The sequence below is a fragment of the Spea bombifrons genome, chromosome 13 (assembly GCF_027358695.1).
Source record: "Spea bombifrons isolate aSpeBom1 chromosome 13, aSpeBom1.2.pri, whole genome shotgun sequence".
NCBI lineage: Eukaryota > Metazoa > Chordata > Amphibia > Anura > Pelobatidae > Spea > Spea bombifrons.
In genome coordinates, this window is record NC_071099.1 from 22,636,615 (window position 1) to 22,753,260 (window position 116,646).

Sequence of the window (116,646 nt, forward strand, 5' to 3'; positions counted from 1 at the left end):
TTAAAAAAAAAATAAATAAAAAAGTAAATTTCTTTACTATAAAATCTAGACAAATGACACAAAACTAACTTTAAAAAAATAATAATTTTTTTAGGGGGGCTGGAAAAAATCCCATAATTTAACTAAAAAAAAAAATCTGCTTTTAAAGTTTAAGGCAAAAAAAAAAAAAAAATACGTTTTTGAGTCGCACTTTTCTGCTGGATGGGAAATTCTCACCTAGAGCAATCAATTGGCAATTAAAAGTAATTATAGAAAAAAAATAAAAGCACTACCTTTAGATTAAAAACGCAACAATTAACAAAAAAAAAAAAAGAAGAAATGTGAAAAAAAAAAAAGGAAAAAAAAGGAATAAGAAATATAAGTTTCTTATAAGTGGGTGAATTGGGTCGTCGGCGCAGATAGAAGCAGGAGGCTGGAGGTCTTAAAGCGGAAAAGCAATCTCCGGGAGATGTCTTAACATCCTTCTCTTTGGAGGAGTAGCTGCTATCTGCCTTTACTGCGCTGCTTATTGAAAGTGAACAACTCTTTCAGACTCGGCTTGGCTTGAGGTCATTTAAAGGAGTGACACCGTATTAGGGGGGATTGCAACGACACCCACTGGTAGGAGATCAGTGGCCAGGGGAGGCTGCCGGCAGCTGATTCACATGCAGAAGAGGAGAGGAGGAGAGGTAGAAAGGGAGAGGCAAGGAGGGAGTAGTAGAGAGGCAGGGAGTGGTTGCGGGTCTGGGATCTTCACACTGCATAAGGCAGGGAAAGTGTGCGAGAGAAGAAAAGGGAAGGGGAGGGAGGGCGCAGCAAATAGAGGCAGCGGAGGGTGCAAACTGATGAGCGAGAGCGTCCGAGATAACACAAGGTGGTTAAAGGGAGAGTGATGGGGATGTGCGGCAGAGGTGTACCACGGAGCGGAGAAGAGGGATATCTTTTTATGAATAGTAGACACAATGTCAGTGCGTAGGATCTTAAGGGTTAAAAGGCAAGCAAGTTTCCAAAGAGGGGTGCAGCGCTGGTTCCAAAGACAGGAACGGTACGCAGAGCGAGGCTGGAGGGACAGGCGGCAGTGTCGGACCCCCTTTAGAGGCTGCGTCACACCTGAAACTCTGCCCTGCGCTGGGGGGGTCTGGGTAAATTAACGCCACTTGTGGACCCCCTCATCCAGAGAGACATCTCCCATGAGAGGAATGAATCCAGGCTGGTTCCGCTGCAGCCGGTCGGAGGGTCAGAGCGGAGAGGCAGGAGAGCCTCGCTGCAAGCAGATGCAGGGCAGTCATGCAGAAAGCCGCATCCCGTGCGCTGCAGTTATTCTCGCTGCAGGGTTGTAGTGCGGGCCGACCCGATTTGCAGCTCTCCAATGCAGTCTAGCCCCAAGGCTGCAGATTATTTCTCTTGCAGGTGGTTGCAGGACTGCAGCGTTAGGTGGTCCGTTTGGGTGCATTTGGGCTCTTGACGAATGCTAGCTCCACAGTCCCAAACTGCAAGCGCCTCTTGATGCGGGGTTGCGATAGTCCCATTTCTGCGAGCAGCGGTTCTGCGATGCAGCAATCACAAGCAGTCGCTGGAGTCCAAGGTTATGCCTGTCCTGTTAGGAGCAGATCCCAGGCTATGGGGTAACCCGGGCCGGGCGCTCACAGGACTGCCTGCCTGTTTGCTTGCTGTATATCAGCGCATTGCCTGTCTGGTCTGGAGAGCGAGGTTCTGCCTCTCCTATCTGAAGAGTGACTGCAAAAATGTAAGGCATTTGTCTAAAAGAGACTACAGGGCTCCGGGGCAATGCGGTGTCTTAAGACGGACTCAATGGTGTGTAAAGCTGCCGGCCCTGCGATCAGAAAATGCTGTCCTGGGAGAGCATGAAATAAAATGGCTGCGCTTTACGGCGGTGCTGGTACTAATGGGGGGGGGCAGAAATCAGAGGCTTGGCCTGACCTCTCGTGCTAGAGGCTGCGATGACACTAGGCAATGCGTGCCCCATGTTTTGTGGAGGCTAAAGATTAGGGGAGAATATTCGGTTTTGGAGGATTCTGGAAGAACGCTATATCTTGAGACGGCACAGGATGCATGGGGGGCTTCATCATATAAGAAAGCACGCATGGAACAAGCTGCACGGATTGCCGCACGGATTGCCGCACGGGGAGGTCGCCCACAGAGATGCCGTCAGATGCGAGGCTGCCCAAGGAGAAGCCGCCGGGGGTCACAACGGAAAAGATGGAAAGCAAGAAGGCAGCCAAGAACATCACGGAGGATGAGGTCGGGAGGGCTGGAGGTCGGGAGGGCTGCCTGCAAATGGGGCAGGATTGTATTTTGCCCTGATACACTCTGGGGATTTCCCCCTAAGAGGGGCAATAGGGAGTGAATGCGCCCCGGTTACAGCAGCAGACGGATTCTCCCTACCCCACTGCTCACAGATATTTATTCGCAAGCAAGTTCTCTACCTGGGGAAAAAACAGAGAGAGAGCGAGAGTGCGAGAGAGCGCGAGCGATAAATTCCTGACATAATTCTGACCGCCGCTGACATGTCTCCAGCTCTCACAGCCCCGATCCGTGCAGGTGTTATTCGGGACAGGCCCGGCTCACCATACTCACAGAGTTACTCCGCTTAAAACCGACCCCCAAAAAGCTTTCCAACAACCTAAAAGTCCTGCGCAGGAATCATTTGTTATCATTTCATTTATTTGTAGAGCCTCAGACACCGCATGTATCCGATCAGGGAAAATATTTACTCTTTTTGGTAACATTTCTAAACTTCTTTACGTTTATTGGAAAAAAAAGATTTTTAGCCGCACATCTATCCGGTTTAACGCGGTTTACATGGTTAGCTCTGTGTCTCATAACACGCGTGTCTATCTGCGCCTTTTCATTTGTAACTATTTTCCACTATCTGTGTTTGTCGGTTATCTCCCTTCACTTCCACATATCCAACTATTTTTAACCCATGGATCCCTTTAGGGTTTTGTGTCTGGTATAATTAACTAGCAACTCATTTTTATTTATTTTTTTAGTAATAAAGGTCATTCGCCTATTTTAATAAACATTTTAATTATTATTTTTTAGTATTATTCTAAATAATATCAATGACAGATATCGCAGGAATATTTATGTTTTTAGTTTTAGATTCTGGACTAAAAAGAGTTTTTGCTAATTAATATATATATATTTATTTTTTAAGTGGAAAAAAAAGTTTTCATTGACAATGTTACAAAAAGTATACAAAACATACATAAGTACTATATTTGTTTTATAAATTTGAGACATAAAATTCGTAATAATTTGAATTTCAAAATTAGTTTTAGGAAATTGAGTTTTCCTTTGTATTATAAATTCTTTTCGGTCATTAATTATTAATATTTATTGATTTAATGTTATATTTAATTAATTATATTTGCAAAATTACTATAATTTCTATACATTTGACGTCAACTATAATTAAAATATATATATTTATTTTCCCCATACTAAAAAGCTACTTAATTCCTTAAAATGTTAAGTAAATTGGATTTAGCTTCTAGCAATTACAAAACAAGAGACATTAATTGAAACATCAGAACAGAACAATTAAACTTCCTACTTTATCATCCACAAATATATTTAACTAGTTTTTTTTATAGGATTTATATATTTTATATATTTTATATATTTTTTAAAATCTAAAATTTCCTTTAAGAAAAAAAGCCACTATTGGATTTGGAATTTTAGCTCCAGTTTTTATATGAATATCAGTAAAAAATAATTAAAAAAAATAAATAAAAAAATCACAAGAATATTTAAGCGAAACACTTAACATTTTTACAAATTTAGCCTTTAAAAGTTTTTTTCCACTTCCTCGCTCCAATTTGTTTCAATCGCTTCAAAGCTTATTATTCCACCCAAGCACTTCATCTCCCAAATAAAAAATTCTTAAGCCTTAATCTGTTTCTCAAACACTCCCCCATTCCCTCTGATTTCTATCCCGTATCTGTTCGCAAGGATCGCATAAACAGATAAGAGCCAAGTCATTCCCAAGTTTAAGACATCTGTATTACTTCTGACACTTGAGGAACAGTTAGGAAAATTTCCAAGTGTTTATTTCCTTCAGGAATAAATTAACCCAGAAAAAAAAGAGAAAAAAAAAACCAAAAAACTTTCCTTTCATGGTGCAGAAACCCCTTTTGGGGAAATAAGGGTTAAACAAATAACAGAGGAAATCCAAGCACAATATATCAGTGCTAATTAATGCCGATCCTTTTGTGGGGGCCGATTATGCTAATGCCGTATTGATAACCCGGTGTCTGAATGTAGATGAATGTAAGACGCGGCGCTGGAGAAGGAAGGAGATCACCTTGAGGTCCCATTCACTGCCGCCGACTAATGGGATAATGAGATTCCGAGACTCAATGAAACGACATGTCATAGATACATAATAACCCCGGTGTGAAAACTCTAGGGTTCTTTAAGAGGTGATGTCATCTTGGGGGGGGGGTGATGATGATAAACTGCTCTAATGCAATGATCGCAACGTTGGGAAGTCAGATGTTTCTTCTTTAAAAGAAATATATATTTTTTTTTTAGGGAAATTCAATTTGGAAAAAAAAATCCAAATATCAGAATAATAAAAAAAAAATAGCAAAATGATATTTTTATAATAAATTTTTTTAGTAAACTTCTGAGTTTTGAACTTGAAATACTGAAAATAATATTAAAATAGTGCACATCTCCTTGGGTAATTGATAAATATATTTTTTTTTATTTTTTTACCTTAAAAAACATTATATTTTTTGTAGAAAAATGTTCTTAAGAGAAGTTTTTCGATGCACTTGTAGATTTTAGCAGGGATATAAAATAAAAGGGTACAGTGGCTGTTTAGGGATATTTATTATACAGTCTAATATTCATACGGGAATTGGCGTTCTCAACATTATCTGAAAATACTTCTGACCTCATTTAAAAAAAGGAGGGTCTCAGAAAAACAAAAAAACCTTGTTTTATTTTAAAAAAATCTAGGTATATCAGGCAAACGGAGAACATTTCTAGTTTAGAGCACCAATAAAAGTAAACTTCGTGTTAATAAAACAGGTAGCCTCGTGGTGGTCCCCTGACCCGGAGCCGACGGATTTATTACACGATGCGGTTCTTGTGCATTATTCTTCCTCTCATGCATCACTCAATTCAGAGATAAAGCAGCAGGAGGAAGCCTCGTTAGGTCGATTTATACGATCCGAATGAGAAGAGTTTATATTTAAGGACAAAAAGTTGGAAGTTTATATTGGCCAACAGAGACCAAATCAAAGTTATTCTACAGAGGAACGGGGGACGTTTCTACTTCACCAAATCCTAGGTATGTTGGGTGGAAAAATCCTAAATATATATATTTTCCTTCAAAACACTATTGCCCCCCCCACCGTTTGCATTACTGCCCATATCTGCCATCAAGAACATGAAGCATTACATACCTCCCACATCCTCTAATCCAGATATATCACCCATATCTGTCTCACGCCGCTTCTCCAATTACAACGACGACTCGAACGTTCCACTACCGCGCGATAATGAATGGGTATCTCCCTTCCTCGCACCCCTATGCCATCCGACTACCCCTCTCCGCGAAGAATTTCCTGAATACGCTTTCCATTCTATGTACGGCAAATTCCAAAAATACAAACAAGGGATTGTAGAAGTTCAGAGGTTTGTCACGCTGGAGAGATTAGAACGTGTATCCTGTTTTAGGATACAATCTATGCGTCTTTATCTTTTACGCATAATGATATCTGTATTTAAAGATTTAAAAGATAATAATATATAAAATCATTTGTAGAAACTCTGGATTTAAATCTTATAAAAGCTGGATAGAAATCATAACTTTGTAAAACAAACATGGTTTAACATGGACAAATGTAAGGCTACGCATTTGGCGAATGGGAGATTTTCATTTGAATGAAAAGTTTTCCGATTTTAGATTTGCTTACGCTCACGCATTATTAAATATATTAAATATAAATGTATTCAAGGCCACCCTCTGGTGACCCCGTATATCCACAGCACTGCTCCAAGGACCCGACGTTACCACCAGAGACTGGAAGGAAAGAAACTTCTATCCCCTACCGCGGAAACTTTATAAGAACGTGAGATTTATTAACAAGCGACGGAAGATCCCAAGCGAAGGATACATTTCTGGAAGCAAAAGTAGGACATACAATAGAATTCAGACAAAAAGGGAGAGGAATAACATTGTTACTTTGTAATCAAGAAGGAATGTTTTCCTGTAAAACCAGTAATTATTTCAATGCTGTCTTTTGTTTGTTTTTCAATCTGAATCATGAAAAGAGATCTAAAAAAAAGAGAAAAATTGGCAATTTCTCCATAATATTATAATTAGCTCTACCATGACCTCGCTAGAATTCTGTCAATTGGCGAGATCGCAGACGCGTGCCTTAAGAAATCTCTCGAGCGAAGGATGCAGTCTCTTTGGTGAAGATGCTACCTTTATTGGGCAACTGATGTTTAACGGATTGCAAGCTCTTGGGACTATCTAGGTCTCTTCTCTACACCTTCTTAAAGGACACGCGTTGATGATCTCTCCCCGTTGGAGACAGGGAGTAAGTATCTGTGAGACTGCATCATAATTCACGACCCCCCCCCGCTGTATTTTTTCCCTTTTTTTCGCCTTTGGTCCTTTGTACACTCGAAGAGTTAATACAGATTAACTCACCCATAGTCAGAAAGTGTTGCAGGATTAAAGGAGGGTTTTTTTCTGCCTTGTTACACGGACAATTTCTTTGTACCCCCCCTTCCCCTTCGCCCCCCCCGACCCGGGAAGATTGATTTGAAACCTTTCAAAACACCTTTACAAATCCCCGTCTTATCAGCCGATCTGGGAAGACTTTGAAATTGTTCTGGACACATGCAGGCAGAGCAAACAGCTCCCGGGGCGAGAAGAAAAGAAAAGATACGGGGCAGTCACCAACCCAAACAACGAGAGCAATTCATTTTCTCAGCCCCCCCTGCCTCGCCGAGCCGATAGCCCCTCATTAATAGAGGGGGGACGTATTTAAAGGGGACGGAGGTCCGATTTTGTTTAAACAGTTCCATAGATTTGTCATTCATCCGGAGCGCTCTGTGTCCAGCACTTTTATTCCCGGGAAGGGGGTTAGAAAACAGGGACAGGATCTGGCAGAATGGCTTGGAAATTGGGGTCTATGCTAATTTGCCCCCACTCTTTTCTGTGCCTCGGCCCCCCATTGAATTCCTAAACACTGGCTGTTGCAAATCGAATTAGTGTCTGAGTAATCTTCTTCTCCCAGCTTTGGTAAAACAGTAGGGAGCCTCTGGCAACCGCAGCCTCGCTCCGCAAGACAGCCCTGATCCCTCCATTCTGCCCTCCTCAACACCAAATCCCCCCCTCTCGCCTAGCAGGGCGCTCCATTCAGCGAGACAGTCACTGCTGGATGAATTTGTTAAATAAGGGCCTGTAAAAGTCTTTAATGAGTTGGAAGCCCACTGGGGGGAGACGTGTCAAATAATTATGTATCCAAATGAGGGCCCCCCCCTCCCCCAATTCCACCGCCCAAAATTCTGGAACGCAGGAAGGGGCATCACTCGGTTGCTGGGAATCAGACAGCACCCACTCCAAGGGCTCTGGGTGGATGATGGGGATTTTAGTCCAAATTAAATAATGCCGACAGGTGAAAAAGCCAGGTCGAGAAGAGTCAGCGTTCCTTCAGTAGGAAGACCTGGAATCAGTGATGGTAAAGTTGGAACCAACGACCTCCTCGCTTCCATATAACGATCGTTTTACCCCCAAAAAAGTCTCCAACTGGTTCTGCGCCAACGTTTTTCGAACCTTGACTCATTCATGGCTTGTCCATAAAGCCTCGCTTAACCGTAATTCATCCGGAAGACGCGATCAACGTAACAAGATGCGTCTGTCTTCGCTTATAATATCACGCCGCTTGGCGAGCGAAGACCCCGGCCGCTAAAAAAGAAAACCCCAAATCCGGTTTACTTGGAGTTTATCGGAATCCGTTGTACGGACCGGTTCTGAACGATGTAATGTAATGTTTTAAGTTACTGAAAGGGTGGTAGATAAGTGGAACAGCCTCCCAGCAGATGCCGTAGAGGGTAATACAGTGAGGGGATTAAACATGCGTGGGACAGGCATCCGGCTCTTGGATCTAAGACGAGGCCAACGACTGATTAAGGTCTGAGGACGGGAAAGGGTTACCCCGCATGGGTCCGTTTTCACAGTTTTCCCCTTTGTGTCCGCAGACATCACACGGCTGTACAATTTTAATTAATTGCTTTTTCCCCTGAATCGGCAACAAGCAGAGGGGGCAGGCAACAGTTCTGCCTATTACCCGACGGTGGCATTATACATAGGGGCCGGCAGCGAGGGGCCACCCCCCCCCCATTATACCAGGGCCTGTTACTGAAACAAATGCCTCATTAGGGGGGAGGTTATAATCTGGATTTTTCACTTTCTTTCCCTAATTAGCACGTCTTGTAATAAATTTTTAGACAAAGGAATTGGCTGCTGCTCTGCGGCTCCGACCGGCAAAAAACCTTTTTCTTTTTAAATTGTTTTTTTTTTTTATCTGTTCCTCGCGGATTTACTCCGAGCGATCCGCGGCGGAATCTGCGACCCTCCTTGTTTCAGTTGGGAAATTCAGACACCCAAAAACTGGGAAAATAAATTGTTTTACCTGCAAATTTTTTACATTCAATGCGAGAGAGAGAGAAAAAAAACATTTAGATTGTAAGCCTGCGCGCCGAGGCCTTCTTTACCCAACGCATCGGGTTCTTAGTCAGTTTTCGATACGGTGAGCCCATCACTCAAAGCCGACGCGGTTCTTTTAAACGAAGTTTTGCCGCGACCTATACATCGTGCTAGACCAATTATTAGCAAATGCGAAGATCAAAACGCACCCGGGCCGAAGATTTTTTTGGATAGAAAACGACGCTTTGCTTTTGAAAATGGGAGAATATCCTGAAAACGGTAATCTATACAGAAATAATCACTCCGGCATGCCTGGTGCTCGTGAAACATGTATGTGAATTACATGCATGGAGCTAAAACATGTAACAAATGCGCGAAGAAAATAAATTGGCTCTGGCGCCCTCTTCTGGCCACCGGTGGAAAGGACTTTTTCTGGCTAGAATTTCTCCGCCGGGATGCATTGTGCAAAGTTTCGCGCACAAGAGCTTACGCTTTATGCATCGTTTAGCAGGCCACACATGCGTTTACAGAGCTATACGTTATGTATAAAAAGTGATTCCGGTTTGAAAGGTGGTCTTTTCCCCCCACATGGGTTGCTATGGCGATAAGAGCACTTTTCTAACTCCCGGAAGCTCTTTATTCCCCGTAAACATACACGATGGGAAGCAGGACGCGTATAACGCCAAAGGGGCGATGGCGGGAATTAAAGTCACTCGCAAAGACCTCGTTATTTTTAGGACACAAAACTACAAATCGCTCAACGCAAGATCCGAAGGAGCCGACACGCAACGCCAGCCGAATGTCGGAACGCGGTCCCCAGCTTCAGGGCACTAGAGAGAGGACAACACTTTCCGGCAATTTGTAAAAAAAAGAAAAAAAAAAAACATTGCCTGATATTTTCAACTTTTTAACTATTATTTAAAAATTTTCCCCATTAAAAAAAAAAAAAAAATGCAATAAAATAAAAAAAACGATTTCTGATTCAAAGCCCCGCCAGAGGCCGCATCCGATTCCCCCAAACACAGGAAAACGCTCCCCAAATACCATGTTCTTGGAGTATTTTTTTTTTCTTCGTTTTCCTTTTTATTTGGAGACATTCTTTTGATTTAAATCTGATTTAGGGATTTAGGGATAATCTGCAGGCAAATATCAAAAAGGACATTTTTATTTCCGAAACTTTTATTGCGTGTAAAAATAATTTCCCTTTATTTTATTATTATAATTATTATGTTTTTGACTTTTGAAGATTTTACTTTGACGCGGTTAGAAGCGTCGCTCGGAAAATGACAAAGAAAATATCATTTAGTTTTTTTTAATAAAAAAATTAGCGATTTGTCAAAAAATAAGCGGTTTCCGCCAAAAACCTTGCGCGCTGTTTAGTAAATAAAGGTGGCGCCGGCGGCGGCGGCATTCTATAGCCCGTATTACCATGATACTAGCCCTCGGTTTGAACAGTGTCCCGGTGTTTACGGCTCGGCGTCGAGGCAGCCATTCCTCCGCCCGGTCCGTTAATCCATTTCTGGCCATTGTGAGCGGATGCCGGGAGATCTCCCTCTGCAGCCATTTGATATTCCGCCCGAATAAGATGGGAAACCAAGTGATTTGACCTTTGTGCCGCGCTTATTTCAGCACTGAAAGGGCCTTTAATGATTTTAATATCGATCTGACAAAGGGAACCAGACAACTTTGTCTTGGGGAGACAATGGCGGATGAATGGCCCAGCGCGGAATGGATGAATGTCAGGTTCTGTTGATACGGGGACTGTATGGTGGCTTTTTCTTCGTCGCGCTGCGGACAAGGGGTGTAGAATTCACATCATGCGGACGCGCCAAGCTCCGCGCAGCCCCGGGGTGAACCGGGGTGACCCCTCTTGGAGACGGGTAAATGGGGGGGGTTGGGAGGATTTGTTTAGCGATAAAAAAAACAAAAAAAAAACAACCCGTCTTTCACAAAACACTCTAAAAACGTCTCTTTCTAGTTACTTCCAATTAATTGATCATTTCCACAAGTGGTGTATTCACTAAGATGCGGGAGGGAGCCACGGGTTCGACGAAGATATGAAATGCAGGTCGGTGGTCCCACAAGAGCTCTCCCCCCACCCAAAAAGCGGCATTAGAGGTATTAGGGGGGAATCTACATTGTGTATTGGAATGTTTGGGGTCAGAACAGAGTGACCTGAACGGGGAGAGGGAAATATAAAAAGCTAAAATAAAATAAAAAATGCAGTAATGATGAAAGTTGCATTTAACCCTTCAGCCCCTTCCTGTAAATCTATAATAATATACAGAAAAACCGCTTAAAAAGGTTGGACATTTTTTAGATACTTCAGAATTTAAGATATTTTTCTTTGTCTCATGACTTTAGAAAATCACCGGGAACATTTAATATCTAGGGAAACATTTAAAAAAAATTAGAAAAATTCGAATTCAAAATTCCAAAAATTCTAAATTAGAAAATTTAGAAAAATTCTAAAAAAAAAACAAAAAAAAACCTAAAACCTGGTGGCAGATTTTAACATATCCGCTAACAATGATGTCACGCTACCCATTGTAAAAAGAGAAAACCAAACAAAAACACATATTTAGGAAAGGAATAAAGAAGTTATAAAACACAATTAAAAAAAGATAAAAGGAATGAGAGAAAGATAAAAAAAAGTGAATGAATGGGCTTCTTTAGACAATCCGTCCAATTATTATTAAGCAAATAAATTACAGAGAGCGCCGGGGTTAGGTGGGTGCTTTTATAGAACACCCTACACGTTAAATAACGCCATTAAGTGCATTATTGGGGATAATTACGTTTCTCTGTAATTTGGTCATTGGAACAGTGAAGATTTGCTCTCGCTATTATTAATTATTAATAATAAATGTTTTCTTACAGAGAGATCCCTGCACTCTGATCGCGGTTAAAGATAAGGCACATTCATCAATTTTCCATAATGGTTAATGAGAGCAGGCGTGTAAGAGGTTAATTAGTCCTCCCCGCTGGAAGCAGATATGCGGCCGACTCTTTATCACGGCATTAAATATTGTAACAGCGACAGCCTTTTATCCCCGGCGGCATCAGCCGTATACTTGGACGGTACATGCGTGTAAATATGCATCGCGCACGGTTCTGATCCGGTTATCGGTTAATTTAAATAAAAAGGACTCAACAGTCTTTCACACGGATATTACATTTACTTAAATCTTTTTTTTGTCCTGGTTACTGGTAAAATAGAACCAAGTTTAATTAGCGGCCTCGGAAGGACGAATCCCCCGGATCCTTAGATTTCAGATCAAATTTGCATTAAAAAAAAAGACTTGCATTGCATAAAGTATGATTTTTTTTCTTCCTATAATTAACAAAAATACACAAGTAAAAAACAACAAAAAAAACAAACAAACAGACAACAGAAGAATTTTCCAGTATTTAACCCTTGGTTACAGCTGGGGTGGTCTACAGACGCCGTAACACTTCAAAAAGTTGGGTTTCATAATAAGTTACTTCTTTGGGTTGTGGATATATGTATATGTATGTATGTATGTATGTATGTATATGTATGTATGTATGTATGTATGTATGTATGTATATGTATGTATGTATATATATGTATGTATGTATGTATGTATGTATATGTATGTATGTATGTATATATATGTATGTATGTATGTATGTATGTATATATATGTATGTATGTATGTATGTATATGTATGTATGTATGTATATATATGTATGTATGTATTTATATATATGTATGTATGTATTTATATATATGTATGTATGTATGTATGTATATATATATGTATGTATATATGTATGTATGTATATATGTATGTATTTATGTATATTGAATTTCCCCTTTATTATTCTTCCTATTACTCTATAGGACACCTCCCTGCAACCCCTATAATGCAATACAGTCCCTCCATATAATTCCTATTACTCCATATAACCCCTTTCCATTACTCTATATAGCCCTCCATATGACCCCAACTATTACGTCATATAACCCTCCCTATAACCCCTCCTATTACTCCATATAACCCCACCTATAACCCCTATTACTCCATATAACCCCACCTATTACTCCATATTATCCTTCCTACAACCCCACCTATTACTCCATATCACCCTCCCTATTACCCCACCTATTACTCCATATAACCCTCCCATTACTCCATATAACTCTCTCTCTAATACTTTCAGTGACCGCTCCCCATCACTCCATATAACACCTCTCTGTAATGCCCGTTACTCTGTATAATCCCTTCCCTATAACGCACTCTTTTACCCCTCCAGTTGCCCCGTATCATCCATTTTCTCGTTCTAGTTCCAAACGGAAATTTTCTTTGTTTTATTCGAGACATAACTGGCTATTTTTGACGAAGAACGAACAGCTGGACCCTACCGGCTCCCAACGATACCTAAACGGGCCGATACCGATCACACAGGGCAGCGGTTTCATGAAAGACGCTCGTTTCTCGCCTTTTCTAGAGGTGATCTTACCGAGCCTGAAACTTCATTCTAAACTTTCTATTTTTAGACAAAAAAACTAAAAAATACAGATCATAGAAAAAGGAGAATGAAAAAAAAAATTGTCGGCCCCTCGCCGAGTAAAATGTAGGTTTTTTGTTTTGTTTTTTTTTAAAGAAAATCCCAGCACAAGCCCGGTTTGGGGCGATCGGGGCCGTTTCATTTCCAGAGTGACAGTTCTATTGAATTGTCAGCAAATAGCATTTTGTATCCCTCTGTGGCTTTTTTCTTGCAGATTAGGCTGCGGAGGATGAATGAAACGCATTATCCCGAGCACTTGGTATTCTGAAATGCCAAAATAATTACCAAGGACTAATTCAATGCATTTAGTGCTCGGAGCGAGATTTCAAAAAAAAAAGAATAAAAAATCCTGAATTTGGAAAAAAAAATTGTTACATTTATTTTCATACAATACGTATCAACGCGCACAAAGCCCATAGGAAAAAGCGGATTCAATCGGTTATTTTTCTACCCTAAAAGAAGGTAGAAATAATAATAAAATTAAAAAACAAAATGGGGGAAAAAAACCTGTTTTAATCTGTTTGTAGTTTGACGGATAAAATTTGAAAAATGTTGGATAGAAATTTAAATTAAATTCCGATAAGAAACGGCAAACAGGATTTATCAGAGAAGATTAAGATTATCAGAGAAGATTAAGAGACGGTCAACTTCTTACCTTGTGAAGGTCCAGAATTTTGGGGGAAAAGTCACGTTTTTTTTAACCGAGTAAGGATGAGGTTCCTGCGGGATGTTCTGCCCACGTGCGGTGCGAAGAGGGGTCCTCTGTCGTCTGCACCTGCTGCGGGGCTGGGTGGGATATTCCTGAGCGTGCGTGAGAGGTATCCAAGCTGTGGAGGGGGGAGTCCGCCAGGGGGCTTTGCCTGGAATGGATCTCCGCCTCGGATGGAGAGAGACACTTGGAGGAGAATTTCATGGTGCTTTGCTTCCCAAAGAGAATGAAGCGAGGACAAATTCATCATCTAGAGATGGGTCAGCTGCCCCTGCATGCGAGAAAAGGGGGGACGTAAACCGAAGCGCTCCCAGATGTACCAAAAATACACACACAACGTACTTTAAAGGTGCTGTTCCACTTACACTGCTCCGGCAACCCGAAACCCCTCAAAGAAATATTTCTTTGATCAAGTGGAACTTATTCTCATTCAGCATTTTAGCCAGGGAGCACTTAATTGTCATGTGACACAAACAATGGCACTCCCAGGTTGTTGCCATAGAAACGGGAAAAGCATCTTTTGTTTCTGTGTTGTATTTATGCGATTAAACCTTCAGAGGGAAGATGAAAATGACAGATCCGCTATGGGTTTTTAAGGTTAATGTTCTAGAAGGGGCATTTTTGTGGAACAGCCCCTTTAAAGTCTGTAGCGCTGTCCATCCATAAATACATAAAACAATATTTAATGTCAAGGGTAGAAAAGTTACTAGCTGCCGGGGAGATAAATAATCACTGTTTCATTTATATTTACTAGAAACAAATCCAGATTAATAATAATAATAATAATTAATAATAATAAATATAATATGCGGAAATGGTGCGGAATCGGATGGGAAACGGAGGCTGCAGATATCGGACCTTCTTATTTTTCATGTCCAGAGACCAAGCCTGTCAGCTCCTGTATAAATACGTGCTTAGATCTTAACCTTCGCTTTTTAGCCTTGATTGTTCTGCCATCTAGTGGGGCATTTGCTGAAGTTGAGACCTTTTATTGGGCCAAAAGTTGTAAAAGTTAACCTGGGCTTTTGGGACCTCAGAGGTCTCTTCTTCAGACGGAATGCCATCTAGAAGGATGTGGTGTGTATTAAAACATAATGGTCAGGCTTGGGGTGAGTGCTCTGCTAGTTAGAAAAATTCTCAGCAGTATTTTGCCTAAATTCATAACCAAGCCCTCCATGGATCAAGAAGAAGAATCATCAACCAGCACCAACATGAGGTGACTCCATGAGGACTATTTAGTGGGCGTGTCCCAGCAGAAGAAACATGGCTGCCTACAGGGAAATATCTTAAAATGATTAAACCTTTAGAACTTGCCTTAATTAATACACCATTGTTAGAGATTTAATTAATGGAGACATTTCAGCTCTCCGGGATATATTTAAAACCCAGAAAATAAATCTTTCCCACATCTATCGTTTCTCAGCTTCTGAGGTTTTTTGGGTCACGGAGGTAATTCTGTCTTTTAAACGATTCTTATAGGCAGGAATTCATGGGTCTTCCTGATCTATTTCCAAATTGTTACCGCTGGTTTTATGTACATCATTTGGGAAAAGTTACCAAACACCGACTGTAACGAGAATTTTTTGTTCTTAAATATCTGCAGTACATAAAACTGTCCACAAGAGGTCCCCCTCCCCCCATCAGTTATTTAGGGCCAAGAGGACAGAAGCCGGTAAAGATACAGAATGTAAAAACCGATAAACATGAAATCTTCGTCTCATGAGAGGGTAACCGACCTCCTGTGCTGCTCTGACAAGCGATTTCTATGTCCACGGCAGCCTTAGAACGACAGCATACGGTCTAAGCGGGGGAGTCACCCATTAAGTGTTGCTCTATTAGCTTCTACCACTTCTGCTGGGAGGCTGTTCCACTTATCTACCAATCAATGTAAGGAAGTAAAACATCCATCTGTAGGAGGTGCTGGCCAATCCATGGTAATAAATAAAGAGTATCAGAGGCTGACACATTAACCACAATACACGAACACGCCGCGCGCTGTTACATTATGGACACTCGCACTAGAACGTGTTACTTTGTCTTGGATGTTGAGTCATCGCCTCGTGCCGGCAAGCGGAGGGGCTGCCGGTAAACGCCACGGAGGGGCTGCCAGTAAACGCCGCGGCGGGCTTATGGAACGCGGAGGACTTCCGCTTTATCTTTGGGAAACCTGGAGACTGAGGGGCAGGTTCTGTGTAATCCCGACACGCTGGAGGGGTCCCCCAAACCCCTCTAATGGGTCCCAATAACGTAACCGACAAATCACTTGCCGCTCCGGTTAGTAACCAAAAGGGGGGGGGTCACCTTTTCTAAAGATCACAAAAAACTTATAAAAAGAAAACATGAATCTGAGCTTTAGGTTATTTAAGACACTCGAGTTTTCCGATCCTTTCCCATTTTTTGTATCACCGTCTTTCCAGAAGTGCGATGGGATAGGCACACGGCTCATAAAATAAGTGGAACAGCCTCCCAGCAGAGGTGGTAGAGGGTAATACAGCGAGGGGATTAAACATGCATGGGATAGACATACGGCTCCTGAATCTAAGACGAGACCAACGACTGATTAAGGTTTGAGTCGTTACAGCAGGAGTAACGGGGGCCGAATGGGGCCGACCTGCCTGCGAGTTCTGTGTATCGATGCGGTGAGAGGACAGGTGGAGCCGGGCTCTCTGCTCTGATATGTTTTTAGAATGACTCACTCCCTCCTTCCCCCCGGGGAGGGTCTGCGGCGTGCGGTCCGTGGCTCTCCCCTCCCTCTATGTCCGCAGCAAGTCACCGAGCGTCACACAAACACTCCGAGCGACACGGATTATACCAGCAGCCACGATCCTCCGGGCGGCGAGGAGCGGGCGACAAAAGGTAAGCGGATTCCTGCGTATCGGGGAGGCCGGAGACCCAAATATATTATTATTTAGATTTATTTATTTGTAAACAATTTATTATAAACCAGAAAAAAATGCATCCTATTATTTTTTTGGGGGGGTCTTTTACCCGACAGGTCACATCGATCCCCTGATCGCCCGATTTACATTGATTGTATGAACGCGCTACATATTGCACAGGAAGACAGCTTAATGTGGGGACGGAAGGGGGGTTTTTGGTGACTGAAAACGGTCACAGTCAACATATTTGTTCGTTAAAATAGTCAAAATAAGTCTCAGTATATTGTAACACCCCCTTCTATCAACATCCCCTAATCAAATCCAAAGCAGCAGAGTTGTAGCTACAAGGTAACGCCTCCCAGCAGAGGTGGTAGCAGTAAACATAGCATCTTTGTTTTGAGTGACATCTCCCCGTCTCGGTGTTTGTGGTCTATCCTAACAGATAAAGGGCAGAAGGGGTCACTGAGCTGCACAACCGCCACTCAGGGGGGTAAGTATCCATTATACTGTAATAATGTCGATTGTCTGAGTGCAGGGATATATTTAGCAGAGCGGACCCGGCGTACAGCGCTGTGGAATATGATGGCGCTACATATTATTATTATTATTATTATTAATAATGATTTGGGACACATTGTATCTCTAGGACGAGTCGTTATATTCCGGCCACGCCGTCATTTTAATCGTATTTTGGTATTTGAAGCACAACCAGATCACCAAAAATCAACATTAAACACAAAAAAACAAATCATACATGAGACGGAGAACGTCAGTGCAGAGAAGGAAGCCGTTTAAATGCATTCTGTCCCTTTAATTACAACACTACATAAGATGCATTCATCAGAAGAAGCCAAAGGGGAGAGGGTGGTGGATAAGTGGAAGAGCCTCCCAGCAGAAGTGGTAGAGGGTAATACAGTGAGGGGATTAAACATGCATGGGATAGGCATACGGCTCCTGAATCTAAGACGAGACCAACGACTGATTAAGGTTTGAGTCTTTACAGCAGGAGAAACGGGCGACTAGACGGGGGGCCGGATGGGGCCGATCTGCCGGCAGGTTCTATGTTACCAATTTAATAATAATTTCCTTAAATCTGGCCGGCGTTCCCCCCTCCACGATTCGGGGGGGGGGCGTTGTAGAGAACAAAAAACGGACTGGAAACAAGGAATGGTGAAAGTGGCCGAGAGGGCCGTGGGGGCCGCGTGTGGAGAGTCTCCGAGCCGGCCTGTGGTGGCTCATTCAGCGAGGACATTCGGTGAAATGACTCATAAACAGCGTCCTGTTGAGGTTTGCATGTAACGGTCATTAGATTTACCACCTCTTCTGTTATGTGGATAGAGGAGGCTTCCTCCTCCAAAGATAAGCCGGGGCTTTCCTGGGGGAAATCTTTGCCTATGAGCTCATTCTGCCCCCCCCTCTATCTGCCCCCCTGCCCCGTGTCTATCTGCCCCGCAGGGTGCAATAAGCCTCTCATTAGGAGATAACACCCCTGTAATCTTCCACCTGTCCAGCTCTTATCTCAACCAAACGATCACAGCTTTTTGTCTTCAGTTCTTTTGCATTAACCATGTCTGCAGATCTCTATCTGTGACAAGTGTCCCTGTTTAGGTGAGACAGTCCCTCACTGAGCCCCAAATCCCTGTACCCCTCCCCCCGTCCCTGGAAGCTGCATGTCGGATACTTGTATCAATACAAAGAATGTTTATTGGCGTTTAAACCGCATCGATTTCTGTTTAACGATAAAGAAGCACCATTTTACCCCAGAAGGGTTGTCTGTGCAGGCCATGGAGACCCAGCCGCAGGGATCCTATTTCCGTATCTGCGCGGGGCGCGTGCCAAGGCTTGTGGTTGATGGCGGCAACAGAATATAAACAAGAGGAAGTCACGGTTTTGCGAAAGTGGCGTCGGTGAAGTTTCTCTTGCAATCCGTTGCCCCCTGCCGGCGATTTTACTGTCATGGGGCAGATCAGAAAGTCACAAGGGCTGCGGTTGGCCCCTGGATTCTGCCGCTCCATTGGGGTGGTCGTATTATACTTGCCCTGGGCATCACCTTGGATTTGCCCTTTGGGGTAACTGATAAGGGTCCCTGGCCTGCAAGACGGCAGCGTCTGGGACCTACAGGTAAAGGGACCTTAATGCCGCCATCTTGTAATTCGAAAAGGACGTATTATTGTTTCTATGGGGTTCTTCTCACCCTATATGTGATTAACGTTGACGTGTATTCTCTTAATGTGTGCAAAAAGATTTTAGGGTTCTAGGCGTGGAGCGGTCACCATGGGAACCGTCAGAATGTTCCTGTGGCGCATTGGAATTAAGGATTCCGTCTGTATTTCTGACATGGCTTCCAAGCCCCCCCCCCGGCTTCGCGTGTCATGCCGAGGCTTCCCGTGTATCGTAGACGTGACAAGTTTATTGTGGAAAAAGCAGAAGTTGCCGACCAGTAAAGCCATCATACAAAAAAGCTATTTGCATGCCGGGTACCGGAGAAAAACATGACGGAGATATTCAAATACCTGGAGCGTGACCATCGACACTGGGATCCAATTCCCGACCAGATCGCACCTGCTGCGGTGGCCCCCGTCCTGGGAAATAGGTGGAAACTAGGACCATTAATGGGTCCAGGGCAGAATTTACCCTAGAACCCTTCCCCATACTGCCCCTGCAACCGCTGCCTATAACTCCTGCCCTTACTGCCCCTAAATAAAAGGTTACAAGGTCATAAGATGTTCTGGTAATTCCCTTGCTTCTTATAATCAGCGGCATCGCCTGATGATCGCTATTTCTTCGCTCTCTTTGCTGGGCTTCACCATGTCTCAAACGTAGAATGTGGACATTTCGGGGGACCTCCTCTAATTCCGACCTCCTCTCAAATCACATTTTATCTAGTTGATGGGGTCATCCAGGTGGTCAAAGGACAAAGGAGCGCTAATACCTACCAAAATGCGGTGACTTTCATGCTGGAATACGGCTCCTCACATGGAGTCCTCACTCGGTGGGATTGATGGCCTGCATAAGACCTCCCAACCCAACAACGCAGTAAAGAAGCTGCGCCTGCTTCCTTCCATGATCTCCATGCGATGAACGCTCAGTGCCCCAGCCCAAACAGTGTCCTCCAACCCAACTCCACCACCTGCAACTCCTTCGTTCTACCATTAAGACTAAAAATGAACTTGCAAACTCAGCTGGATGATGTTACTCTGACCCAGTCACAAGCATGTGAGTCAGGATTGCAACATATAAATATATATATATAAAAAGATAGACGGATATATCATTTAATGCCACAACATCTGCTTTCCTGCTGTCAGACCGTGACCCTAACATGGGCAAAGTGGGCTTTTCCACAAGCTTTACCAGATCCCATGATGAAAGCTTCAACCCCATCATTTGGCCCACCTGAAGCCTAGACAGAATGCTCAGAGAGAAACGATATTGTTAGTTTTAAGTAAGTCTACCTTTCCTGGAATGTTGGAGAATCTCGCTCTAGAAAAAGTAGCTGGACGGAAAATCTTTTGAAATAAGAGAGCGTGTCCTAAGAGCAGTTGACCATCTTGGAATATAAGTGTGGATCCTTTGTTCAGCCATTTTTCTTGGTCCACTGATAAATGTAAAGTTCCTTTCAGGTGTCAGGCTGGGTTTTTTCATTCAATGGATATTTCCTGTGTTCTTCGGCCAGATCTCGAGATCAGGTTTCAACTGAAAAGCAACATCATCAACTAGAGCCCTCCACAGACGCAAATCACGGGAAAGTCTGTAATTAATAATGGAAACAAAATAGAATCTAGCGAGCGTTCAATTCTAACAAGACATCTTCCAGGGTGACAGCCTCCCTGTACTTCACATATAACAGGCGAGGGCATGCAAGGAAGTGGTTGTCCTCATGGGCATTTGGGTTTTTTGTTTGTTTGTCGTTCCTCTTGTGATATATTTATAATTGTTTATCATAAAAGCAGATTTGTAATTTCCTGAAACGGACTATTCTTTGGTCTTTAGGAAGGACCCTCCAACTTCACCAATCCATCTTAACCAAATACGGCACTTAGTAGCTTAGTCCACCTGTTTGCTAGCATCTCGTCTGTTCTGGCAGCTCTCTTAACACTTTACAGAATGTCAAATAAACCGGACAACAATTTTAATGGTGTGAGAATTTATCAAAATATCCCCCCCCCCACAAGAAAAAAAAAGAAACATAAAAATAAATAGTCTTCTGGCCTCAATTTAACTCATCTTCACCAAACTCCACAATCGGATGTTTTCTTCGAACTGGAGTGTGATTTACACAGAACAGGAAACCTCAGTTCTTGAAAGTATGTGTGATAGCAAATACTGGGGTGGGGAGAGGATGTCGTTGAAGGTAGGGGGTTGAAAGGGAGAGGGCCAATCGGTGGAGGAGTGAGGAGAGAAATTAGAAGCAAGGAGATATATTCTGGAGAACTCTTGGGTTGGGTTGGAAGAAAATGGAAACATCGAGCATTTTATTAAGCTCCCGCCATGGGAGAAGAACTTTTATGGCCATAATGCAACTTTTTGTTTTTGGGAGTAGCGCCAATAGAGGGTTCCTTTGTCTGGCGTCACATTTGTAAAATCAAGAAGGGATAGAAAGATGTTCTCATATGACGTTCTCCCGCACTACAGTACAGCGAGCTCAAAGTTTGCCTTCGTAAATTGAAAATAAGTGATATATATCTGAAAGGTGGTCTTTACATTAAGAGCAGTAAAGATGTGGAATCCACCACCCCACAGAGGTTGTACTATCTAGTGAAGGATGAAGAATCAAATGTTCTCGCCTTTACATTTACAAATATCTTGCTACTTTTCCTCTCCACCGGAACGTTGATTCCTGGAGAACATTTGTACCCGTCTCCCGTGTTTTCGCGTATATTAGGTTCTAGTATGGTTGTATTGGGCTCTCTTTTTCAGAAGATAACTCACAGCAACCTCACTGCACAGCCAAAAAAAGACGCATGCAAACGGGTAAGATCTTCAGATCGTATTTTTGAGGTTAAACCATGAATACCTAGGCGGTGTTATTTCCTGGCTTCATACCTTTGATCTTCTGTGCAAATATTTATTGTTGCACAGATAGAAAACGCCGTATCTCTGAGCCTCAAGCACCCCTCCCCAAGTAAACCTGAGCCACAAAGCCAAACAGGATGAGTGAAGCTTCAACGTGGTTTTAAGCCTGAAACTCAGCTTCGACAGGCTGGCGGATATCTCCTTGGTCTAACTCCTGGGTCCACGCAGCAGACGCCGTGACATTCAGATCATTGTAGGTTTGACGCTTTTGGTCTGGGCAGATCTTGGCTTCTTTACATATTAGTCACATTTTGGAGAACTCGATGTAGAATCCTCTGGATGTTCCCTCTTACCTCCTCTTTTGGATCAATCACGCATGGTCCTAAATATCACGACCAACTATGTTCAAGTGGAAACCATTTTAGGAGCCAAGGTATAAAAGCATTTTTTCGAATGACTGAAATGCTCATCATCCTCTGAAACCAGCAGTGTCTCTGGGGCTCAGAAAGATGGATACACACCCGCCGAAACATTTCTCCTCGTGGAGCCAAGGTTCTACGGACTCCACAAGATGGCACGTTTTTGAACTTCTTTATTGCCGTTGGTTTGTATGCTTGTAGACAAGGTTACAGGTCCTTGATTCATACACATGGGGTGCAGTCCCTTATTACATCATCACCGGTATTTCAACATCACCTTCCTCTTGTGGTAACACGATGTCTTTAGGCTGTGCTCATGTTTTTTGTATCCCACATAAACCTCACTTAACCCAACTCAAAGAGGACTTACTCATGTTCTCCACCGACCATGTGCACTTGATGGCACATGTCCATCTTGGAGAGATTCCGCTCCTGTTCCTGTGGAGCACTGCACATGCACTTTAAAATTAACCCTCTGTGGCACTGTTACTTTAGGGGCTTTACCGATGATGCAAGTATGATGAGATGTGATGTCATTGTGCAGGCAGGATATCGATGTAAGTAACTCTCGGCCGTGTGTCTCACTCGAGGTCCCTGTTCTGCAGGTCATGCCTTAAAATGCAGAATACTACGTGCACAGAGGACAGAATCCAGCACGCTTTGGAGAGGTGTCTGCACGGACTCAGCCGGGCGGATGGCTCCACACCTACCTGGACAGGTAAGGATACGCGCCCGTGAAACCGGCAAATCTATGTTTTTTCCCCTAACCTTGAGTTTGTATGTAGATCTGCCATTACACTTCCTCTTTTAAGTACAAGAAAGCTAAACTTCCTACGTGGTGTCTTTTGGTTTCTGATAGTTTAATATGGGTGTTCACGGAATAAAAAATAACCATGTGAAGAATATCGCGTGTTAAGGTGTCTGCCGCGCTCCGAGCCCCAGCTGCCGGACAGTGAAGCCAGTGCTCGTTGAGTGCGAGGTCACTCGCCTGCTGCGGTGCCGTAGAACTCATATTGGTGAATGGAGGGGGAAACGCACGGCTTTATGCAAACGCATTCTCTGCATCTGTAATTCGGTTTGCAGGAAGGAAGTGAAATTAAGGTTGTGTTTGTTTGGCTATTTCAGTCTGGATAAGGAAGTATTTAATTCGGCCAAAAGCATAAGCAAAAAGCTTCATTAACTCTGTACTTGCCCAGGCTATCGTGCTGCATAACAGAAAACAGTAGTGCTTTCATGGAACTGCCTCTCTGAAGAGAGTACATATTAGGTTTATCTTACCACCTGTGCTGCAAGGCTCAACCGTGTACCTTTCCTCCATGCTGCACGTTGTTCAACCACGTAAAAAAGATTAATTGTACGGTCTGGCCTATTAAGTAATGAATATATACATATGGCAGGAAGATATTATACATGCAAAGTAATCCTGGCTGTTTCGAGCAAGCGGCAACGTGTAAATATTATTTCACGCTTTGTACAGAATTTCGCGGCAATATTTAGACAAAGCATAAATAAAATGTTAAATAATCACAAAAATTAAAAACCCAATGATACATTTTACTGTTTTATTATATGTATTATTATACACATTACATATGTTTGTACACATTACAATATGTATTACATGTATACTATTATATTTATTTTATATATTATATTTATATTACAATATGTATTTTATTATATGTATACTATTATATTTATATATTACAATATGTATTTTATTATATGTATACTATCTATTATATTTATTTTATATATTATTATATTTATATATTACAATATCTATTATATTTATTTTATATATTATATTTATATAATACAATACAATATGTATTTTATTATATGTATACTATTATATTTTATATATTATATTTATATATTACAATATGTATTTTATTATATGTATAATATATATTATATTTATTTTATATATTACAATTATTATTTATATTTCAATATGTTTATCATATGTATAATATCTTTTATTTTTATGTATAATAGGATTGGTTCCCTTTACCAACTATTGGTGATTTTTTATGTATTTGGTAATAACCCTGAATGAAACACTGGTTCCTTTTGGAAAGTGAAATAAGATATCCGTTATATTACTTTATAGAACAGCAGCAGATCCCACGGCTCTATTACAGTAAGATTAACATACATTAAGACAGAAGGTGAAAAGGACACTTGTCTTGGGAGCTTACAATCTCCTCCTTATGCCTTACAGCCGGGCTGTGCCTGAACTACTGGAGCCTGGAGGAGCTTGTGAGCCGGGACGCCGTCAATTATATTTTTCTGGCAGAGAAAATCCTTGAAAAGACCAGAGAAGTAAGTGGGGGGAAAAGACACCATTCAACGTATTGTTGATCCAATTCAACGTATTGTTTAGTTTTCCTTCTAGGAATTCCCACGTTGAGCTCTTTGCTTATCCCCAAAAAAAGTGGGTTCCCCACAAGGTTTCTTCCATAGACATTGTCAGGAAAGCTATTCGGCGCGTCTTAGAATGTTTAGAGCAAGATACTGCAGACGGTATAGGTCAAACGTCCATGCTACATCGTAACACTGAACAACAGAAACTATTCATTCTCATTTCCAGAAAACCTTAGACGACCATCCATTTTCTCTTCTCTAAACTCACGGGTTTCGGTTTTGTTTGGAGATCCAAAGCAGAACAAAACCCCCATCTTGCAGTTACAGCCGAGAAATCCAGACCAAACGTAGTCAACGTTTCACCCTCCGCCGAAAACCATCAACCGGCCGTAGACTCGATTCTACTTTTAAGCCTAAAAAACTATTACGGGGACCTCCTAAAAGATAATTCCATGCAGAGTTTTATTAATTCCCGGTAGACGTAACGCTTCCATTCGAGAAGACATGTTTATTTTTTTCTCTATTAGTTTTGACGCGTCGTTTAGGGTCTCCTCTCCCAATTATATCCGTTATACTGCCGTAACGTGGCTACCGAGTGTTTATGGTCACACAGCTGTTGGCGTGTCAGGTGCTGGACATCCCTTGAGTTTGGTGGGAACCAGTATGGGACGGGAAAGGACGTCCCGGTGACATCTGCGGCCTGAATAGAAGCTGAAGACGGCGTAAAGTGTCCCGCTTCCTCAGTTTATACTTTTTAGCAGGTCTGGGCCACCAAACAATAGCACAGAAAGGGCTACGGCAGGAAGGAGACTTTTGTTCCCAAACTCACACTTCATGAACATAATTTATCAACGGCACTTGACCTGAACGGACCTTCGAAGGTCCGCAGGCTGAGTATACCCACGGGATCCTGGCTGATTACCGCCTCGGCCCGTGCGCTGGTCAACAGCTCAAAATATCGCGCTTCGAAACCTCAATTCATTTGATGAGGAACAATGGAAGAGAGGAAGAGGATGCAATTAGAACGTGGAGATATTGTAGGAACCGGGCTAAAAATTACATCTCGGTAGAAGAGTTAAGAGCAGTTGATAGTCCTTTTAAGATAAGATAAGACTCTTCACAAACAATAAAACCTTCCAGGTTCTGCAGATGATCAATAGAACCCTCAACCATTCATCGCTAATTAATAGGTAGGCAACAGGTCAACAGATGCACCGCGGGGTCAATACGTTTTCTCTTTGGCAAGCAATTTACGCAAAATACCCCTAAATGGTGCAAAACGATTATATGTGGTTTGGATTCTACTCCAACACGTACCCCTAGACCGGGCGCACCTAACCAGCGTTCTCATAACTGACGTTTATATGTGTAAGAAATCCTGGAATTGGTACATATTTCTCTGTTTATTTACCCAGGTTCAAGAGAATTGCGACTATGACCTTCTTACCCCGCTGGCCGTGATATTTTACTTTGCGGTCCTTCGCGTAAGTAAAGAAAATTGGACTCTTCCGTATTGCTCTGTTACCTAGAAAGAAGCCTTTGTTCTTTATTGATTGTTATAGCGCCATCATAGTCTGTAGAGCTGTACAATGGGCTAATACGACTTATGAATCCCACCATCCCAGGTTTTCTTCCTAGGGATGTACGAAGGGATAACCGCCTTGGTTTAAATCCCTTTGTGCGGGGCAAATATCTAATACCGGCCCAGCGCATCCGCACTACAAAGAAGATATTCAGCTTATTTTGTTGTTTTTTGTAGCGTGCAACGTTAAGGTTAGACTGAAAAAGCTTTAATTCGGGAACTTCTCCGACAATGGACGTGTGTTTCAGTAATGGAGAAGTGAAAGCGGCCAAATGTTAATCCACAAAATTAAATAAGAGCCTAGGTTCCTCTACTGAAATTAACTTGAAAATTAAAAAAAAATGCCATGTCAAAAAAGGCAGCGTGACAATAAAAATGCTAAAAAGGCCAAGAATGTCAAAATGTAGAGGCAGGGTTCCGTATTCCGACCGGTCATCGGTATTTTAATTGCCAGGGACCGTCCAAGTAACCATTTCACCCCCTTTGTAGGCTCCGTATATCCCGCCAGAATGCGACCTTCTCGGCAAAGCCTTCGAGACGTTCCACGTTTTTCTCACCTGGCCCACCCCGTATTGCGACGTCTACCAGGAGATGCTCAGCTTTATTGCCGAGGAACAAAAAGCTCCAGGTACCCCAAGGGCCCTCCCTGTGCATTTCACTTCGTCGAGCGCGGAGGTCGCGTCTCGTAAAGAATAATATGATGCAGTCTCTGCCGGGGCCATTGTTCTCGCTGTTGCACGTGGTATAGCGAAACTCAAGATGTCTCAAGGAGGGTCGAGGAGATTATGAATCGAAACCCAACCAGATGGAGAAATCCATTCCGGGAATAAAAATGACAAAAATTTAGGTTTTTATGCAAATCGTCAGAAATATGAAACTGAAAACTATGTTACTCCACACTCAGCAGAAATACAATGTGACATCTGTGATTGGGTTTCTGCTTCATTAATTGGTTTAATGGGGGGGGGTGTAAAGGAGTCCAGGGAGCCCGAATGTATAAAAGTAAAATGATAATGGCATAAAAGCGAGGAAAAAGTAACACTAGATGAGTCCCATTCATTGGCAAACATCTGTGGGTGCCCATAAGCATCACAATGTCCCGTTATTCCAAAAAAAACTATTTTTTGAGATAAATCCTGTGATCACACAACAGTAGAAAGCGGTGCTCAAACTTCCATTGGTCGGCGACCGATCCTAACACGCACAACTGTTTAGAAACCTGGAGTCGATGAATCCACGAATCGAAGCTCAGAATTTCCAGCTCTGATTTCAATATTTTGTGTTTCTAGGAATCTCCTTCCAGCGTTTGGTGAGAGCTGAGCAGGGTCTTCTGACCAGTCCAAGCAGCTCCAGCACCATGTGAGTATAAACACACGAGGAACAATGAGATGAAGCTCCATATCCAGCTAAAGCCGTTCCTTTTAAACGTAATAAATAGAACTTAAATATGTAGAATCTGACGGGAGAGGAGAACCAATCGGCCCACCTAGTATTTTTATTATAGACCACCATGCTTTTCTCCGCAATATTTGGAGCAAATTTGTTTTGATGACAAATGCTCCTGGGGCAATTCTGTTCCTTATCGGGGGAATTTTCCACTCAGGTATTATCAGTGATAGCGTGTTAGTCGGATACAAGCATTCTAATAATATTTTTTATAGAATTCTAGGTGATCGAGAGGAAGAGCGGATAACATGATAAAATTGTAGGTGTGGTATTTGGTGGTTCATAGCTGAACGCCGCCATCTACTGGAGTTAAGATGAACTACAGGCTTCAATGATCCTTAGAGATATCTCACTGTTGCCTTTCCGCGTGTATATGTATCTATATCGTAAAAAAATAAAGTCTAGAATTTAGAACATTCATTTCTGGAGGAAGAATGAAGTTTCCGCCACAGTGAGAGTTTTCTTAATGTTTTATCTTCTTGCTTCTTTTAGCACGGTGCTGTTGGTGAACCCTGCAGAGCTTCCCAAAGACTTCCTTTCGGTTACAGAGCATCTGAGCAGAGCAGAGCAATCCCCGTCCGAGCTTTACATCTCCCTGATCCAGCACATGTACCAAGCCAACCTGGGACTGGCCTGTGACATCGAGAAACTGGGAAATGCTCTCAAAGTGAGTATCACCACTGCTCTTCAAAGATCAGTGCTGGTAAAAATATATATATATATATAACCATAATTGGTTGGAGTGGAACAAGGCAAGGATGCCCCTTATCTCACATTAGCATGGAATGGAAGAAAAATAAACCTCTACTCTTACAGCCTTCTGTTTGTGGTTTCTGTACTTTCACATTGTATTGACTTCAATGCCCAAGAAATTACGAACTCATAGACTCTTACATTGTAAAAAAACAAAGGGTTATAAAATTAATTAAATAATTAAAACACATTAAAAGTTATTGGTTCAATAATTGAGCTGATTAGACCAACAAACCATTTCATCAGATATTTTGTCCTACTATTCGCTTGCAGTCAAAAAAATTAGAGGAGTTACAAACTCTCTATTCCGATTTGACGGAAGTGTTGGAGTCCGCGGCAGAGACCGCCGAAAACTGGACAGAGAGAGATGGGCTTCAAGGCAAGCTGATAGCTATCGGAGAACAGGCCAAAATTCTGGAAGGCAATACAGGTATTTATAAAGAAAACAGAATCCGTTAAACTTTTTTTCTGCTCCATTTTGTTTTCATACAGAAGCTAAATGCTTGGGTGGAGGATACAGTAAATCTATCCGGTGTCCACTTATGCAATAAATACTTTATTATGTAACCAGCTCTGTCGCTACTTAGTATTCTCAATGGTCTTTTGCGTTTACTGCGTGGAAATTGAATGCAGCAGAGAATGGGGGGGGGGTGAGAAAATGGTCACATTGTAACTCCTTAGAATCTTTGGCCAAAAAATGGAACACCCATTTTAGACATGAGATGGGCCATTTTAAAGCCCCTGCTAAATCCAGTGCTCCCAGTTGCATAAAAGCTAAATACCCTGATATCACTGCAGAACATTTACTATTGGTTCAGTAATATTACACTTACGGCCACCAGGGGGCGCTATTGTCCATAGAAGATTTTGGTGCTTCTATTGGGGTTATTATACTCTCTATTTTTATTGGATTTATACTTTGTTTTCTGACCAGGGACCAGCTCTGAAGCCAAATTCCAAACCATCCCATTGCCGGTCGCTAAATGCTACACATACACATGGGATCAGGACAACTTTGGTAAGAAACCTACAGTGGATAGATTGTAAGGTGACTGAATTGGCATTACTTGGTTGCAGCAAAATGTCCCAGAAGGACTCACTAAAAAGTAGGTAGACTAATGTTTTTATTTCTGTTTGGCCAGATGTACTTAATAAGATCCTGCATAACGAGGAGGCTCTTAAACCGATGGTGGTGTCTCCGAGGAGCAACGTCAACGAGGAAGAGGAGGAAGAAGATGATGATGGTAATGTTGATGAAGAAGAGGAAATCGATGATAGCGGCTCTCATCGGGATTCTGTGTTCTCGAACATTTATAGACGTTATGTCTACTGGGACATGCCTAACGACTTGAAGGAGGATGACCCCATGTCCTCCATAAGCCATCATTCCGTCTCCTTTGTTTCAAGCCTTTCCAGCTGCGTGGACAGCGGATACGTGGAAGACAGCGACGAGAGCTCCCAGGAATATCCAGAAAAGACAGAATACCGCGAGGAGAGACTCAACCACAAGTTTAAAAAGAAACTGTACCAGTTCTTTAAATCAAAAAACCACCAAACCAAGAGCAAATTCAAGTCGGACCTCCCTCCCTGCTCCTCGCACGCTCTGTTTAGCCCCTTTCCCTCCTTGCAGCAGACTTTACCATTGCGTCGGGCTGGCAGCTTGTACACCCCTCAAGTGAGAAGAGTCCCCGCTCGGTCAAAGAGGTCTCAGTCCCTCCCTCAGCATGCCCTCAGTGCCCAGTTCTTCGATGCTTTGCAGAACCAAAATGTGTCTTTGAAGAAGAGGCCATTTTTGAGTTGTGACGAAGACATCAAAACGTCGACTCTGAGGGTTGTCGTATTTGGGTCAGACAGGATCTCTGGAAAACTCGCTAGAGCATACAGCAACCTCAGGTGATGCAATATAATGTATACAGTATCCATATCACAAGATAGGACTAAGGAAGATGGAGTTGCCATTGGCTGATGAGTCTTCTAATGTAGAACCCTGACGTGTATATACACAGTATTTGTATCTGACACAGAGCTTTCTATCGTTTTCTCTTTTCCCAGGATGAAAGAAAGTAATTGCCCTTTCTTAACGAGGTTTTTCAAGCTTCAGTTATACTACATCCCTGTGAAGAGGAGCCGTTCCTCTCCATCTACACCGCTGACCTGCCCCGAATCGCCCCTAAAGTCTCCCATTCAGACGAGACTGTCCTCTATAGAGGTGACACTATTAAAATAATCCACAATCCACTTTTTTTCACCGACATTCCATGAATACTTGCGATACGATGTAATGCGATACAGAATGGTAGGCTTTGTAACAAAACGCCATGTATCTGTTTTAGGATGTCATTGGAAACGAAGAAAGCACTAACGATATCTCTCACTACATCAGCATGATGGATCCCTGGTACCAGCGCAACATCCAAGGTCTGATGGACCTTTCAAGCCCCGTCCTCTGCCAGGTATGCAAAGGGAATACGGCCCAGTGTCAGTTGGCAAAGCCTGATTTTCCTAAGTGGGGTCAAGGCTCGAAATCCCAAATGTTTCTTTGTGTTCTAAATATATTATAAACAACCCGTAACTTGGTGCTGGAACCTCTTTTCGCGTTCTGACGGTTATCCTGCTTCAATGACTCTTCCCCAGCAGTCATCCAAACATGAAAACAATCGTGAAGAATGCAAATCGCCTATCCTGGCCGACATGTTACTGTACTACTGTCGCTTCGCTACCCGCTCCATGCTTTTGCAGCTATACCAGGCTGAGGTAAGGGTGAATTATATCCAGCAGCATCTAATACCCCAAGGGGACAAAATAATACTGGAATTAATTAACCTGTGTGCTGTGTCTTCTATGAGAAAAAGAGACCACATGTTCGGAAGGTCTATGTGGCCAGACTTTGCTGAATATCTCTGCTTTCTAGATCACGTTCCATGGAGGCATGAAACAGACAGAAGTCTTTATCCAGTCTCTGGAGCTGGGGCATTCAGCAGCCCTGAGGGCAATTAGAGCATCAGGTATGAGGAGCAGAGGTGCACTTTATTCTATCGCACTATTCTATCACACACAGAGCAGCTGCTATACGGAAGAGCTTACGAACATATTCATTTAGAGGTTTCCATCCTGGTGATGAAATTAGATGTACAAATTCTACATCAATCATTCAAATGACCGAAAGGGAACATCTCGGCAAAACAAGGGCCCAAGTGAACAAGCTTACAGCCAGTAAAGAATTGTAACCCACGGCATAGTCTCACGAGATCCAGCTTGTTTTCACTCCATGAATGCAGCAAGTTTAGTCTCCATTTGAGACTCTCTTGAGCAAAATGAAAGGTATGAAGCATTTATACAAAGCAGAGGCGTCGAGTGCTAAAATGAGCTTTCTCCTTATAGGTCCCGGCTGCAAGAGGTTTGGGATTGATGGAGACCGTGAAGTCATCCCATTTACACTACAAATTGTATATAGCAAGGTGAGGATCTGAGGGGTTCAAAGGGTAAGACTTTGAGTATGACAGCTAATGCTAGGTTCCTCTGTAATTCATTATAAAATTAAAGAATGCTTGTATCTATTAAGAATATAATAGTATTATAGCATAACACAGACTGGCACATAGTCCAAATTAGCCTAATTAGCCATTAGAATTTTTCTGGAACAGTGGCCATGTTAACAGACGTTTGACCGCTGATTCTTAGGAATTCTTCTGGGAATTTACATAGCAATCATTTTCTCTATGATGTTTCCAGTCAGCAGTCAGCGGTCGAAGCCGGTGGAATAACGGGGAGAAGGTTTGTACGTCCATCAGCTTCAGAAAAGCCTGCAAGACCTACGAAGAGCTGGGTATGTAGCCAAACTCATGATTATATTCATTCATTCGCTTTTTTTTTTTTATGCTGTATAGTATACACAAAGCATATACATACGTTCTAAAAAAAAAATTGTATTGTGTTGTATTTTTTAATAATGTGCTTCTGTTTAGATACCAAAATGGAGTGCTTGGATCTAACCGTGAGGGAAGTTGTTAAAAGGCAGAACTCAAAGACCAAGCAAAGCTTTAACCAGGTAAGAAGCTCACTAGCAAATAAGTCGGGTATCATGGACAGCTGGTCCAGTTGGTGGCATCTTCTAAAATTCAGAGCAAATCAGACTCTTTGACATTCAATAAATGGATCAAGAAAATGTGTTTTTTCTCTTCATTCTCCTCCCCATTAGATAAGCATTTCTCAAATCAAAGTGGACAAAGCTCAGATAATCGCCCAAAACGGTGGAACCTTCCCCTTATGCTTGGACCAAGATGAGCGCAAAATCCTCCAACGAGTCATAAAGTAAGAAAGATGTCTTCTTCCTACGTTTTGGTAGAGAGTATTGTTGGGTGGTAGAGTTGTTTCAGGATCGTTTAAAAGGTTGGCCCTAAAAAATTGTCATCTTTTTCCAACCAGGTGTGAAGTTTCACCGTGCTACAAACCAGGAAGCAGGGACGTCAGCAGAACCAAGAAGCTGCCGTGGTCTCCAGCGTCCCATGATCAGTTCTGCTCCCTGCTCTGTCTGCCGATTGCTTCATTCAGTGGGACTCAGATCTAGAAGAACCAAGGCCATGATGCACCACGGTCTCTTTTATGTTCCAACACATCTTTTGGTTTCCAAGCCACAAACTAGGCTTCCGGCGCCACGGTACGACCTTCGCACTCTGAAGGCATGATAATTAAAGACACTGGGTGGAGAGCGAGCAGAAGACAACAATCCATGGTGATCACCTATATGCAATCTCCAGGTGTCTTGGATAAAATGTATGCCATGGATAATTTGCATTGTAGTCTTTTAAAGGATTCTGTACTCCGTTCCATTGGCCAAGTGGTCATTTCCAACCCTGGTATCATTGTGTCATCGCTGAAAGAAGAATGCACTTCTAACGATGTCTTGTTTTGTGATTGGCTACATTACAGCACTGATAAAATTGTTGTAAGCGTGTTGAAAATCTATGTATTTATATTTTTTTTGTACAGCGTTTTTGGCCGTTGTCACAATGTTGCACTATGTCGTCAAACTTCTAAAACGTCCTGCTTTCGATAAAGAGGTGAAAGCGCTATTTATTTTTATCCAAGGTGTTCATCAGCCTGCGACCATTTATGTGAATATTGAAGTCTTTCAACAGGCGCAGAGTTCTTAAGCCATCAAGGTCCAGCAAGTTGACCTGGATTCTGGTACCAAATGGGTGACGGCGCATGGTGATGAGAAACATTAGGTGATACTTTCGTGCCTTTCTTTACCAGACTTTTTTCCATATCAACGTCTTTTTAAGACGGGATTCTTAACACCAAAGAAAAAAACAAATTACCATCAGTTTAGTTGGAGTTTGGTTGGTTTATTGGCTAAACCATGAGTTTGAAGGAGAGTTTTGTTGAGATGAAACATCTGACCTCACCCCCGTTAACACCGCATCGCATGATTATTATTATTATTATAGCCTAAGGGGGAAGCTGAGATGTTCTAAAGAACCTACGAGATGGTCTTAGCCGGCCATGTAGAACTCACGGTTAAATTGTGGACTTCATAGAAGGTTAAATGTTTGCAGGACCAACAATGGTCCTTCTTGCCGGTCAAAGTCTCCAGGGTTGTCCTTCATAATCCATAATGTATGTGGTTAGGTTTAATATCTCGATTTACCTAAAGCTTGATGCATAAACCCTCTTTACCCCACCTCTCTTTATTTTGCCCTCCCTCTGGTATCTCCAGCTCCCCCCCCATTCCAGGTCATTCCAGGAAAGGCTTAATCCCCGACCTTACATATTTTAAGTGGATAAAATATTTAGAATTCCATTGTACAGATGTTTTATGGAGAAATAAAGGACTCCTTGAATTTGACGTTCGTGTATTTTTATAGCTTTAAATGTAAATGATTTTCTCTCCTGAGTTTGTAAATGTTGCGCTAATTTAATGAATGAACGGAAATTATTTCAGTAAATTGGAATTGTAAATAATAATTTGCAAATCTGTTGGTTTAAATAAACTATATTTGAGATTATATGAGGTCTGCACGTGTTAATCGTTTCTTACGTCATCGCCCCCGTTTTGTGAAAGCTGTCCTATTAGAGGACCCGGTTTCTATGATATTGTGTTTTCCAGTAGAGTAACCATTTTTACTGTATTTTACTGGGCGGCTGGTGAAAATATTAAACTTAGATGGCAGGATTCTGAATCAAGATATGAAGATGGATTTTTACATCGACACCTGCCTCTGCCAGCTGAAATTTCATTGGGTTTGCATTCCTGCTGGGCGGCTAATCCATGTATCTACTTCCCATTTCCGACTTTGACGTTTTCCTTAGATGGCTGGAATGAAAGGTTCCAAGGCCGCATAAAATTGACTAACGGGGATATTTGGTTTTACGCCTTTACTACTCGGACATTGAACATACGCTGCTTAGTAATTTGGCGAGTTCCGTCAGGAATGGAGAAATGCCTTGTTACATTGTTGCATTCCGGAGGTAGTTGGCTCTGAGCCCGTGTACACAGACTGCACCGGTCACCACCCTCCCCGGCTCCTGATCAACCCTACCGAGTGTGCTGGTTTAGCTTACGCAGGGAGGGACTGAATCATACACACCGGGTGTGCGGAGAGCTCCACGGACACAACGCACAGGTTAGTGCCGGACAGACCCTACAGCGACAGGGGAAGCGACAACAGAGCCCGCTTACAGGTGTGGAGAACGTGGGGGCTGGCAGGAAACCAACAAACTGCAAGTAAACCGCAGGCGATGGTAACAAACAATACACAGGGGTTTATGAGGTTACGAGGCTTCTAGAGTTCTATAAGTAGAGTTCAATAAGTAATCGAAAAGCAGACCGGAGGGAGAATGGATGTGATGGGAGATGGAGAGAAGAGAAGGGAAAGAAGAGAAGGCAAAACAAGCAACAGGGACTAAAAGGAGAATGATAAAGAGATGATGGGGAGAAAGAATGAATTGTGATAATAAAAGGGAGAAAGGGTGAGTGGCAGCGAGCTTTGTTAGAGAGGGGCGTAAAGTGGATGACAGATGAGAAAGGAAGAGGTTTAGGTATAGAGGGGCATAGAGAGAATTATGGAGGAGAGGCAGACAGAAGCAGATGGTGGAGGGGCAAGAGAGGGAGTTATATAGAAGAATATAGTGAGGCTTGAGGGAGAAATGCACATGACAGAGAGGTGGGGGGCGTCATCGCAAGGGGTAGTAAGAGAAATGCAGAGAGAAGGTGATGGGGAGACCAAGGAGTACGAGAGGGAGACAAATAGGGAGACAAAAAGGAAAAGGTTAACGGGAAGAAATCAAGGGCTCTGGGAAGATCGTTATTCCAGGGCATTGACATCAAAAGCGCAGACAGTTTTTGTTTTTTTGTATACATTGTGCAGCCAATACACTGTATTTGCAGCATGCTTACACCTGTTTGGTAGGCCTCGTATTACACATTTGTATTATTTGAGCCTGTGACTAGCTTAGCGCACCGACACTTTTTCTTTTCCCTGTTTGCACATATTTGAGGTTGTTGGCTCCTCATCAGTCTGGTTGCAGCTGGCTGTCCAGGGGTTAATAGGGAGGAGGTTTAATTGCACCTCCCCCAACACATTAATAAGGTTTTGGTAGCCGTATAAACTGCTTTGTGTGCCCACTATGTAGGAGGTGAGAGTCGGTTCTCACCCTATTGAGACTGTGCCTTGACGTGGCGGGTGAGCTTAATTATGCTTTGGCCAATTCATATAACCAAAACCTCTCATTTATATTATGTTTATATATATTTGTTGCCAACTTTATTAGGGTAAGAAGCGCAGACAGTTTTTGTTTTTTGTATACATTGACATCAAATGTCAGTTCTGAGCAAAGCATCGCGTCATTTCTAAATGCGGGGACGAGAGGTTATATATTTGGCTGGTAAAGTGAGCTGGCTTTTGGCGAGGATCTTTAATCTGTGTCCCTGCGATGGCATTTATAATATGATCTACCGCCACGCGGATTCATACACTACTTGCTCTGCTGGAAGGCTAACCTCCCAAGCCACAACCTCTGCTTGGTTTTCCTAGGACCATGTAAACGATCTTCCTACATGCTCCGTTTACATGTAACAGATCCTTCCGAGTTTCATGTAAGAATTCTCTCTTCTCCGAGTCTATTCTTCCATCCACTTGAATGCATCTTTCCTTTTCTCTTTTTTTTTCTTCTATTTCCATGGTTTTGCTGGGCAAAAGGAGACACCCAAGAGCCCTGCGCATTTCCATAACGACCAATAACAATTCTACAGAACGTTGGGAATTTATTAATTTGGCCTTATTTAAAGGTCTAGATTGGCAGGTGGTTGGTTAGTGAGGGCAGACATAAAAAACATTCTTTATCTTTTTGTCTTTATAAGCATACCTGGGAACATCCAGGCTCCGGCTACCCGAAGCCCTCTCTTTTTTGGGATGCGGGTAGACGGCCCCAGTCTTGCCCCGTTATGTTGGGTGCAGGGCTAGCTCCACACGCAGGAAAAGCCCACCACTGGAGTCCCCAGGTATGTTCACCTTTTTGCTGCGACACCAGATTCTTAATCGCATGTCAAGGGTTAAAAGGACTATTATGACATGAAACGACTTGGTCATTGAGTGTTATAGGGAGATTCCTACAGCTCTGCTTGAGTGTTTGATTAAGAACATTTTTAGCTTAAAGGCTTCTTGTTGTCTCCTGTATGTCGGTCCTGTGCCGAGCTCTTATGGTATTTACTCCCCAAGCTGGCCCGGCACCCAGTCAACTGAACCACAAACTGGCAAACATGGACTTACCGTATACCAAAAGCCAGCTCAAACCAGCTGCTTACATATTTTATCATTCATTCATTCATTTCCACATAAAAACCTAGAATCAGGACCGGACTGAGAATAAAAAAAAACAGCCCTGGAAATAACCGAATACCAGCCCCGTTTTCCAGGGTGCCGATATTGTGCAGATTAACAGAAATGCATAAAACATTTTTTACAATAAATATCACAAAAAGATCTACAATTTAATTAAAAAAAAAATGTATAGCGCTTAGAGAGGGTTTGTATGTGTGCATATATGTTTATGTGTATGTGCAGGTGCATAGTGCTGCGGTGGCTGTGTGTGTGTATGTACGTATGTAAGTGTAAGCTGTTAGACTGTGTGTGTATGAGGGAGTGTGTGTGTATGTGCGTATGTAAGTGTAAGCTGTTAGACTGTGTGTGAATGAGGGAGTGTGTGTGTATGCATTATTGTATTGTGTTGGAGTGGCTGTGTGTGTATTTACGTAAGATTTTGTGTGTGTGTGTGTATGTGTAAGTGAATAGTGTTGGAGTGGCTGTGTGTATGTATGTATGTAAGCTGTTAGTGTGTGTGTGCGGTGTTAGGGTGTGTGTGTGTGCGCGTGTGTGGTGTTAGGGTGTGTGTGTGTGTGTGTGTGGTGTTAGGGTGTGTGTGTGTGCGTGTGTGTGGTGTTAGGGTGTGTGTGTGTGTGTGTGTGTGTGTGTAAGTGTAGAGCTGCCCCTGACCATCATCACCCCCCCCACATCATAAGTCATGTCCTCCAACCACCATATTCTTACCTCCCATCGTCATCATGATATTCCTCCCCATCATTATTTCCATTGCCCTCCATCTCTACACCCAGGATTATTTCCCCTTCATTCCCCAATTCATATTTTTGGTGTGTGTGTGAATCACGTTACCCCTCTGTTCGCGGGCGTCTGCCCGTCAGCATCTCGCGGGATACGCTGCCAGATTAAGGGTTTCGGGGCCCCTTGAAGCACTTATACAAAAATGGCCCCTCTATTATTAGGCCCAACTATTTTCCCACATCATCACAGATGAAGAGCTGCGTGGTTTTGTGGGGTAGTAACCCAATCCCCTAGATCCGACACCCAGTACCAGAAGTTCCATCCGGGGGGTGCCAGAGGGGCATTCATTACAAGAGTTTCTTGCCCCTCTTTACATTCCTGACAATACCGATCAGAACCCCCCTCGTTGCCTACTTGCCCAGGGAGGCCACTCGACCGCCGGGACAATAAGCGACGGTTTGTCGTTAAGGAATAAGCTCTTTATTTTTATTTTAAAATATAAACAAAGAAACATTGACTTCCTTTTCAATAAGTGACATCGGTTACGGGAACTTGAACATAAACCACATGGAGATTATACCGATGAGAAAAGGGACTTTTCTTTCGCTGGAGCTACTTCCTTATTAATGACCATAGATAAGTTACCATGGATACATGGCGTGGTTCCCCAGTAGAGGTGGCAGAGGTAACAATACCGGAGGAGCCACAATTATTATTATTGCCAAAAATGACCTGGAACAAAACGCAGGTAAGTTGGAATGGAAGGCAGGGGTTGGCGGACATGTCTGCCCATGTTCTAAAAACGGGGAAAGGAGGAAAGAACCGGCTCCAGAGTTTCAGTGGACAGTTGTGATGTCACGTTTGAGAAAGTAGAGTCATCGGGTGCTTCGTGATGTCATGAGCAGGAGATTTGACGCTTTCTTGCGCATAACACGAAAATTTAGGTGAAATCTCTCGTTTTTTCTAATTGATTTTGTTCATGAAAAAATTATTTTGTAATAAAAAAAAAAATTTGAACAGAGGTTTTTTTGCCGTCCTGGGAGCCACGTGGTTAAAAGTCACATTTTTTGTGCTCGTGGACTAAAAAAGCGGCATTTCTGGGTAGATAGAGGAGGCTTTCTTCTGGCTCTCCTCGCCCGACAATGTTCTTATTTTTATGAATTGGCGTTGAGATATTTTTAATTTTTTTCATGTGATTTCCTGCCCCCCCCGCACTCTTTCCTTCCTGGCCCCCGTTGTGCACACGTTGTGTTGTGAGATGTTTTTCCCACAGTGGGTGCGCACTCTTGTTGGCGTGTGCCTGTGTGTGTGTGCCTCACGCCGCCCGTGTTAGCGTGTTGGCTCCCGCGGGGAGGGTGGAAGACACAGAACATGGGATAACGGATCCGGCGTGGAACAGGTAAGTCCTAGGATGAATCTCCCGAAAGATCAGCCCCTAATGCCTCACTGTATGAGCCTCTACCGCTTCTGCTGGGAGGCTGTTCCACTTACCTACTCCATTTGAGATGTAGCCAGATTCTCACTTAAAAGCCTTTCTATTTTGTTACAAAGATCCAACAAAATCCGATTAGAATCGCAGATTTTCCATGAAGTAAAAGAGAGGCAGAACTCGTGGGAAATTTGGGTTGCTGCTTTACGGACACCTGTCAATCAAGGGGGGTCTGTGCTAACAGCCACACCCTGCTTTTGTGTCACATGACAAATAGGTGTTCCCGGCAAAAATGATGACTGAAATAAAACGTTTGCACGATTAAAGAGTTATTTTGGGGAAGGATTTCAGCGTTTAGGAGCATGGGGAGTAACGATAAACGGGTAATAATGATATACTTTCTAGAATGTTTTACTGTATTTATCATGAACACCTGAATCCCGAAATTCTGGGGTGAAAAAACAAAGTATGGCTGAAATATACCGACCAGTTGAAACGATGTGGATATTTGTGCCTGCAAGAGCTTGCAATCTAAAAACCGGACTGGATTATTGGAAGCAAAAGGGTTAATAGATCGGAGCGATGCATCTGGATATGTATTGGTATATGGAGAATGATTTTGTGCGCGACAGATTCTCCGGGAACAATGCGAGGCGGTCCATAGTTAGCGCTTTACTAAAATTAGCAGCTCTGGTGTCTAATTAACTCATCAGCCGCGGGGTCTCCAGTAGAAACGCATTTTTAGCAGCTGTACCCCGCTGTTTTGGGGGGGAATGTGATGTTTTGTTAGAGGTTCTAACAAGTTTACTGTTATCTTTACCTTACCAGGCTTCATAAATGAATCAGCTGCAATAAACATTACCGTTACTGCATCTGCTGGGAGTACTTTCAATGCACCCACTACTGAGGCTCTGCATGATGGGTCCCAGTTCACTCCCCAATGAGCCTTTTTTATTTATTTTTTTAGTTCTGTAAGTCTGAATTGGTATGCGGTGTACCACTTGCTTTGTCCATTTTTTACCTGTTGTACAACGCTGCGGAATATGATGGCGCTATATAAATTAAGCAATGATAATAATTGCCTTTCATGGCGAAAATCTGACATTCTGCACCCAGAACAGCTTGATTTTACCTTAATACAGATGTCTCTTATGTCTCAGAATTGTAGAAGCTGACTTTCCGTGTGAAATTTACTTCCCCATTTCGAGGCCAGAAAGGCAAAATGAGTAACTTTTGCAACGTATGAGTGTGAAAACGGTGTAAACGTCTTTTTTTTCCTCACTTTTTAAAAAATTTAAATACTATAAATCCAAGGTTACGCATTTTGTAAACCTATCTTAAATCTCGTTTGCCCGTAAAGTCATTAATAATAATGCATTTTTTTTTTAAATTCTTAAAAATTGCCATTTTTTTTTTACAGCCTAAAGGGGATGAAAATTCTGTTTTTTGGGAGATCAGCAAAATCAAGCACGGGGGGGGGGCACGTGTTTATGGGGAGTAGACTGTTTTATTAGAATATCATAAAAATAAGTGAAATTAAACAAAAAAAGGAAAAGTTAGTAATTGGTTAATTGTTTCACAATGGGGGAAAAGAAGTTGTTTAGCACTCATTTTTTTTATAACTTCCCCAAAATTTACCCTTTCTGTGCATTTTTAGCTCATCTTATGATTAGGTCCTCCAGGACTCCAACTCCCATTTTCCGTAGCTGTAAGTCTTCCGGTTTCCGTTATTCCGCCGTAGCTGCCCCCCTCTTTGCTTTGTTTAATAATCTCGTCAATAAACGGCGACGACGAATACTTTCACTTTTCGGAAATCAAATCAGCTCTCTGTTAGATTAAAGGAGGTTATTCACTAAGTGATGACAAGCTGGGGACTTTCCCCACTGAGTGAGATGTCCGGGCTTACGCTCTCCGAGCTTCTGTTAGTAATGGAATCCCTTGGAATGAAAAGGATGGAGTTGTTAAGCAAACAACTTTAGGGTGATGGGTGTTCCAGCAGAAGTGGTAGATAAGTGGAAGAGCCTCCCAGCAGAGGTGGTAGAGGGTAATACAGCGAGGTTATTAAACATGCATGGGATAGACATACGGCTCCTGAATCTAAGACGAGACCAATGACTGATTAAGGTTTGAGTCTTTACAGCAGGAGAAACGGGCGACTAGACGGGGGCCGGATGGGGCTAACAGGGATTTGGGCTCCAAAGAGGGACACTTGGAAGGTACGCTGAATAAATGTGAATGGTATATGGGCATGGTATCATGGTATAAGCGCTATAGGTTGACCTCGTTTACTGGGTTTAGCTGAAGCTGATGGAAAGTAAAGCCTGACGCGTTCTTCATGAATGTTTGATGCGCCGACTCGTTTCAGAGCGGTATTGATCTCGGAAGCCATTAAACATGTAATAACTTTTATCTCGGCGTGAAGTGCCATCCTGGTTATGGAGCGAGGAGCGCTTCAGAGCTGGAGTCGTGACCCTTGTCGTAGCGATCCCGTTGAGTTGGCGACCTCTGTGGAAGGCGATGGGTTAACGCGAGCCGCCGGGGAGATACACGGGATAAGGCATGTGGAGGAATCCCGCACCCGCCCCGGCTCCTCGCAGCTTGTCACCAGCCCAGAGACGCTGCGTGTTCACCATCCCCTTCATCACGGCTGTGAAAGGCCCTTTATGTGCCGCGTAACCGGAGACAACCCTCTCATTTATTCCCGTCCCAGTGAGTCACCCCGGCACCAGATGCACAATCCTCGCCTGGATCCCTGGATCCCGCTACCAACGAGCCGCCTGCCCGCTGCCAGCCCCGGAGCGCTTGCTTGGCTTCAGACAACGTAAAGGTAAGACATGGAACTTTCCAACTCTGCAATCCCCCCCAAACGCTCATCGCTATAAACCCCCCACGGATCATCTTGCCCCCTCTAGACACCCCCCGTCCACCTTCGTTACACGCGTCTCTCCATTCACCTCCTGCTATTTTCTCCTACAACATACATTTGGGGGAAATCTGACGGAAACGCTTAAATACAGAGAAGTGTTAGCGTGAATGGCGGAAAGCTCAGAAGAACTAGAATCTTTAGCTAGAATCTTGTGCAATGCATTAAAGCTGCTGTTCCACCTAGTAGAAACTTCTTTTTTTTTTACATGGTTCTACACTAGACAGTAGAATTCAGATTTTCTCTAAGTGGAACAGCACCTTTAAAACTCATCCCAGCACTCAGGAGGCTCATTGCCTGCCGAGAAAACCCTGAGAATTTAGGAATATATTTATGGTACAACTGCCTAGAAACCTGTTTAATGGTCATGGTGAAAGTGGGAGATGGTGGCAGAAGTGGGATACCTCCGAATGGAATACCTTTTCCGTCAGTTGCCATGGATATCGTTGGTTCCGCTGCACGTGTTTCTGATAATCTGTGTTCTTTTTTTTTTATCTTCTGACGGTTATAATGTTGCAAGCTTGATAAACCTTGTGACTGATTTAGGACCAGATACCCACTTAACAGCCAATAAGTAAGATCTGGCGTCGAGTGCATTGTAAGAAGATACGGAACGTGGGGGATCCAGTCTCAATTCTACGTTCTTCCCCAAACAACAGGATACTCGGGCCAAGTTCAGAGGCAGAGGATGTTTTGCAAACTCTCAGGAAATAGCAATTTAAAAAAAGCTCTATCAACTCCCACTATGGCACCGCTGACATACCTGCCACGTGTCTACACAGCGTGTGACTGCCTTCTGGCAGATCTCTCACCGCCCCCCCCTCGCTCGATAATTTATTAGGGTCGGAAAGATAGGTTTTATAGCGCAAGGAACATTTCATTGTTTCCTCCCTGATAACAAGTGGAACAGCACCTTTAAAGAAGGAAGGCGAGAGGGCGTGACTAATTATTAACCCTGCCCATGGACAGTATTTGCATTAATAAATTGTTGTCTAGTAGCGTAAAATGCTACAACCATCGCTTTCAAAAGAGGTAACACATTGTGTATGAGACAATGCACCGGGTTCCACGTTCTAACCCCGGAACTCCAATGTATACAATGTATATATTTTTAGACGAAAACAGGAAGTCGGAATTCTTGTCAACACAAACATGGAATTTTTATTTTTTATTCAAAGAGAAAAACAGACTTCCCCTCACGTCTACCTTTCATGTATCTAAGATTTGATTTCCTGGTTACTCTCGGGAATTATTTATTTGTCGTTTTCCTGGAGCTCGGGTTGCGAATGAATGAATTTGTAACTCTGTGTACGGGGCAATTGCCAAATTATTGTCGAAACAGATTTGGATGTTTACGAATGTAAAAAGGTGAAAAGTCTAGTGGTTCATTTAGCACTCATAGATTCATAGGTCCCCTTTCGGCCCCCGTCTGGTCAACCTTTTATCCTGCTGAAAAGACCCAAACCTTAATCCAAGTCCAAGATCCACGAGTTCCATGTTTTGAGAAAAAATATTTTAAAAAATTACCTACTTGTCCCCGCAGAACGATAGCAATGGACGATCCTCAGCGCCGGTACATCGCGGCAGACAAGGCATGAACTGTTTACCATCTACGAGCACCGTGGAAGCGAAGACCGTGCTCGGAAACTGAGGCCACGCGGTATAATTTCATGATAAATCGACCGCCTTCACCGGCTCATCCATGGACCTTTCAGGTAAGGTCGGGTGGTTCCTCAAATGGTGAGGATTATTAAAGCGCGTAAAGAAGAAAAATCTTTTTTCCAGCTGAATTGATAAAGTGCAACAATGTAACAAATTAAAATGCATGTTTTCTCGACACACGCAGGCGTCGAGGCGGATATGGTCCATCAGAAAGTACAGGCGATTCTCAGGGGGTTGGATGGACGGCACCCGGCGCTGCAGTCAGACCATGGTGAGAAGGAGAGACGAGGAGCGAGTAGGGAAGGTGGTTCAAAAAAGGAAATACGGATCACGGTGGATATTTACTAATGAAAAGAAAGGATGTGGGTGGTATAGGGAAAGAAAGTCAACGGGAATGGAAATTTCCAAGGAAACTTGAGAGATTGGAGTACTGGAGTAAGTCCAAGTTGAATGAGATATGGAATGAAGAACTACGAGGGGAGATAATATGACATTCAGGCACGAGAAAGTCTTAAAGAAGCACCCCCAATATAACCTTCTTAGAAAGATCTCATACATGTCCTGACCCTTTTAATAGATATCTATGTTGACTGGGCTTGTTGCCTCTCCTGGTGGTGGGATGCGGAGTATGGTCAAGCGGCAACGTTAATGTTTTTTGTGTCTGTCTTGTAGGAATGTTAAGATGGACTCTACATAAGAGCCTGGAAAGAAACCCCAGCAGTGGTGGTATCGTGGTGGGTGTCCTCATTAAAGAACTAGAAAGGGTAAGAACTTTACTTTTACTTAAAAGTCATACAACTGACTGATAAATGTGACACGGGGTGGAATTGCACAAGATGGGACCTTAGCCATCTTAGCATAGAAATATTACTCTCTCTAATGCACAAATAGATATGATAATGTTAAAGAAATAACCCCTCTGTGTAGTATCATGGTTACAAGTACCAACTTGGGTCCGGTCATTGTTCAAACCAACGAAAGTGACTCCATTTTAACGTCACCCCACCCCCTCGTGCCAGGAAGTTGGCTCAATTTGTGTTGGGCCATCACAGAGAGTTTTGCTGAAAAGCAGGAAGATTTAGAAATACAGTTTCCTCTTGCGAGTCTCCTGATGGTCTAACTACTGTGGGTTTTAGATAAGAATTACCCTTTGTACTGCTTAACTCTCAAAGGCCCTCTTAATACATGTGAGCAAAAATCCAAAGGGTCCAAGGGTGGGTGCAGTATGAGGGCCCTCTATCCTTCTGCCGCCATATGCAATTCATGCCATGTTGGACCACTGTAAGTACGTACTCAATTTCGGAGTTGTGGTGCTTGTTTCAGACCCCACATATCGAGGGATTCTAGGCAGCAGCCAGGGTTAGCATTGTGTAAAATTATCCTTTATAACGATTCAAAATGGCGGCCCTGATTCAAAAGGGGTCCAGAGAAAAAGAGGATGTGTGGATCTTAAAGGAGGAGGATCCAGATGAAGATATTGCACATTATGTGAATAATTATGAAAAAGATTGAGCATGCGCCTCTGTTTATACGTTGCGATGACTCTTTTCCGTACTATAAATCTAATTTACAGGCGGAGAGTGGCGCCAACCTCCACTATATCATCCCCCTTCTGCACACTTTGATGTACGCCATCATTAAGGTACATACTGTATCAATGCGATGTGCAATGACATTTAAAACATTGTTCGTTAATAAATATTATGTTCCTTTTTTGTGTAAAATTATACGTTTTTATTAGTATTAATTACGGGGCCCCTAAAGCCTAGAGCCCCCCCCGGCTGTTGTAACACTTCATTATGTGATCTTCTAGGCTGCGTATATCTCCGATGAACTGTATGAGAGGGTTTATGTTTTCTGTAAGAGGATACTGACCCTCCCGAAACCGTATTCCACGATTGGATTAGACTACGCTCAGAAGTTAAAGACTGAGAGGAAAACTCCAGGTAAATAATTCCTACAGAATGCGGAGAACCCGCTGCGGGATAAGATGGGGTGAAATGTTCCCGAGACGAAGAGCACTGAAGGTCTATTTAACTTTATCCGATATCACGACGGCCACAAAAAGAATGAGTTGAAGGAGGCGAGTCTCTTAAAAAAAATAGAATTCCTTTAAATATAATGAGAACGCCGCTGTGAATCTCCAACGTTCCAAGCAGGGGCCACGGCATGATGGTTTTGTTGGGTGTGTTGGTAATGCCCTAACGGAGAATAACGAGTGTATGTGTTGCTGTGTAATTTCTCATTATTGGAATGGAGAACAAGAATACAGATTCGCCAAATGGAGACAATTCCCCCAAAGTTCATTGAAAGGATGAATATTTGCATGTGAAGTGATAGAAACCTAGAATTTGGCAAAAGAGAAGGACCACTTATTTTTTGGGGGGAGGGTATTGGTTATTGGTTCTTGAATCACACCTTGTTCCTCAATGTTTTAAATTCCAGGTTTATCCTACCAAAAAATGGTTATTTCAGAACAAAATCTGCGTCGGGATAGTTCTCAACATCAGGACAAGTAAGTGCTTTGCAGAATGCACGCTCCTCGATTAATTAAATAGCCGTAATCACGAATATGAGAGCAGAACAGCCTGATTCATACATTTCCAGGGATTGCTTAATTGTCATGTGACTCGTAAACAGATTCCGATAGGCTGTTGAAACTGAAAACGCTTCTTAAAAGTTTCTTTGCTGCTTGTATTGGATTAAAAACCTCAGAACGGATCTGATGAGGATTATTTACCAAACATACTAGAATTAATGTTTTGTTAAGGTGGATCCGTAGCTTTAAATATTTGCTCCTTGTAGGGTACTTTTGTTCCTGGACCCCAGCTTAATTTCGGAGGCTGTGTGCAATACCCTCTTACGAGAGACTCAGTCAGTTCAGATGTCTCAGACACCGTTATCGTGCATGACGTATGTGATTACGAACGCCATCCAGGCTGCACTCGGAAGAGACTGCGACATCTCCGCGCTCCGAAGAACACTAAAGGTAAATTAATAGAAATCAGAGAAAATAAAATGATCTTCGTCATCTCCATTGTCCGGTGGTATGCATGGTGCAGCTGGTCTCGTGGTGGCAAAGTCACTGGAGGCAGGTTTAGGCTTAGATGCTCCCAACAAACCAGGAAGGGTCCTTGGAGTTGACACCTGGTGGTTGACAAGATCTCAATGGACTCGCTACACAAGGCCAAAGACGCACAAGAACGCACTCTGCAACTGGTTTTAACCCCATGCTGTCTTCAAACAATGTTACGTTGTATCACCACATGACATAATAATAAAGGGCTTCATTGAGGTTGGATGAAGGTGATGGAGGTCCTATCAACAGCTGCAGGGTTAGTTCACAGACCTTCCCAGCTCCTCTGGATACACTGGACTTCCAGAACTACAGAATTCAACATATATATTTGTGACCGGTGTAAATATTTTGGGGTTTTTTTTTTGTCTTCCAGGGTCAAACAGCGGGGCAGGTAGAACTGTGGTTCCAGGAGGTGCTGTCTGCAATGGAGACCAGCGAGCAGGGGAGCGGGAACAGCCGACAAAGACACAACGACAGGTTGCTGGAAATATATAAGAAGATAGTCGGCCCATCGGAGGAAGGCGAGTTCACAGCGATAACCCTACAGTCAACAGAAAGCCCCCGACTTAAGTGGATCCACATAAGTGGAACGTTCTACAACCCTATGCGTTTAGAAGATGACTTTTACTAAACGCCGAGGTTTTATTATATACTGTCCCTAACGCGGCTCCGGATGTATGTTTAGTATGTGGGTGGTACGCAATTCAGGGTCCATCTGTAATCATAATCATTTTAATGCAACAATAAATGTGTTAAGTGATATCCCTGGATTTATGTTGCCCTATACGACACAGGGACGCACGCATGATACAAATCTTTTTCTCTTACAGAGGGTTCAACCATCCGACTGCAGATGATTCCTCTTCCAAGCCCAAGTATCAGTGTCCACCTCTGGTCCGACGAAGACCAACTATGTAATTAAGTTCTATCGTCCAATTTATTTCTCGCTGTTGATTTGGATTCTTATTCGCGTGAGCATTCAGGGCCACATTAGTAGGGTATATCTCATGTTGTCCATCAGAACACGAGCAGGCGACTTTGCATTTATATTTATGCAAGCGGTTATACTTTTCAGTCCGATTCTAAACATCTAAACACTAATGAGGCCTTTTTTTTGTATGTCAGGGAAGGAACTTGTCTTGTTCACCAGAGAGACGCAGAGCGCTGACCCTGAAGCTGACACCTTCAGGATCGCGGAGTTGCCCTCGGATATGGAGGACGGAGAGCAGAACCGAATATCCGTGTGGTCCAATGACAGCGGAATTGAGAAGGACCTGCCTGGGATGGAAGAAAAGGAGATGACCAGGTTACAGAGAAAACCCTGCATCAAAAAGAGAGGTCCTGACCTGGATTCCGCCATCGTGCTCCAAAATTTGACCAAAGCGCCCAGGGGGAGCCGCGTTGGGACGCTCCAGAGGCTTTCAGGGATGAGCACGGAGATTCCGTCCGCTTCCGAAAACCAACCTACTGCTCGGATTGTGATTCTGGGGGACGACAGAGCATTGGGGAGGCTGGCCAAATCCTATTACTCGTTCAGGTACTAGCAAGATCAGCGACGACTGTTCAGTTTTAGTATTTTCTGTGACTTTTACCAGTTTTCATCAGAAAACATTGACTGTAAGCCCTGAACGTGAAGATTAAAGTAAGATTTAAACTCACACGGAACACAGCGCATGCTCTGAACTTCCTATCCAATGGTCAGCACTGGTCTTTGTTCCGAACCTTTAAGACTTAAATAATGCTAATTATCCGGGATTAGCCGGGAAATCCAAGATAGTTTTGTGTCACTCTCATGGATCAGATGTGGTCTGGTCATAAAGTTGTCCGCTCTTCATTGTAGGAAGAGAGAAGCCAGAAGACCTCACAGGACGCTGAAGGCCAACCTGCAATTTTACTGTATCCCGGTCCGGGAGGAGCAGGTGGATAATGCACAAGACAAGGTCAGTGTGCTACGTTCACGTCTTGAGGAGCATCAAGATGTGCTTTAAGATCCTTGTACGCCGATCTATTCTCTGCATTTATGAATTCGGTCTCTTGGAATTCTAAATTAAATGTGACGACGTTCCATGTTCTAGGAAGACCCCCCTCCTACTATAAGCGAGACCTGTGAACTCAGCATGTACCTTGGCCGCGTGGATCCATGGTATGACAGCAACATCAACACCCTGTATGACATGATCCCCAAACTGGCAGTCATGGTAAGGGTTCATGGACAACCAAGCCCAAAACGCTGATTCTTTGTTTTTGTTCATTGAGCCTTAATTTGTTCTGCAAATTTCTGTCCTTTCAAATAGTTCAGGAAGAAGTGTTTATAAAATAAATGTTTCTGTTTAAGGTAATATAGCACGTAGGTCAGATACAATGTAAACCATTACAATGCGTGTCTTGCAGCCGCCTTGTCCCACACGGGACGCCACCTCAGACCCTTTCATTCTGGACGTCGCGGCCTATTACCTGCGCTTTGGACTACAGCCGGTGTACTTTCAGATTTACAGCGTGAAGGTCAGAGTCTTCTTCTGTCTTCTCTGACCCTCTCCAAAAACTGAAATCTATTAGCGCTCCAGGGCATTTTATCCTACCTTACGTGACTATATTCCAGACCAATGTGCTTCTTAGATGCCACCTGCCTGTTCTCTTATGTACTGCTGTCTAGTCCCTGGGGGTAGAAAGGAGAAAAAGTATCCTGTGTGTCATGAGCGCCCTCACGTGGGCATTTAAAGAAACATTTGTTTCTACTAAAATTGACTGAATTAAAAGTAGGGTAGAGGCTATCCGGTGTCTTCCATAGCTTGGTGGCAACGATCTTCCTCTTCTAACCACCACCTTCACTTTCAGATGCACTTTAGGGACACTACTCTGGAGCCCGTAGAAGACGTGTTCCTGACCGAGCTTAAGGTTGAGTTCCAAGACTTCGCTAAAAGTGAGTTTCCGTAGAACGTCCAAGTTTAGGGTATCACCTGCTGCCCCGCGGCGAGAGGGGGATTTACTAAAGCCACATTTACTAAAACTTTATGACGAACCCAAAAAGATCTCAACATGCCATACCTTACTCTACCTTCTGACACCAGTAACCACCATCTCTGTGTCTAGTGAATAACTTGAGTAAGAAGAAAACTGTAACCGATGTACGAGGGGCTGGAATCCAGGTTCATTACAAAAAGGTACATTAATTTGCAGCGGGGGACATGGGGGTTTAGAGAATATTTTATTGTATATGCACTATAAACAGCAGGATTAGATAAGCAAATTCTTTTTGAAGTAGATAATGATATCCACACCTCCTGCCAACAATGTAAAAGCTGATAGTATGGAAATCCCCAGGGAAAAAGGAGAAAGGGGTGTTTATTCTAATGGGGTTTTAAAATAAAACGCAGCGACGGGAGAAGGTAGAGGACAAGATAGATCAGGAAGGTGTTGGAAGGTGGAGAAGAGTCTGATGGCTGGATAGTAAGTGTATGCTGGTGACGTTTCCCTTTGTGTTTCTTAGGCTTTGGCCAGCAACAGAGAAAAGGAAGGAAATCTTATCTTGAAAACCTCCGGGGTCATTATAAAAACAATACCCAATGAAGAAGCTGAAGGTAAAATAATTCTCTGAGATTGGAGCCGGAAATGGAAAATGTGTTTAATAAGACAGAGCTAAAGAAGCTGGGGAGAGGTTTGCAAGGCAAAGGGAGAATGGAGACCTCTGTGGGAGATAAGTGGAATATCCACCCAGAAGTGGTAGAGGGTGATACAGTAAAGAAGTTTAAACATGCATGGGATAGACATACCTGAATCTAAGACGAGGCACACGACTGATTAAGGTTTGAGTCTTTACAGCAGGCGACTAGACGGGTTAAATGGGTCTCATCTGGGGATTACATGGATTTGGGGTCCAAAGAGGGGCTGAAAAACTAAACAGGGCACTTGGAGAGTATGCCTGGGTGAGACAATACTCTTTAGTATCTGAAGAGGTTTCACAGATGTGACCTACCCTTCTTGTGACACTTATTGCACTTTTTTTACCCAGACCTTGTGTGTTTGAATGTCTACATCGATGAGCTCACAAAGTCCACCAACCTAACCGGACGCTCTCCGTCGGTGAGTACGTGAGCGGACGTGTCTTATTAGTGGTTTTGCTGGCAGTTGGACCTTAAGAAATTCCGCAAAGTATAGACATTTTGATGGTGAAGCTCTTATCCGCTGAAGAGACACGTTTGCTCTTGATTGCAGTGCAAGAAGAACGTGCTGAGGGCGTCCAGCGTTGAGATGAGGAGCCTCGAACTCAGGACCTTGAGTCTCCAGCTTGACAAAGACAGCCGCAGAGTGTACACCAATGTTTCCAGGTAATCGCAGCCTAAGTTTTAAGAGAAGAATCACAAAATCCATAACTGGACACCAACTACCGGTATTTACAATAAAAGAACAGTAAACCCCAATATTTCTTTTCATGAGCTCCTGCTACGGTATTCTTCTCTTTAAGCCACGGGTTTAATAAATAAAGAGTAAGAGGTTGAAGCCCCTATGAACAAAACTAAGTATACATATTCAGGGGTTCCAGGATTAAGCAAAACTTGTATTATGCCACGAAACACAAGGCTTGGGTTGAGCGGTGATGGCTTTACTCTTCTAGAACAGTATAGCAGATAGGACTTTATAGCAGAGGCATAAAAATCATGGTTACAAGGGTCGCACCGGACTCGCCACTTTAGGGGGCGCAGACCACCCCTGCAGTTAGCAGCATGATCTCTTACACGCTTTCTCTGCTTGCTGCCTGCTCCGGGAGGTGACGTCTCATACATTTCCTCCATGCTGGATCAGTCTGAGAGACACAGGCAAGTTGTTGGGAGGCTAAGATGACCAAGGCAAGCAGTTTAGGGGCTAAGATAGCACAGATAGGCTGTTTGAGGGCTAAGATGGCACAGGCAAGCTGTTTGGGGATAGGGTGGCTCAGAGAAGCTGCTTTGGGATAAAGTTGGCACAGGCAAGCTGTGTGGGGACAAACTTGGCACTGACAAGGGCTTATTTGGGGAATGTTATATCATAATTGGCAGATAACCAACCGTCTAACCCTTTCACATGAATTTATTTTGGCAGCTTAGAGGTGACACCGTGTCAGGAGCCTGGATATAGCTTGCAGAAGATGAGGGCATCTCGTAACGTCATGGATGGAAAGGAAGACACCGGGCTGAGCAAATACATGACGAAGTCCCTCCTGCTGCCAATCAACACGTTTGCTGGAATCATCCAGTAGCCCGGGACCAAAGATTATATTCCCCGCTCCTCATTCTAATGTATCCAGACCTCGTGGAACATGGGACACCCTAATGATCTTCTGGAGAGCAATCACAGTCCCACCTGACGCGTAACGGGTCCGACGACCTCCGCAGACTTCCGGAACCCCCCGTCTCAATAGCATTTACATGAACAATATGATTGTCGTTTTATGTATATAGAAAACTGGATATTAAGTATCTTATTTATTGAAGCTCTAAATAGAATCATTGAAGTAACTTTCATTTTATTCACTGACTTTTACTTTCCAAAATTCCTGTTCTGACAATGGTAGATCGTCAGCTCTGACGGTTAGGGTTCAGTAAATGATAAATATTATTTTCCCCCGTGGTTACGCTCTTATTTGAGACGAACTTTGTCAGTCCCTTTTTTTGCTGGACACAATTAGTTCCTGTGGGGACTGGGGGTTGCATGTCCTTTTGCTCCTTTTTTTTCTCCCTGGATGTCCCCTTACCCCTCAAAACATCAAATGGCCAAACAGGAGCGGGTTTATTTAAGGGTGTGTGGTCAGAGGCGTGGTTAAGTGTGATACCCAATCCGTTAATTTAATTTGCGTTAAGTGATTGTCGCGCCTCGCAGCTCTGGATCTCCGCTAGAGGAGCAGTTAGCTTGGTCTCCTGTAGGTGGCAGCAGATATGTTGCTCGACCGCAGGGATTGTCTACTGCCTGCTTCGTCTCTATGGTATCCCCGATGCTGCTACTTGTATCCTAGCAACCGTGTGACCCAGCCCCGGGGCCTACCTGTGACAGTAGGCGGGGCCCGGGAGGCCGGCTGACGTGTCTGCCCTCCCCGGCCAGGTGCTTCGGTGGGCGGGTGCGGCCAGCAGGTGCAAGAGGCTCCGGGATGTCCTGAGAGGAGCTGGAGAGAAACCCCCTCACCGAGCAGGGATTCCCTGCGTGACCAGGTGAGTGGGCCGAGTGGGGCTTTCCCTCACTGAGTGGGACATTACTGAGCAAGAACCCACTCATTAAATCTGCACCCACTGTGGACCTGGGGCATTCAGGGTTTACCCACTCATATACCCCACCACCACTCACACACACTGTACTGCAATGACACTCACATATACCCACTCATTACATATCCACCCAGAGTGTATTACTGTCACTGAGACGATACCCACTCATGTTTATTCCCTGCGTATCGCTGTCTCTTGTTAAAACGAACCCCTCTGTTACAATCACTCCAATTTACTGATGATTTCTGACACATCTAATATACCCACTCATTTCACATCGCTGTCACTTGCAATATACCCACTCATTTCACATCGCTGTCACTCGCTGTACACCCACCCATACATTATTGTCACAGATAATACACCCACCCCTTATACATCACTGTCACTCGTAAGATTTTTGTCCCAGGGGCCCCAGTCAAAGAATATCCGTCGCTGCTGCATGCTAAGCATCATACATCGCTACCTATACGTTATCCATACATCCCACGCCGTCACTCGTAATTCTCGATCGCTACAAATAACCCTGCGGATAACTTTCCAAAATTCCAGCTAAACGATAAAAACATTCATCGCAAACTCAAGGAATTCAGTTATAATACTTAACGCAGATTAAACCTGGGTAGTTCAATTGAACAATATAAGTACTGCAGGGGAATAACTGTAACCTTGCCTTACAGTCTTATCAATCTAGCTATTTTTTTAATTCTTACAGTAATAGAGAATTATTTAATATTCCGTAGCAGGATTGGCTGCTGCAGAATTCGGATCTCGTGTATCTTGTGTTACAGATCAGGCCCTTCCCGGCAGGTAGTTTCGGGTTTCTTGTGCAGTTGGGCTTCTTCGGGAGGTCGAAAGACTCGCGCAACCTGTCCAGCACGGTGTTAATTCTATGAACGCCTCTTCCTCCTATGTAAAGGGTTTTTTGTATGCATTTGTATGCATTTGCATACGAGGGTAATGCAGTTTGGTTAAAATAGCCCAAAAATACTCGCGTATGGGTCTGTTATAATCATACCTGGGAACTCTTAGGATTTACCCCAAGACTCAGGGTTTTTGCCCCAATCTTAGGGTGAAGGGGCAGATTCACACAGATTATAGGGATCCATAGAGAGTCCATAGTTTATTGTAGTCTTAGCCTGCCTTTATCTTTGCATCGACCCGAAAAAAAAAATGCGTATTTTCTTGGCCCAAATAATAAAAATAATATTTATTTATTTATTTATTTTAATGGCAGCGCGAGCCTCGCTTTTTATCGCACCAGGAAGTCGCGCTCCGAGCTGTAAACATCCCTCTCTTAAGACAATCGCTCTCGAGTAATATTTACTTTGCCAACTCCGAATATTTGCTGTTGAAATTCTTTTTTTTTGTTAACCCGTCGAGTGCTTGTTCAATATTAGTTTTGTTCCCATCAATTCTGGGTGCTTTAACATGTGAAAAGCAAACTTTTAGCAGCAATTCTGTGTATTTTGTCTTTTCTTCTATCTAAAATGAACAAAGAGTTGCAAGAAATCTGTTGAATAAACATCATTTTTTTGGGGGGTGGGCTTTAATTTTAATAATCTCACTTTAGGTCGTGTTGTCCTCGCAGGTCTCCTGAAGGCATCGGTTACGACCTGCAAGCATGAGCTCCTCCAAGCAATGGGATATCAGCAAAGCTCTCGCCATAGCCAGCGCGTTCCACCTTTTCCATAATATCGGAAAGTTCTGCGCGATACCCTTCCTAACTATCTACTTCCGACACCTTGGACTGAGCGCCCCTCTCGTTGGCGTCATAATAGGAGTTAAACATCTGGTTTCAGTTTTTTGGGCTCCTGGGTCCTCTTTCTTGGTCAAGACGAAAAGAAAGAGAAGGGTACTGATTATGATGTCCCTGGTCTTGTCAGCAGGAGCTGGGTTGACCTTCACATTTTATCCACCGGCGGATAAGGACATTGTTTTAAGACGCTGCAACGACACCCATTCGTGGAGAAACAGATTAACGACGGCGGGAGCCATGGACCTGAATGGATTGGAGCAGAAGGATATAGTCTTCGAAAGTCCTCAAACCACCCCTGCAGTGTCCACTTTGCTTACAAGTGGTTACACAGAGGTCCTCGCCTCCACTACTCCTGTGGAAATGACACAAAGTCCCATAAGGACCACAGAGAGTCTAGCAACCGGTATTGTCACTTCTCATCATTCCAGACAATCCATTCCAAGTCTACCCCAAAATCCTACATCTCCATATGTCACTGGTAGGGAGAATGCGGACACAACTGGCATAAGCACTAGTGTGTTAAATATACACACAGAAGTGGACAGCTCAACGGAGAAAGCCCTTGGTGGTGACCGAAGAAACATTCACCGCGTGGCTGCCCGTACTACGTCTTCTCCTCACACCCTTAATAAATCTGCTCATAAGATTAAATCCAGGCATGCGAACTCCGATATTCCCCACCAGAGTTATTTGTTTTTTGAGGAACACAAGACGTTCTTGATTGTCTTGGGCGTGCTACTCCTTTGGGAAGTCTTCGCTGCCCCTGTGGAATGGACAGCTGACAACAACCTTTACGAATACCTTGATTTTGTGGACGCTACCGACCGGCACGGAAAGCTTTGGATCTTCTGCTACATGGGAGCTTGCGCAGGCTCTAGTTTCATCACCTTGGTGGTAGACAACCTCAGCTGTTTCTTCACCGCAAACATCCGTCCGTTCTCTCTGCATTTCTATGGCTACTCTGCATTCATGATTATAACTTTACTGATTAGTCCCTGGTACCCCATCCATGTCTCCAAGAAGACAGAACACGCAAACAAAACAATGAAAGCGCTGAGCCTCATCGGAAATGACGGACGGGTCATCCTTATGACCATCACGGTCTTCTTGATTGGAGCTGTAGGTTCCACGGCTCAGAATTTTCTTTTTTGGAAGATGCAGGACGTAGGCAGCACCGAGCTCTACATGGGCCTCTCTATCACAGTTGCCCTGCTCTCTGAAATTGCATTGTACGTCTTCAAAACGAAGCTGCTGAAGGCTCTGACCTTTAGGTGGACCGTAGCTGTGAGCTTGATTTGTCTGGCCATTCAGTTCTTGTATTATTCCTTTCTGTGGACTTCCTGGGCCGTGTTGCCCATCCAGCTACTGAGCGCTCTCAGTAACGGAGCCATGTGGTGGTCAGTATTATCAGTAGTAGATGATGTTGCCACCCCTGGTACAGAAAGATCCCTACAGATGGTCCTCCACTGTCTCTCCTACGGGTGCGGAGCCAGCATAGGGAGCTTTGCCAGCGGCTTCATCATCAGAAGCTTCAGCCTCGCGGTGCTGTACCAGGCTTGCGCCGTAGCCTTATTTCTGTGGGCCCTCCTATTCTTAGTGGTTCAGCCCAGGCTTCCCCGTGTTAAGAAAATCAACTATTCCCGGCTTCTCGCCGCCGATCAAAGCGACATGAGCGATTCCGATGAGGACCAGGATAAGGACTGGCTAGTAGAAGCCATGAAAGAGGAGACGAAATTCAGGAAGTGGTAATTAACAGGATATCCAAGTCAAATTGCAATAATCACTGCAAGGAGTTTACAGATCTGCTGCTTTTGGACTGTCTTGCGAGATGTAAATTATATTGCCTGCCAACGGATAAAAGTGTATTTTAATATGTTTTATTTTCTGTGTCCTTGAATAATTATTCCAATTATTAACCATTTTTTTTTTTTCTACCAAAGTTTGTTAGTGTAACAGAAATTGGCGAATACTGAAATATCTTTTACATCAAGGTGAAAAATCGGTTTATTGATGCGAATGCAGAATTAAACAGGGGCTACCGATTTGGTGTATAGGACCCGTCAGCTCTTAAGGGCACATTTCGAGAGACACAATATTTCCAATTACCCTAATACCCCCCCAAAAAATTATAAGGTTGAAAATTCAACGCAGTACCCCAATACTATGGTGGTTTACCCCAATACAATAGGTTCTATCACCAGCAAACTAAACCATACAATTTCATGCACACATCATGTAAAAGCACTACACGTTCTCCAACATCTGTCCCACTTTAACTGGTTTTCCGTAGGGATCACCTGCTGAATAAGAACTTTGATGTTGAGGATACTTGGTTGAAAAAACACTTTTGGAGGTCCCGGGGCTGAAATGCCTGCAGTCTGCAGATTCCAATAATTCTTGTAAATTTGCATAACAGCTGCGCCTAGTAAATTATCCTAATTAGCACTAATTACGCGCAGGCTCGGAATTCGGCTGCTGCAGACATGAACCCCTTTTATTGTTGAAAGGGTAATAAATGCATGGACTGCAGAACAATAACAGAAACCGTAACATTTATTTAAAATCATCAGGAAAACTATACCTGGGAGGAGTTACATGGAGGTGGGAATTCTGTGAGGTATGGGAGTGAGAGAAGTGCAGAATATGTGGGTGATCCGAAGGAGAGAGAGAGAGAGAGAGAGAGAGAGAGAAGGGCAGGGTGTGTGGGTGATGAGAGAGAGAGAGAGAGAGAAGGGCAGGGTGTGTGGGTGATGAGAAGGAGAGAGAAGGGCAGGAGGTGTGGGTGATGAGAAGGAGAGAGAAGGGCAGGAGGTGTGGGTGATGAGAAGGAGAGAGAAGGGCAGGAGGTGTGGGTGATGTGAAGGAGAGAGAGAGAGAAGGGCAGGACGTGGGAGTGATATAGAGGCAAGAGAGCAGAGTGTTTGAGTAAAGTGGAGGAGAAAGAGAAGGGCAGGATGTGTTGGGGAAGTGAGGAAAGAGAGAAGGGCAGACCCCATGTTCAAAAGCTTTTAGACTGGGTTATGACCAGCGTGGGAAAAAAAGACATGTATCATAAAATATTAGAAGCTTACTATTTTATTGCCATTACTGAACCCTTTTAGTTCTTCAGACCCCCAGCTTTCAAAGGCATAATCTATATACTGACTTTTAAGCTACTGCATTGTTAACTCTTCATTTTCCAGTACCTATTCTGCATTAGCACCTCTGCATGCCTGTACCGTACAGAGCCACTTGGGGGAGCCTAACAGACCCTCCAGCAGACAGCATCCCCTTCCAGCCGCCAGTGTTCCTTCATACGCTTCAGCATCTCAGAGCTGATAAATCTCCGCTCATTTGGCGCTGCCTTCCCTTCCCCTCCTTCCACTGCCCTTCGTCTTCCCCTGATGCCTTCCATTCAGACATAAGTTGCCATTCCCCTCCACCCCCATAGCAATGATCCGTCCAGGAAAACTCTGGCTGCCGAGGACCCGTAGATAAATCCTCCTGGGGACGCCGGTCTGTTTACGATGGAGAAGGAACGCAGAGCTTCCAATCAGTACGGATCCCTCGAAACCACTAAGTGGAAGCATTCGGAGAAAGCTACAGGTAGGTGCCAGCGTCCATGTGTCATCAGCTATTGTCTATCTTAAGATTTCTAATGAGACCCCGTACATGAACCACACTGAGACCACCTCTGGTTTAACACAGGCGGTAGGTCCTCAGTGCTCTAGAAAAGAGTCCTTTACGTTTAAACCATAAAGAGGATTTAGGGGGCCATTAAATAGCTAATTCTTTGCAACAGATCAATATGATTGATCCTCCTCTGATGTGACAGTAGCTGTATTATGATATCGTGTCCTCTGGATTACAGAGCAGCAGGAATAATTACTGTTTTGCTCTTGCTATGTGTAAGCATGAGTGGTGGGTGCACAGAGAGAATGTCCGCCTGGTCTGCCGACTGGTAATCCGCTTTCGAAGCCATCTCAAACTCAAGGCGACTGCGTTCATTCATAAAATCCGAGTACACAGATCTCTCGGAATCACGTGTGTGGACGGCCGAGCTCTGGCGTGAATGAGGGAAAGCAGAGAGGGGGAATTTTAACGTGGGCCTCTCACGGTCGGGATGTTATCCGTGTCTACCGAGAGCCAGTAAAAGCAGCCGGAGACGGGAGAACCTCTGGTCAGTTCTATGGTCAAATGAGAGAGTTTAGTGGCCGATTAAAACAGCAATTCGATGGTCTTGTGCTGTCCTGCACAAAAAGGTAGGGCTTACGTCCCCCAAATACAGGTAAGCAGTCTACTATGTATTATAAAAACATTCTGGTTGGGGACTACGTTACGCCACCATTAGTTTGCCGCACCTACTCTATAACAATATAGCCCCCCCTTAAAAACGGTCCTTAAAGTCTTAGGGTAAATTACACCAAAGCTCTGATTGGCACCAAAGCTCTAGAATTCTATTTCAGAAGCATCTATTGTCCCGGTAGACAATGGTGATGGGGCCAATGGAAATGAATGCCTGGCTTGATATGTCAGGACACCATGGATGGTCTTTTAGAAACTGAATCAATCTCTAAAAGGATCCCAAATGGTCAGCATGCTGGGAGTTGTAGTTTACAGATGGGTTGTGGAACAATTGGCGACAGATTATCTTCACACACCATCCATTTGGGCCGGTAAGCGGTTCGAGAAATGTCACTCGGCAGCCTTTAATTACACACACCATCGGGACGACTTCTGTCAACACGACTCGGTCTGTAAACAGGTAACCGTAAAGAAGAAGTCAACAAGGCCACCCATATTACCGGATCGAGGAGCAGATTCTATGCACAGATACATATTTTCGTTTGTTTGTTCTAAAATAATAAGCTAGCGGAATCCTCAACACAAAGGTTGCATTAGAAGAAAGTCGTCGGTGGAATTCGCACATTACATTAGTCCTTCTTTTCAGGTCTATTCGATGAAGTCAGAATCAATGCATTTAAACTCATGCATCAGAACAAGAAACAATTAGAGGTTTCAAAGCAGCACATGCTTCTTCGCAATGCGGCTCGCAATAATTGCTTGAAATAATTGTCTTTCAGCTCGGAGGGGAAAAAAAGCCTCATCAAAAGCCTTAGTTTTGATCACTCTTTTCATTAACCCTACTTTGGCATCTTATAAGGCAATGCGACTTACATGAACGTCTATCACATATGTCCTTTTACCTTAAAACATATGTATCCGGTAGAAAGTGTCATTGCCGGTCCAAGGGTCTCCAGGGATAGAAGGCAACGCAGTAAAGGAGGGTCGGGAAGCGGGTGAAAGCGGTGGTTTCATGCTGGAAGGGCACCATATTTGTTTTGTTGGAGAGTTGGCCATTTGTGCTTCTGTAGATGATGGTCCCTGGTGGGGTCATGGGCTTGAGAGGGGTTTGTGTGGAGTTTAGTACATGAAGAAACTGGGGTCATAACCAATAAGTTAGACTATTGGAATGGTGGCAAATAAAAATGTGTCCATATGAAAGCGAATTTTCTGAATGGTGGATTGGGGGCCTCTGCTCTCCTTGGTTAAACTTTGCGACATTTGTGGAGGCCACTTTGTCATATCCATTCTTCTTCTCCAGGTGAAGATGTCATCTCCATGGCAGATTCTACGACGACAGTGGATGATATTGAAGATGAGTTATTTAAAATTGAACGAATCCGGGAGATCCTAGTGAGGAGAGAGTCCGAGCTCCGGTACATGTAAGTATAAAACTGATGGATACGTAGGTCGTTCTTCAGGAGAAGCAGGTAGAGGTGAATTAGTTTGGGAACACGTAGGAGAAAATAGAAGGACCGCAGGGGAACACAGATTGCAGTTTTTTATGATGGGTTCCAAGTTTGTAATCTCCACACCCTTCTGGTCTGGGATACGGATCACTTTGTCTACTGGAGAAAGTAGTCCTACCAAATGGACCCTCTCCTACCAAGCGCCGAGACATGTTTCCTTCAGTCTAGAGCCGCCTGTGTGGTTCTGACTTATCTTATGTTCAAAGTTTAAATTAACAGCAATTCACCTGAAAATCAGTGACCAACATTCCATTTCTTGGAATTATAGAGTCTGCAAACACACAGAAGCACGCAGTGCGGCCAACTGTGCTTACAATCTATCGGGGGAGGGGGACACAGGTAGATCTACAGAGTGCTGCATCTAAAGAGTCCGTGGCAGAGAAAGGGTTAAAGCATCCCGGTCTCCTTGCTGTCAACGCGTCTGAGTCAGTGAAAGATGAGTCACTGCTGGTCCCTCTCGAAAGGCTGCTTAGCAACGAGGCGGGATGCAAGGCAACGCGGACGAGCCATGGGCATCCTCGACTCGGCTGTCCAGCCTCGAGTTCAAGGGATTAGGGTTAGACCGCTCCATACAATGCTGGGGGGGGGAGGGGGTTGGAGAGAAAGACTATCCTTGCGTCCCAGTGTAACAGTATCAAATTTACTTTTTATAAATACGGGTAAAAAACTAAAACTAAAAAATGTTAACCCGCATTCTGGCGAGTCGTGGTTCTACGTTGAAGACCAATCTCACAAACCGTTAACTTAAGCCAGGGAGGCGAGAATGTAGGATGAACAAAAAAAGAAACGCTGCCCAAATCTTTGGAAAGAACCGACGGTAAAAAAAAATATATGAAAGCAGCCGATGTTGCCATTAATAGCTGAATTAATTGTGACATCGGAAAGTTGACCCAGATGTAGAATTCACTTTATATTAGCTATTGACCGGACATTTTTGGTTTGATATAGAACGTTTACCGGGGGGATAGAATGTTAGCTTCTTCGCCTTACACCCCGTATTCTGTTTGTTTGGACAGGATGGATGATTTTCAACTTTGTAAAGAGATAACGAGGCTCAAAAAGGAGCTACAGCAGCTGGTCTCCATACCCGGTAAGCCTCCGATGAAAAAGGTCTAAATGACCTCAGTACCTGGGGTGGCCGACCAAAAAGGAAGCCCCAATTCCAACGACGATCACCCGGCGACCAGAAAGTAACAGCATGTGTCACACGGGTGAAACGGTATTGATACATCTATAAAAATGAAGTGAAACTCCTCGTAGGAGATGATTGTAGATGGTAACACAGAACCTAGAAGCAGAATAAAGATGAAAAAGAAAAGATGAATTCAAAGCGTAAGGGAGATGGTTAGGAGGAATATGGCGGACCGAAGGAGGAACATCCTGAGAGCTAGCGGGGTGAAGGTACCATTCATGTGGTTAATTTAGTATCCTCTTATTCTGTTCAGAGAAGGAGAAGTCCAGCGAGGATCGTCAGCGAGAGGAGGATCTCCTCCAACGTATTCACAAACTAGTGGAAACCCGGGATTTCCTAGTCGATGATGTGGAGTTCGAGAGATTGAGGTAAACGCGTACGTCTTAAAAGGTTTTACACCATTTACTAAATTTGTTTTTCTTGACAAATACCTGCAGGATATATGGTTCCAAAAAACTTTTCCTAAACTAACACCCTCTATAACTGGTCCTCTATAATTCCTCCCCTAGTAATTTCCTATAACTGTCCTTTAACCAATCAAAACCTTGACGATTTTTAGATTATTGCGGTTCTTTTATCTCAGGGAGAGAGACGAAGACAAGGAAATGGATGAGTTCCTGCAGAGCAAATTGTCCAAAAGTTACCTGAAGAAAGCAGGTGAGGAACAAACCAAGAGAAGCGCGTGCTTCCTTGACTGGATTCCCTATGAGAGAAAGGATCGGAAAAATAGAATTCCTTTAAAAGCAAAATTATCTTATTTTTAACACCAGATAGGGGTCTGTAACCGGGCTCCGGAGGTCTTCCTTCCAAAGATGGACAATAATTCCAAAGAAGGCCTAGATTGCGATGGACCATCAGTACCATGGTTGTTTAGGTGTTTTGTCCCAATCATTCCCAAGTACTGATTGTTTCTCTCAGTCCCCAGGAAAGAGAAGACGTCGACCACCACCTCCCGTGCCCAGCAGACTTCCACCCCTTACGTTACGAAGACGGGACTTACTCTTTTAAAAGAGTGTTGTGGGTTCACCTGTTCCATCATGTAGCACCGCTGGCCAATAACACCAATATGAAGGCTCTTCAGGGCTTGGATCTGATTTACCTCCACCACCACCACCACCAAGACACCAAAATGACCTTCACTTCTATCACCATTCTAGTATCATGTGGTGGAACCTTTCTACAGCCAAAGTGTCCGTGGCATATCTTAAAGCTACATGTGACAGTCCTGCTTTGATGGATCATTGGCTATTTCTTCCACTAAACATGGTCAACTGTATATTTCCCCCCCCCCAATAGCTTCGACTCCACATACGGTGTAGCTCAACCATACCAGTACCGTATGGAAGAATCTTCCAGGACGATGGGTTAAAGGCCTCCTCGGACATTCTACAACTTAAGCAGCAAACGAAAGTGCATACAAAGTGCGTGGTAATTGTGCGTTGCGTCGTGTAACATGACCTCTGGTGAAAATCTGTTTTCCGATATGGCGTTTCTTCGCTCTTCTTCTGTTGCTTGCGATGTTCTCCGGTTGTGATGAAATAAACCGAATGTAATGGTTCCATTGGCTGATTGGCGTTATTGGATGTACCCTCTCTTGTGTCGTCTCGTTGATTAGCGTGCGTTAGAGTGTTAAACCGGCACAAAGCAGGACCGGGATTACCGCTGGGGATCTCTGGCTGTTATCTTTAGATGCTGACTTCTTTTTGGGGGTGTTAGTGAGCTAAGCCCAACTCCTCTGCAGATAGACATAATTCCAAATACAGAAGGGGGGAGACCCGTCCGCTCCTAGGGTGAAACAAGTCCAGGAGCCAACGCCAGCTTGGCGAGCTATAGTTCTAGCCAGGGCACGGTTCCTCTGCTCTGGACCTCTTTCCGTTGCATCTCAGCCGTGATCGCTAACAGGTTCTCTCGGGTGTATAATTAACTTTTGATACTGAGCTTTGCGCTGCAGCTTCCTGCGAGACCCACAGCAGGTAAGAGGGGGTAATCCTAATTGAAGCAGACGCTTTAATCTTCCTCTGACACGGAATTAGATGCCCCAGACCGTCTCGGAGAAAGGATCGGCGGGTGAGTCATACCCGTGTCCTCCTGTGAATATTAATGGCGAGATCCGTCCCGTCCCGCATCCCGCCACGGGAGACGGGGGGGGCTGCCGGCACACTGCTTTCATTTAACCTCTTGAATGCTGGACCAGTGAGCAACACTCATAAGAACACAAATGTGCGTGTTAACCCTTTGAACGTCTTTATAAAATGCAGACGTCTTCCACAGCGCTGTACGGTTTAGTAGGGGATGAGAAGAAAGTTGATGCGATAATACAGAACAAGGTCCCTGTTCACAAGAGCTTACAATCTAAAGGGAACTATGCACTAAATAATAGAGCCGTACGTTTTCAGGTAGACTTAACATACAGGGGTGTAGGATCTCCCAAATTTCTGAAGGCTTTGCCTGGTACCAGTGTCTCTTGGTAAAATATATACTGGATTTCATTAACTTGGGCTCTTGGCGTAGGGTCAGAGGTCCCAATCCATGATGATGTCACATCTATGTCTGGATGCAGGTGGTGGCGCAGGGGCACATTTGCCCCCTCTTGTCCCAGCCCTGATTGCAATGTCCTTCCTCACACCGGGTAGCCGAGAGAAGCCTTATTCCTAATCGCCCTAGAATTCATTATGTATTTTCCTTTTTATCTTTTATTATTCTTCCTTCAAATAGTTAACCAGCGTACCGCAATGTCCATGACACGGAATGAGTCATAGAGAACCCCCCACCCCCCCAGCCTCACATACCAAGGACCGGTACCCAGAGAAACCGTCATTTGTATCACAGTGATGCTGTTGCCATGGTGACAATCAGAGCAAGTACAGCATCTTCCTAGGTAAGAAAATGCACCAAATGCGAGCAGAGTTTTCACCGACCGGGTCTATGAGAATAAAAGACGCATCCAATCAGCTTTTATATTTATTGGTTACATTGTTACAGTCGCGGCTCGCGTTGTTACATTCGCCCGTTTGCGTTTTTTTTTTTCATGTTGTAAAATGAGGTCACACGTTTGTGTTTGATTGTCTATAAACTGTAAATAATCAGCAGATTGAGTGGGAGGCAGAGAGGCGCAGGAAAGGAGGCAGTCGGGGGAATTGGGCTCTAATCTGCTTTCTGAGATATTCAGAAGAGGGGCCGAGAACAGACAGCCCGGCTGCCGAGGATTAAGACTCCCATTATGCTCTGCCAGGAAAATGAAGCGCACAAAAGGATCTATTTTCACAGGAAAAGGGTTTAAATCATGTGAATCCAGAAGCAAAAGGCCCAAAAATGGTAATTTATTTTACATGTTTTTGCAATTTTTGCCCACGATAACAACCAAACGAAAAAAGGAACGCCATAATATTAACCCATTAGGTATCAGGAGGTGAGTAGCACGCTGCTTCATGTACTGCTGAGGCTGATGAGAGCTGTAGTCCAACACTGAAAATGTAGCTATTGCTTGCGTCTTTGTATTAACCCCTCTAATACCACACCCCGTGTATCCTGATGCATTTGACTGTCACCGCCCTCTTGTGGTCAGTTTCGGTACAACCAGTGAGGATGCCCTAGCACAAAATACCATTCTTTTTTGTTGGTAGAACCTCTGATTTCAGTTCTCTTTATATTCTATATGTATTGATATATAACATTTTATTGTTAAAGCGCAGTAGGTTCTGTAGCACCCTTTTTTCTACAGGATTTGCCACTCACGGTACAACACTTCACAACATAAGGCTCTTTTAAAGTAAAATATTCGCTAAATAAGAGATTTCATATTTCTGGAGAAAAAAAAAACTGGAAATATAAAACCACAATGTACCCTTTCGAAATGCCAATGAGATAAGGGGAGATGTGTGCTACTGGCGTGTAATGTCTCTGTTGCGCCTGCAGGTGGCGCCCCATGTGTGTGTGTTGGCGAACCTGCAATCTCTATGAGAACATACAACAAGTTATTATTAATGCCATCATACATGACGTATATTTCAGACGTGCCCGGAGTATGTATGTATGTATGTATGTATGTATGTATGTTAGTGTATAAGTTTGTAAGTGTTAGCATGAGTGTGTGTGTTAGCATGAGTGTGTATGTGTTAGCATTAGTGTGTGTTAGCATGAGTGAGTGTGTTAGTGTGAGTCTGTATGGTACCGTGTGTATAAATATATGTGCCACTGTGTATGGTAGTTAATGGGGGGGGAGCAATGGGCCAAGAAGGAGACTTGGCTTTATCTGCCACCCTGGGGCCAGAAGGTGCCAGCTCTTCCCAGTGTGCAGATAATATACAGCGCCGCTAACGTTTTCAGTGAATTTGTCTTATTTTGTCGAAATGTAAATTAAAAATCTCCTTCAATCAACCAAAACATTTCCTCTTTAATCTCGTCTTAGATATCGCAGGCCTCTTGCTGTGTTTTTTTTTTTTTTTCTGGGATTTCTCCCACCTAATGAGGCGGAATTTAGGCATTTCGACACATTCCTAATTTTGCCATATATGGCCAGCCGTGAAAGCTCCGCCACTCGCGAAGAAGAAGAAAAAAAAGCTATACGGACAAACGATTGGGAAACAATCCTAGATTAGCAGAATTTTCATCCAGAACAAATACGCCATAAATCATAGTCCACAAGGATATTAATAGCCGTTATCTGGAAGCCAAATTCCTGCATAAAAAAAAAAGAGGCTTACTGAAAAAATGTGAATTCTGATTCCGTTTGGAATATTTTCTGCGAATGCCACTGAGACGCCTCGAATTCTCCAACCACAACGATGGGGAAGTTCAGGAAGAAATACATATATGCTGTCCATGGGGAAAACGATCTTCGGGATGGGATTGAATGGATGACTTTGTTCTAGACGTTCTAGAATGGATCCCGTAAAAGAATGCGATATATAGATAGATATATGATGTTCACATATAGGGAACCCACGGAGGCAAACGAGCTCTTATGAACATTATTTTGGAGGAAGTCCAATGAAAATATCTGCGGTCCAAAAAAATGTATTGTAGAGGGGCCAGGAAAGAGACAATCAACCTGTAGCCCACCCCCAGGTTCTAGAATTCATGTCAACTGGACCAGTGATGAATTAACCAAATAATGAGGACCCTCGACCGATCCAAACTGATCCCCTGAGAGCTGAGGATGAGGCAAACAAAAAAATCAGTTATAAGTTAGTTTCTATGGTTTATATTAGCTACACGTAGGGCAAAAACGAATTATGATGGACCATACCATTGTACGGAATGTTATTGTATCTGCAAGCGCACCATATCAGTCTGTATTTCAGTCATGTGTCATGTGATAGGACATCCAGACACATCTCAGGAAGCTATGCGACAAACACGCCACAATTTCCTCCAGTTGGCCTCCGTGGGAGGCAAAGTCTAAGCTGTCGGTGTAGGTTCCATGGATCCTGTATCCAGGAACAGACAGGGATGGTTTACGGCATTGCTGAAAACAGGGCAGGACATTTAATATCACCCCTCTTTATCGCTGGCATTACTAATCTTAATATCACTACGACGTTTGAAGCCACTTTGTTGGTGGATCCTTAGGATAGAATCGCTTGCCCATGGACCATACCATTAAGAAGAAGCCCTATTGTTCCAGTACGTGCCATATATCATCTATAATATTTTATAACAAAGAGGATTAGTCCATTGCCTCCTCATACGTGTGATTTAGATAAATCGCCGCGGACGGCAGGAGTCATTATTTGGGTGGAAACGCTGCTCTTATCTTTATCTCGTGTCACACGTAGACTTATTGCTCTTGGCAAGGAACCAACGAGTGGCGTCTTCCAGAAGCTTAAAACTGCCCTGGATCTGCAATCGTCTGGAATGACAATGATTGGCGGGGATGAAACCCTCGCCTGGATTCCTATGGGTCTGCCTCGACGTAGGACTAATCCGGAAACCCACGGTTATGGCTGGTTCTAGAACTTAATGCTTTATCCAAATCTAGAACTGTTCGGGAAACACAAAATGGGGAACTAATCTGGAGTCTTGGTGACGTTCTTATCTAAGAAATGTTGAGTTTGTAATCATTGTTCCCGGTGTTCTAAAATCAGTATAGAATGAAGACTATTTGTATTGCAATTGAATCATCTGTTTTGCACATGGCTGGCTATGGGTGATAGGAGTCGTAGTAACCCAGCTTATCCCCCAACCCGATAAGTTTCCTGTCTGAATACAGGTGGGATCATTCTTTCTGTAGATACGTGGAGGATGCCACCTGTGTGCAGGCATGGCTTACTGAAAAAGTGGACTTTTTCATGGTGGGTAAATAATATGACATCAGGGTACTAAGTGTAATAAATCACTGCCCCCCCCCCCTCTAACAAGAACTCTGGACTACTTCAACTCCCATGATGCCGAGCCATAATCTCTGGGAAGCGTCAGCCTTTTGGTCTCCGGCCAAGGTTAATTGTTCTTTGCCTCGCACATAAGCACTTTCTTGGATAATTTGACGGCTGTGAGTTAAATCCCCCTGTCCCCTATGTACTGCCCCAGCCATGAAGGGGTTAACACCCCCCCCCCCAGACGCGGTGTCACAGACGGACCGGTACCAGCAGCCAGCTTTCTGTAGCGAGTGCGCTTGGCTGGCGGCCAGACTCCTTCTTAAACGTTAGCAGAAGGTCTGGCCACGCTCCAGCGCTAACTCATAGCAGGCCTCGGGGTAAAAGTATACGGAGACCGCCGCGTGCCCGGGGTATAGCGTGCCCGGGGTATGGCGCGCCTCCCGTGTATACCACAGACGCATGCGCCTACGGGAGTAAAAATAATACACACAGCGGAGCCAGAAAATAGACATTTTTCATCATTATTTTTGTCCATTTAGCTTTATTCTCCTCCTGGCACCATAGAGCTGGGCTCCTCCATGCCTCGCTGGTCCTGGTCTTCACGCTCGTCTATCACACCCTGCTCCAGTTCTTCTCCGTCCCACACCTTCTTCTAGATCCTCCAAGACCTTTACCCACATCGGTCTCTTCTCATCTCTCGATCCTAACTTTGTCTCTTCTCAATCCTGATCGAAGTCCTTCTCCTATGTTCTTCTCCATCCCACACGGTCCTCTTCTCTCTTCTTGATCCCAACACACTGTCTCTGCTCGATCCTTGCTTGTCACTCTCATACATTCTGTTCTTTGTAGTTTGTCTCCTCTCACCTCCACCCCACACCTGGTCTTCTGCAGCTCCTTCATCCTGGTCCTTGAGGTCAACCTGGCGCAGTGTAGAACCTCGCGACCTAATGGTCCCCCCATCTCAGACTCCGGTGACTACAACGAGGTCTCAGTTCCACATCGTAACGTAGGGGACGGTTGCGAACCCCACTCGAGTGCTAAATATACTCTGCTGAGCAACTACTTGACGTTCTAAAGCACCCCCCCTTCCTCTTCATATCCAGCCCCTTCGTAGAGTTCTCCGGTATTTGCCACCGTCTCATTATTTATGCCCTAAATCTCCTCGGCTATGACCTCAGATGGCTAAAATGGAATGAATTTTAATTCTTATTAAAAAAAAAAAGAAAGAAAGAAAGAAAGAAAGCCGCCTGGGAAAGAAATCAGTGACGGCGTATAAATCAGATCACTTCATCCCAGCGGTGAACGTCCTGAAGGATTAACTTTTATCCCTGTGACGCGAGGACATATTTCAGCTGTTTGGCTAATCACGTCATAAACAGGAGGCCGACTCTGCCGACTCCTGGCCGCACGTAACCCCCCCACCCAGCGCTCACTTTCCATTTACTGATCAGAAACCAACAACCATCAACGGAAAAGACGAATTCAGGCCACAGAAGATCAGGATAGGGGAAGATCGGCCCCCTCCGGCCCCCGTCTAGTCGCCCGTTTCTCCTGCTGTAACGACTCAAACCTTAATCAGTCGTTGGTCTCGTCTTAGATTCGGGAGCCGTATGTCTATCCCGCGCATGTTTAATACCCTCACTGTATTACCCTCTACCACTTCTGCTGGGAGTCTGTGCCACTTATCTACTACCCTCGCTGTAAAGTAAACCCCCCCCCATAAATTGTTGAAGCCAAATCGACAAATCAAATTCACTTACGGTTTCTAAGTCTCTGTTTTGTAACCCATTTTCCCTTGAAATTAAATAAAATGTGTAAATTTAGCAGAATTCCACGAATAACCATAACCAGGCTCTTCCGGAAGCGGGCAAACCGCAGAAAACTGGCGACGGTAAGAAAAGGAACGGGGGGGGGGGCTGAGGTTTAATAAAAACGGCTTTAAAAACGTATATACGGTCAATAAACGTATTTCCTGAAATATTTCCGTTCACCAGACAGTCGATGCGAGACGTTCTACGCGTTTGGCCCTCGCAGGCATCCTGAGTGTCCGTGCCGGGGATATTTCAGAGTCACCCGCTCCGCTCGCTCTCCGGTAATCACGCATGCATGCGCGGTGAGGGCAGAACCCCTAATACTGCGTTCGTATCTCCGGCTGACCTTCAGTGACTACAGCGTTATATATACCGGGCTGGCGAGAGCTTCCCACCGGGCGGTTATATATAACCCCCGGCTCACGGCCCCGAGATACGTAAACACGGTGACCTAACGTTACGGAACGGGACGGGTGACAGCGACGGCCGACTTATCCCATTCCCCGTGTTCACTGAAATAGCGGGCGACACACGCCCCGAGGATGTCCGTGTTGAGACGTTCCCGAGAGCCCCGTTCCTGATCGTGGAGGGCTAGGACCTGAGTCTGCTGGAGAGAGCGTAGAGAGGGAGTCATCATCATTATCAGGAATACAGGTTACAGGTCGGTCCGAACGCATTCAAAAAGAGACACTCCAATCTGAACCATTAATGTGTTAGCGTGAGTGTGTGTGTTAGCGTGAGTGTGTGTGAGCGTGTATGTAGGTGTTAGCGTGAGCGTGTGTGTTAGCGTGAGCGTGTATGTGGGTGTTAGCATGAGTGTGTATGTTAATGTGAGCGTGTGTTAGTGTCAGTATGTATGTTGTGTTAGTGTGCAGCGTGTGTGTTAGTGTGTATGTATAAGCGTGTTAGTGTGAGCATGTGTGTGTTAGTGTGTTATGTGTTAGTGTGAGCATGTATGTGGGTGTTAGTGTGTGTGTTTGTGTTAGTGTGTATGTGTTAGTGTGCGCATGTATGTAAGTGTTAGTGTGTGTCTGTTAGTGTGAGTGTGTATGATAGTTTGTTAGTGTGAGCGTGTATGTTAGTGTGAGCATGTATGTAAGTGTTAGTGTGTGTCTGTTAGTGTGAGTGTGTATGATAGTTTGTTAGTGTGTATGTGTTAGTGTGCGCATGTATGTAAGTGTTAGTGTGTGTCTGTTAGTGTGAGTGTGTATGATAGTTTGTTAGTGTGAGCGTGTATGTTAGTGTGAGCATGTATGTAAGTGTTAGTGTGTGTCTGTTAGTGTGAGTGTGTATGATAGTTTGTTAGTGTGTATGTGTTAGTGTGCGCATGTATGTAAGTGTTAGTGTGTGTCTGTTAGTGTGAGCAGGTGTGTTTGCGTGAGTGTGTATGATAGTTTGTGTTAGTGTGAGCGTGTATGTTAGTGTGTTAGTGTGAGCATGTATGTAAGTGTTAGTGTGGGTGTCTCTGTTAGTGTGAGCGTGTGTGTGTTAGCGTGTTTAATATGTGCCAGTGCATATGTTAGTTACTAGGGGCAGAAGCACGGGTCCAATGGGGGCCACTCGGCTTTGCCTGCCCTCTGCACCAAAAGGTGCAGCCCTGTAGACTGTAAGCTCTGTGGGTTCACTTCTATCTGTCTGTATATATATATACTTCCTATTTACACGACTCCATCTGTGCAGAGTATACAGCGAAAGATCACGTGACCCACCTGAATGTGTAACAATGTATATCAATGTATATCAATGTATACCAACATATACCAACGTATACCAGTGTATATCAACGTATACCAGTGTATATCAACGTATAGTAATGTATATCAACGTATACCAATGTATATCAACATATACCAACGTATACCAGTGTATATCAACGTATACCAACGTATATCAACGTATATCAACGTATACCAACGTATATCAACGTATACCAGTGTATATCAACGTATACCAACGTATACCAGTGTATATCAACGTATACCAATGTATACCAACGTATACCAGTGTATATCAACGTATATCAACGTATACCAGTGTATATCAACGTATACCAACGTATACCAACGTATACCAACGTATACCAACGTATATCAACGTATACCAATGTATATCAACGTATACCAACGTATATCAACGTATACCAACGTATACCAGTGTATACCAGTGTATATCAACGTATACCAATGTAAACCAACGTATATCAACGTATACCAACGTATACCAACGTATACCAACGTATACCAGTGTATATCAACGTATACCAACGTATACCAGTGTATATCAACGTATACCAGTGTATATCAATGTATACCAACGTATACCAGTGTATATCAACGTATACCAGTGTATATCAACGTATACCAGTGTATATCAACGTATACCAGTGTATACCAACGTATACCAGTGTATATCAACGTATACCAGTGTATATCAATGTATACCAACGTATACCAGTGTATATCAACGTATACCAGTGTATATCAACGTATACCAGTGTATATCAACGTATACCAGTGTATATCAATGTATACCAACGTATACCAGTGTATATCAACGTATACCAGTGTATATCAACGTATACCAATGTATATCAACCTATACCAGTGTATATCAATGTATATCAACGTATAGAAATGTCTAAAAATGTACAGAACTGTGTATACATGCATATAAAAAAATATATATAAATGTATATAAACATATATAGGCTTATATATATATATATAAATGTATCTAAAAGTGTCTAAATGTATCTAAATATATATATATATATATATATATATATAAATGCACATATATAGATAACTATATAAATTACAGAAATATATATGTATTAAGACGTATATATAAATGTAAGTGTCTAAATGTGCCTATATATATATATATATATATATATATTAAGGTAAATGTATACAATGTTTATAAATATGTGTAGATGTATAAATATGTATAAATGTTTATAAATATGTATAAATGTATATAAATACATAAATGTTTATAACTGTATTTAAATGTTTATAAATATATATAAATGTATCGGCTGCTGACCGGCAGGACACCCACGTGGGGTACAGCCAGCCATCAATCAACCTAGCGCAGTTCAGTCTGGGAGAACACACCTCCCAGGATGGAAGCCATGGAAACCCCTTTCACCAATAGTAGAGCGAAAAGAGTAATTGACAATCCCCTCCAGCCAATTCCCTCCAGGGGCGGGCCGGTGACAGGATAAAAGAATGATGCAGTCAGAGAAGTAACGGTTTCGTGTGTGTGATTGACGCACCGAGTGCCTAATCAGATTGTGGGAGGTGGAGGAACCAGCGGAATCCCTACCAATGGACGCAGTGCTGCTGCGTAGGGACCCCTCCATTTGGCGGGAAGGCGGAGTCAGTGAAGGGACACGGCCGGTGGTTACCGGGAGCTGCGGACACGGAGACAGGGAGCCCAGGAGCCGCCGGTAAGAGGGGATGGGGCGGGTAATATCCTAGGGTGTGGTAAATACCCCCAGGGCAGATCGGTAAATGGCACCTGCCTCACATAGAATACCTGTGGGGTAACTGTATTGGAGAAAATACTCCCCTGTCTGAAATAAATACCCCCTCATTGATATGGGAACAGAGAACCACAAGCTGTGTAGGGGAAATACCCCCTGTCTGAGCTAAATACCCATGGAATGGAGTTTGCGTCTGGAAAATACCCCACTTCTGTCGGGGCATTATGTATGTCACCAAATGCCCCTGGGAGGTCATGTATGTCTGGGAAATGCCCCCCAGGGGGTATTTGAGATGCCAGCTTCCTCTCCTGCGGTTGACCGAAGCTGCGGATTTTGGGTGTAAATGGGGGTATTTTTGCCTGCTGTCTGCCTTTAATGTTTAAAAAGGGTATTAATCCCCCATATACCCCCAGGAATGCCATGTTGCTCTGTGGGTGGGTGTTGCAGATGTCCCCAGAAGCCCCTGTCGATTGCCCATACCCCCCCCCCCCGGTGGTGCTGAGGGGCAGGGATGGGGCCTCCATGATCTTTTTTGTCTTTGCCAAGCAAAATACCCCCATTTAACACTTTACACTCCAGAATACATGGCTGCATAGGGTAACTATGGCACAGCAAAGGTTAAATACCCCTGGTAATATGGCATCTACCCCTTATTCATTCCAACCTCTACAAATAGCTATCCCCCACCCTCCATACTGCCCTGCCCACGCATGCCTCCACTGACTGCACAAATATCTCACGTGCCCCGCACCTACTACCCCCGCCGTTCCCTTCGAGCTATTAATGCATTCAGTTGCCCCCTAACATTTTCCCGGTGGGGTTACATTGGGGTCCCTCAGTCGAAATGCCCTGTGGGAGGTGATGAATGCCTGGGAAATGCCCCAGGGATATGTGAAATCCACGACTGTGGTTGAGGGATGGGGCAAAATGAGGGTATTTTTTACCAGTATGGTAGGGGTTAATGCCCCTCATACTGCCTGAAACATTCATTTTTTGCATGGAATAAAGGTGACCTTTTGCTTATCCATGATTCCTTAACCTACACCCCCTGACTCCCACTCCCATCATCCGCAGCTAGTTAAACCCACAGTAACCCTTCTCTAGCCTCTCTTTTTTTTTTTCTTCTAGCCTATATTATTATTGCCGGGGGGGGGGGATAGGGGGATTAACCCTTCATAGTTCTGGAAGCTCTCACTAAGGACCCTCTGGCGCCCAAGGGGTTAACAGACATATTTCCTGCCTGAAAAATCTTGGGGATCGGCTGCGTTCTGGGGAGATTACTTGCCTTGTCCCGTTCCTCCGGTTTGGAAAGGGTTAATATATATCACGATTATACAATGTATTCATTCTTCTTTTTTTTTTTTTTGCTACCCTACATATTGTACAGCGCTGCGGTATATGATGGTGTTATATAGATCAATAAATAATAATGTGGGTATCCAAGGAGCGGAAAGGTTAACTTTTAACCCTTTTTTGGGGGGGTGCCCAAGGGCAGCATGTCTCGCCCGTCTGCGGGGGGGGGCACGAGCCCCCCCTTTTGTGCCCACCGTATTCTTTTGTGCCAAACACCGTGCGGCGGATTCCGGCATTCCCTGCCTGCGTTTTTAAGGCACGGAATTAATCGAGGGCTCCTCCCTGATCCATGATGGAGAGCAGCACCCAGACTGGCTTCAAGGCCAGACGGCAAGGTCTTTGGCGAGCGTCAGGAAAGGGTTAAGCCGGGAGCTGCAAGTGTGGGAGCCGAGAAATGCGGCGGCCGGGCCTGCAGCTCGGATCTCTCGCAGCCCTGCGGCTTAGCGCTGTCCTCTCGGGGAACAAAGAGCTTGTCTGCATCATGGCCAGCACAGCCTCCATGCGCTCATTGAGTGCTCTCGCCTGCCTCGCTCCCCCTCCCCTCCTCCTCCCCTTCTCACACCTCCTCCAGAAACCTTAAATGTGAGTGCAGCCCCGAGCTGCGGCCAGGCGGCTCACCAGATTACCCGACGACTCTGCCGGATTAAACTAGCCGGGGTCCCCGCTCCGATCCCCCTTTACCCTCCCCTGTCTCCGCGTGTTCGGATACCCCCCGGATACAGAGGGCGCTGGGGTTTTGTTTGATGCCCTTCTCACCTGTGTGGCATACGTCGGGGTAAGCAGAATGTTTACAGCCCCCTCCTCCTCGCCTACCTTTGATATAAATATTTGAAGGATGTTGTTGTTCGTTAACTCGTGACTGCGGGAAAACCTCTGATTGCTGCTTCAGTCCCACTCTGGCGGCAGTACGCGGCCAGGATCCGTCTAATCTCTTATTAGTAGAATCATCCTACTATTGTTTCTTCTCGCTGAGTGTTTGATTTGGATTGTGTTGGCTGGATCGTGGGTTCCGTACGCGGGTTACTTACTATGTTTCCTTGATACAGTTCCTGCTACTGTCACCATTGTCTGTATCAGGTTCTAGGCTCCCACATAACGGTTCTAGATCTCACACGCATGTTAAAATAATGTTTAGCGGTCGCTGCTTGTGTCATTATAAAAAATGAGTGCAGTTGGCTGGAAACCTGCGAGATGAGGTTATGGCTCTGTAGACTTCTGCGTGACACACGTGCTCGCCGGTGGCTCTGCGGATCCTCCATGTGCCAGGAAAGCTGGTGGCAGCTGACGGCGAGGCCCCCCGGCGATCAGTCACCTCGTGACGCTAGATTAGACTTTCCTGATAATATTTGAGAGAGATCTGAATCTCAACAATCTTGGCGCTCGTGTCCAAAGCAGTGACTACGAGCTGTTACATTGTTACATAGCAGAGAGAAGACTCTCTGTTAAGAATAATGATTAATCCGTTGCTCTAGAACTCATTCTGAAGTTCCTCCTAACCCCTGCCTGCTTCGATCTATCACTCCATATAACCCCATTGTGTGTGAGGTGACCTATGATACGTATAACCCTCATTCTAGAGCCGGCTCTAGAAGTCCTTATTACCTCTCCGTACAGCTCCATATTCCGTTCCGTTCTCTTCAGCTTCTAGTAAGATTCAGTATTGCAATCGTGATGGCCGTTGTAGAGTGTTTGGGGATGTCATGTCTCTAAGTATATGTTCTCACCGATGATTGACTTTTTGTTTTTCATTCATTTAGGTGATTCCTTGTCACACCTCCACGTCATAATGTCTCAGCGATTGGGACAAGAAGACCCCGAGCGATACCTTTTTGTGGATCGTGATGTGGTTTACAATCCAGCCACGCAGGCCGACTGGACGGCCAAGAAGCTGGTGTGGGTCCCGTCGGAGAGGCACGGGTTTGAAGCGGCCAGCATAAAGGAGGAGAGAGGGGACGAGGTTGTGGTGGAACTAGCTGAGAATGGCAAGAAAGCCATGGTGAACAAAGATGACATCCAGAAGATGAACCCACCCAAGTTCTCCAAAGTCGAGGACATGGCAGAGCTGACCTGCCTGAACGAGGCCTCTGTGCTCCACAACCTAAAGGACCGATACTACTCGGGGCTCATCTACGTGAGTACTTTGCTTCATGTTTATACGGTTCTAAGAAGTGGGTGCCGTTTATTCTTTATGATATTTTTAACCCTTTGGCTGGGGTACCGTGTTATAGAGCTTCATACCGATTTGCCTGACCTTATGTTGGGTACGAGCTTGCAAAGCACGGGCGTTAAGGGTTACGCTTGTGTCCTCAGTCACCCGGCTCGGAATGAAACGTCCTTTGGGTACTTTTCATAAGCCGCTCGCTGAGTCACAGAGTAAGTCCCCTCGCTAAGCAGAGTCACCGTGTTATAAAAGGCTCCGTCGTAGTTCTTTGGTTAGTGCGTGCAAACTGCATGTCCTGGTGGGGACTGAATAGATACCATGTATAGATGGTCCATTGACCCCCGCCCCCCCAAAAAAACCCCCAAAACCACTCTCATCTTGGCTACCCAGCCTCGACGCACATGATTGGAGCCAAGTGGCATTGCCCTCTGGCATGGATCTGGATCGTTAAGTTCTGGAATGGCTTCTAGATGCGGGGTTTGTCATGCCCTGTATTAATGGCATTTGTCTATTCATAGCGGTTGGATGAAACTTCAGTTCCTGGGTATTTGGGATATTTTTGCACTTGTCTGGGTTGAGACCCCCACCCCCCTCGCAGCTGTGCCCCCCTCTGTATCTATTGTGCGAGGGGCATTGATGTCTCAGGAGTAACTTCCTTCTCCTGGGTCTCCTCGTCTTCTCATTGTGACCCCCGCTTCCTGGCCACCTTTTCTTCTTCTGTCCGGCTTCCTTGTGTGTCTTTCAGGTATTTAGAAGAAACATTAGCGGGGAGAACAGAGTTTCCTGTTTTCGATTCTCCTCCGATCGGCCCCGTCCCTCCAGTTTACATTTCGGATAATCTATCGTTTCTCAGGCTTTGCTGGCGTCCGCCCCAGAACACGCAACTTCCATCGGGTCCTTTATCCTCTTCCCCCATCGCAGACTGCTAACAGTGTGTGTAGTCATAAACGCTTCTATTGTCCCCGTGGAATCATTAACAAAAATGTCGGCCAACGGGAGTGTTCTGCTCCAGAATCCCCGCGAACCTCGGCCAGCCATTATTGGGCTTGCGGGACCATCCAGATCCTTGGGTTTCTCTTGCGCAAGTAGAATGATGTTATCTGCACAGCAGTTAACCTACGAGCGAACCGTTTAGGTCGTGGTGGCCCTTGGGCATTGGGGTGCACTTGGGCATCTGTGCCTTCGCAGGGCAAAAGGGCAACGACCGAAATAGAACGTGGTAATTAGAAGCACATTGTTGTTTTAGTGCCGGCTTCTTTATTCGCTTTTTTTCCATCCTCGCGTTCAGGGGGCAGAGCCAGGTTATAATTGCAGGGGTCGAAATGCCAGCGTGACCGGCAGCCCAACATTATAGCGATTGCTGGCCTCTATAATCGTCACCGGTAATCTGGGTTTAACCATTTGAGTGCTGGGGGATTGGGCCTGCTACGCAAGGTTTCCCTACACTAAAGAAGGGATAAATCGGCATGAAAGAGGCAGACAGGGGCATTGTGCGGTCGCTTAGACTTCGTGTTCTGTTCAGCACCGAGAACACTTTTTGTGCTTTCGCCGCTGGATCCGATTTCTCCTTTCTAGGTGTTGCCCTCCGTGGAACAGCCGCACGTCTGGCCTCGTAGTCACTAGCTGTTCCCGGACCGAAACCACTACCCTTTCCTCAGCCGCAGGATTGTCCGGTGAGGTTTGGTCACTTCCTTCCTGCAGAGATTTGTCGAGCGGCGTGTTTTGTGTTAGACGCGTTGTCCCCGCTGCATGTATGTTCTGGGTGCCGAGCGTTGAGACGTGGACCTCTTTGTAGCTTTGACACCAAAACATTGAACCCCAACATGGACGAGGGGTCTTTAGATTAGAGTCCCCTGGACTGGGGGTGCCTGCCATGGGGGGAGTCTGTAGACTGTATGAGCTGTAGAGAGCAGCTAATTGATACTTTATGGCTTATGAAGAAGCCTTTGGGTTTTCGTGATAAAGTCATCGCTCTCTCTGACCCTCTTAAATGCTCTCGTGGGACCCATCATAGGACCGACAGGCCGGGTGGTGCGTGGCCCCTCTGTTACCGCGACGGTACCTTGATAGCCGGATGCCCTGGGTTGGGTGTTAACACGTGATAATGTTTATGAGGACCCCTGAGAATGTTACGGGAAGCCCTCGGTGGAAGGACGGCTCTCCTTGGAGAATGTCCAGAGTTCATCGCATTCCAGCCCCCCCATTCTAATAAACACGCGCATTCCAGCCAGATTCTCTTACTGTTTTTCTTGTCATTGTTTGTTATCCTTTTTGGGGCTTTCTGGATAATTTTGAACAGAACGTTCACAAGCCAGGGAAAAAAAATGTGCATAAAACTCAAATCTCAGACCGCTGTAATGTAGGAGAAAAAGGAGGAGCCCCCCATTTGTTGTTAATACCGCATGCGGGGGGTGAGGGGGTCTCATACACATCCACCAGCTTTATCTTAATTCTAAAACGGGTGAATTGGGTGACGGCTTGTGTGCAAGACCACTGGGGGGGGCATGTAACCAGCAAGATACCCCGGGGGGCTACAAAGAGCCAAAAATAATCATGTACATTAGTGTCATGCTTCTATACTTTATAATACTTCCACGGATGAAGAACGTGGAACCCTTCTAGTTATTTGGACCTCTGCGCTCGTTCGGTTTGGGGGTCCCGGCGTACGGGCTGCAGGTGGACGCCGTGGGGGTGCCCCGGGTCACTTTCCTCTTCCTCCCGAACAAGTCGTTCCTTTGTAGGTTGCGCTGTAATTGTTCTCAGCTTTCCAAACCCCCCGAGGAGGGAGACGGACGGGCTTTCTGCGCTGGGGTTTATTTTGAAAGGGGATGTTTGTGTTAAACCTGTTTGGATTCCGCATCTGAATTAATTTCCCCTTTATAGTCAAACCTGTCCTATGACATCATCGCCTCCTGATTGGGAAATTCCTGTAATGACAAAATAGAACTTCCTGTAAGAACAAAATAGCCCCAAAGCGGGATCGCGGTGCGGGAGAGAGAGGCGTCGGTAACCTAAATCCGGCTTCAGAAATTATGGAATTTATAGCGCTTTTTATTCTCTGTTTTTAAGAAAAAATGTTTTGGTCAGGATTTAAAAAAAAACAAAAATTTCAAATTATTTAACAATAAGCAACAAAGTAACAATAATTGCCTGTCGGTGTCCAGCAATAAGGAAAGCACTGTAAAGCCTGCAGCGCCGTTTTTCCCTGGTGTTCCTGCCCTAGTCTGTGTTGAGCCACACCACAAGACCACGTGGGATTTGCGGGCTGCCTGTGATGCAGATTTACACGGATCACGATCCAAATGGAGCACCCAGATCCGGTGTTCCGGTGAAATGATTCCGGGTACCGCGTGACAGGGTTGCTGCCGCCGGGATCCAGCAGGATCTGTCCTGTTCTGTAGCAGAGCCGGCGTTTATCATCAGGCGTGACGCTGCCGCGGGGGGGGTCAAGGACACGCTTCAGACCCTGTTAAACTTCAACCACCGCATCTGCCCCCAGCATTGTTTGTCTCCTTGGTCACAGGTTTCCAGTGGCGTGTAATAATACAGAGGCACCGGTCAGACCCCCGTCGGCAGATGCCTCGTCCGTGCTGACGGGGGCCGAATGGCAGAGTTGATATAATACTTTAGGGGGTCTCGTTCCTGCACTCCTGAGACTTTATATTGTTAACCAATTGAAACCCCACATGAGACGCCACCGGTTAGAGACCGTTACCACACGCCTGTCACAGAACACGGGGTGTCCGTGATATACCGCCCGATTTACCGTATAACGAGCACTGTTTAAACCGCCTAAGCCTCTCGTGAGAAACGAGACAGCTGCACGGTGTCCGTCTCCGGCACTCCCGTCACAGCAGTAGAAATACTCGAGCCGATGAGTAAGCCGCGCACGCACGGCGACAACGCTCAACCCCAGCCTGAGACCGGGGGGACCGGGCCGGACCTTTCCCACACATCTCTCCGGACCTTCGCGATGAAGGAATCTTCTAGTATAAACACGAGCTGATTCCCATCCTCATGACTTATCTCCTCCGAGCCGGTTCCTGCTATAAATCACCAGTTACTGAACGTTAACCCACCCATGTCTATCACGAAGACCCCCTCGCACCAGAAGACCCCCTCGCACCAGAAGACCCCCTCGCACCAGAAGACCCCCTCGCACCAGAAGACCCCCTCGCACCAGAAGACCCCCTCGCACCAGAAGGCCACGTTCCTTCCTTATGCTGTTTTATTCTCACCTTTTTCCTCCCCTTACAGTGTATTTCCTTCACGCTGTCCCATGTCGCCTAAGTGCAGATGTACAATATCATTCCTCCCTATAATCCTACCAGCTACACCCCGTATTAGACGTTTTACCGCCGTGTGTGGCGTTGGCGAAGCGTTATTTGTACAGCTGGGTTGAATCTTTTTGATTTAACCAAACGTTTTTTAGAAGCGAGACGCAAACCAGACATCCGCATCCAGGCGCGCGCCGTTTAGTATATAAATCTTTCCGCCATATGGCTCCCAGCCTGGCTCCGTCCTTCAGGTACACCAGCATCGTTTCTTTAATACAAACATTTGGCCCCCGTCTATGCGGATGCAAGAAAGTCGAGCTTTACTTTACCCATTAAGCCCGTCGGGGTCCCTGATTGTGTGCTGTGTGGTTCCACCAAATACCCCAATGCCTGGACCGACATATTGAAGCAATTGCTTCTTACCAAGCGGTTCCTTATCTAAGTGCTTTTGATTTATTGCAATTATGATCTATATCTCTGCCGGGGATGTTTTAATTAATGCCCCTCCTCCGAGTTTAACGTCTTTTTTATTGGGGTTGTCGGGAGTAAGGCAGCGGGTAATAGCGGTGGTTGGGCGCGCAGGGAGGTCTATACACTCCTGTAATTACAATTATTTTCCTCCTTGTTGTCTAGACATACTCTGGGCTGTTCTGCGTTGTCATCAACCCCTACAAGAACCTCCCCATCTATTCGGAGAACATCATCGAGATGTACCGCGGAAAGAAGCGCCACGAAATGCCGCCGCACATCTACGCCATATCGGAATCCGCGTACCGCTGCATGCTGCAAGGTGAGACTATCTACCCCCCCCCCGCACCCCCAAAATCAAACGCCGCTTTCTGTTTGTGAATCGCGCCTCTGCTCCGGCTCAAAGACCGCCGCCAAAATCCCATGCGGTAAATGAACGACCGCCTGCGGGCTCATCCACTCCTGGCTGTTGACCTCGTGAAAAAAATGTTTGCCGAGCCGGCAGCAGCTGCTTGAAAAGAATTGTTTCGTAGTCTGAGATCGAGAAACGGTTACATAGTTACCTGGGGAAGCGCTCCCGGGTGGCTTAGCGCTATGAATTTTTAATGATGATGTCATCGTCGCGGTCAGACAGATGGCATTCCTGACCTCACTGCCTCCCCTGCCCTGTATCCTGTATTGTAAGTCATTGCAGTGTAGGACCTCTATCTACCCCACGCCGGCAGCACCGGCAACCACCTCCCCCCCTTTCCGCTTCCTCCCAGACTCCCCCATCTCGGGGTTTGTAATGTCTAGCGGCGCTTCGCTAGCAAGGAAGCCATTGTCTAAACTGTCTAACCCCTGAAGGAATGTTTTACCCCCTTAACTCAGAACGCCTGCAACTTGGCCTACAGAGCTCCGAAATCACCGTAACAATACTGTATCCCCCATCGCTGTCTGTCTTAAAGCTCATGGGGTTTTAGGATTCACATGAAAAGGACTTTTGTTTTATAATCCGAACTAAATTCCTTCCAGACCTCTTGCTTATCGTTCTTGGGTTCGGTTGAAATTAACCAATTAGTTTGGATGGTCTATGATGTAAATCTATATGCGTACAGAATGTGTAACTTGCGCTGCTCTGGTTTTCATCGCTGTATTTAAAAACCAAAAAAACCCAGTAGTTTAGGTCGATGTAAAACTACATATTTTTGCTTTGCTGCGGTGTCTTTTCTCTCTTATCTGAGGCTTAACACGGCCGATAAAGCGCATCGTTTGTTTAGGTTCTGTTTGGAGATGTCGTCATCCCGTCCGCCCGCCATTTTTGTTTGGTGGGTAACTCCGTCGCGGTGCTTCCGGTGTTACAGATCCTGAGTCCCCTGTTTAGATTGCTCCGAATCTCGGCGCGTTGTTGCAAAGCTTTGGTGACATTGGCCATGTGCTGTTTGCGCTGCAGCTTCCCATAAGCCATTGGGTAGTCGCCGTAGCCACATAATCTGGCTATAACTATTGCGCCGCCATCTGATGTGGCACCGCACTAACTTCGTCAACCACCAGCTCTCTCTCTCTCTCTCTCTCTCTCTCTCTCCTTGTACCCTCTCTCTCTCTCCTTGTGCCCCCTCTCTTGCTCTCTCTTTGTCCCCCCTCTCTCTCCTTGTATCCTTTCTCTTTCTCTCTCTCCTTGTGCCCCCTCTCTCTCTCTCTCCTTGTGCCCCCCCTCTCTCTCTCTCTCTCCTTGTGCCCCCCCCTCTCTCTCTCTCCTTGTGCCCCCCCCTCTCTCTCTCTCCTTGTGCCCCCCTCTCTCTCTCTCCCCTTGTATCCTCACTCCTCCTACATGTACATGTCAAACGTTATCATGAAATACTCCAGTTAATAGCCTCCCCTCCTCCTATCTCGTCGCCTCTTCTGACACCCTTATACCAAATGGCTTCTGCATGGCTCTCTGTCTCTGGAATGTTTTTTCGCCCCAGAAGACTTTCTCATATCCTTCAGACTGTGGCTGCATTCCTGAATCCCGGAGAGCGTCCTCCGACCGGCCAAAATCTGAACCTACGATACGTTCATTACTATAGAATTCCGTGCTGATAGATATCACGGGAATAAAACGGGGGGGGGGGGATAGAAGGGGCACCGCGGCAGCTTTTTATGGAAGGGGTTGTGTTCTATAGGTAGGATTTTTATTTTTTTAATCTTTTTACCGTATTAACGATTGAGATATTTAATTCAAATTTTTATATTTTCATATACAGTATATAATTTTATATTTTATTTTTATATTATTATTTATATTTTATCTTGGTATAACATTTCTTAAAGCTCTCGGTAAAAGTGCAGAAGAATAACGAGGTCCGTGGAATGAAAACCAAATGTTAGCGTATTATTTGATATCCGTCCAATAACCTGCGCGAAGCAGCTCTCCAAACACAGGCTTTCGCAACTGCTTTTGAAGTTAATCTCTCCGAAAAAGCGATACCTTTCCAGCGAAATACTGGAGCGTTTGTGACTTTTGGCTTCGTCGCGTATGTCTGATTCAGCTCCCCCACCCCCCCTCCATGGAGGCAATTCCATAAGAATTAAAATAGAATATATATAATATATAATCTCTGCAAGCAAGCCGCCCCAGGGGTAAAGTGTGTGGGTGGGGGGCAAAATCCGTGCTGTAGAGTTCTATGCCAGTGGGTGCTGGGGGGGGGGATTTTGGGTGCTTCAAACGCGCCCTGATGCCCTCTGGGAGAAAGGACATTAATCCCACGGGTCAGCCTCCGGTCCCGGTGCTCGCCCTTTAATTAACCTGGGAGGATATTAAACTCCAGAAACTGCCATTTTGTTAGGAATTTTGCCCCCCCCTTCACTTCATTGCCCTTTACGGCTTTCTGGGCTGGTTTATCGCTCGCTGCCTCCTTAACCGCCGTGGGAATCGCCGTTTCCGGTGTGACCCACGTACTGAATACACATCCATGTAGCACCCAGCATCCGTGGCGGCTCTGTCAGTCCGTGTTTAGCTCTCGGCACCTCTTTGTGCCGTTCTGTTAGAGCTGTTTATCCGTGTCCGAGCGCTTGCCCCCGTCACCGGCCTTCCCAGGGTAGATTTAAGTCACAATGGATCCGTATTAGACTGTCTCTGTGACTTTAAACGCGTCCCAGACCCCCGTCGTTACCGTGTCGTTCCCGTGTCATTCCCGTGTCATAACCCGTGTCATTCCCGTGTCCCCAGCCAACTATCCCCATCTCCGCTGGGCGGCCCTTCCGTTTTTGTGTGTTAGAAGCCGACGGACATTAAGGATAAAACGTTACTCTGAAATTTGTCCGTATTTCAGTTGACAGAAAGTAAGTAAAGGGATTTCCAGGAGCAGTCATGGCGGTGTGTGTGTATATATAGTGTGTGTGTATGTAAGTGTAGTGTGTGTGTGTATGTGTATATATATAGTGTGTATGTGTATATATGTAAGTGTAGTGCGTGTGTGTATATATAGTGTGTGTATGTAAGTGTAGTGTGTGTGTGTGTATATATAGTGTGTGTATGTGTATATATGTAAGTGTAGTGCGTGTGTATATGTAGTGTGTGTGTGTGTATATATAGTGTGTGTATGTGTATATATGTAAGTGTAGTGCGTGTGTGTATATATAGTTTGTGTGTAAGTGTAGTGTGTATATAATTTCAGGGCCTGCAGCTTGACTTTGTTTATCGTTTGTTTTCTGTGTTCTTCCGGTGATTTATTATTTTCTGCATTATTTATTATTTATTTATTTAGCAGCCGGGAACCTGTAAAATCTATGCTCTTAATTCCATATTTATCTTGGCGAAGAACTGCGTGAGAATGTAAAGTACATAAAATACCTTTTATATACCCCAGACCCCCCCCTTACACCCCCCCCACGGCTGGGCTGCCGAAACAATAACCCCCCCAACCCCCACCATTAATCAGTCTGCAAAAATATACAGCCGGGGAATTCCTCTCTCGGCTGCCTCCATGTTAACACTTTCACCGATAAACACCCCGGCCGGCCGCCCGGCCCTCCGCCGCCTGCTTTACAATAAGAAATACGCCAAAAATGTTCATTTTCCGCGTTTCGGGGAATAATATCCGCAGCGGATCGTTTGTGTTTCGGCTCCTGAACTGTTTTCACGAGGTCCAAACAAAGCAGCTATTCTTTGTCGTGATAACTTTTTAGTTACACAAGTGTATAAACACGGCGGCCGGCGGAGTGACGCACGCTCCGGGGTCCGCGTAACAGAGACCCCGCTTTATATAACAATCGGGACGTTTTTATAACAATCACACAGTTTGTTAAACGAGCAAAGATAGATGAGAACTTTAGAAAGAGCGATTCTGGAATAGAGGAAATGCCTCGGTGAGCAGGGGGGCATTCGGTCGGTTGCTATAGCGATAACACTGCTGTTCAGATTCTTTTTTGAGACATAAACCCGAGTGTGGAGAAAGTGTCTGTTTCCAAAGTCCAAACAAAAGGAGGATGACCCCTTCCCTCTCTTCCATAATGGCATCCAGTTGCCACTTTTTTTCTCTGTGCCCTTATTGACAGTGTGATAAGCGGAACGGCCTCCCAGCAGAGGTGGTAGAGGGTAATACAGTGAGGGGATTAAACACGCATGGGATAGGCATACGGCTCCTGAATCTAAGATGACTGAATGACCAACGACTGATTAAGGTTTGAGTCTTTACAGCAGGAGAAATGGGCGACTAGACGGTGTATGTAGCGTGTTGTATGTTAGACTGCGTGTTCCTTGCTGTGACATCACATATGATTTGACTGCAGTGCTAAAATTATTATGATGTATTTCTATAACACCACCATATACCGCGGAGCTGTACAACGGGGTGCAGATCTCTCAAAAGGGTGAATTTTTAGGCAGATGTCCTCCTCTGTCTTTTTTTTGTCTTTTTAACCCCGTCAGTGCTGCAGACAGCTGCGGGGCTTGTAGCCGAGGGGGCTGCATGTTTCCTTAGAGAGGCTTTTAAGGTCCGGTCCCTGGAATGACTGATAAGGAGACCCTAACTGCTAAACGGCGCTCGTAGCAGTCGGGTACGGATTCCCGCGTCTTTCCCATGACTCGGCCGTTCCCCCCGTGGGACTTTGCGTAAGTCGGTTGTTGGGAGACAGCTGCACGGCGTCGCCCCCCCCCCACCCAAAGCGTTGGAGATAAAACAGCTGTCCCCCTCCTTCCTCCTGCGAGAGGGGCGCCCATAGATGAACCTTCGCGTTAATTTGTGGAAAATTCCAGTTGTGAGGTTATTTTTTTTTGGCCCCCCCATAACCCCCTATCTTGCGGAGAAGCGCACAGCTGCGGGAAATGGCATTCCTACCCAACGCATGCCCACTGCGTTTAGCAGACATGGCGTGAGCGTGCGTGCGGACAGCCTGGGCACCGGCGATAAAATTAATCAATGCCCGACACCATGTGTCCAAAGCCGCACGTGAGCTCACGCTCTAAACTGCTTAAATCAGGGGTTCTCAAACTGCGGCCCTCCAGCTGTTGCAGGACTACATCTCCCATAATGCTCTTTCAGCTAAGGGGTTGGCTGAGGAGTATGGGAGATGTAGTCCTGCAGCAGCTGGAGGGCCGCAGTTTGAGAACCCCTGGCTTAAATGATGGATGAGAGATTCAGCGTTTAACCCCTTCACGGCAAAGCCGGTAAATATACGGGCTCGCAGAGTATTGCCCTTGATGGGTTTTCAGGCAACCCGGTATCCATAAGGATTTTCTGGAGCTTTTGCGATGGGATAAAAAGGGCTTCTTCTGACATAGAAACCGTGGCACGCGCATAGGACGCCATCGCTGCCCCGTTGGTGCGCGTTTTCGATGAGTGGGGATGGATGGAACCGCCGCTTCTATGATTTAAAACCGAATATCCGAACCCTGATCATTCTTCGTGGTACCCTGTTGATGGATTTAGGAAACCGATACAATAACTAATATCCGTTATCTTTCCGGTAAACGTCCTCGCCGTGTATAATCTGCGCCGGGTGATCGCCGGATGGATCCGTCTTCGGGTTACGGGGAAAGTTGCCGAGCGTCTCTGCCGCCGAGATCTTCCACTTATCTGCTGGAAGTTAAATTAGGGGGGCAATAAACTTTTGGAGTCGGATAAACGTCGAAGTGTTTATAACTGCTGGCGTTTTGCTTATAATAAAACTGTCTGCCGAGCCGGCGTCTCTCTCTCTGTCAGCGAGGTATGTGCGGCGGCACCGAGCTGCGCATGGAGATTAATGGGGATATAAACGCACGCGCTGCTGTACATCAGGTGTTTGTTAATAAAGGATAATAACACTTAACTCACTTAAGTAAAGCCAGACCTGGAAAATTGCCATTCCTCATTCTAATTGCCCCGTTAGCCTAATGGATAAAAAAGAAAAAAAATCCGGAGTCCTCTTCCTCTTTCAGCCGCTTCTCCCTTCCTATTCTTCTTTCTTGTGTGTGCCTAATGGGCTGCATGGTTACCGGTGCTATTGCTTTTTAAGGGGTTAATCTCTGCTTACGAATCAACAGATTGAGAAACGTATAAATTAATTAAATATTTATTTTTTTAAAAAATAATAATTTTGACTTGATGTCGGATTGCTGCTTGATTTGGATTTATTTAGGAAATAATAATAAATAAATAAAAATAATAAAAATGGAAACCAGTTGTTTGCCTGGCTGGCGCATGTACATTATCCAGAATCCCCCGCCGTGTTTTTTTAAGCGATCCGGGTGACGCTCGGCGTGTCGTTTAACCCCGGAGGTCCCTGCGTGTCAGCGTTACGATGTAGACGTTGACCGTGGTTTGGACGCGAGATTTATAAGTATCTATAATACGTTTTTGATCTGTATGAAAACACTGATTCTTCTAGAAAAGGATAGCTTCAGGGCTCAGAATTCTAAAAGAATGTAAATTAATGTTATTTTTTTCCTTTTTTTTTTTTGTCTTCCAGATCGTGAGGACCAATCCATTCTTTGCACGTGAGTAAAATCCATTCTCTGGTGTACCGGGTGCCGCTGGGTGTCCGGGCTGAAGTGCGTGCACTGAACCCGTGTGGGAAGTCGGGGGGCCGTGTGGATTTGGGGGACGTTATTTGGCCTTGTGGTCTTCTGTTAGGCTGCGTGGGTTCAGCCGTGCTGTAGGTGAGGAAGGAAGAGCAACGTATAGCCCGTCGGCTCCCATTAAGCTCGTATTCTGAGTTACTCTCACCCGAGCCGCCATCTTTTCATTGAGATGGCTCCCCCAACCGTAGTTTTGGGTATCACTGCTCGGGGCCAAGACGGTACCCAGGACCTGGGATTCAGGCTGACTGTCCTGAGGGGCACATATGGCCGACCCCTGGTTTAGTAGACATGTCTGTGTCAAACCGTGTGTTGGCCCGACGGTCCGGGGCCTTCAGGACTGCGGTCTGTCTGTATGTAGCGCAAACAACTTGTTTGGAGCTCAAGAAGTATTTTTTTCCTCCTTTTTACTCTAAAAGGGCTGAAGCCTTCATGTAGCTCAGGATTTTCTGGGCTGCTCCTTTTTGGCAAAGCTGCTAATTTCCTCTTCATTCCTGATCCGTTGAGTGAAGTCTGAATCGCCGACTTTGGCAAAAAAAAATACCCATAACCTCTAACTAACTTTCCTATAAAAGGAAGTCTTATCCACGTCGGCCAGAGAGGGCGAGAAAGGCGCTGTGCCCGTTATCGAAATGACCGCATCGGATGGCAGTCATTCCTGAGCGTCGCCCCTCGTGCCAACTTCCTGACGTTCTGTAAGCAACTGCTGGGTATAGAAATCAAACGGAAACTATCTTTATACGGAATAAACACCGCTTGTTTTCCCCGGAGACCCGCTAGCTGATGTTTTCAATGTCTTTGTGTCTGACGCGCCTGCGTGTACACGTAATCGTAACGCTTTCATGCTTTCAGAGGTGAATCGGGAGCAGGCAAGACCGAAAACACCAAGAAAGTCATTCAGTATTTGGCTCACGTGGCTTCTTCTCACAAAGGAAAAAAGGACCACACCATTCCTGTAAGTTCTTATTTAAGACCGTTACAGACCCTCTTCTCAAAATACCACCCGGCTGGCTGCTAGTTTATATATATATACACACTGCTGTTTAAAAGTTTGGGGTCACTTAGAAATGCCCTTGTTTTTGAAAGAAAAGCTAATTTTGTCCATTAAAATAAGATGGAACAGATCAGGAATCCAGCCCAGATGGGGTTAATGCTGTAAATGACTTGTAGCTGGAAACGGCTGATTGGTTTGTGGAATCTCAGAGGCCCTTTATCACTCCCATCACTCCCATCACTCCTGTTCACTCCCATCACTCCTGTGTCACAATGGCCCATTATCACTTCCGTGTTTCATTGGCCCTTTATCACTCCCATCACTCCTGTGTCCCAATGGCCCTTTATCACTCCCATTACTCCTGTGTTCCAATGGCCCTTTATCACTCCCATCACTCCTGTGTCCCAATGGCCCTTTATCACTCCCGTGTTCCATTGGCCCTTTATCACTCCCATCACTCCAGTGTTCCATTGGCCCATTATCACTCCCGTGTTCCATTGGCCCTTTATCACTCCCATCACTCCTGTGCTCCAATGGCCCTTTATCACTCCCATCACTCCTGTGTCTCAATCACCCATTATCACTCCCATCACTCCTGTGCTCCAATGGCTCTTTATCACTCCCATCACTCCCGTGTTCCATTGGCCCTTTATCACTCCCATCACTCCTGTGTTCAAATGGCCCTTTATCACTCCCATCACTCCTGGGTTCCAACGGCACGTTGTGTTCAATAATCCAAGTTTAAAAGGTCTGTTTGTCAGAAAACCTTTTTGCGTTTATGTTACAGCCAGAAATGTCCTTGTTTTCCAGGGAATTAAAAGCTGAGTGACCCCAAACTTTTGATTGGTGTGTAAAATATATATAATATCAGTCGCTCTCAGTTCAGCCGTTCTGTATCCGTATCACAGTTACAATAAGAATTTGGAACCCTTCCAACACGATATTAAGCATTTTGTAACTTTGTGATAATTGGTGCCAAACGCACAATATCCTCACTTAGAGAAGACCATATGCACCGAATGCATGCATGAAAGTCCCTTTTTGGCTTGACGGGGAGGACTAATCCCAGCGCCGTTAAAAACCGAAGCTGTTTGGCTTGTGTTTTGTGAGTAATCGTTTGCGGTGACACGGTTTGAGAGTAAATGCATCCTACTAACACGTGTTTATTTATTTGCGGCAAACAGACGGAATCTCCTAAGATTGTCAAACATCAGGCAAGTGGATTTCCTAACCCCCCCCATTCTACGTAAAACAGACTAATGAGGGTATTAACCCTTTTCCCTTTTTTTAAGAAAAATAAGTGCGTAATTCCAGAATGTCTGATTCACCAGATTTGCCGGTTAACCCTTAAATAATAAAATGTATCTTCATCTTAATTTCCAATGAACTGTTTAGGACTGTCTTTGATGAAATCTTCTTATATTATATTCTTTCCTGAGACGTTGGGGATGCCGTCTTGCCTCCCGTGTAATGAAAGTGTTGACTTTCTGCCGCCGTGCCGGGGCCCCGGGCCCTGTGTATATAATGTTTAACCCCCTTTGTTGAATTTGAGATGGTGTGCTACTTAAAACTTACCGGTAAATCATAACCATTAACTTATTTTGTTTTTTTCTCACTGTTACTTTGTGAAACTACAGAGTGGATCCTTGTTGTATGTGAGTAGCATGTAGAACCCCCCCCCCGCACTCCGAAAAATAACCCTCCATCCAGTTTAATTTCTCACGCTCCACTTTCACCCCTCCGCACCCCCTGCCCCTTATACTGTCTTCCCCCCCTCCACTTTTAACCCCCCCCCGCATTCCTCTGCATGACTCTCCCGACATCTTTTTTTTGCTGCTTAACATCACCTGTCGGTTAAGTCCTTCTGCGGCACCGTCTCTGGGCGGCGGGTCCTTATGTGCTAAGTGGTGCTATAACGTTGAACACCTTTCAGTCCGTTCATAGATAGTATAAGGTATCCTGTCCTCCAGCGGCTGGCTGAGATGCCGTGTGTACATATTATGACATCATTATTTATAACACGAGTATGCGCATCCCAATCCGTTTTATTACATCAGGTCTTTGCTGGGTGCGTGATGTCATAATCAACTATATCTTCGTTTTAAAAAAAAAACTAACACCAATATATTAATAATTTTATTATTTTTATTATTATAAATTTTTTATTCAGCGCTTCATACAATACAAATATTCAAGAGGAATAAAAAACAAACAAACTAGAATTAACAGACTTAGATGACCCCATACATTAGGTGCATAAGCTTACAATCTAAAGGGAATGGGGGTATCATCATAGCTATCAGAAATATAGAAATTATTCCATAAAGTGTTTTACGTCATAACTCCATTCAGTACGCATGCTCTCCTTTTTTTCCCCCTCCTCCTCCGATTCATTTTGAACGTCGGCCCGTATTCAATCAAAATGTTGTCCATAATCCCCCCCCTGCGCGCTTGAATTTGGGGTCAACACTATTGACTAATCCTAACAGAGGGCAAGGTGGTGTCCGGAGTTGTGGAATATGAGGTCACGATGGGTAATCCAGACAGTAGGGGTTGTTTAATGTTAATTAAAGCGTAGCCATCACTAAGGGGGGGGGCATCGAAGAAGTCGCAGCACGTGCCGATGAGTCTCGGATCCCGTCCACGTCCCCGCCGGACAGGAGTTAAGCTCCCGGTCTGGATACTCGTGTTAAACGTTTGGGGTCCCTGGGCCGTCCCGATCTTCAGAAGCTGTAATTGTCCGATGCTCTGAGGCTCGCAGAATCGGGTATTTGACATGGCAGCGTGTGCTCATTACTAACGGGTCTATTCACTAAGACCCAAGCTGACCTTATCTCCCCCCCACACTCATGGCACCCGTGAGTCGCCCCGGGTTTAGTGCGCACTCAGCAGTTAGTGAATAAGTCAGTAGCCACGCATTGCATTGTAAATCTTTCTCGGCAATCAGGTTAAATAATATTTAACTGCAGATCTCCAGACACGAGCTCCCGATCACGTCCGAACCCACACGCCACCCTACATACAAGCACCGCGGCGGCCATTCGGGGAGTCCAGGGGTGGCTCCTCTTCAGGATGGACCCCTTTGCTCTCTTTGCCTCAATTTCTTTGTGTTTTTCTTGTTTGTTGTTTGTCTTTTTTCTTTAGGGAGAGCTGGAAAGACAGCTGCTCCAAGCCAACCCCATCCTGGAGTCTTTTGGAAATGCCAAGACTGTGAAGAACGACAATTCTTCTCGTTTCGTAAGTAGAATGAAGTCTCGTTTTGGCCGGATCCGCGGCTCTGAACCCACATCTCGTTTCAAGGGTAGTTTTAATATGTGGTTGAGTATTAATACAAATAATAAAAATAAATATCTTATTGTTATATTTATATTACGTATTGTTGCAAAAAATGAATACATTTAATATAATAAATAAATAATAAATATAAAGGGGCAGCTGGAGGGAAATAGGGAGCCAAAAAACCCATAGGGGTTGCATGATACAAATGAAGAAAGGGTTTATTAAATGCCAACGTTTCAGCCTCACACTTCAGACTTGTGAAAGAGTTTAAAAGAGACAGACCCGTGTGAAGTGACAGCGTGTAGGCTGAGATCTTCTGATCAGACCTTGATCAGTCGGCGTCCGACCGGCGGTGGAACATGGAGCAGATGCCAGTGCTTCTTACCAAGTGTTAACGGGGCATCGTGGGGGCGCCCGGTTCCTTCCGGGTAATCCTCCTCGCTTGTCCTCACAGCACCCGATTAGCTAAAAGTGCCGGAAATAGGGCCCGTGGTTAGAAGCCATGGAAACGGCTCTTAGATCTGGAAACACGGAGCCCCTGGATTTATTTAATCCGCTTTACCCTCCACCTCTGGGGTGCGGCAAGCTCGGTGTCATTGTGCACATATATGAGGATATATGTATGTATGTATATATGTGTGTGTGTATATGTGTGTGTGTATATATATATATATATATATATATATAGGGATATATATTCATGTATGTAATATACGTATTTAGGACAGGGGCTGCACTAAGCAATTGTATCACAAGCTGCTTTCCAAAATGTATTTTTTTTCCTTTTGTTTTCTTTCAGGGGAAATTCATCAGAATTAACTTTGACGTAACTGGTTACATAGTAGGGGCCAACATAGAGACCTGTATCCTTGAATATTGATCCGGAGTCCCGCGGGAAATAGCTGTGTGGGGGGGGTATAGACACGGATTTAATGCCCTGGGATTCTCTGAGCTTTAATAGCATCGCTGCCGAATCAGGCTGATGGGATCGGAGGAACGCCGGCCCTTCTGGCTCTGTGAGGTCGAAGGAATCATAATCTATTCTTCAATACCAATCACATGAGTCAGTTGCGAAACATCCCGGTCCTGTTTTACAATGGGCCGATATTTTTAGAAATGCTTACATCGAGCAGGAATCTTGCGGTTAGTGATGACTGCACCGAGATACTCGAGGGGAATATTTCCATCCTCTTGCAGACTGGATAAGGTGTGCAGACTCCATTCAGTTACCCAACGCGTTCCTTCGCTTACTGCCACCCAGCCGCAGATATATATTTTTTTTATTATTTATTTATTATTTATTTAAGCAGTGTTACATGGCCGGCTGCGCCATGTTGGTTCACGCCAAGCCTTGGCTTCGTAAGTTGAAGGGGTTTTGTCCCAAAGAAACTCAACAAGTGGAACTGTAGATGTTAATGCTTTTCAAATGTCTGAGGACATGGGGAATTTTTTAATTTGATCTGTAAAGACGTTCCTCTTATTCCTGCCAAGTCCCAGACAAAATTCAGATCGGCCTAATTAGAAATGCGTTCTGTTGGTTTTTTTCTTTTTTTGGTTTCTGGTGGGTACGACACATATGATTTTTCACTTCCCTTCCCTTCTCTGAAAGATATTGAATAAATTAGTAGATGTATGTTAAAAATGTTGACTTCAGCAGAACGAGCCCTTATGTTATCCCGCACATCTCTGGCTTCCAAGATGTTAAACGATATTGAAACGCGTCGGACCTTAACCGATCTTTCCAGATCTCCTTGAAAAGTCCCGGGCAATACGACAAGCCAAGGATGAGAGGACCTTTCATATCTTTTACCAGCTGTTAGCTGGAGCAGGGGAACATCTGAAATGTAAGTATCCGGTGGAAAGCGTAACCACGTGCATCCTTATTCACACGCTCATTCAGTTCTAAACGTAGATTTTCATTCTTCACCTTTACAACTGACCTAACGGGAGAAAATCAAAGTAGATTTAGAAATTGTCAGGTGGTCCAGAGCAGGAGAGTGAATGAAAGATTTCTAGAACATTTAAATATTAGATTTTAAACCTAAATCACACAAAAATCATATTTTGTATTCATGGAGTTACAAAGTAAATTAAATAGAACAGCCATGCCTCTCTCATATCTTTTGCAAGATTTATCCTTGTCGATAAGCAGACTTTACCAAAATCCACCTTTTTTGCAACAATTTACCCTATCTTCAAAGCTCCGTCATGTATGGTCACAACCCATGGCTTGTTACTATGTAGCCCTCTCCTCTTTCGCTTGAGTTCCGAGCTTGTAGGGCGGCCGGGATTTAAAAATTGAAAGCCAACGCTTTACGCAAATCCATTTTCAGACGCATGCTTTTTATACGCGGGACGGAAACAGGAGACTTAACCCCTTCTTATGCTTCGGTTTAAGTCCATGCGCACACCGGCAGCAAATTATCCTAAGCCCCAAATCTATATAGCGGAGGAATGTTACGAACATCCCTTGGGTACCTGCTTTCATATTCCATCTCTATTAATTCCATCCGGGCCTCGCAACCCTCGTTTAAATAGCGTTTCTTTTCTCTGTATCTGTGCTTATGCAAAATGGAATGGTCTCATGATTGTGTCTGTGCCAGGCGCAGAGCAAGCCAGTGAACTGGGTGAGTTTGCATTATGCCGTCCGATTCCCTGCATGACTTGCTCATGTCCCCGTGATGCTCCTTCCCCGCTCCTAACTTTGCCCGATGAGCAACGAGGAATGACTGCTAACCGCAGGGCAAAGGATGGGGTCGTCTTGTCTTTGTCTGTACAGTAACCTCCCCGGTCATTATTCATTCGCACAACTTCAATTCCTTTATATATACATAAGAATGCTTTCCTCCCATGTGAAATCTCAACCAATTCCGAGGCAATTGGTCTGAAAAGCTGCATTTTTCATTGACATGGGTAGATGTTGTGACCGGCCTAAATTCTTTTTTTTGGTTCTTTTTAAGTATAAATTTATATATATAACCGAACGCCATTAGTATGTAATCCCTGAGATAACCCGACCTAGTCCGTAACTGGGAGAAGAGTAAAATGTTAAGCCTTTCAAACAGGTAGGGGTATCTAGCGCGCCGGGGCGGAAGATATAAAGGAGATGAAGGGGTGCAGAGGGTATCGAGTGAGAATCGGAATCTGGAAGCTTCCTTAGCCTTCCTGTTTGGGGGGAAGCCTTATACAGTTAATGGGGTCGATGTAACAGCCGATAGGGAACATTAAGGCAGAAAACGGATACCGAAATGTGTTTGGGGTTATTGTGAAACTCATGGAGTTGGGGAAGAATCCCGTGAGTATAATGTTTCCAGTTTTTTACATTAACGCTTCTAATAATTCTGATATCGTCGAGCCAGTGTGTCCTGCAGCTCCGCGGTGCCGTTCTAATGCGGCGCTGGGTCCTTACGGTTCTCCCAGCACCACTTGGTATTGACTTCCAGCCAGCATTGCCCGCACGAATGACATGTAGTAATCTTGTTCCAGATGTAATATGTGATGGTTATGTATCCGTGCTGACTCACCCGACCCAATGTCCGCCGCGTCATCTCCCTCACACATGTATCGTGTTGCGTTGTCCTGTGGTCTGTGAGACGGGAAGCCATGTGTTGCATGCACACGCGCCGGTCACAGAGAGCCCCTTCCGTGTTTAATGATTTTGTCTGTGTTACTAACAGCCGATCTGCTGCTGGAAGGCTTCAGCAACTACAAGTTCATATCCAACGGATATGTCCCCATTCCGGGGCAACAGGACAAGGATAACTTCCAAGAGACCATGGAGGCCATGCATATCATGGGTTTCTCTCACGAGGAGATATTGTGTAAGTACCCAAGAAGCTCCAGAGTAACCAATGGCTTTAATAAATGGGGTACATTCGCCACTGGCCGCAGTCCCCCGGGATCTGTACCTAGCGGTGGGCAGGGTGCAGGGAGATCTTTCTTCACAGGTCTAAGCTGTGTTGGGTGATGACCTTCAAAGCCGTTAGAGGTATTGCCTGACCCTTTTTAGACCACCATGAATAGCCCCCCGACTTTTGTCCAGAACAATAATATCCAGTCACCCTTAAATCTTGTTGGTGCACATGTCTGTCCGTACAATAACCTTTCCCTTCCCGGGTTTACAGCCATGCTCAAGGTGGTCTCTTCGGTCCTGCAGTTCGGGAACATTGTTTTCAAAAAAGAGAGGAACACCGACCAAGCGTCTATGCCAGAAAACACAAGTAAGTCCGTGGCGTGAACGTTGGGCAGACTCTGCACCGGGGCACCGCTCACGATCTGTGGGCGAGAGATACCCCCAAGCATTGTGGGAGATGTAGTCTTCTCACTGCTGGAGAGCAGTTTGAAGACCTCAACAAACGATGTAATGGAAGGAGTCCATAAGTAGGGCTCCCGTAAGCCTTTATCGATGGTTCTCTGTACTGCAGTCCATTCTCTGCACTTACGGGAACCTCATTAGCCGCAGCGCATACCATTACCAATCCGCAAGGAGCGGTCCACGTGCTTCTACCCCACACTGCAGATTACTTGCCTCTAATCAGGCTCCAGGAGCGGGGGGTACGCGGGCGGGCGGGAAAGGAGCATAGAATACATGGCATGTTCCAAGAATGTTTGTTTTCGTTGGGTTCGAAATGCAGAGACCGGCGTCCAAGCCAAGAATCCGTAGCCAAATGCACAAAGCCCCAAGGGAAGTGTCTGAGCCAGGAGGAAAGGGTGATCTTTATAACCTATTGTTTGCTTATGAGACGGCACATTTCTCGAACTTAACCCTTGCCCTGTCGGATCCAGGCTTCTAATGCTTAGAAGGAAGGGTCATCTTTCCTAAATGACCCTGTATGGATTGCAGTAAATAAATAGAACTCTGATACATGTTTCTAGATTTAAAGCTGAAAGTCCTCTGTTTTAGAGAAGGAACAATCTATGTTTCCATTTCCAGATTTCAACATCGTGCAAACACACGCCTCTCCGAGCAAGCTTTTCTCTGCGGCTTCTACTGTTTTTCTTTCTCTTCTTTTTTTTTTTTCCTCCCCTTTCGTTCTAGCCGTAGGATGTGCAGTTTTTTTTGGGTACTCTGCAGAAAAATCAGTAATTTAATATGGGTTACTTCAGACCTACGCTATGCAGCATCCCTCAGGAGACTGATTTTTCCAAACACATCACAAAGTCCGAAGACATGCAGATGTTGCTAGGACATTAGGCCACTTAGCTCCACTTTAAATGTCTCCTGATTGTTTCCATGCCAGAACAGGCAACTTATCTCTGGAGGTCCATTTGTGGTTGGTCCTCATTCATATTTATATCTCAGTATTGCTTTTCATTATAAGCAAATGACTAACAAGCCGGTTAAGTAGAGCAAGCCCACTTGAGAAGGTTCATGCTTACAGAGCGATTTCCATGGGGGGGAAAAATTGCTATTTTGGTTATACCAGAGATACCAACAAGTTCCCAAGACAATCAATTAATGATCGTTAGAATTTTAGAACACTTAACAGTCTTGGAATGTTTCATCTTCTCCAATGGAAAATAAAATGGCGCCATAAGAGCCCATGTGTACATTTCTATCCCTCATCGTATAATCTTGTTTCAGCCGCACAGAAGCTCTGCCACCTGCTGGGTCTGAACGTCATGGAGTTTACCCGAGCCATCCTCACCCCACGCATCAAGGTTGGCAGGGATTACGTGCAGAAGGCGCAGACAAAGGAACAGGTGAGTGAGAGCCTCGGGGTGTTCTCCTGCCAGCCGCAATGAATATATGTCCACGGTGGGATGGCTTTCTGTGCTAATAACATGCAGGTCTAAGATATGTTCATGCCAAATAATATGGCGTTCTGTAGTTAACGGCGGCTGTGGTTCGATGTTTTTCAGGCAGACTTTGCGGTGGAAGCTCTGGCTAAAGCCACGTACGAAAGACTCTTCCGCTGGCTGGTCCATCGGATTAATAAGGCGCTGGACAGAACGAAACGCCAAGGAGCTTCCTTTATCGGCATCCTGGACATCGCTGGCTTTGAGATTTTCGAGGTGTGTATGGGTCTTAGTTATATCTATAGCCACAAAGGTAAATATACCACGGAGTGCTCCCCCATGCTCTCTAGTACTTAGATCTGGTGCTTTCGGGACGTACCGGTCTTCCACCTCTTTCTCTTTAGCTCCGTAACAGTCTGAAGACATTGTCCATCTTCTTTTTCCAGCTGAACTCATTCGAGCAGCTCTGCATCAACTACACAAACGAGAAGCTCCAGCAGCTCTTCAACCACACCATGTTCATCCTGGAGCAGGAGGAGTACCAGCGGGAGGGAATCGAGTGGAACTTCATCGACTTTGGCTTGGACCTTCAGCCCTGCATCGACCTCATCGAGAGGCCGGTAAGTACAGACGGGAGATGCGTGCCGGGTGCATCTCACAGTCTGTAATGGTTACCCGTATGTGTTAGTGTTGGGCGTAAGGCCTTAAATTCCTTAGATATATGTAGAGTTTAAGTAACGCATTTATGGAGCTTATGATATCTCTACAACTTGCCTATAAATAGTTAATCCCCGCAGTAACAGTTTCTCCTGCAATTAGTCAAACTCCTGGCATATTGCCTTCTGGTGTCCAAACATTTTTCAAGTGCTTGTGCATGGGAAGTTTCAGAGGCGGCTGCGCAGGGTTTCCAATACTTCTGCTCCAGCGCCCTCTGTGGGTGTGCTTTATACATACATTAACTCGGAGGGATCTCGCGTGCTTTGCCAAATAATAATAATAATAACAATAGTAATTCCCATTGGAAGCACACGTCTCATCGTGAACCTCTTGTGTTACCCTCACAGGCCAATCCACCCGGGGTCCTGGCGCTGCTGGACGAAGAGTGCTGGTTTCCCAAAGCCACGGACAAAACCTTTGTGGATAAACTGGTGCAGGAGCAGGGTACCCACTCCAAATTTCAGAAGCCAAGGCAGCTGAAAGACAAGGCCGATTTCTGCATCATCCATTATGCCGGCAGGGTAAGTGCGGTCGGTGACCCCGTAAACACACCGGTGGCGTGTAAGCTCATGGCGTTCTGTGCCGTGGAGACCCCTACGTTGACCATTGATTCCGATTCGCTCTGCAGGTGGATTACAAAGCTGACGAATGGCTCATGAAGAATATGGATCCTCTGAATGACAACGTTGCCACCCTCCTTCACCAGTCATCCGACAAGTTTGTTGCGGAGCTCTGGAAAGATGGTACGAAATACACCAAGCTCTTTAGAAGCCGGCCCTCCGGCCCTTATGCGTAACTAACGTCTCCCTTGTTTTGCGTTCACTTGGTTTCTGCGGCTCTCAGACATACAGACTGTCCAGAGAAACTCGTTCTATGACCGTGTGTGCGGAGGTGAATCGCTCTCGAGCTTGTAGACTTAGAACATGCCGCTGAGAGGTAGACAGAGCTTGTAGACTTACCGGCTGCCAAGCTCGGGGCTTCTTAGAGGGGGGATTTTGATAATCGCTTTCTTGCAAAAAAAATAAAAAAAATAGATATTTGTGAATAATTCCCCGAAAAGAATGTTGGGATCTTCATTAACAGATCTCCAACGTCCCACGAGATCTCGGGGCCTTGCTGGTATCTTCTGTTGTCCATTGAACTGTCACATTTGGTAAATGAGAGACCAAATAAAAGACATTGTCTGGTTTATTGTTAACACTTTTTTTTTATACTCTTAAGCTTTATTTATGCGTTTCTGATAGCCCCCCCCCACACTTTTATCAGTTTGTGGTGTAAGAAACCAGGGCATTGAATAACCATTTGTTGTATTTTACGACCATCCTACTTATTAATTTGGGGTTTATAGCCTTTTTTGTGCAATCCGCAGCGTGTTTTAATGGGGTCAGTGGTTCCCTGCTTGTTCTCTCCCTTCAGTCGATCGCATTGTGGGTTTGGATCAGGTGGCAGGTATGGCAGAGACGGCTTTCGGCTCCTCATACAAGACCAAGAAGGGCATGTTCCGCACCGTGGGGCAGCTTTACAAAGAGTCTCTCACCAAACTGATGGCCACTTTGCGCAACACCAACCCGAATTTCGTGCGCTGCATCATCCCGAACCACGAGAAGAGGGTAAGTAGTGGGGGAGATGGATTGCCCTGGTGGTATATATATCTATCTATATATCTATCTATATATTTTTATATATATGTGTGTATATATATATATATATATATATATATATATATATATATATATATATATATATATATAATCATCTATCTATATCTATCTATCTACATATATCTATATATCTATCTATCTCTATATATCTATATATATATCTATATATATATAACCATCTATATCTATATATCTATATCCATCTATATATATATCTATATATATAACCATCTATCTATCTATATATCTATATCCATCTATCTATATATATCTATCTATCTATATATTTATCTATATCTATCTATATATCTATCTATCTATATATATGTCTATTTATATATATATATATATATCTGTCTATATCTATATATCTATCTATATATTCTTTTTTTTTTTGTGGTGTCGGGGTAATATGAGATTATATTCCTCTCAGGCTGGAAAGCTGGACCCTCACTTGGTGTTAGACCAGCTGAGGTGTAACGGTGTCTTGGAAGGTATCCGGATCTGCCGGCAGGGCTTCCCCAACCGCATTGTCTTTCAAGAGTTCCGGCAGAGGTAACCGAGATATTCGCTTTATTCTTAATTATAATAACTAAATCATTGGTAGCCTGCAGAAACTGAAATACCAGAGAACATTTACTCGATGGAATAACAGCCTCGTCGAGTCACCGGCGAGCCTTGTCGTGACACATCTCCTTGGCGTTGCTTTGCGAACAGTCTCTTACCATGACTGTGCACATGGGTGACTTAATTCACCGTCCATAACAACTCCCACCACTCCATCTGTCACATATTTGCAGTCTACAGATGGTTCAGCGCTTTACTCGAAGCTTTGACATTTACATAAGTATTTCCCCAAGTAAGATGGCCTTATCTTCTGGCTTGACCACTGAGAAAGTTCACCTCGCTCTATGTGACAGCTACACAAATTGAATTGATTTGCTTTTAGTTCTTCTTGACCATTACCTACCAGAATACAGAGGAGTTTTCTAACCTTAATGTTGTTTGTATGTTGTAGGTATGAGATTCTCACCCCCAATGCTATTCCTAAAGGTTTTATGGATGGGAAACAGGCCTGCGAACGCATGGTAAGTTTAGGGGCAGATAGAGATTTAATTGCTGTCTCAGATTTCAGACTTTTAAAACATTTTTTTTACCCACAGATCAGAGCTCTGGAGCTTGATCCTAATTTGTACCGGATCGGCCAGAGTAAGATATTCTTCCGTGCCGGTGTTCTGGCGCATCTGGAGGAAGAGCGGGATCTGAAGATAACAGACGTCATCATCTTCTTCCAAGCCATCTGCAGAGGTTACCTGGCGAGAAAGTGAGTGTCCGGTGTTTTATTATACGGAGATAAAACATGCTAAACAGAATTGCAGAGTTCTAAAAAAGTGATATTGTGATTGAGACTTTTGTGCCTTCCCCAGGGCTTTTGCAAAGAAACAGCAGCAGCTGAGTGCCCTTAAAGTCCTGCAAAGGAACTGCGCTGCCTACCTAAAACTGCGCCACTGGCAGTGGTGGCGTCTCTTCACCAAGGTAAGTCCGGCGCAGAGCTCATCCGGCTTGTCAAAGATTCTCCAGAGCCGAGGTACCGCACCGGACGCTGTAGACGAACCCTGAAAGTAACCGAAAGCCGGTTTTGTTTTGCAGGTAAAGCCTCTCCTCCAAGTGACCCGACAGGAAGAAGAACTGCTGGCCAAAGACGAGGAGCTGCTGAAGGTGAAGGAGAAGCAGTCCAAGGTGGAGGGAGAACTTGTGGAGATGGAGAGAAAACACCAGCAAGTGAGTGAATCCATGCGAGCAGCTTCTTGGCATCGTCGGGCCGATGGTACATGTGGTGATGCTAAGCTTTACTAAGCTATATTACACCAACTAGGGGGATTCACTTTCACAAATTGCCCCAGAACTGAGATCGTGCTGTGACCCATGGTGGTTTCAGCTGTTGACCGCTCTATACATTTTAAGACCCAAGAGCATGCTTTTGGTTTATGCATGAAGCAATGAATTTTTTGCTTTCGGCCTGAGGTCCGACTCCTCCTGTCTTGTCCTTCAGCTGGTGGAGGAAAAGAATATTCTTGCCGAGCAGCTGCAAGCGGAGACGGAGCTGTTTGCTGAGGCCGAGGAAATGAGAGCCCGACTAGCTGGTAAAAAGCAAGAGCTGGAGGAGATCCTCAGAGACCTGGAGATACGAATGGAGGAGGAAGAGGAGAGGAACCAAGTCTTGCAGAATGAAAAGAAAAAGATGCAGACCCACATCCAGGTGATTGGCTCCTCTTCACATGATGCGTGGGGTAAGGGCAGCGTTACGTGGCATGTTGTCCAATCTTGGTCTAAAACCTCTTTCCAACGCAGGATTTGGAGGAACAACTAGATGAGGAGGAGGCTGCCCGGCAGAAGCTGCAGTTGGAGAAGGTGACAGCAGAAGCTAAAATAAAGAAGATGGAAGAAGACATTCTTCTGCTGGAGGACCAGAACTCAAAGTTCCTTAAGGTAAGAGGCAGATCCACCCCAATGTGGGTGGGATGTCTTTTAATCAGACCTTTTTGGTTTGTTTGTAGAATTTTGTAGATTGTTTGTACTATAAGGTGACTTTTTTTTGTAACAAAAATATATTGTAGGAGAAGAAACTGACGGAGGAACGCATCGCGGAGTGCACTTCCCAGCTGGCCGAGGAGGAGGAGAAAGCTAAGAACCTGGCTAAACTGAAAAACAAGCAGGAGGTGATGATTGCTGATCTGGAAGGTACGTTTCAGCGAGTCTTCTGTTACTTCCAACTGACTGGAACAGAACCAGCCATACAACATGGCCAGTGTCCCCAGACCAACCCTTAACTGGAGTCGGGGTACTATAGATACCCTTAATTAGAGAAAGAGGTTGCAAATTCCCATCTGTCTTTTGGAATTTTTACCCCGTTCGCTTTTTCTACTTGTCTTCTGTTCGTTATGGGTCTCACTCATCGTTCATTTAACTAACAGAGAGACTTAAAAAAGAAGAGAAGACTCGTCAGGAGCTGGAGAAGGCCAAGAGGAAGCTGGACGGGGAGACCACAGATCTCAGTGACCAAATAGCAGAGCTGCAGGCGCAGATTGAGGAGCTGAAGCTGCAGCTAGCCAAAAAAGAAGAGGAACTGCAGGCCGCACTAGCCAGGTGAGCTGGAAACCATTGGGTCGAGTGTTCCGGCCAGCTGAAGTGAGAACTACATCGAGGGCCACCCTAGTCTTTTAAGTCAGAAACGGCACTATTGGACTTCATATGCTACCTAGAGGAAATGGGTGGTTACAATCAGAATAAAGAAGCTTTTCTAACACTGTCTATTCTGCCCACAGAGGAGATGACGAGGTCGTACAGAAGAATAATGTTCTAAAGATAGTGCGGGAGTTGCAGGCTCAGATTGCTGAGCTTCAGGAAGACCTGGAGTCCGAAAAGGCATCACGGAACAAAGCAGAAAAACAGAAGAGGGACCTCAGCGAGGAACTCGAGGCACTAAAGACTGAGCTGGAGGATACGCTGGACACCACTGCAGCCCAGCAGGAACTGAGGTACCCGGTGCATCCACATCTATCTGCTGCCATATTGGAGGGGGCTGTGTGTGCTTAACTTAAGCAGTTTTCTCGTTACTAGATGTGTTTTAGTTGAGGATATAGCAGTGACCATGCGGAAGCTCGGTTCTAAACTTTGATGTCTCTCTTTCCGTGTTCCTCTCATCTTTGTTTCATTTTAGGACCAAGAGGGAACAGGAAGTGGCTGAACTGAAGAAAAACATTGAAGAAGAAACCAAGAACCATGAAGCACAAATTCAGGAGATGAGGCAGCGGCAGGCAACAGCCCTAGAGGAGCTGTCCGAGCAGCTGGAGCAAGCCAAGCGGGTATGGTGGATGAGGGTCATGGGATGTGTAATAAATGCATCGCATGAAATGTAAGGTGTAAACGTTTACCGTGCGCTGTCCTTACAGTTTAAAGTAAACCTGGAAAAGAACAAGCAGAGCTTGGAATCCGACAACAAGGAGCTGTCTGTGGAGGTGAAAGGTCTGCAGCAGCAAAAGGCTGAATCGGAGTACAAGAGGAAGAAGCTGGAGGGACAGGTGCAGGAGCTCCACACCAAAGTGTCAGAGGGAGAACGACTACGAGCAGAAATGCTGGAGAAGAGCAGCAAACTGCAGGTAGGCCAGCGGACGATCCACAGACTTTTATCCTCCCGCATTAATGTGAACATGCTTCTGATGAATCCTCATCCGGAACATTCCAGTCCTAAAGTCCTCCTTGTAGCAAAAGTATCTTTTCACTCGACAACTTGTATCAGTGTTTCATAGCTGATCCATCCTGTAATCAATAATCTTGGTATAATAATTTTTTTAACAGCCAAGTAGTTTTTGGATCCTTGGACTTACGTGCGCCCTGCTGCTCACAATTCACACGAATCCGCTCAGTAGGTGATAAAATGGTTTGGTTTAATGGCTTAGCGTCATAATGTCCTTCACTTTCTAGAATGAGCTTGACAACGTCTCCGGTCTTCTGGAAGAAGCTGAGAAAAAAGGGATCAAACTGGTCAAAGATGTAGCCAGCTTGGAATCACAGCTGCAAGACACCCAGGTACGAGGGTTTCCGTCGGAGATTGTGATTGCCTCCTTCTTTACGTTCCACAAAGACAACCAGGTCTAGATGTCATTTTATGTGCTTAATCTTTTGGATTCCTTGCAGGAGCTGCTCCAGGAAGAGACGCGACAGAAGCTCAACCTGAGCAGTCGAATCCGTCAGCTTGAGGAAGAGAAGAACAACCTACAGGAGCAGCAGGAGGAAGAGGAGGAAGCCAGGAAAGGCCTGGAGAAGCAGATCCTCACCCTCCAGGCACAGGTAGGACCCTTTCCCTTCTGTTATCCCGTGGGCAAATCTCTATATATATTTCCGGGACTGCATAGTGACTCTCCCTCTGTCCTTGCCTAGCTGGCAGAGGCCAAGAAGAAGGTGGACGATGACGTAGGAACCATTGAAAACCTAGAGGAAGTCAAAAAGAAGCTGCTGAAAGACATGGAAGGCATGGCCCAAAGGCTTGAGGAGAAGGGTCTGGCCCACGAGAAGCTGGAGAAGACCAAAAACAGGCTACAGCAGGAGCTGGATGACTTGATAGTAGATCTGGATCATCAGAGGCAGATTGTGTCCAACCTTGAGAAGAAGCAGAAAAAGTTTGATCAAGTAGGTCCATAAACCCTTCCTGTACAGGGTCATGTTATGTTAAAAGGATTTTTGCTATGGATTGTCACATTTTATATTAAAATTACATTTTTTATTGAGTTGGAATGAATTATCATCATCTGGTAGATACAGGTTTACATGTATTAACTTCTTCCTTTTATTCTTCCTCAGCTTTTGGCCGAAGAGAAGAATATTTCTGCTCGTTATGCTGAAGAACGTGACCGAGCTGAAGCGGATGCTCGGGAGAAGGAGACTAAAGCCTTGTCGTTGGCTCGGGCCTTGGATGAAGCTCTTGAATCCAGGGATGAGTTTGAGAGGCTGAACAAGCAGCTTCGAACTGAGATGGAGGATCTAATGAGCTCCAAGGATGATGTTGGAAAGAGTGTAAGTGTCCTAGAAAGCTGCCTATACATCTCTAACCGGGATGTAGCACCAGATGTCGGATGTGCGATGCCCCTTACACCTTCTGCCTCTTTCTCCTGCCAGGTGCACGAGCTGGAAAAGTCAAAGCGAGCGCTGGAGCAGCAGGTGGAGGAGATGAGGACACAGCTGGAAGAGCTAGAGGATGAGCTACAAGGCACAGAGGACGCCAAGTTGCGCCTGGAAGTTAATATGCAGGCCATGAAGGCGCAGTTTGACCGCGACCTACAGGCGCGCGACGAGCAGAACGAAGAGAAGAAACGTCTGCTGGTTAAGCAGGTGCGCAGCTGATGTTCCTTTGGCCAGAAGCTTAAGACTTAATGATAAGATCATAACCTCTTTTCCGGTAAGACATTTATTGACCATGTCCATACTGTGTTTATTTACAAGGTGAGAGAACTGGAAGCCGAGCTAGAGGATGAGCGCAAGCAGCGGGCACTGGCGGTGGCCTCCAAGAAGAAGCTGGAAATGGATTTGAAGGATCTGGAGTCCCAGATTGAGGCTGCAAACAAGGGAAGGGAGGATGCTATCAAACAGCTGCGCAAGTTACAGGTAATGGAGAAAATCAGGGTGGAGGGTCTTCCCATCACCGGCCCAATGTGTTCTGGAGCCCTCCAAAGGACATACTGAATACGTTGTTCCATTAAATTAAATTCCAATTGAAACCATTATCCTTACTCTATACTTTGTGCTACATTTTTCCAGGCCCAAATGAAAGATTATCAGCGGGAGCTTGAGGAGGCCCGGGCATCACGGGATGACATCTTCGCTCAATCCAAGGAGAATGAGAAGAAACTGAAGAGCCTAGAGGCAGAAATACTCCAGCTGCAAGAGGTGAGCAAAGGATGGTGGGATATATAGGATTGGAGAGGCAGTAAAGCCTGCGCCCCTCTGTTCTCTAACACCTAGGTAAATGTTACACCTCCAAGCTGGACCACAGGAGGTCCTAAAATGAATCGCTGCGTTCATCGATTCCAAATCCAAACAAGGCAGATGGCCTTCATGCAGACTGCATGTGTCTTTATCATAAAGATAAAGAAACTTAAATCATCTAACTCACCCCTTCGCCTTTCAGGAACTTGCTGCCTCTGAACGCGCTCGGCGTCATGCAGAACAAGAGAGAGATGAACTTGCTGACGAGATCTCAAACAGTACATCAGGAAAGTGAGTAGCTATCCCTCGTTCTCCGTTCGAACGTGTTCATTATGAGCGCGGCGAGGAAGGTTTTCAGCGTGGGGCGCGCAGCGGTGGCGGCTGTGGTTGGAATGCGACGTTGCGTGACTCGTGACGCATATATTCTCATCACCAGGTCTGCCCTCCTGGACGAAAAGAGACGCTTGGAAGCCAGAATTGCCCAACTGGAAGAAGAGCTTGAGGAAGAGCAAAGCAACATGGAACTTCTCAATGACCGATTCCGCAAGACCACCTTACAGGTGAGGACCATGGTTACCTTTGCGTAACACCAATAACGTGCTTTTGCTTTCTTTCCCAGAAATAGGAAGACTTTTGGTGGTCTCATGAAGATGGCTTTAGAAGCTTGGCTTGCTCGATGACTTCCCTTTTCTCTTTTGCCCAACAGGTGGACTCATTGAATTCCGAGTTGGCCGCAGAACGTAGTTCTGCCCAAAAGAGTGAGAACGCACGGCAGCAGCTGGAGAGGCAGAACAAGGAGCTGAAAGCCAAACTGCAAGAGCTAGAGGGCTCTGTCAAATCAAAGTTTAAAGCCACTATTGCCACCTTGGAGTCAAAGATCGCTCAGCTGGAGGAGCAGCTGGAGCAAGAAGCCAAGTGAGTGGATGGGGGGGGGTGAGATTGTGTTATTGGCATTCCTCATATTTGATCGAGACAGATGCATAGTGTAGCGCATGCTCCTTATTGTTAGAGCCAGGACATGGCTCAAGCACCTAAGGTGATGCTCCACCATCATATGCCCCTTAATATAAAATAAATACACACATAATTCAGAAATATGTCCAATTCTAAAGATAATTAATCCTAAAAAAATACATGTAAAAAAAATCATCAATCCCTTAAATATTTGCGAAATATATTATAATTTAATTAAAAGAAAATTAGTACATTTAACATATTGATTAAAGTGTTTAGTATGTTATTAAACATCATAAAGGGAGCAACTTGAATGTACCTGGAGGGGGCGGTCACTGCGTGTCACTTCTGCATCAGTCACATCCATCAAACTGTCTCCTGCTCCATCTCCCAGGCTGCTCCACCTTGACACTCCAATACCATAAGTTGACACACACTCACACCATGCAGTAACATATACATGCACACTAACACCGTACAGTAAAACACACACACACACACACGCTATATGATACCACCACACGCGCACATCACATATCCAACATATTATACAGAATATTCACGCTATCCACATTACGAGACCGCACTGGCCCCTCGCAGCATCCGTTTCACTTTGCACCTTCGCAGGGAACGAGCCGCCTCCAACAAACTGGTGCGTCGGACGGAGAAGAAGCTGAAGGAGGTTTTCATGCAGGTGGAGGACGAACGCCGACACGCCGACCAGTACAAGGAGCAGGTGAGACTCTCTGACTGTATATATTATATATATATAAATATATACGTTACTCGCTCTGAGCTCTGCTCCCGATTACTCTCCGCAGATGGAGAAAGCCAACACGAGAATGAAACAGCTCAAAAGGCAGCTGGAAGAAGCAGAAGAGGAAGCTACCCGCGCCAACGCTTCCCGGCGCAAGCTGCAGCGCGAGCTCGATGATGCATCCGAAGCCAACGAGGTTCTTGTACGTGAGGTGTCCACGCTGAAGAACAGGCTGAGGTGAGCGAAGCGCATGGGGCAGGAGGGACGGGGCAGCGATAGACTTCTCTTCCCGTACCCCCCGCCTCACGTCTCGTCTCTTTCTGAACAGGAGAGGAGGCCCCATCTCCTTCTCTTCCACCTCCTCCAGCCGCTCCGGCCGCCGGCAGCTCCAGCTAGAAGGGGCTTCTCTGGACCTGTCAGACGACGAGCTGGAGAGTAAACCCACCGAGGTGAACGAGGCTCCCGCACCGGCCCCAGCCGAGTGAGCTCACAGCCCTGCATTCCTTTACCCCAGCCAGGAGGCGCCCGTGGACTGGGAACAAATGGGGCAGATTACTGCTTACCGGAGCACATTGGCCCCGTTGGCCAACATGCCTGGGGGGGGGGGTCATGTTTCTCCTTGCAGGCTAAAGCAGGAGGTGTTTCTTATCTTAAGGCTAAAATACAAATCCAACAAACCACTCTTCCTGCAGGGACAAGGCTAAGGGCCCCGGACCCCCCCGAATCACCCTATAACATGTCTCGTAAAGGTGGTTTTAACCCTATGTGTGCCAGACGAGGGAATGTGCAGAGCAGTGCTGCTCCTCCTAGAACTCAGAGGGTTAAAATGCCACTTTGTACCTGTATCAAATTTAAGCATAATTCCCCCAATGCTTAATTTTCATAGCATCATGTGAAGAAAACAATCACACCCAACTTGTCTGACCCTGCACCCCGCGGCCGTTGGGTTCAGAAGATACAAAATATACATTTTACCCCCTTTACACGTAGTAGTCTGTACCGATCTCTGCCCGTTCCTTATCATATTTCCCCATGTGCAAAACTAAACTGTGAATCACCCAGAAGAGGACCCCCCCCTTGAGAGAAGCACTTTTCTAACTGCGGGGGGGGGGACACAATTCATCCTTTTCCAAAGTTAAAATTGATCGATCAAGAAAAAAGGTGCCTTAGACACAGAAAAATTTGAAAAACGTAGAAATAAAAATGACATATCTACTCCCTGCGAACCTAATGTGATAATTTCTTTGCGCTTTATATCATGTATGATTCTGGAGACGTCCGGATGTCAGTATTAACCGGAAGACACTAATGTGCTGGAAATAGCTTTTTTTTCTATTATTCTTATTTTTCTTAAATGCTTCAAACCTTTCCATTGCTTTGAAGGGGTGTGTTGACTGGCACTCCTCCAGCACTGCAGGGGTTAAATAGTTTATAAAGGGTTCTCTGTGTGCATACGTCTATGTTCATTATTATCATTTTTTGAAATGCGTAACAGCTGCTGTGGCCCCCTCTCTGCCGAGACCCCCCGCCCCCCCATTCTCTGTGTATATCCCATATTTCTAGACAATAAAAATTTTGTAAGACAATAAACTTATTCATTATAGAATCCTGCTGGGTCCATACGCTTTACTGTATAAGGGGTTAATACCAACAGCGACAAATCCATGGGTTCTAGATGGGGCGACACGTCCCCCGATGCTAAATTCAAGTAAAACTGTTATTTGAGTTAAAAGGACATCTGTTTTTTTCTTGTGATTTTATGGTTTTGTCACAGAATAAAGTATGCAATACATATATATTATATTTATGTATATCTACATATACACATAAATATATATAATATACATGCATTATAATATATATATACACATACACATAATATATATATATATACACATACATATAATATATATATCTATCTATCATCTCTATCTATCATTTCTATCTATCTATCATCTCTATCTATCTATCATATCTATCATCTCTATCTATCATCTCTATTTATCTATCTCTATCTATCTATCATCTCTATCTATCATCTCTCTGTATCATCTCTCTTTATCTATCATCTCTATCTATCTATCTCTATCATCTCTATCTATCATTTCTATCTATCTATCGTCTCTATCTATCATCTCTATCATATCTATCATCTCTCTCTATCTATCATCTCTATCTATCTATCATATCTATCATCTCTCTCTATCATCTCTATTTATCCATCTCTATCTATCTATCTATCATCTCTATCTATCATCTCTCTCTATCTATCTATCATTTCTATCTATTGTCTCTATCTATCATCTCTATTGTCTCTATCTATCATCTCTATCTATCATCTCTATTGTCTCTATGTATCATCTCTCTCTATCTATCTATTGTCTCTATCTATCATCTCTATTGTCTCTATCATCTCTATCTCTATCATCTCTATCTATCTATCATTTATCTATCTATCATCTCTATCTATATCTATCTCTCTCTATCATCTCTATCTATATCTATCTCTCTTTATCATTTATATGTTTTATCTGGTTGTGTTTTATCTGGTTATCTATCATCTCTCTCTATCTATCATCTCTATCTATCTATCTATCATCTCTATCTATCATCTATCTATCATCTTTATCCATATCTCTCTGTATCATCTCTCTGTATCATCTCTCTTTATCTATCTATCATCTCTATCATCTCTATCTATCATCTCTCTCTATCTATCATTTCTATCTATTGTCTCTATCTATCTATCTCTATCATATCTATCTATCTATCTATCTATCTATCTATCTATCATTTCTATCTATCATCTCTCTATCTATCATTTCTATCTATTGTCTCTATCTATCATCTCTATTGTCTCTATCTATCATCTCTATCTATCTATCATCTCTATTGTCTCTATGTATCATCTCTCTCTATCTATCATTTCTATCTATTGTCTCTATCATCTCTATCTCTATCATCTCTCTCTATCTATTATCTCTATCTATCTATCATTTATCTATCTATCATCTCTATCTATCTATCTCTCTATCATTTCTATCTTTTATCTGGTTGTGTTTTATCTGGTTGTGTTTTATCTGGTTGTTCTATCTGGTTATCTATCATCTCTATCTATCTATCATCTCTATCTATCATCTCTCTTTATCTATCTATCATCTCTATCCATATCTATCTATCATATCTATCATCTCTCTGTATCATCTCTCTGTATCTATCTATCATCTCTATCTATCATCTCTCTCTATCTATCATTTCTATATCTATTGTCTCTATCTATCATCTCTATCATATCTATCGTCTCTATCTATCTATTATCTCTTTCTATCTATTATCTCTATCTATCTATCATCTCTCTCTATCTTGTCTCTATCTATCATCTCTATTGTCTCTATCTATCATCTCTATCTATCTATCATCTCTATTGTCTCTATGTATCATCTCTATTGTCTCTATCATCTCTATCTCTATCATCTCTCTCTCTATCTATCTATCTATCATTTATCTATCTATCATCTCTATCTATCTCTCTATCATTTCTATGTTCTATCTGGTTGTTCTATCTGGTTGTTCTATCTGGTTGTTCTATCTGGTTGTTCTATCTGGTTATTCTATCTGGTTATTCTATCTGGTTATTCTATCTGGTTATTCTATCTGGTTATTCTATCTGGTTATTCTATCTGGTTATTCTATCTGGTTATTCTATCTGGTTATTCTATCTGGTTGTTCTATCTGGTTGTTCTATCTGGTTGTTCTATCTGGTTATTCTATCTGGTTATTCTATCTGGTTATTCTATCTGGTTATTCTATCTGGTTATTCTATCTGGTTATTCTATCTGGTTATTCTATCTGGTTATTCTATCTGGTTATTCTATCTGGTTATTCTATCTGGTTATTCTATCTGGTTATTCTATCTGGTTATTCTATCTGGTTGTTCTATCTGGTTGTTCTATCTGGTTATTCTATCTGGTTATTCTATCTGGTTATTCTATCTGGTTATTCTATCTGGTTATTCTATCTGGTTATTCTATCTGGTTATTCTATCTGGTTATTCTATCTGGTTATTCTATCTGGTTATTCTATCTGGTTATTCTATCTGGTTATTCTATCTGGTTATTCTATCTGGTTATTCTATCTGGTTGTTCTATCTGGTTGTTCTATCTGGTTGTTCTATCTGGTTGTTCTATCTGGTTATTCTATCTGGTTATTCTATCTGGTTATTCTATCTGGTTATTCTATCTGGTTATTCTATCTGGTTATTCTATCTGGTTATTCTATCTGGTTATTCTATCTGGTTATTCTATCTGGTTATTCTATCTGGTTATTCTATCTGGTTATTCTATCTGGTTATTCTATCTGGTTATTCTATCTGGTTATTCTATCTGGTTATTCTATCTGGTTATTCTATCTGGTTATTCTATCTGGTTATTCTATCTGGTTATTCTATCTGGTTATTCTATCTGGTTATTCTATCTGGTTATTCTATCTAGTTATTCTATCTAGTTATTCTATCTAGTTATTCTATCTAGTTATTCTATCTAGTTATTCTATCTAGTTATTCTATCTAGTTATTCTATCTAGTTATTCTATCTAGTTATTCTATCTAGTTATTCTATCTAGTTATTCTATCTAGTTATTCTATCTAGTTATTCTATCTAGTTATTCTATCTAGTTATTCTATCTAGTTATTCTATCTAGTTATTCTATCTAGTTATTCTATCTAGTTATTCTATCTAGTTATTCTATCTAGTTATTCTATCTAGTTATTCTATCTAGTTATTCTATCTAGTTATTCTATCTAGTTATTCTATCTAGTTATTCTATCTAGTTATTCTATCTAGTTATTCTATCTAGTTATTCTATCTAGTTATTCTATCTAGTTATTCTATCTAGTTATTCTATCTAGTTATTCTATCTAGTTATTCTATCTAGTTATTCTATCTAGTTATTCTATCTAGTTATTCTATCTAGTTATTCTATCTAGTTATTCTATCTAGTTATTCTATCTAGTTATTCTATCTAGTTATTCTATCTAGTTATTCTATCTAGTTATTCTATCTAGTTATTCTATCTAGTTATTCTATCTAGTTATTCTATCTAGTTATTCTATCTAGTTATTCTATCTAGTTATTCTATCTAGTTATTCTATCTAGTTATTCTATCTAGTTATTCTATCTAGTTATTCTATCTAGTTATTCTATCTAGTTATTCTATCTAGTTATTCTATCTAGTTATTCTATCTAGTTATTCTATCTAGTTATTCTATCTAGTTATTCTATCTAGTTATTCTATCTAGTTATTCTATCTAGTTATTCTATCTAGTTATTCTATCTAGTTATTCTATCTAGTTATTCTATCTAGTTATTCTATCTAGTTATTCTATCTAGTTATTCTATCTAGTTATTCTATCTAGTTATTCTATCTAGTTATTCTATCTAGTTATTCTATCTAGTTATTCTATCTAGTATTCTATCTAGTTATTCTATCTAGTTATTCTATCTAGTTATTCTATCTAGTTATTCTATCTAGTTATTCTATCTAGTTATTCTATCTAGTTATTCTATCTAGTTATTCTATCTAGTTATTCTATCTAGTTATTCTATCTAGTTATTCTATCTAGTTATTCTATTCTATCTAGTTATTCTATCTAGTTATTCTATCTAGTTATTCTATCTAGTTATTCTATCTAGTTATTCTATCTAGTTATTCTATCTAGTTATTCTATCTAGTTATTCTATCTAGTTCTAGTATTCTATCTAGTTATTCTATCTAGTTATTCTATCTAGTTATTCTATCTAGTTATTCTATCTAGTTATTCTATCTAGTTATTCTATCTAGTTATTCTATCTAGTTATTCTATCTAGTTATTCTATCTAGTTATTCTATCTAGTTATTCTATCTAGTTATTCTATCTAGTTATTCTATCTAGTTATTCTATCTAGTTATTCTATCTAGTTATTCTATCTAGTTATTCTATCTAGTTATTCTATCTAGTTATTCTATCTAGTTATTCTATCTAGTTATTCTATCTAGTTATTCTATCTAGTTATTCTATCTAGTTATTCTATCTAGTTATTCTATCTAGTTATTCTATCTAGTTATTCTATCTAGTTATTCTATCTAGTTATTCTATCTAGTTATTCTATCTAGTTATTCTATCTAGTTATTCTATCTAGTTATTCTATCTAGTTATTCTATCTAGTTATTCTATCTAGTTATTCTATCTAGTTATTCTATCTAGTTATTCTATCTAGTTATTCTATCTAGTTATTCTATCTAGTTATTCTATCTAGTTATTCTATCTAGTTATTCTATCTAGTTATTCTATCTAGTTATTCTATCTAGTTATTCTATCTAGTTATTCTATCTAGTTATTCTATCTAGTTATTCTATCTAGTTATTCTATCTAGTTATTCTATCTAGTTATTCTATCTAGTTATTCTATCTAGTTATTCTATCTAGTTATTCTATCTAGTTATTCTATCTAGTTATTCTATCTAGTTATTCTATCTAGTTATTCTATCTAGTTATTCTATCTAGTTATTCTATCTAGTTATTCTATCTAGTTATTCTATCTAGTTATTCTATCTAGTTATTCTATCTAGTTATTCTATCTAGTTATTCTATCTAGTTATTCTATCTAGTTATTCTATCTAGTTATTCTATCTAGTTATTCTATCTAGTTATTCTATCTAGTTATTCTATCTAGTTATTCTATCTAGTTATTCTATCTAGTTATTCTATCTAGTTATTCTATCTAGTTATTCTATCTAGTTATTCTATCTAGTTATTCTATCTAGTTATTCTATCTAGTTATTCTATCTAGTTATTCTATCTAGTTATTCTATCTAGTTATTCTATCTAGTTATTCTATCTAGTTATTCTATCTAGTTATTCTATCTAGTTATTCTATCTAGTTATTCTATCTAGTTATTCTATCTAGTTATTCTATCTAGTTATTCTATCTAGTTATTCTATCTAGTTATTCTATCTAGTTATTCTATCTAGTTATTCTATCTAGTTATTCTATCTAGTTATTCTATCTAGTTATTCTATCTAGTTATTCTATCTAGTTATTCTATCTAGTTATTCTATCTAGTTATTCTATCTAGTTATTCTATCTAGTTATTCTATCTAGTTATTCTAT

The 116,646-nt window shown here is 44.0% G+C and overlaps 5 protein-coding genes across 13 annotated transcripts; all 5 read left to right on the top strand.

The window, feature by feature from the left end:
- Positions 1–22,722: 22,722 nt before the first annotated feature.
- PIK3R5 (phosphoinositide-3-kinase regulatory subunit 5) lies at positions 22,723–32,979 on the top strand. Of its 2 annotated transcripts, none has more exons than XM_053454132.1 (18): positions 22,723–22,958; positions 24,468–24,568; positions 26,026–26,094; positions 26,682–26,820; positions 27,482–27,551; positions 28,131–28,305; positions 28,665–28,821; positions 29,326–29,409; positions 29,534–30,284; positions 30,444–30,600; positions 30,725–30,844; positions 31,026–31,145; positions 31,303–31,396; positions 31,773–31,849; positions 32,124–32,217; positions 32,357–32,439; positions 32,590–32,702; positions 32,817–32,979. In XM_053454132.1, exons 1-18 carry the CDS (start codon positions 22,859–22,861, stop codon positions 32,956–32,958), a joined length of 2,646 nt encoding a protein of 881 aa, XP_053310107.1. In that variant the 5' UTR covers positions 22,723–22,858; the 3' UTR covers positions 32,959–32,979. The 2 variants fall into 2 exon arrangements, with proteins under 2 accessions (XP_053310107.1, XP_053310108.1); XM_053454133.1 differs by having other exon boundaries at positions 31,029–31,145.
- Positions 32,980–39,133: 6,154 nt separating this feature from the next.
- PIK3R6 (phosphoinositide-3-kinase regulatory subunit 6) lies at positions 39,134–52,536 on the top strand. Of its 4 annotated transcripts, XM_053454139.1 has the most exons (20): positions 39,134–39,350; positions 43,847–44,018; positions 44,150–44,236; positions 44,638–44,729; positions 45,539–45,607; positions 45,779–45,911; positions 46,411–46,480; positions 46,771–46,954; positions 47,418–47,565; positions 47,875–47,958; positions 48,170–48,581; positions 48,885–48,984; positions 49,120–49,242; positions 49,436–49,546; positions 49,880–49,964; positions 50,135–50,205; positions 50,532–50,622; positions 51,054–51,124; positions 51,257–51,369; positions 52,121–52,536. In XM_053454139.1, the coding sequence occupies exons 2-20, from the start codon at positions 44,006–44,008 to the stop codon at positions 52,275–52,277; spliced, it is 2,214 nt and encodes a 737-aa protein (XP_053310114.1). In that variant the 5' UTR covers positions 39,134–39,350; positions 43,847–44,005; the 3' UTR covers positions 52,278–52,536. The 4 variants fall into 4 exon arrangements, with proteins under 4 accessions (XP_053310114.1, XP_053310111.1, XP_053310112.1 ...); XM_053454136.1 differs by having other exon boundaries at positions 43,847–44,236; XM_053454137.1 differs by lacking the exon at positions 39,134–39,350 and adding an exon at positions 42,082–42,207 and having other exon boundaries at positions 43,847–44,236.
- Positions 52,537–54,871: 2,335 nt separating this feature from the next.
- MFSD6L (major facilitator superfamily domain containing 6 like) lies at positions 54,872–56,955 on the top strand. Its single transcript, XM_053454158.1, has 2 exons — positions 54,872–55,347; positions 55,465–56,955. The coding sequence occupies exons 1-2, from the start codon at positions 54,902–54,904 to the stop codon at positions 56,783–56,785; spliced, it is 1,767 nt and encodes a 588-aa protein (XP_053310133.1). The 5' UTR covers positions 54,872–54,901; the 3' UTR covers positions 56,786–56,955.
- A 1,431-nt stretch (positions 56,956–58,386) lies between these two features.
- LOC128472092 (bMERB domain-containing protein 1-like) lies at positions 58,387–63,578 on the top strand. The gene is made up of 6 exons (XM_053454156.1): positions 58,387–58,621; positions 60,621–60,741; positions 61,845–61,918; positions 62,274–62,388; positions 62,604–62,677; positions 62,939–63,578. The coding sequence occupies exons 1-6, from the start codon at positions 58,543–58,545 to the stop codon at positions 63,061–63,063; spliced, it is 588 nt and encodes a 195-aa protein (XP_053310131.1). The 5' UTR covers positions 58,387–58,542; the 3' UTR covers positions 63,064–63,578.
- A 9,953-nt stretch (positions 63,579–73,531) lies between these two features.
- MYH10 (myosin heavy chain 10) lies at positions 73,532–110,011 on the top strand. 5 transcript variants are annotated; one of them, XM_053454121.1, is made up of 44 exons: positions 73,532–73,602; positions 76,749–77,122; positions 82,063–82,219; positions 88,807–88,834; positions 89,768–89,870; positions 91,094–91,123; positions 91,547–91,564; positions 93,054–93,146; positions 93,988–94,051; positions 94,934–95,032; positions 95,792–95,815; positions 96,866–97,009; positions 97,313–97,408; positions 98,773–98,891; positions 99,051–99,203; positions 99,374–99,547; positions 99,992–100,165; positions 100,273–100,387; positions 101,061–101,254; positions 101,739–101,860; positions 102,324–102,393; positions 102,469–102,629; positions 102,733–102,841; positions 102,956–103,087; positions 103,359–103,565; positions 103,658–103,795; positions 103,924–104,047; positions 104,281–104,452; positions 104,632–104,844; positions 105,027–105,171; positions 105,259–105,465; positions 105,791–105,895; positions 106,004–106,156; positions 106,247–106,495; positions 106,667–106,879; positions 106,982–107,194; positions 107,306–107,467; positions 107,621–107,749; positions 107,991–108,079; positions 108,225–108,348; positions 108,495–108,703; positions 109,370–109,478; positions 109,564–109,736; positions 109,828–110,011. In XM_053454121.1, exons 2-44 carry the CDS (start codon positions 76,778–76,780, stop codon positions 109,982–109,984), a joined length of 6,015 nt encoding a protein of 2,004 aa, XP_053310096.1. In that variant the 5' UTR covers positions 73,532–73,602; positions 76,749–76,777; the 3' UTR covers positions 109,985–110,011. The 5 variants fall into 5 exon arrangements, with proteins under 5 accessions (XP_053310096.1, XP_053310098.1, XP_053310099.1 ...); XM_053454122.1 differs by lacking the exon at positions 73,532–73,602 and adding an exon at positions 75,749–75,766; XM_053454123.1 differs by lacking the exon at positions 95,792–95,815.
- Positions 110,012–116,646: the final 6,635 nt, after the last annotated feature.

Coding starts and splice junctions, on each gene's coding strand:
- PIK3R5 (XM_053454132.1), top strand. CDS start 22,859: ATGCAGAATACTACGTGCACAGAGGACAGAATCCAGCACGCTTTGGAG. Junction 26,821..27,481: donor CGAGGAACAAAAAGCTCCAG/GTACCCCAAGGG, acceptor TTGTGTTTCTAG/GAATCTCCTTCCAGCGTTTG. Junction 30,601..30,724: donor CGAGACTGTCCTCTATAGAG/GTGACACTATTA, acceptor TATCTGTTTTAG/GATGTCATTGGAAACGAAGA.
- PIK3R6 (XM_053454136.1), top strand. CDS start 44,125: ATGCATGTTTTCTCGACACACGCAGGCGTCGAGGCGGATATGGTCCAT. Junction 44,237..44,637: donor GGCGCTGCAGTCAGACCATG/GTGAGAAGGAGA, acceptor TCTGTCTTGTAG/GAATGTTAAGATGGACTCTA. Junction 46,955..47,417: donor CGCTCCGAAGAACACTAAAG/GTAAATTAATAG, acceptor TTTGTCTTCCAG/GGTCAAACAGCGGGGCAGGT.
- MFSD6L (XM_053454158.1), top strand. CDS start 54,902: ATGAGCTCCTCCAAGCAATGGGATATCAGCAAAGCTCTCGCCATAGCC. Junction 55,348..55,464: donor ACCCCTGCAGTGTCCACTTT/GCTTACAAGTGG, acceptor TCATCATTCCAG/ACAATCCATTCCAAGTCTAC.
- LOC128472092 (XM_053454156.1), top strand. CDS start 58,543: ATGGAGAAGGAACGCAGAGCTTCCAATCAGTACGGATCCCTCGAAACC. Junction 58,622..60,620: donor GCATTCGGAGAAAGCTACAG/GTAGGTGCCAGC, acceptor CTTCTTCTCCAG/GTGAAGATGTCATCTCCATG. Junction 61,919..62,273: donor GCAGCTGGTCTCCATACCCG/GTAAGCCTCCGA, acceptor TATTCTGTTCAG/AGAAGGAGAAGTCCAGCGAG.
- MYH10 (XM_053454121.1), top strand. CDS start 76,778: ATGTCTCAGCGATTGGGACAAGAAGACCCCGAGCGATACCTTTTTGTG. Junction 104,048..104,280: donor GATGATTGCTGATCTGGAAG/GTACGTTTCAGC, acceptor TTTAACTAACAG/AGAGACTTAAAAAAGAAGAG. Junction 109,737..109,827: donor ACGCTGAAGAACAGGCTGAG/GTGAGCGAAGCG, acceptor CTTTCTGAACAG/GAGAGGAGGCCCCATCTCCT.